This window comes from Alexandromys fortis, unplaced genomic scaffold (assembly GCF_014885135.2).
Source record: "Alexandromys fortis isolate MF-2015 unplaced genomic scaffold, M_Fortis_MF-2015_v1.1 scaffold_3, whole genome shotgun sequence".
NCBI lineage: Eukaryota > Metazoa > Chordata > Mammalia > Rodentia > Cricetidae > Alexandromys > Alexandromys fortis.
Window position 1 is genome coordinate 19,615,510 of NW_026067909.1, and position 120,983 is coordinate 19,736,492.

Consider the following 120,983-nt stretch of genomic DNA (forward strand, 5'->3'; position numbering starts at 1 on the left):
GAAACAGCTCCTTCCAGAGGTGTCCAGCAAAAAGTGCTAGTATTCATGGCCTCCTGCTGCCCCGCCCACAGAATCCAGCTCTCATGGGGTTCCAAGGTTTGTGTTTTCCTTGGGGGTGTAGTGAAGAGGCAGAAGGATAGCATCTTAATGCACTTTTCACTTGTGTGTGTGCACATGTGTGCGTGTGTGTGTGCACTGCAAGTGTGTATGTGTATGTGCATTGTGAGTGTGTGTGCATTGTGTGTGTGTACATTGCAAGTCTGTGTGTGTGAGAGAGATGTGTCTCATGGCGGGCAGGGAAGCTGAAGCTAATGTGGGAGCCTTCTTCAGTTGTTTTCCATTTTATTTTTTGAGGTTGGGTCTCTCACTGAACACAGAGCTCGCAGTTCCATTGGTCTCTCTAGCCAGTTTCCCCTGGAGGTCCCCATGTCTGCCTCCCAGGTTCTGGGCTTACAGGAGGCTGTCCTGACATAACTGCCGGACTTTTTACATAGGTTCTGAAGATCTGGTTCTCCTGCTTCCATGGCACACTACTGAGTCATCTCCCCAGTCCTGGGATGCAGTTTTGAGAGGCAGTGATATGGAATCTGAACCCCCACCTTTGAGGACTGGCTGTTCATGTCCCGAGAAGTGGATGAGAGGGTGAGCGAGTTTTCAGCAGATGGCCACAGGGAGAGGCTGCTGGGTAAGGAAAAGATTCAGGGAAGAAAGAGCCGGCCGGAGTGGAGAGGACCAGGTTGCCTGGGAGACAAAGAATTATGCTCGGGAGGAGGCTGGGACTGTGTGTGGTTAGCTCACCAATGTGCTCCCCTTGGGACACACAGTAGCTGCTAAATAAATTTTGTTGAAAGAATGAAGGAATGGATTATTCCAGTCTCTAAGCTGAACCCTAGGATCTAGAAAGGGACTGGTTCCCAATTCCAACCTTGCCCCATACGGTGACATTTTCCGGTTTTCCGCTCTCTCCATTCTAGTTTGTTTTCTTCACTTGTGTGATGGAGAGGATTTCTCCCTCCAGTATGAGTGTCCTACCATCTGAAGGAACATTTGCTGTGGCACTTTGGACGCCATAGAGAACCAGGCCCCTCCCACAGTGAGACCCCGCCCAGCCCAGAGGGAGAGAGGGGCGGGAACTGATTCTGGCATCAGCTAAGGGCACCCTCTAGCGGAGAGTCTCCGACAGCACAAGATGCCCCTGGACATATAGAGCTTTGTCTGGTTTCCAGATTCCATTCCACTCGTGGCCGGAGTCTTGGGAGTGTGCTATCTCGGAGTCGCTCCGCAGGAAGAGAAGAGATGGAACAACTTCCCTGCCTTCAGGAAGCATACAATTCACAACAAGGGTGAGACGGCTCAGTGAGTAAAGGAGCCCATCGCGTGGTAGGAGAAAACTGACTTCTGCAGGTTTCCCTCTAACCTCCACATACTCATGAACACAGCAGGCAGCTATGTGTTCATACACACATACACACACACACACACACACTTTTAAAAATAAATTAGTGGATCCAAAACCTAGAATGGAAAGGGATTCATCTCTAAACCCAAATCAAATCAGGGAAGACAAAAAAAAAAAAAAAAAGCTGGAATAGAAAGGAGGAGCAGTTTTCAGTGGCAGAGGTGGGTACAGGGCAGGGGGGAAGGGTGTTTCTAGCAGGGGACACTGGGTACCTCAAGGCAGGACAACAGGAGGTGAGTGTTACTGTGGCTTCCTAGGACACGATACATTGTAAACCGCTCTTGCTTTGTGGGCTTTAAGATCAGAGCAGGAAGCCAAAAGATATGTCCAGTTGGGTGCTCAGACCAATGACGTCATGTTTATTTATAACTATTGGAACCAAGACCTTTGGATTTCAATTTGCAAGGAACACAGAGTGGCTCTCTGTGGTTGAGGAATCCAGGCGCCTTTCACTATCTCTCCACTGACCTTGGCCCAGCAAAATGAGAAAGAAGAGCGTGTCTAAGCAGAAGGAAAAGGAAGCCCACAGAAGTAACCCACTTCTATATGCTGCAGGGAAGGTTGGATGTTACCATTCCGAAAGTGGTGGTTGCCCCCCTGCCCCTGCCTCGTCTACCTCCACACATGTGCTCAGTCCATTCCCACAATAAATAAGTAAATGCAAACACACACACACATTTCAGACAAGAGAGGGTTGGGAAATGTAGAATTTACAATCATCATGACTTGCTCAAGAAAGCTTTCAGTCACCATAGACAGACAAAATACAATATTCCGTGATACAACCAGATTTAACCAATACCTATCCACAAATCCAGCCCTACAAAAAGTACTAGAAGGAAAATTCCAACCCAAAAAAGTTAGCTATACCCACAAAACACAGGCTATATATGATCTCATAGCAGCAAATACCAAAGAAGGGAAACACACACAATGTCAACAACAACAACAAAAATAACAGGAACTAGCAATCACTGGTCATTAATATCCCTTAATATAAATGGACTCAATTTTCCTATAAAAAGACACAGGCTAACAGATTGTATATGAAAACAGAATCCATCCTTCTGCTGTATACAAGAAACACATCTCAACCTGAAAGACAGACTTTATCTCAGAGTAAAAGATTGGAAAAAGAATTTCCAATCAAATGGACCTAAGAAACAAGTTGGTATACCTATCCTAATATCTAAAAAAAATAGACTTCAAACTAAAATCAAACAAAAGAGATAAAGACATTTCATATTCATCACAAGAAAAATCTATCAAGAGGAAATCTCAATTCTGAACATCTATGCCCCAAATAAAAGGGCACCCACATTTGTAAAAGAAACACTACTAAATCACACATTAAACCCCACACACCAATAGTGGGAGACTTCAACACCCCATTCTCACCACTGGACAGGACTGCCAGACAGAAACTTAACAGAGAAATGAGGAAACTAACAAATATTATGACTCAAATGGACTTAACAGACATCTATAGAACATTCCACCCAAACACAAAAGAACATGCCTTCTTCCCAGCACCTCATGGAACCTTCTCTAAAATTGACAACATACACACTAGGTAACAAAACAAACCTCAACAGATACAAAAGCTTGGAATGCACTCTGAAATGCTCGGCACCTTTGTGCTGGCTCCTTTTGTCAACTCGATAGAAGCTGCAGTCATCTAAGGGAAGGAAACCTCAACTGGTAAATTGCCTCCGTAAGATGGAGCTTCAGGCAGGCCTGTAGGGAATTTTCTTAATTAGTGAAGTGGGAAAACTCAGTCATTTATGAGTGGTGCCATCCCTGGGCTGACAGTACTGGGTACCATAAGAAAGCAGACTGAGCAAGCCATGAGAAGCAAGCCAGTAAGCAGCACCCCTCCATGGCCTCTGTATCAGCTCCGGTCTCCAGGTTCCTGCCTGATTTGAGTTCCAGCCTTAGCTTCCCTCAGTGGACTGCGAGTTCAGAATAGAGGAGTCAAATAGACCCTTTCCACCCCAAGCTGCTTTTGTTCATAGTGTTACATCATAGTAACCCCACCTAGGACAACCTTCTTTCCATTCTGTTACATGTAGTCCTAAAAAGATGTGTGACCATGGCCTGTGGTTGTGTTGTGTGTGTAGTTGAACATGTCTGCCTCTCCCCGCCGTGTGTGTGTATGTGTGTGTGTGTTTATGTGTGTGTGTGTGTGTTTTTAAAAAAAATGGAGGTCAACCTCAGTTGTCTTCCTCAGTCACTCGCCACCTTACTTTTCTAGACAGGGTCTCTCACTAAACCCTGGCTAGAGATCACCAATTCTGCTCACCTTGCTGGCAGCAAGTCCTGGGGAGCCTGTCTCCACTTCCCCAGCTCTGGGATTAAAGGGACATAACGCTATACCCACTTTCATGTGGTTTCTGAAGATTTAAACTCAGGTTCTCATGTTTGCATTGCGAGCATTTTACCCACTGAGGCATCTCTCCAGGCCCTGGATTGTGAGTTCATACTATGAGCAGTGCGAACAATTTCCCTGCGGACATTACATAAAACCAGCTGTCCCTCCTGTTTGCTCTCTCTGTGTAGTGTGATCCGGTGGCTACAGGGAGTTTTTGAGATTGCCAGGCCCATGGCAGCTTGAACCACCAGTGCTTTTGATCCAGGCCAACTATGCCAGGAGAAAAAGAAAAGCAATCCATGGTCTGACATGGCTATGAAAATAATTTTGACTTCATGAGCTCCTGCAGAGGGCTCAGGGATCCTTGGGACTGAGAAAGGCTGTGGTCAGAGGTGAAACCTGGCACCTCTTCTTAAAACCTAGTTCCTAGTTCCATAGAATAGCCAAAGGCATGCAGGTCCCCTTTCTGCACAGCCTAGGGCCAGCGCTCTCCCCGACTGGATCCCAAGGCTCTCTGACCCCCTATTACTCATCGCTGATCTTTTGAATTGTGCAGCTGCTGGACCCAGCACTCCCCACAGAGCCCTGAACAACCTCCGGTGGACTCTGTGATAATTGAAGCCTTGGCGCCACAACAGAGTGAGCTCTGGGAAATTCGAGGGAAACTCAACCCTCCATGTACTTAGGAAATGCCTTGATTTGTGACTTTCTTTTGTTCTGTAACTATGAAAATTTCATGGAACTGTATAACCTTGGGCTATAAGAAGACACTTGTAGCTCCTCACTGGGGTCACAGAACCAAATAATTCTCTGTGGCCATAACTAGTTAGAAGTTTTGTTCTCTGTGGTGTTTTTTAATCAAGTTGCTTCTGGTTAACAGACTTCAGCGGTCTGCCCCGTGTCATTTGTGCGATTCTAGAACCCAACATTTTGTGCACAATTCTGGAAAGACACCTCAGTCACTGGCAACTTTATTCTACTGGTTCTGGCCAGTCTGTAAGTTTATCTCTGGTTTCTGTATCTGGTGTCTGGACAAACAGGAGGCACAATAGAGAGTGGGTGAACGCACTGTTGAGCTTTGAGCCAGAGGGGAAACGGAGGATGCTTTGACCCCTCTTCAGGTCTTTGAGTCACTCGGGATTCTGTGGACTTTCGAGACTGGTTTGGGATTACGTGGTCCTGTGTGCGTGTGCAGCGTCCTTCCTTCCATCTGTCTCATCAACTTTGTTTAATTGTCCTGTTGCCTACTGTCAATCTCCTTATGGTAATTGTCAGTAAATTAATGTGTACCACGGACCAAGCTTCCTCTGAGCCTCAGGCTCCTTTGGATCTTGTTCTCTCTTTGTTCCAGGGTTTCAGGAACTCAACCGTAGTTTCTGCTAGCCTTCTCTGCCCCTCGCTGTCTCAGGTGCCCGGGCTCTGCACTGCAGCCCTGATGGCTCGGGGCCCCACTTCCTAAAATACCAGCTGGAGAAAGTAAGAAAAGTTTCGTTTGGTTTAAACGCATGAATATGGCCATTAAATGTTTGTCTTTAAATGTATGAGTCAACTACATTCAATGTGTTCTGGTTGCAGCCCTTGCTTCCTGCCCAAGCTCAGAATTTATCTCTGGGTGCTCTGGTTATTGGATCGGATGTAATAAGGATCCAAATGTCAAAAATTGTTTTATGCTGTTAAAGAACTGGCTCTAAAATTGGAATAAGATTTTTGTATAATTCCTGTCCTGTCTTAAGACAAATATAAAAAGACAGACATAGAAAGATAGGATCTAAAACAGTGCTTATTTGATAAGATATTAAGGTTGCATCTCTATGCTTTTATATGCAAAACTATACCTGGCTCTGGCAACTAAACTCTATAATTTAAGCATCACTCAGGTGATAATGGTTTTAAAGGCGTAAAGAGACCATGGGGAACAGGCTGAGATCTAGAAGGCAGGCTATGTATATGCTGCTGCCGAAGGGAACCAAAGAGGCCAAAAGACTGACTAAATCCCAGACCTAGAGCTGTGGATTGTTTGCATGTTTGGAGCTTGGTTTTGTCTTATGTCGATTGAGGTTGTGCCCTGTTTCTCCCTCTTTAAATAAAAAAAACAAAAACAAAAAAAAACCTAGATATTTTAAAGAAATAACTTTAACATATAAGTTTATAATGCTGTGAAACATTTTTTTTAAATATTTGTTTTTTATCTTTTGTGTTTTCTATATTTATTTATTTATTATGTATACAATATTCTGTCTGTGTGTTTGCCTGCAGGCCAGAAGAGGGCACCAGACCCCATTACAGATGGTTGTGAGCCACCATGTGGTTGCTGGGAATTGAACTCAGGACCTTTAGGAAGAGCAGGCAATGCTCTTAACCTCTGAGCCATCTCTCCAGCCCATGCTGTGAAACATTTTAAAATTTATATTTTATTAATACTGGACAAATATCTACTAAGATAACTAATTGCCCAATGCTTAAGCTATTATACAACATATCCAAAGTTAATAAAAGATGGTAACCCAAGCCATCTGACAACTTGAAACTACTGGCTTAGGAAATGTCTCTCCTTAGTTAAGGTTTATTCATGCTAACAAAAACTGACTTAGAAATATATGTGCCTAACCTTCTTGTTTTTACTAGCATTTTTAAGCTATAACTATTTTGATAAACTGAGTCATGCAGAGAATTGTTATGTTCCATTATAACACACTATATAAAGATAAAAAAATAATATCTTAAGATTACGCTATAAGTTCTTCTCTCAGGACTTGTAGATTGTCCCTTGGGTATGGTATAAAATCTATGTAATTTATAACAAAATTTGGCTTTAAACTTACAACAAAGGATTTATAATTAAAATTCTATACATGGATATATATATGCACATACATATATATGGTTCGACTCCTGTTTAAGAGATATATGCACATATATTACTTGAATTTAACTCTCTATATTATATATATATAGCTAAATAGATAGATGTAAGCTGGATTTAATTCTACATATATGTGCTTATAACTTAGATCCAACTATTATTTTAAAAACCATGTTTTAAATAGCTACCACATGGCTCTCCTCCATCCTGGCTGGTGATCTCATCAGGATGTAGGCGGCCGCATGGCTGGCCACCATCTTTACAAAAGTTAGAGGATAAATATCATATGACACGTCTTAGTCCTAACGAGTTTCCTGCTCATTGTGTCTCCTTTTAAACTAAGGAAATAACAAATCTCAGATATTTGAAGTTGATACTTTTATATAATAAAAAATATAAGGTTAGATTTATTACAATATACTGAATAAATAATTCAACTCTGATCTAAAATATACTCTATGTGATGCTAAAAATTTAAAGTTATAAAGATCTATTTATCTTAACAAAAGCTGGCTTAGAGATTTGCGCCTAAATACTTGTGTCTTTGCCAAGTGTTCAACACCAAGCTTCTAGAGGATCTAGATAAATGGCAATATATGTTTAATAAATAAGATATTTGATAAATGAAATAAATTTTATATGTAATATCTTACGTATTCCGTAATAGTTTCTGGTCCCCCAACAGGGTCCTTTTCCCAGGGCTGCATCAGTAGCCCTCCTATACAGAAATGATAGAGAAGCAGAGAGGGAAATCAGAGAAACATCACCTTTCCCGATAGCCACAAATAGCATAAAGTATCACGGGGTAACTCTGACCACACAAAGACTCAACCAAGAAAGAGAATTACAGACCGATCTCGCTCATGAACATCGTTGCAATTCTCAATAAAATACTGGCAAACCGAATCCAAGAACACATCAAAAAAACTATCCATTATGATCAAGTAGGCTTCATCCCAGAGATGCAGGGCTGGTTCAACATATGAAAATCTATCAATGTAATCCATCATATAAATAAACTGAAAGAAAAAAACCATATGATCATTTCATTAGATGATGAAAAATCATTTGACAAAATTCAACACCCCTTTATGATAAAGGTCTTGAGAGACTAGGGATACAATGTTCATACCTAAATATAATAAAAGCAATATACGGCAAGTCGACAGCTAATATCAAAGTAAATGGAGAGAAACTCAAAGCCATCCCACTAAAATCAGGAACACAAGGCTGTCCACTCTCTCCATACCTCTTCAATATAGTGCTTGAAGTTATAGCAATAGCAATAAGACAACATAAGGAGATCAAGGGGATTCGAATTGGAAAGGAAGAAGTCAAACTTTCGTTATTTGCAGATGATATGATAGTGTACATAAGCGACCCCAAAAACTCTACCAAAGAACTCCTCCAGCTGATAAACACCTTTAATAATGTGGCAGGATACAAGATCAACTCCAAAAAGTCAGTAGCCCTCCTATACACAGTAAGTCTTTTTTTTAAATCTGATGGTATTTGATGACTAGGCTAATGATGGCTTTGTCAGTTTAACAATGGTAACCAAGGCTTCGGCTGCCTTCTCAGCTCTCTCTCTCTCTCTCTCTCTCTCTCTCTCTCTCTCTCTCTCTCTCTCTCTCTCTCTCTCTCTCTCTCTCCTTCCTACTGCTAAACTTAGACACAGTTTACCTTGTTACCAGAGTTACAGAAGACATAAGCTCACAAAACAGATTTCAATGTAATTTTTTATCATTCCTTTATTAAAAGGAACTCAATTAACAATGATTGCTCTCAGCAATCAATCACCTGTGTCTCCTGGTAAATAATAATAAAAATAACATAAACTGTATGAATACAAATTAGAAAGACATAAATAATGTAAGACATAATAAAATAAAAAATATTTCTTTTCCCCTATATGCTATTGTTATGCTAAGATTTCTGAAGTTCAGAGTTTTAACATTGATCAATTTTAATAGGAATTCCAATAAGAGTTCTAATAAGCTGATAGAGCACCGACTCTCTTCTCCCATGTCCTCTCCAGCATTTGCTGTCAGATTTCTTGATGACAGCCATTCTGACTAGGGTGAGGTGGGGTCTCAAAGTAGTTTAAATTTGCATTTATCTGACGACTGGAGATGTTGAACTCTTTCAAGAACAGTTATTGGCTACTTTCTTTTTTCTTGTTTTGAAACAGTTCATGTGATGATTGAGGATGATTATTATTAACATCTTGGCATTTCATTTCTTCCTTGGCATTTAACTATATGTAAATTCTAGATCTCGGTTCTTTGTCTGAAGTGTAGTTGGTAAAGACTGTCTCCCATTCCTTGGGCTGTCTCTTTGCTCTGCTGATGGCTTCCTTTGCTGTGCAGAGAGACTTTTACCTTCAAGTTGTCCCGTCTGTCGGCACTTGGGGCAAGTCCCTGTGCTACTGTGCTCTGCTCAGGGCGTCCTGCCTGCCCCAGTGTCACAATGAGTGAAGCCTATGCTTTCATCCAGAAGTGTGAGCTTTTGGGGATTTAAATTAATATCTTTGATCCATTTCCAACTGAGCTTTTTATAAGATGAGAGATTTGAATCTAATTTCATTATTCTGTAGGTGGATATCAACTCTGTCACGGTATTTTTTTTTTTTGTAGTTGGTAAGTGCATAAAAAGTAAACGATAAAGTATAAAACCCTAACTAGAACTCCATAGCTTCCAAACAGCCATTCTAGCTATATAGAAATTCATTGAGATGTATGGAGTTTGGGACTGGGCGACCATTTGTTTAAGTGACTATTTTGATCTAGCTGTGTGGTGTATTTTATTTCTGAGTGTATTACAGCAAAGTGATTTTTATTTATAAAGGAAAAAAAGGGTAGGTAGTTAAGCATGGGTCTGTGAGGAAGCCAGCAAACATTGTTCTTCCTGTTTTTCCTGACCTCTCTCATTGATAGGCTGTGACCTGTAAGCTGAAACAGTCCTTCCCCTGCAGAGGTGCTTTTGGCCAGAGTGATATAGTGTTTTGTATAATATATATTACACAGCATATATTATATAGTATATCATATATTTAGTATTGTGTATAATGTATATTATATATTGTGTGTAATTATAACATTATATGATATATAATGCAATATTTTGCATGTAGTATTTATATTCTATATTATAATATAGAATATAGTATTTTGGAATGTTTTTATATAAGATATATGCATAAATCATATATATAAGATATTATACACACACACACATATATATGTATAAATAAATTGAGGATTGTCAACCCATTGCAGACAATCCCTCATGGAGACTTCCTTCCCAGGTGATTGGTTGTGTCAAATTGGCACAGATAACTATCACACTAATTAAGGTATAAACATTGTGGTGGTTTAAAAGAAAATGGTCCCAAAGGGAGTATTATTAAAAGGTGTGGCCTTGTTAGATTAGATGCGGCCTTGGAGAAAGTATCATTGTGGAGGTGAGCTTTGAGGTCTCGTATATGCTCAAGCCAGGCCCATGAGACAGACCACTTTCTGTTGCCTATCAAGATGAAGGATTCTCAGCTCCTCTAACACCATGTCTGGTTGCATGTTGCCTTGCTTCCCAGCATGGCAGTAATGGACTGAAGCTTTGAATGGTAAGTGAGCCACCACATGGAATGTTTTCCTTTATAAGAGTTGTCGTGGCCATGGTGTTTCTTCACAGCAATAGAAACCTTAGCTAAGACAGACGTTTGTTGACCCTCTATTACATGCTCACCATAGTGCTGGGTTATCTCATTTTGTTGGGGGGGAAAGAAACAAAACCCGTTCCCCAAAGTCTCTAAGCCCTGGAGAAATAGACAGATGAACAGATAGTATGACATGAGCTGTAACAGGGGCTCTGAGAGGTAACCCAACCTCTCTAGGGAAATTAGGGGAGACTTTTCAGAAAAGGTGACTACTGGGTCAAGTCCTGAGGGACCAAGAGTACTGAGTCATGGAAAGTTCTAGGCTTGAGGAACAGCATGGGTCCAGATGCAGATGAGGTGGAGCTGGAAGCTGAGCAGAGGTCAGAGTGAGGGCAGAGTGAGCCAGGACGTGTTCAATCCCCAAAAGACTGAGACCCGCAGGCTTCAACGCTGTTCCATGTCCTCTATCAAACTGCTTAGGTCATTGTCTTCTGCATCACAAGAAACGAACATTTCCATTTCTGGTTAGCTTTTGGTGCTTATGGCTCTGACCCTAATTTTTAGCCTTTTATTAAGTCCAAATATGAACATTATAAAACATTTTATAAGCACATATGTCCCACAGCCTTATAAATTTATTAAAAAACTTTTTAAATTAAAATCGCTTAAATGTCTTCCTGCAATATCAAAAATAAAGTACTTCTTTGGTCCCACCCTTGACCGTATATACATAGCCTGTCTCTGAGATCTCAGCCTGCTCACTGTAGGTGGCACTTTTGGTGATATCACCTGGCACTGGCATTTCTAAAACTGTTAAGGTCCGTTGTTGCAACTACATTCCTTGGGACTCTAGTCCTGCTGTACTTTTATAAACCTCAGCTGTTTCCTATGATCCCTTTTTGTCTTTATAACCATTGTCACCTAGGTGACCGTCAAATTAAAGTCTAGCTGGCAGAGCAAGGTACATTTTTGAATATAAAAACATGAAGACGCAGCTTTAATAAAACAGTTTTAACATTATCTATACCTGAAAGTCATCTGAATTTCTGCTAACCCAAATCCAGTAACCAGAGCTCAGAGATAAATTCTGAAGTCAGGCCCGTAAATGTGGCCACAGCAGTCATGGGTGGCAGAGACAGCAAAAATACCCAAACCATTTCTGTCTCAGCAACAAAACAAGCATATTCAGTATTTGCAGATAGGAGAAACCACAGCAAACATAGTTCACATCCCCTTCTGACCTCCTATCATTTTTTATAAACCTTCAATCCATTTTTTCCTCTCTTCATTCTTTCAGTCTCCTGCTTTCTCCCTCGCTTTCCAGGCAACATACCGAAGTCTTTCTCGCTTCTCAGACATTAAAAACTCTTACCAAGGTCTTTCTTATGGTAATAATATATTGTATGGCTACAATATTTTAAACAAGAACAGAAACATTCATATACTATAACAAAAATAACTTTAAATTTACATCACATAAAATCCTGTGAAAGATCTGAGACTAAGAGTAGTTTTTTCCCATCCGCTAACCAATAAAAATTTGTAACCATCCCCTCTAAATGATGACAGATATTTATAACCCATTGGATCTGAATGACCAAAGCAGCTCCGGTGGAGGGAAGTCTGGCTATAGTGTCACAGCACGGCTACTGCAGCTTAACACCTACAGCCAGTGACTGCAACTCATTGCCTTTGGCGCACGGAGCCAAACCTTGGCCAGGTTTGGCCAGAAATGGAGACCCACAGCCTCCAGGGCAGGCTGAGGGAACCCACCCATCAGCACGGGAGGGGGCAGGGTGGCATGCAACATGGGAGTTTTAAGGGAAAAACCTGCAAAGGCAAAGGGGGCTGTGCAGTCGGATCAGCCAGAAGGAAAGGCCTATCTGGTCAAGTCAACCATCAACAGAAATACAAAGACAACACACAAGACCGACAAACACAACATTTAGACAAAGGGCCCAGAACAGACTCTCATTTGTTTGGGTTTTTTTTTTTTGTTTGTTTTTTGTTTGTTTTGGAGACAGGGTTTCTTTGTGGTTTTGGAGCGTGTCCTGGAACTAGCGCTTGTAGACCAGGCTGGTCTCGAACTCACAGAGATCCGCCTGCCTCTGCCTCCCGAGTGCTGGGATTAAAGGCGTGCGCTACCACCGCCAGGCCCAGACTCCCATTTTTTGAGAGCCCAGAGATTTCAGCCTTGACAAGACCAAAAACCATACAGATGGGACAGGAGCCGTTAAGGCTACCTCATCCCCAGATTCTTACAGATGGAGACTGACTGGGTCCTTAACGGGATGATCTCAGGTGAAAGACCCCCATCCAGACGAGGAAAGGAGACATCGCCCCATTCCTCCAGGCTGGCCCTCTAGAGCATTCGCCAGGGCAAATTGACCTGTTCAGATTCAGATTCGGTTTCAGACTAAGATTCAAAGATTGGTGCTGACAAAAAAACGGAAGACAGACAGACAAGACTTCGAACACAGACTTACCACGGTTGATCCGAATAACCCTTTGGGTCAGGGGTCCGGATAAGGGTCTCTGGGAATCCCAGATGAACCCCCAAGTGTTGTGCCCGGTCAGTGGGGACCCCAAAAGACCACCAGGGAGACCAACTCACTGAAATGTAAAAGCAAGTTTATTATTGTACATGTGTACAAGCCGGCAGGGACCTCGTCAGCACAGCAGCGAGAGGAGGCACCCTGCTCTTCTAGAGAGCACTGTTTAAAGGCAAAAACCAGAGAAGTTACATTAGTAGGGTTTGGGGTGACAGGTTCAATCCTGATTGGCTGACATTTGTCTAGGGGTGTCCTGGTGAAAAGCGATGGGTATGTGCTGGCAGGTGATCCTATCTACAATGGTTGGAAAGTTAGGAAATTCCTGGGTGGTGCCTGGGTGGTCTTAGTTTATGGTCAGTCTTACAACCTTAGGGGAAACTCCTGAGACTCAGGCTTCTGTCAAGCTTATCATGGCTGGGTCCTATAAAAAATAGACTGAAGATATTGTTTTCATACCATTTCCATTGGTTGATTTACAAAATATTGACACAAAACTGGGCTATTTAGCAGTTTTTTAAGGAAGTACTTTTATCGATATTTCTTTACAGATTAGGCATTATTACAAGTAGCTACTGTAAAGGCAAATTTTCCTATCCTGTTCTTGTAAAGGAATCCCAGGCTGTGAAGATCCCAAAGGTTGAATTATCTTTTTAATAGCTCTTAGATCAGTGACTGTTTCCCATCATCCAGATTCCTTTTTATTACAAATATAGGAGAATTTAAGGGCTAGTGGTTTCCTTGGTGTGTTTAGCATCTAACAGTTCTTTTATTATTTTTTAAAAGATTTATTTATTATGTGTACAGTATTCTGCCTGCATGTATGCCTGCATGCCAGAAGAGGGTACCAGATCTCATTATAGATTGTTGTAAACCACCATGTGGTTGCTGGGAATTGAACTCATGACCTCAGGAAGAGCAGTCAGCGCTCTTAACCTCTGAGCCATCTCTCCAACCCCTTTTATTAGTTTTTTAAGTGCCTGCGATTTTTACCCACATAGGATTTAGTATCTGTCCCTGTCCTTCAGTTTTTACACATTTAATCCACTTTATATTTTGCTCCACTTGAGATAAAGTTTCAGTGTCTAAAAACTGAGTGGAGACCTCTTGCAAAGGCCGATTGGGATTCTAGGATTTGGAAAAACTACAGATATATCAGCTTTAGCTTTTAGTAGGCCTGAATCTCAATGTCATTTACGTGTAACTTTGGCTTTGGTCTCACATCATAAATAATGGTTTGCTAAAACACCTTCTTTCCAGTATGTTTAAAACCTTTTATCATATAATTAGAGCTGTTTTACCTTTAAAATATGGGAGCAATGACAATTAAGCAATTCTATCACCAGCTTCTGTCTGCATCATCTTCTTCACACAAGCCATCTATGAGAGCATTAAAGCAATCTCTATAGGATTTTAAAGGTAACTTCAGCAATACTCATGGAGCATTTTTATAAAATCTTATAGATTCCAAGTAACATGTTAACGCAGCTTGCCAGTTATTGATAGTGTGGATAAAATAATTTACCTGCATTTTATTTAATGGATAAACAATTCTGTAACCACTTTATCAGTAAAAGATTACTTCTATGAGCTTTTACCTTAGTAGCCATAGTATCTAATAACCTAATAACTCAATCTGTTTCAGGTGTTACATTTTTATAGAATTTAACCACAAATTTTTAGAGAATAACTTGAAGAGCAGAGCCAAATTTTCAGTAATGGAAGCATGGGCTCTGCTTTTTGATGAGTTCTCCTCAAAGCTCTCAGAACTTCTTCCCAACCTTCAGTTTCAACTGAACAGGAGGAGTTGCCTGGGACCATGGCAATGCTGTTTAATTAAATACTCTGTAAGCGGTTTCTTCTTTATTTTCACTCTGTTTCCTTTGAGCAGGCATTTTAATAACTGGACACACTGTAGCTCCTGAAATAGGAAGCTTCCCATGGCCCTGCCAATCCTGGAGTCCCCTTACTTTGAGGGCACTTGTTCTTTTAGTTCTCAAAGTGGCCAGATTCTGTGTTCTTTTTTAGGAGATCCTTTGTCCTTCTTTAAGCCCCATGTTGGGTGCCAAAATGCCACAGGTAATATGGTGTGGGTTGGTGAAATGAAGACTCAGAGACACTTTGAGAATGAACTTAGCCTTAGCAATGGCAGGAGGCCCAGCCTCTGTGGACTGAAACACTTCCCTTAGCCCTTCGGCATTTTTGTTTTTCCTTATGTTTACACTTTAGCTGGTAGATTTTCATATGCTCAAAACAACCTCAATAAAGCTTCCAAAAATACATTGCCAAGTGAAAATACCTGATTCATGAGGTTTCATGGTTTTCTGGGTTGCCCTTAACCAAGTTTTGCATAGGCTTTGTATCCATGGGAAACTCTCAGACAAGATTTACATAGGGTAACAAAAGGTATCTGTAACAAAAATGGATTAGGGCTGGGTGTTAACATCAGAGCTAGACCAGGTAAGGCCCAGCAGGAGTTGCTTGCTAACCCTCTGGTGCCAGGTTGACAGGAATTTCTGCCACACACACACCCCACCCCCCCCACCTCCCCACAAGATGTAAAAGAGAATAAAAATTAAAGTTATTATCCAGCGGTGGCAGCACATGTCTTTAATCCCAGTACTTGGGAGGCAGAGATGGGCAGATCTCAGTGAGTTTGAGGTCAACCTGGTCATCAAAGTGAGTTCCAGGACAGCCAGAACTGTTACACAGAGAAATCCTATCTCTGAAAAAAAACAAAAGATACAAAACAAAAATAAATAAATGAATAAAATTATTTTAAAAAAATCACTATCACTATGACCAGTATATATCTTGAAGATTTTCCCCAAAGGTCCAAGTGTCCAAGGCTTGGTACTTCTGAAGCTTCTGAACACTTGCAGTACCTTCAGGAAGTGAGGCCTGGTGGAAAGAAATTAGAAAATTGGATGTCCTTAAAGGAGATTTTGTGACAGGAGGCCCTTCCTGTTTCACCCTTTGATTCCCAGCTGCCACCGTCCACCACAAGTTCCCAGCCATGCGGCTCCTGAGTCACCACGGCCCCAAAGCAGCTGGACCAAGGAATTATGAACTAAACCCATGGGCCAAGTGTTAACTTTTTCTCCTTAAAAGTTTCCAGACCTCAGGTGATTCGTCACCGTGATGGGAGGTAATTCATTGCTGCCCCCCATTAATCCCAGTACATGGATAGTCACATTCCTCATTCCTGGGAGCTAAGAGGACAGAGAAGACAATAGAGGGGTATATTCTCAACTGCTATTTTCTGTGGGCCAGCCTACAGAAGCTGTACTTGGCTCTGAGCTGTCTGCTCTCTGCTCCATCTGGCTCTCCTGGTGGTGGGAACAGATACAAAGTTTCTGAAGCTTGCTCTGTGCCGAAGTGAATGGCTGCCTTCTCTTACTTGCCCCTCCCCTCCCAAGAACAGGAGTGTTCATGCCCTTCCCTTCTCTTTCTACACCCCCAGGGCCTCGTTCGAACTCAGGACTCTCAAGGCCCCACCTCAGAAGTGCTGGAGTGTCAGGGGCACACCGTCATGCCCAGCCTCCGGGATCGTCATTCTCTGCTGCTTTCTTTGGGTTTCTCTCAGCAGAAGAGGAAACTTTCTCTTCGTGGATCCCTGAAGATGAGTGACATCTAGTGAATTTTATCGTTCCTCTCACTCTCCTGGATTGGCGTGTCATGTCTGCCTAGTCATGTCTGCCTAGCTCCGTGGCTAGTGGAGGACAGAGCTGGGTCTGATGTGACCTGAGCTTCATCACCACATCTTGGTATCCGAGGATCCTGAAACACCGAAACATCTTCCAAGAGAGGCAAAGGTGTGCTGATGAATTTTCTTTGGGCCACCAGTTCACATTTTTGTGAACATTTTTGTGACACAGGGCTTATTATTAATTATGAAAGCTTGGCCTATAGATTAGGCTACTCCTACTATCTCTTATAACTTAAACTAACTCATTCCTAATCATTTACATGTTTGCATGTGACTCCTGGCTTTTACCTCCCCACTTGCATGTCTTGTTCTCTTTCTGCCTCTGGCTGGCAACCCCACCTTTATTATTCCCAGAGCTCTCTCTGTCCAGAAAGTTCCTGCTATTCTTCCTGCCTAGCCATTGGCCATTTAGCGTTTTAATAAACCACAGTGACACATCTTCACACAGTGTGAAGGAATATTCCACAATAGAGATGGCTTTTGAGAGCAGCCTTTTCTGTCACTGTCTGCCAATTTAATTTAATTTAATTTAATTTAATTTAAGACCATGTCTTACTATGTAGTTCTAACAGTCCTGAAACTTGCTATGTAGGCCAGGTTGGCCATGAACTCAAGAGATCCACCTGCCTCTGCCTCTTAAGGGCTGGGGTTGATGATATGTGTCATTACTCCCTGCCTTCTCTTTGTCTTAACCAAAGTATATTATCCCTCCCCACAGTGGAAAGCAAAATCGGGGTGCAATCCCCACTCCTTTCTGACCACCAAACCCTGAGCCTTATGCTTCCATGGACTCTCCTTCTATGTTACAGCTGAGCTTCTTCCCTGATATAAAACGTTAAAAACTGGGCTGAAAGACTAGAGAAATGGCTTAGCGATTAAGCACACTGGTTGCTTTCCCAAAGAGCCCAGGTTTGGTTCCCAAAATCCATATGGTGGCTCATAACTGTCTGTAACTCCAGCTCCAGTGGATCTGACATCCTCTTCAGACTTGTGAGAGGAACAGACACTCAATGTGGTATAGATACATACATATACACACATATATGCATACATACATATACACACATACATACATACATACACATACATATATACATACATACAGGTAAAACATCCATACACATAAAAGAAAAATAAATACATCTCTAAAATCAAGTAGAAGAATGAATAAAACCCAGGGTGGGGCTGTAGCTCAAGCTGTAGAGTACTAGCCACGCATGGTCAAAGCCCAGGATTAATTACCAAGCACTACATATACTTGATGGGGGAGAGTCTTCTGTTTTGTGTTAATTTCATTGGTTAAATAAAGAGACTGCCTTGGCCCTTTGATAGGACAGAAAATTAGGTAGGCGGAGAAGACTGAATAGAATGCTGGGAGAAAGAAGCCGGGTCCGGCAGTCGCCATGATTCTCCCACCCGACACAGCCGCAGGTTAAGATCCTCCCTGGTAAGCCACCTTGTGGGCTACACAAATTATTAGAAATGGGTTAGATCAACATGTAAGAGCTAGCCAATAAGAAGCTGGAACTAATGGGCCAGGCAGTGTTCAAAAGAATACAGTTTCCGTGTAATTATTTCGGGTATAAAGCTAGCCGTGCGGGCAGCCGGGTGCCAGGAACGTAGCCCGCCGCTCCACTCACAACATATACGGGACATGGTGGCATTCTGAGGGTAGAGGCAGGAAGAACAGAAGTTTGAAGTCACCCTTGGCTACACAGTGAGTTACAGAACAACCTAGCCTACATGAGACCTTACCTCAAAAACCAAGCAAACAGGGGCTGGAGTGTTAAGAGCACTGGTTGTTCTCACAAAGGACCTGGGTTCAATCCTCAGCACCCATAGGACAGTTCACAACTGTCTTATAACTGTAACTCCATCCCAAGGGATCTGACACCCTCACATAGACATGCATGCAGGCAAAACACCAATGCATATAAAATAAAAAATAATATATATGAACACACACATATATGTATATATATATGTGTATATATATATGCAAACAAAAAAATCACACACACAAGTTTAAAGCTCAGGTATTTGATGTTGACTCTGGCTTTGCCAAGGCAGCTTATTTTAGCTTTTAGCTTCCTGGTTTTGTTCTTGTAAATGCGGCTGCTTAAGCTTGCTCCTTTTTGAATTCATTTATTCAACCAATGCTTTATGAACAGCTGCCATTCGCAAGCACTGGAAAGTACTCAGAATGAATGGCAAAAGGTTCTCAAAGGTGCCTGCTCTGATAGTATTTCCCACCGTGGAGCAGAGCACAAAACAGTAGCTCAGCCATAGCTGAGCCGGGACAGCCTGATCTATTGAGTGTGATGGTGAAAATCCTTCTGGGCAGTTGTTAACCTCATGCCGTCTGGGAAGGCCCCTAGGAACACCCAAGGGAAGAGAAAGTAGCCACATAAAGGACTGGAGGAAGAGCCTGTCTGGACAGGTGACAGCAAAATAAGGGGTGGGAGCGAACAGAAAGGTCAGCAGACCACACTCAGTGGGTTGAGATGCAGTAGAAGACGGGTCAGATCCCTCTAAGCTTATAGGTCCGTGTGTAGCTGGCTCTTCTTTATTCTCCTACATGCCGCCAGAGGGGCATGCAGGGGGTGACTGTGATTGAGTCTGAGGTCAGTGCCCCATCAATCTTGTGGCTCTCATATGGCGCCACTTCCTTCCCCTTCTCAGCTTTTGCAATGCAGGGTGCCCGTGAGCACTTATGTTGACACAGGCAGTGGGGGACCCTGGGGCTCAGATACCAGGATCCCGTCACCTCCTTCCTCCCTTCCCCACCCCTACTGGGCTGTCTCTGGTTCTGGTAAAGGACATTCCAGCCACCAAATGCACCATGTGGCCTTCACAGCTCTGCATGTCTGAACTCAGTGTCACTACCTCACGTTTGTGTTGAAGGATCCTGAACGTCCACCAAAGGTGGCTCCCTAGGCAGAGGCTGTCCCTCAGTGTCTGCCTGCCTCACCCAAAGTCCCTAACTACAGTGATAAGCAAACTCTGGTGGAAGTGGATGCTGCTCCAAGTGGGATGGGGGGGCATGGGGTAGAGTGAAAGCGAAAGCTGCTTGCGCTCCTGGTCCTGGGAAAGCCGGCAGACTTGGGCTAGTGGGCCGACAGCAGTCAAGAAGAAGGGAGATTTTTTTTTTTTTAGAAAGCTGAGTGACAAGGGACCCTGTGACCCATACGCTTTCATTTCTCCTAAAAACTGGGTGACGCAGGCAGCCACAGGGCCAGTGAGAGGGGAAGTCCAGAGTTTCTTAAGAAGCAGAGAGACGGACAGTCTGAGCAGGGAGGAAAAGACAGAAGAGACTAGGGGGAGGGAGGGAGAGAGGGAGGCAGTGAAGCGAAGAGGGGTGTGGAGGAGGTGGTTGCAGGACCCGTGGGGGAGGCATTGAGGCTCAGGTGTCATAAGAGAAGGGGACAACAGTTGAGAAAAGGCAGCAGGGGAGGTGGGGGCGGGGGTGAACTAGCAGGAAGGAAGGGAAGGTTAGAGAAGTGGAGAGCGGGGGTAATAGCGTGTGGGGATAGACAAGGCCGCAGTGGAGGAGGGAGTGGAGGAGGGAGTGGAGGAGGGGTAGAAGCACTGGGGCGGAGATGAACTAGGGAGTGGAAGGAGAGAATGGAAAATTAAGGTGGAGATGGAATCTGGGTAGCAAGGAGAGGGACCTGAGGGGAAAAAGAGGAGAAAAGAGGGCAATCGGCTTAGGAAAAAAAGGCAGTAGAGGAGAGGCTCTGCGTCACCGAGACAGGAGGCCCACGATGTCCACACCTCGAGCTCAGGAGGAGCCAAGCAGATCTGAGGAGCGGCGCCCGCTGGTGGCTCGAGGCCCGCGGGGTCCCCGACGATGGAGAAGGACAGCAGCCGCAGCGGTGCTGCTGGTGGAGATGCTGGAACGCGCTGCCTTCTTTGGCGTCACCTCCAATCTTGTGCTCTACCTCAACAGCTTGAACTTCAATTGGGAGGGCGAGCAGGCGTCGAGGGCCACACTCCTCTTCCTGGGCGCCTCCTACCTGCTGTCTCCTGTGGGAGGCTGGCTGGCTGATGTGTACCTGGGCCGTTTTCTCACCATCTCGCTCAGCCTGGTACTCTACCTGGCTGCCTCGGGCTTGTTGCTTACTACCATCACCTACGATGGCCGCAGATCCTTCTGCGGAGAGATGCCCTTGTCGCCGCTGGAGCCCGCCTGCCCATCCGCAGACTGCCCAGGTTCCTGGTCCAGCCCCTACTGTGCCACCACCCTCTACTTGGTGCTGCTGCTTCTGGCGCTGGCTGCCAGCTCTGTCAGGAGCAACCTCACTTCGTTCGGAGCTGACCAGGTGAGTGGCCAGAGGGTCTAGCCTCCAGAGCGACTTCAGACAAAGCACTTCTCTCAACACCAGTTTCCTTATATAAAAACAGAAGAGCTGCTTGCTCTCAAGACAGTCATGCAATCTTTAGTAAGACTAGACATAGCTCCCACCTCTAAGCCATGCCCCAAGCCTCAGGCCAAGTGCCTTTAATTTTTTTTTTAAAGACAGGTTCTCTGAGTTCCAGGCTGGCCTCCAAATTTGTGGCTGTGGAAGGCCTTGAACTCCTGAACCTACTGCCTCCACCTCCCAAATGCTGGTGTGCCACTATGCCTGCTCCAGTGGGGTGTGTGTGTCTTATGTTGACACAAGGTCTCACCAGCCTGGTCTAGAATTCATTAAGTAACCAGGTTGGCTGATGCCTCTCCTGGCTCAGACTGCTACGTGTTGGGATTTCAGCTGTGAGCTGCCATGCCTAACTGCAGTGGCTTTCCATGTTTTAACTTGGCCATCTTACCTTCACCAGGCGTGGGTAGTGTTGAAGTCTCTCAGCTTACCTCAGATGACAGAGAGCAGCAGGTCAGGAGGGCTGGTGAGGCCACTGAGCCTCAGGTCCTTGAACCCTGTATTGAATCTTAATGTATTATTGGGACTTGGCGGCTGGTGCAGGGGCCAGTCAGGCTCTGCTCACCCAGCAACACCAGAGGCAGTGGGCACACATATTCAGATCTCACTGTGCCCCCTCGTCAGAGGGGCAGCCAGATATATACCTCGACCTCAGTCCTTGACACTCCCCTGGGACATGAGGTGGCATATGGGGAAAACAAAACCAGAAAATAAATACTTGCTAAATGATTAACTTAAAGCTTTGCTGCCATGGTCCTGTTTTGGCAGCTATGCACAAATAGTACCGTTGATAATAAAATAAACTAGGAGAGAATATTATTAAAGCACAGTGGCATGATCACAGGCAGAATGCAGAAACAGTCATAGACAGGCATGGGGAAGGCAAGGTGTCCGTGCACAGAGGGACCCGTGATGCTGGCAGTGTGATCAGGCCGCTGGGTGAATCGTACTTTCTCTCTAATTCAATCTGTTTCCCTCAGAAAGCACTCCTCAGTCAGGCAGTTTCCAAATGAGCTATGTCTTTCAGTTGGGTATCCACAGCCTGGCACCTCACAGTAACCGGTGTCCTTGCCGAGGATTGCCCTTTTTAGTAACAAGCATTGTGTGTGTGTGTGTGTGTGTGTGTGTGTGTGTGTGTGTCTTTGCAAGCCTATATGCACGTGTGAGCAGATGCACAGCAGAGGTCAGCAGCGTGTGTCGGGTCCCTTGGAACTGGAGAGACAGGCGTTTATCGACAGCTTGAACCTCAGGCATTCTTCTCTCTCTCCCATTCGCTGTTGACCAGGAGATTCCCAATACCTGCCAGAAAGAGTGTCCCATCTTCTACTAACTTTTTTCTTTCATTGACATCCCACTACTTACCCACTCCCAGCTGCCCTGCAACCCTGGTGTAGATAGTGGTGGCCAGCTCTTACAAAGGGCTGGAACGCAAGGAACAAGCTTATTCTACAAAACAGAATATAAAGAGTGGTTTGTTGATATTGCGTGTGTTGTGGAGAAGAGCTGGCAGGGGCGTCGATGGTAGGCCACCTACAGCACAGGGTGATGATGTGTGGGTCTCCTTTTGGTTAGGGGGAGTCTCCTTATGGGCATTTCCTGGCATGTGATTTGTGCCCCATGAGGGAAGGCAGCCCAGATTGGTAGCGTACAGTTCTGGAAGGTTACACAAGCTGCTGTGTATAGAACGTCCGGTTGTGCAATATCACCTATGCAAATAAGAGCCATGCAAATCTGGGCAGTTCCTGTTGATGGAGATTCAGCCCATCAAAGCTCAGGTCAGAGGGCAGCTCTGTCAGCTCAGAGAACTCTGCCACTAGCAGTCTGGAATTCTTAGACCAAGCTTATGAAAATTCCCTAAAGGAGGCCACCTCTGTTTTCTGATCTCTCATCAATGGCCTTTCCATCATCCCTCCAAGGGCCTCAGCCACCAAGCACCTCTTCTCTCTTTCCTTCTGGCGGCAGAACTGGTTGCCCAGAGGCCAGATCACTGAGCCCCCTGTGACATCTATAGCTTTATTCAGTGAGTTGTCTCTTCAACTCGGGCATTGCTATTTAAACATAAAATCACTGTCCATAAGATGAATACAGTTTCTATGTTGGCAACCATCACAACAACCATTCATTGTGCTGGAATTCTTGATTCTCATCTGGTGAGTGGCTTCAAACCAGACTCTGGGTTGAGGGCTCCTTTCCTGTCCCACATCCCTGTAATTTTTGCTGTCTTGGTAACCTGCTTCCCAGGATAGTGTAGAGACACTGGATTGGCTTGAGGCAGGGTAGACTTTACTGGATTTGAGTTTTTTAAAGATGGTTCTACTGGCTGGGCAATAGTGGCACATGCCTTTAATCCCAGCAGTCAGGAGGCAGAGGCAGGTGAATCCCTGAGTTCAAGATCAGCCTGGTCTGCAGAGTGAGTTCCAGGACAGCCAAGGTTACACTGAGAAACCCTGTCTCAAAAAAACTGAAACAAAACAAACAAACAAAAATGGCTCTACTGCGGTGGAAATATGGGTAGGGCCACAGGATTGGGTGAGCACAGGACAGGCTGCCGCAACACTCAGGAGGTTAGGTAGGTGGTCTAGGGATATGTGGAGCTTGGCACCATCTGGAAGAAAGCCATGCATAGGTGCTGCAAGTTTAGCAGAGTTGCTGATTTCAGGAAGGGCCATCCATCATTCTCCACACGGCGTTAGCTTACTCTGGAAGGACTCATTTATATCCCGCATGGGCTGCCTGGCCGGCCCCTTCCAGTTACACTTGTCATGTGTACTTACTTCCAATTAATGAATGGAAGTAGCTGTTAATAATGGGGTGTATTCAATTTTCTGCTTGAAGGTCCAGGCAAGGGTTCCCAGTAAGCTGACACGGCAGTGCCGCTCCTTCCTTCTCCAAGGGAGAATCCCAAAGGCAGTGCAGTTTTAAGCACATCTGTATGAATTATAATTTTACATTTAGATAAGGAGGAAAACATTTTTCGCTTCCTCAGCACAACAGCTGCAAGGAAAGCGTGGGAGAACCCTCTTAGTAAGTGGAAATATGTATTCAGTGTTAGAAGGATGGCGATGAATCCTAAGATTTGGTGGTTGTTGAAAGATGACTTTTAGCCAGCCTGGTACCACAGACCTGGAATCCCAGCTATTTGGGAGGTTCAGGAAGGAGGATGGCAGGTTTTGCAGAAGCCACAGAGTAAATTCAAGGTCAGACTCCACAACTTAATGAGGGTCTGTTTCAAAATAAAAGTCAAAGAGAGCTGGAGATGTGTCTCAATGGTAGAGTACGTGTGTAGCGTGTTTGAGGCCCTTACTTGGATCTTCAGCATGGAAGGCAGCGGGTAAAGGGGTAAGAGTACATACTACAAAAACATGAAGACCTGAGTGAGATCCCAACAACCTGTAAAAGCACAATGTGGGGTCTGGAGAAATAGCTCAGAGGTTAAGAGCACCGACTGCTCTTCCAGAGGACCTGGGTTCAATTCCCAGCACCCACAGAGCAGCTTACAACTGTCTGTAACTCAGTTCCAGGGGATCTGACACCCTCACACAGACATAAATGCAGGCAAAACACTAATGCACATAAAAAGAAATAAGTTTTTTTTTAAAAAAGCACAGTGTGAGCACACATGCCTGTCACCCCAGTGCACACACACATGTAGATAAACCCTAGCAATACTTGCACATATGCACATGCATACATGCACACATACACACATACATACATACACACACATTGATAAACCTCAGTATACTTGCACACAAATACACACACACACACATGCACACACACGTGTGCACAAACAAGAACGTAGAGAGTCATTTAAGAAGCAACCCTCAGTTCTTCTGGCTTTTCAGAAAGAAGGCCTGGGTCTTCCTACTGAGCTGCAGAATCAGAATCTAAGAGCCATAGACTGGGAATGGGAATGAGGCCAATGACGCTAGCCAGAGACAGCAGGACGAGTAGAGGACCTACTGTATGTAGAGTGGCCTAACTCCTGGGGTGAGATCTGTCCTTGCCACGGGGCCTGAGAAGGATTTTTTTCATAAGGTCAGAGCTTGCACGTAGAACCACCTCCACCCACCTCCTATTTCTCCATCTTTGTCTGGTCATGCATAGAGGGGAGGTCAGCACATCAGAAGGGGTAAGCTTCATGCAATACTCAGTCTGCAACTCGATCCTCAGAAAAAATTCTTAACCAGTCTCGGCCTAATCTTTCAGTGGTAGGCATCCATCACGTTTAATCGTGTGGGATGAGCAGAGACTTTTATGGGCATTTTGCTGATTATGAAAGGAACACACAGCATGGGCTGTTTAAAGACAAAGGGATAAATCATTCAGAAGTGAACAACATGGCCCTGAAGACATCTGCTGTATGGCCTAGCTGGTGGCAGTAAAAACTATGTGCGTCGTGAGCATATAAAAACAGCTGGGTAAAAGTGTTTCCGTCGTTAACTGGCTCCCAAGGGAAGGGCGTGTGTATGCATGGACTGGAGAGATTGTTCAGCAAGTGACTTGCTTACTGTGCCAGCATGAAGGCCAGAGTTTGAGTTCCCAGAACCCACACAGAATGCCAAGCGGACTTGGTGGCCTGCCTATAATTCCTGTCTTAAACAACAGAGATGGGATCCCCAGAACAACCTGGCTAGGAAGATGAGCCATATTGATGAACTCTGGGTTTGACTGAGAGACCCTGCCTCACTGAGTAAGGTGCAAGAGTAATTGATACATCTGACCTCAAACCTCCATATGTGTGTGTGTGCACCTCTGGACATGTGTGCCTACAAACATACAAACATACATGCAAACATATTCATACCACATACATGAAAAAGAATATTCACTATTCATTTAATGGATATTTATTGAATATATAGTTAGTAATCAGAGACTAGGAATATGCTTATTTGCTGACCCCAGAAGCATCCCTGTGGGATGTATGAGTACAGAGGACTTCCTGCGTCCTCCCTCACTCTCATCTCTGGCTGGATGGCAGGTGATGGATCTCGGACGGGATGCCACTCGCCGCTTCTTCAACTGGTTCTACTGGAGCATCAACTTGGGTGCTGTACTGTCCCTGCTGGTGGTGGCCTTCATTGAGCAGAACATCAGCTTCCTATGGGGCTACGGCATCATCGTGGGCCTTGTGGCCCTGGCATTCTTCATTTTCCTCTTTGCCACCCCTGTCTTCATCACCAAGCCCCCAACAGGCAGCCAAGTGTCATCTATGCTGAAGCTTGCCTTCAAAAACTGTTGTCCCTGGCGTCCTTCCAGGTAACAGAGGGTAAAGGTGGCTGCCAAGCCCCCTGGGGGATGCCAGATGCAGCTTGTTGGGCTTTGGGTTCTGTTTGAGGGCTGACACCGATGAGAACCGGCCCTCCAGGTGACAAAGGATGGTGGTTAAGGGGAAAACGACGGGGGCGCTGCTGGTGCTGGTGGCAGAAGTGTGGGGTGATGGTGGTAGTAGTGTTACCGATTATCTTCTAATTAGAAATCATAAGGACTGGGCTGTGGGGGTGGCCCAGTCAGTAAGGCTTGCCTGAGTTTCATCCCAGCCCCAATAGAAAAACGCCCTTCATGGTGGCACAGAGCTACAATCTCAGCATTGGGGAGGCAGAGACAGGTGAGTCCCTGGGAATTGCTTAACATCCTGTCTAGCCTAATTTGTGAGCTACAGGCCAATGAGAGATCATCTCAAAGAAGGCAGACAGCATTCCTAAAAATGATACCCAAGGTTATTCTCTGGCCTCCACATGCACATACACACACGGGCACCTGCACACACTCGCACGCACATGCACACACACACATTTAAAACCATGTTAATAGGGAGAAGGAATTAAGAAAGACATTCACTGCACCTCCAGCCTACACAGGAACGTGCACACACTGTTTTAATCTCATTCTGTTGCTGTAACAAGCACCACGGTCAAAAGCAGCTTAGAGGAGAAAGGGGCTTATTTTGGCTTACAGGTTACAGTCCATCGCTCAATAAAGTCAAGGCAGGAACTTGAAGCAGAAACCATAAAGGAACACTGCTTGAGGCTCGCCCAGGCTTGTGTTGGCTTTTTTATAGAGCCTGCCTAGGGAATGGTTCCCACCACAGTGAGCTGGGTCCTCCTACATCAATTAAAAATCAAGGTGATTCCCATAGACACCATGGCCAATCTTAACTGAACAACCCCTCGGTTAAGACTCCCTTCTTCAGGTGACTCTAAGCCGTGTGAAGAAGTTGGCAATTGAAGCTAACAGAGACACATGCACACATGAACTGAACACAGAAGCATTCTCTCTCTCTCTCTCTCTCTCTCTCTCTCTCTCTCTCTCTCTCTCACACACACACACACACACACACACACAAGAATGTGTACACACACATTCACAATTTTAAGAAGGAAAAGAGAAATGCGGAGCACAGTGATGGTCTTGGCAGCAGCAGTGGAGATGTATGATGGGATTGGTAGTAAAAAACACTGCCGGTGACCTTATGGTCACAGTCAGGACGGGTGGATAATGTGATGGGCACAGTGATGCACCCCAAGATATGAACTGCACGTTGGAGAGGACTACACTGGCATTATTTCCTTTCTTGAGTCTCAGAAGATGACATTCTTGGACAAGAAAAGGATCAGATAGTCTCAGGACAAAAGACGAAGAGCAAAGGTCAGAGGTGTAGCCACAGCTGATCTAATTATTCCAAAATAAACAACCCTGTTATCAGGTGAAATAGTTTTCAGAAAGTAATTTCATGGCTCCCTATATCATGAGCTCACACCTGAGAGAAACTGATTCCAAGTGTCCTTGGAAATGCTTGGTAGTCTCCTTCTGTCCCTTCCATTTGGTCTGTTTTTTTAATGTAGTGTGTGTGTGTGTGTGTGTGTGAAGCAATTACTTATATTGTTGTATTATTAAATAAAATTTGGGAGTCAGATATCGGGGTAAAAACCTGATTGATCAGAGAAGTATCAGAAAAGTGACTAGTGACCTCTCTCTCTCTCCTTTTTCCATGCAAAAGGACTGTGAATCTCTCTAAACCCCTCCCTCCTACTTCCTGTGTCTCTCTATGTCCTGGGTTCTCTAAAACCTCTATGGCTGATTCTGGTCAGCTAGTAGCTAACTCTGCCCTCTGATTCAAGGTAAACTTTATTGGCAGTATCGGGAGTATCAGAGTGTGATCAAAATATTCCACAACGTGTGTGTGTGTGTGTGTGTGTGTGTGCCTGCTTCCAACATGCATATGAAGATCATAGGACAATTTGTGATAGTCAGTTCTCCCTTCTACCATGTGGGGCCCAGGGGTCAAACTCAGGTCATCAGACTTGGTGGCAAATGCCTTAACCTATTATTTCCTTTGTTGTACCTCCAGTCTCTGGGTTTCTCTGTGCAGCCCTGGCTGTCTTGGAACTCACTTTGTAGACCAGGCTGCAGGAATCCACCTGCCTCTGCCTCCCGAGTGCTGAATTAAAGGTGTGAATGTCTTTTTAAATTAGCTTCCAAAACAGCAGGTTTCCTTCTGACGTTGTTTTCATACATCTTTCCCCTTCCTCATCTCCCTGACCCCACTCCGTACGGTACTCCTCTAGTCCCTCTTCTCCTTTCCTACCACGTGTTCTATTACCCTTCCTAACCTCTTCTCTCCCAGTCCCCTTTCTAGTTTCCTAACATCTAAACACACTCATACCTACATACACATATGTAATAGTTAGCAGGTGGGATCCACCTATGACGGAGACCATGCAGCATTTGTCTGGGCCTGGGTTACCTCACTGAGTATGATGCTTTCCGGTTCCATCCATTTTCCTCAGATTTCATAATTTCATTGCTTTAGGTGAAATAAATTCTATTGCATAAAATTGACCACTTATGCCAAGCAAATCTATCTCTAGTTCCAGGCTGGGCCCAGTTCCAGCCAGGGTCAGTGGAGTCTCGAGAAAAGGGTGATGTGCCAGCCTTCCCCAGCCTGCTGGGTTGCTGGAGGTCAGTTTGTGAAGTTACAGGTGCCGAGGAGTCTGGTGGTTTTAATTAGCCGTTACTGGCTCAACAAACCACACCGCAACTTTCCACTCAAGCACCAGCTTTTCATTCTCTTTCAAATGCTGTGGGCAACTATGGTTAGTGGGGTGTGGCTTCCGCTGCTCTTAACATCACCAGGTCATTTGGGAGCTTTAAAGGGCTAGATTCTAGCACGTTCTCACGAGATGGTGAGCTCAGAGCTCAGCTGGGACTGATGGTGGAAGCCTAAGTCTCCCCTTCCCTCGGCCTTCTTCCCGTGGCCTCATCTGTAGATTGCACTTCTCGGGGATGGTGTCTGGGATGGGAAAAGGAGCATTCTAAGGAGGAATGTTCCAGAAGGTGGGTGATAGAAGCAGCTGTGGGTTTTCTTAAGGTTTGCAGGTTTTACAAAGCATGACATCACATCAGTCTCTCTGTGGAGTAAAGAGTCACAAAGCCAGGCTGGATCTGGCAAGAGAAACAGACCACAGCACTGTTGAGGAACAGCACTGATTGCTGGGAGGGGGAGTTCATGGCAGCTGCCCCTGAAGGAGACCAGCTGGACATTTTTGTTTTGGAGTCTCGGGGGACAGCTCAGGGCTTTTGGATGAGAAAGGTTCAGAAAGCTTGAGGGCAAAGGGTAAAGGTCGTAGTGCTGGTCAGACTATCTGGTCTCCTGGTGATGGTTCTTCCATCTCTGCTTCTCCCTCCACTCTCCACCCCACTGCTAAGTCCACTGAGGATAGACCTGGGTCAGCAGCAAGGGAGTTGGGGGTGCATCAAATCTGTGGGAGGGGGGCTGGAGAGATGGCTCAGAGGTTAAGAGCATTGCCTGCTTTTCCAAAGGTCCTGAGTTCAATTCCCAGCAACCACATGGTGGCTCACAACCATCTGTAATGGGGTCTGGTGCCCTCTTCTGGCCTGCAGGCATACACACAGACAGAATACTGTATACATAATAAATAAATATCTAAAAAAAATCTGTGGGAGACTCTTGAGTTAGATTGTGTTGGGACTCCTGTGATTCGCATGACAAATGGATACCACAAGTCAAAAACAAAAACAAAATCCCTGAAGACTCTGCTTTCCTCCCTCTCTGGGTTTACCCCCTCCCCCAAACCCAAAGGCTGTTTATAGCCTGAGAGTGGTGAAAGTCTGAAGCCACTCATGATAGTTTGGGTGACATCGACGACACCGTCACCAGTGGGGGTGACGGAAAGGGTGGTGGAGTGGCTAGGATTCTCGGATCTGGGAACTGGTTCTCTCCACCACTGTGTGGGCCCTGGGAATTAAACTAAGATGAAAGGCAAATGTCTTTGCCAGCTGAGTCACCTCGTTGGCCCCTCAATGGGGATCCTGGAAGGAGGATGATTGAGGTAGAAACGGTGGCTCTAGTGCTAGAGAGAGCTGAGTTGTGGCTGTTTTTTTGTTTCTCTCCTGTGGCCTTACAGAGACTCTGAAGGTGCCCTTCTGCTGCCTGACCAGAGGTCTCACCCATGGGGTCCTTCTCCACAAGAAGACATGGCCAACTTCCAGGTGCTGGTGAAGCTCCTGCCTGTGATGGTGACGCTTGTGCCTTACTGGATGGTATATTTCCAGGTAGGCACCCCGCCTTCTGATCTGGGGCCTGGCATCCCAGCCCCTCATAGGCTCAGCCTTTGCTGTAAACGCTTGCAGCATTACCGCCCCAGGGCAATGGTGTGTGTGTGTGAGTGTGTGCATGCATGTACGTGTGTATGTGTCCATGTGTGTGCACGTGTGCATGTGTACATAGACTTAATGTGCATATGAGTGTGTGTATGTGCACCATACATGTGTGCATGCGTTTTCACATGTGTAGAGCCAGGGCAGCAACTTAATCCTGTAGTTGGATTCTTCTTTGGACCTCCAACTCACAAATAACAACACAGAGATTTATTATTAATAATGAAAGCTTGGCCTTAGCTTAGGCTTGTCCCACTAGCTCTTATAACTTAAATTAACCCATTTATTTTAATCTACGTTCTTTTGTGTGGCTTTGTTACCTTGTCCTCCCCATACTGCCATGCTGCTTTCTCTGCCGTCTTCTTTCCAGAGTTCTCTCTCCTGCCTAGCTATTGGCTATTCAGCTTTTCATTACACCAATCACAGCAATACATTTTCACAGAGTGTACAAATCTCCCACGGCCTATTCCATTCCCAGCTCCCACCCTCAAGTAACAAGGCCATTGCTTCCCACACCCTCCGTTGGATGGAGAGAGCCTAAGATAGGATCATAGCCTGTTACTCTAGGGTGGCACAGACTGTCCCATAAGATACAGGAACATGGTGAAGATGTCCATACCAGCTGTCAGGACATTGACATCCTTCTACAATGGCTAACAAGTAGCTGTCATGAGAACCCCTGCCAGGAGTCTCCTGGAACCCCTCCACTCCATGGCAGCTAGGGTACCAATGTCTGGTATAGCGAGGGGCAGGGCCACCAAACCTGTCCCTTCCAGCGGCTGTGTCCAAAGCCATGCTGGCAGATCAGTACCTCTACCCTGGCTGTGTCAATCTTCAGGACTCAGCTTGGCTTCAGTGTCAGACGACAACTCCCAATGGAGACAGTCTTGTCATTATTCCCCCATTTCACTGAACACTTATCCATACCCACCCTGTGTAAGACATGGAGACACAATGGGAAGGCCATCTGAGCAGCTGCAGCCAGGCTCTGGGAACGTCTGTGGTTATTGCTCATAGCCCAAGGACATCAGAAAACCTCATTGTCAAGGCTGTCTCTCAATATGAAGTGGATTGGGAGCACCTTTTCTTGTCCAGGGGAAGGGCCAGCTGCCCAGGGATACTGCTGAGGAATACCTGTCCCAAAGCCTTCTGGAGCCAGAGGTCCAGTGACCAGCTCTATCCCAACCTGCCTCCATCTCTCCACAGATGCAGTCTACCTACGTCCTACAAGGTCTTCACCTTCATATCCCCAACTTCTTCCGGACCAACCCTACCAATAGCTCTTTGGCTCTGAGTGCAGAGAACAGTAGCTACAGGGTAAGAGAGTAAGTGTGTGGTCAGCCCCAGCCACGCTGGGAGCATCCTATGAGACCTGCCTGCACCCCACCCCACCCCCAACCCCTCAGTGATGTGGCGTGCTTAGGACACAAGAAAATAACCAGCAGGATGGAGGGACGTGTGTAATACCCAGTCCCTCTCTCAGCATGACCAGTTGCCCACAGGACCCCAGGCTTGGTGTCCCCCACCCCCACCCCCAGCAGACATTCTGCTGCTCACCACCCAGTGCACACACAGGGCCCTATTCAATCTGCCTTCCTACTATTTCCCTGGGACCCTTTCCACGCTGTGCTCATGATAGAAAGCTGTGTACCCAGGAAGAACTTTGCCTTCCCTGATATAATCCTGTCCCTTAGTTACACAGCTGAGAAGACTTGAGTACTCTGGGGGGTGGGGTGGGACAGGAGCACCAGCCCTGGGTTACTAAGGGGCATGGTCCAGCCCAGAGTTCTTTCTGCTCTGCCAACCTGTCTCCTGGCCCCCTTCCACTCAGATCCCAGAAGCCTGGCTCCTGCTGGCCAATGTTGTGGTGGTACTGGTTCTGGTTCCGGTCAAGGACCACTTGATTGATCCTCTGCTGCTGCAGTGTAAGCTGCTGCCATCAGCTCTGCAGAAGATGGCCCTGGGCATGTTCTTTGCGTTTACTTCAATCATTGCAGCAGGTACATGGTACATCATGTTCATTCAGACCTTGAGTTAGGAGAGTCTGTCTTCAAGACACACAGTGTAAGGGAGTGAATGTCACTGGGTGTAATGGTACACACTGAGAGTCCTTGGTACTCAGGAAGGTTCCAGGCCAACCTGGGCTATATGAGACTGTCTGAAAACTAAGATAGATAGATAGATAGATAGATAGATAGATAGATAGATAGATGATTGATAGATAGATGATAGATAGATAGATAGATAGATAGATAGATAGATAGAAAGTAGAGGCTGAAGAAATTAAAGCTAAATGAGTACTGTCTTATTGATCACATGCAACACAAACTAGATGTGGCTGTCTTCTTTAATTTTGTCCTATTCCACCCTCAGTAATCTCAGGAGTTGTATTGCTTCTTGGGTAAGGGGATAGAGTCTCCAAAAGGCTAGGTGAGTTGCCCAGGTTTGCACAACAAACCAGTGGGAGGCCAGGATTGGAATGCAAGTGCCTATGTGCTTGTGATTCATTCACCAGGGCCAAAGAGTCTCCCAGGCATTAAAGGGGAGAAGACAAAAACTTAAGGCCAGGTTGGAAACACTACTATAATGCCCAACCTTGCCGTAGAGAAGTCATGTGATCTCATGGGAAGTAGGCCAGCTGAAAACCAGATAGACTGGGACTAAGATTCAGTCCCAACTGCTTATTACCTGTGTGATTCTAGGCTGTTGCTCAATCTAAGTTTCACTTCCCTCATTTGCAAATAATGTCATAACAGACTCCAGATTAATAAGAATTCCTGTGAAATACAAAACCTAGCTGAGCTTGGCAAAAAAAAAAAAAAAAAAAAAAGAATTGGAACTCAAGCTCTAAACTGCCTGGGGTGGTCTGACTGTACTCTTTTGCTCCCCACCCCACAACCCCCCAGGAGTCCTGGAGAAAGAGCGCTTAAGGTACATCAAAGACAACCACACAGTGCCTCAGCTGATTGGGAAGGACTTGTACTACGCGGCACCACTGTCTATCTGGTGGCAAATCCCCCAGTACCTGCTCATCGGCATCAGTGAGATTTTTGCCAGCATTGCAGGTATTCTGGATTCCCTCCCCAGCTCTTAGACTGCTGCTGAGCTCTGCTTAGGTGTATGTCCCTCTAGATTGGGGGGGCCCATAGGCATAGCACTCTGGCTTCTGTATGGAGGACAGCAGTGATGCCGAATGAGGTCTACCTCTGTTCCGGTGAGGTCGTGAGGTCGAGGGACTTTCTAGCACTGGGTCAGGCTTGAGCCAGCCATTGCAACAGACCCCTGGGAGTTGGGGGCTAAAAGGCACTTTCCATATGTCCCCTGCACTGTGGATTCTGCCTTTGTAGTCATTGTTCCTTCTGCCCCTTTCTTCGAAAATCCCCTGGGTTGGGTGCTCTTCCCTTCTGGAACTCAGCACTGTGTCCTCTAGTGCGTATATGCACGCATGCGCGCGCGCACACACACACACACACACACACACACACACACACACACACACACACACCAACCCTGTCCCAACTTAGTCAGGAAGCCAAAACTACAAGAGCTGGGTAGGGTCTCCCACTCGGCCGTGGAGGGAATTCTAGACCTTGATGATAAATCTGACCCTGTGGATTTAAGTTGCAAACAAAAACCCACCAGACTCGGACTGGGGACTGGAGAGTGTGGCTGGACTATGAGTAAGGTGGGGAGGGGTGAGGAGATGGGCTTCTGAGGAAGTTAAAGTCAGCAAGTGTGGGAAGGATCTTCAATGTAGTGGAACCAGCATGAGCCAGGGGTGGGGGGAAGGGTATGGTGGGGAGCAAGCACTGGAGAGGGGGACTGGAGCGGAGGACAGTCACAGTGGGGCCAATGGCTGAGCCTGGATGGGGGAAGTTTCCTGAGGCCAACAGCACCCTTCGATCCTCCCATCGGTTCTATAGGAAATGGAAGCCTCCAAGAAGTTCCAGAGAGCATGCAGTTGTGGCACACGCCTTTAATCCTAACAGAGGCAGGCAGATCTCCGAGTCCGAGGCCAGCCTGGTCTACAGAGCGAGTTCTAGGACAGCCTGGCTATAGAGAATCCCTGTCTCACAAAAACAAACAAACAAAAGTTCCAGAGACCCACTCAGCCATGTGTGGGTGATGAGGTCAGGGCCCAGGACAGAGGAGACAGGGAGGCCAACCTTTGGAAACTATTTCAGATGCTGAGTGGAAGTGATGGTGGTGGAGTGGAAGGTCAGCACAGAAAGCGGCTGAGGAAAAGCAAAAGCAGCTGCTAAGATGTCACCCACGCCCCGTCACTGGGGTGCCCAGGAGGAAGGAGACTAGTCAGAGCTCTAGGTAGCGTTCATAACGTCCAGGGGGAGGTGCTCCATCAGATGTGGATGGGAAGGGCAGATAGAATGTGTCATGTCACAGACATGCAGGTGCTGTCAGTCATGGGGACACACCGTCCAAGGGAATTAGGATAGAGGCTTGGAAAAGAGAGTGGAATAATGTGACCCCCCCCCACTGGGAGGTTAGCAGTGGGGTCCATCTCTGCTCCCCCTGCAGCCCAAGTCCCTCCCTTCTTTCTCCCACAGGTCTGGAGTTTGCCTACTCAGAAGCTCCACGCTCCATGCAGGGTGCCATCATGGGCATTTTCTTCTGCCTTTCGGGGGTAGGCTCACTGTTGGGTTCTGGCCTGGTGGCCCTACTGTCCTTGCCTGGAGGCTGGATGCACTGCCCCAAGGACTACGGTGAGTGAGAGGGGACCCCCAGGAGAAGATAGGCATGGAGGGCAGTGTAGGGATGGGGTGAGCAGTCATGCTTTAGACTCAGTGGCCCTCAGAGGCACCTTCCCGCTTCCGGAACTCAGCCATTACTGGCTGCTGAGTGGTCACTTTCTCCCCTGGTGTTTGGTTCAAGTCTCCAAATAAAGGAATAGGAGATTCACTGAGACACTTGGGGAGTTACAATATCAGAGGGCTCTCTACCCAGTGCTCTCAGACCACACCCACTGGTGTGTGCCTTTAGCCCCTCCCCACCCACATATCAGCCTTCCTGTCCTCAGGGAACATCAACAACTGCCACATGGACTTTTACTTCTTCCTGCTGGCCGGCATTCAGGCTGTCACAGCTGTCCTGTTTCTGTGGATTGCTGGTCACTATGAGAGGACTCGTCAGAACCCAGCCTCCCAGAGCGCATCCAGTAGGCTCAGGGGCTGAATCCGTCTCCACCTACCCGGAGAGACAGTGCCATCGCCACCCACCCGGAGAGACAGTGCCATCGCAATACCAGCTGTGCCCATTCTCTTCTCATTTATTCTGTACCCAACATTAGAATGAAGTGGTTCCCATAAATAAGGGGCATGCACCCTCCCTCTTGACCATGGTCCACGACAAGGGGTGGGGTGAAGGGGGCCTGGGTTCGGGTCCCCAAGGGGTCCCAGCAGGGGACTCGGATCAACAAGCACCAGAGGATGAGCGTGAGGACCAGGTAAGAAGTCCAGTCGGACATCCCACTGGTCCCACTGCCTGGGTTGGTGGCTGAAGCTGCACCATGGCAGGCCAGGGAGTGGTCAAGAACTGCCCCGGATTCTCTCCATGTAGTTACGAAGCTCCTCCGGGTCCTTCAGGCCCATGTCCTCACACACCCAGCGGATGTCCTCCTCACCTGCCACCAGGATGGACTGTACAGCCGGGGCCCCTACAGGCTCCTCGGACAGCTGGGCTGGGGGCGCTGGCGCAAATGTCACAAACTCTACTCTCTTTCGACGTCCCCCAGCGTCTTTGCGGGCCAGGGTGCTTGAGGAGCCAACGGTGCCCTCTGAAGCACTGGGGGCCACAGTTGAGGCATCCCCTCCTGCCCCACTTTCACAGGGGCATCCCCCCTCCCCCTTGGGTGGGCCCGGGGAGGAGCATCGGTCCAGCTGACGACTCAGTTCCTCCTGATTGGTGCCCAGCCAGACCCAGTTATGAGGCTGGGGGGAGGAAGGGTCCGCGGCGCTGTCGGGAGGCTCTTTGCGCTGGTAGCGCAACACGAAGACCACACCATTGACCAGAAAGATGAGGATGGCCAGACAGAAGATACCCAGCAGAGCATACATCCCCAGCTCTAGGTCGGTGACACGCTGAGGGGCAGGCACCATCTCTTCTTCGTCTTCCTCCTCTTCTTTGGCCTCATCCTCTTTCTTCCCAGTTTCTTCCTCTGCCAGCTCAAACTTGCCTCTGACATCCATATGGCCCCCCATACCGCCTGCTACCGGCCGCTTTCCCCCCACAGTGGCTTCTGTGAATGGTGGGCTCCGTGCGGGACTGGATGGAAGGGCAGGCGCTGGTGTGGGCAGAGGGGGCAGCCCCAGCCAGGCAGTGCCGGAGGCCAGGGGCACACGATGGCGGCCCCGGCGGCACGGTTCCGGTGGGTGCAGAGCTACGTGTAGGGGCAGCCCTTCGGCACCCACCCCACTCACCACCACACCAAGTTGGGCTCCCTGCTCTTCGGCCGGCAGGACGGCACTGGGCTCCTCAGCTGAGACCGACAGTCCCAGGTCACTGCGGTCGTAGAGCTCGGCAGGGGCCAAAGTGTGGTCAGAGAAGGACAGCCACAGGGAGAGGGCCACCTCCTGCAGGGCACACAGACACAGGCAGAGACACGCGAGGGCACGCACGCATGCACACACAGACCACTCCCACAGTGACAGGCCACACGAAAGAAGAAGCACGGAGGAAACAAGAGACACAGGCAAATGGACAAAACACAGGGAGAGAGGGGACGCGTGTCAATCACCTGTCTGCCACTCAGCCCAGGAGTCTGAGTCCTCAAGAGAGCCTAGTGAACCTCCCAATGCCTTGCTCCAGCCAGTCTCTGCTGGACCACTTCCAGCCACAGAGAACTATACCTCATGGGAAGTAGTCCTTATTTTGAAAACCCTAGAGCAAGGGGTCCAAGTACCAGGACCTACTTCCTCCCCTCCTCCTCCACCATCAGCCCCCATCAATAGCTGTTGACCATGCTCCCTGTTCCCCAGCCATCACCTGCTTTGGGGCTGGAAGAGCTGACTGGGCCCAGCACGTGGCTGTGACCTCCCCAGGGTGGGATGTGCCTCGGCTCAAAGCCAGTGAGATGCCCATCACGGGCTGCACTCGCAGCTCCAGCATTGAGACCTTGTCGTCTGTCACAGCCAGTGCCTGTTCCCCCAGGATGGAGTCAGAAAGCGGGGAACGAACCTAAGAGAGTGGGAAGCAAATGAAAGTTGGGTTTGGGTGGGGTATCGTGCACACAGTCTCCCAGCATCTCTATACTCTAATACACTTACAGACTCCAATCCACAGCAGAGGACAGGGCCCTTCTGGTGGCCTCTCCCCACACACCTATCCCCTCGTCCTTCACACCTGCCACACTTCCTGCAGTGAGCCCCATTCTCACTCAGCCTCCCAGCCCTCCTAGACCTGTCCTCCCCCAACCCCCACTACGGTCTTCACACCTAACTAGGAACATTCTGGGGACATGTGCGCCCTGGGGGCAGGGGGCGGAGTCTTGCTCTTTAGCGTCCCCTGTGGTGACTCACCTCAATAGAGGTGACTCCAGGCTCCCGTCCCACTAGGATACGCCCACCGCCTTCCAAAGAGGCTATACGAGGATCTTGCACATGGGCGTGGGCTGCCACGAGGTGAGTCACATCCAGCAGCCAGTCAGGGCCGAGAAGGTGAGTGAGGCGGCGGCCACCGTCCAGCGGATGGGCCACAAAAGGTACCAGGAAGCGCACACCAGCTCGCTGGTACTGCAGGCGACAGCCGCGGGAGCGCCGCTCTGCCTCCTCAACCGCGGCCTCAGGTTCAGGCTGTCTGCAGGGCGGAGCATCAGTGATGGGCCCGCCCACTGGAGACCACGCCTTGCCCCAAACTCCAAACCCAGCCAGGCCCTACCCAGCCACTCATCTAGAGGTTCTAGAAATTGAAGCTTAATGCCTCAGTTTGCACAAATGACAAAGCAAGAATAGTAACCAGAGGCGCCTGACTGGTGTATGCCTCATGTTCTTCAAACTTTGTCCTGAATACCCAAGTCTTTCTGTTCAGGTCAGGGATGACCAGATCCGTGTTGAGTGTTGACTGGTGAAATGTGCCTATCTATGCAGTTGGATACCTCTGGAGTGGGAAGGTGACAAGGCAATGGGGTGACAACTCCGTTTCTACAGGGCATGAGAGCCTAGGCACCTCATCCTTGATCTCAAGGTCTGGTGAGCGTCCCCATTACCCAGTATAGTTCATTTTTACAGAGTACACACCATTCAAGGCTTTGGGGTAGAATAGTGAACATTCTCGGGGTTGGAATGTGGAGCTGGAGAAAGATGGACATTAAACCGAGCAAAAATAATTCGTATGTGTTATAGCCAACAAGGAAGCCGGGGGAGAGGGGCTAATGGAGGCTGCCAGTTAGACTACAGTGCCCAGGGTTCTGGTGGTCAAAGATAGGTGGCGGCTAATATCGTCAACCTGACAAAACCCAAGATCATCTAAGAGACAAATCTCTGCGCACGACAGTGAGGTCATTTTTTTCCTTAATAAGTTGTTTTTATTTTATGTGTATTGGTACCCTGCCTGCATACATGTCTGTGTGAGGTGTCAGGTCCCCTGGAACTGGATTACAGACAGCTGTGAGCTGCCATGTGGGTGCTGGGAACTGAACCCGGGTCTCCCAGAAGAGCAGGCAGAGCTCCAAACTGCTAGGCCATCTCTCCAGCCTGTGAGGCAGCTTTGTAATAAGGTAACCGAGGTGGGAAGACCCGCCCTAACTAACTATGGGCAGCGCCATCCAATCAGATTGGGTCCCAGTATTGAGTAAAAGGAGAAAGTGAGCTGAGGACGGGCGTCCATCCCTCTGCCTCCTAACTTGGAATGCAATGTGGCCTGTCCAGCTGTCTAAACTCCTGTGGCTATAACTGCCCCACCAGAATGGGCTGTACATTGAACAGTGAGCCAAATAAACCCGTTTCTTAAGTGCGCAGTGTGCAGTGTTTCAGACCCCAGCCTGGGTCCATGGCGGTGCTCACTGTGTATCCTCAGGCCCTGAAGGAAGTCACCAAGTCCCATGGCTCCTGCAGGCTTGCAACTCACCCTTCTGCTGGGCCTGGGACCCTCCAGCCTCGGATCTGCTCCAGAGTCGAGTCTGTCAGCTCAATGTGCAAGGGGAGCAGTGGAGCCCATACAGTCAGCCTCAGTGAGGCCCGCAGTCGGCGCCACCAGAAGTCCACCCGCACTCCCTTGGCACCCCGGCTCTCCTGGCCAGCCACGAACACGGCGTCACAGGCCTCAGATACCTATGGAACGGTAGAGATGGACTGAGACACAAAGGACAGGCTGTAAGATGGCATCACCTACTGCAACCATAAGTAGGGCTGCAACTCAGATTCAATTCTGTACGGCATAGAAATGTGTGTTGTGGTGGCCCGGATAGTGGCTGTTCTTAGTTTAAACATTTTGCTGTGCTAAAATCCACCCCAGAGGTACTGGGCCATACTTTGGGTTCTCCAGCGGATGAGCCAGGCCATCTGCATGCAACACACACAGCCTTCCTCCTAGCATGATCAGGACAGAGTTGTCACTGTTAGACCCTCAGTGCCAGTCTCAGACATGGGTGCCGGAGGTATCTAACAACCAGACACAGCTAAGTGGTGAAGGCTAAAGGGTAAGACAGGCCCACCTACCTAGGGGCCCCCAGGGTGCTGTCCCTGCTGCCTGGGATCAGAGTCAGTGCATCCTCATTAACACGTCAAGATGGAGAAAGCTGTCTACCCTCTTAACCTCACAGGTCATTACAACAGTGATTATTATGATAATCTTCATCAAACGATAAGAGCAGTACTGCTGCTGATGCTTCGGTTCTTGCTATCTGCTGGATACTGTCTCAGGGACTTTTAACTCTTCCAACAGCCTAATATGTTAGAGTTGAGGGACCAGGGGCTCGGAGAGGCTAAGAGACTTGCACACGACCACACATAACAAAGAAGGGCTGTGATGATTCATATTGACACCTTGACAAGATCAAGAGCTCCTTAGGAGACAAACCTCTAGACATGTCTGTGAGGGAATTTCTAGACTGAGTTCACTGAGATGAGAAACCCCATCCTAACTATGGGCAGCATCGTCCACGGGCTGGGTCCCCCGCCTCGTGCCCCGCCCACTACCCCCCCCCCGAATAAAAAGGAGAAATCCCTTTTTCTCAGCACCAGTATTCCGCTCTCTGCTTCCTGACAACAGTGCCATGTGACCAGCCTGCCTCAAGCTCCGAACTGTAGCCTTGAGCTATGCCAGAACAAACTCCTCCTTCCTGAAGTCACCTTCCTCAGGGATTTTGTCACAGCAGTGAGAAAAGTAACTAACGCAGTTCTCTACAAAACCATCCTGACTCCAAGGGACACACATGATTCCAGCTCAGCTCCCTGGCCTGGACGACGGACAATGAATGTGGAAATAAGCTTAAGGCCGAACTTTCAGAGTTACCACTTTTAACTTTAGTTAAACTTTACTAGACAGATGATTGGGATGAAAAAAAAAAAGAAAGGGTGACGTCGCACAGTCCTGCCCATGATGTTTGTGCTTGAGAAGCCATTCTCTTGGAGATGTACTACAGGAAGGAACAAAGCTACGTCTCACTGTGTACGCTCACACAGATGGGCGCTGCCACTCACCTGCAGGACCTGTGTGTTGGCTGACTCACAACCAATGTGCTCTGTCACCTCCTCCAGGGCTCCCCCACTGTCCACAGTGACAAGCCACACCGGGATGCGCTGGGGCACTCCTGTCAATGGAGCTGTGTTCACCAGCTCCTCGGCCTGAGGGTGCAAGGGTCGTTCAGTTTCAGGGTTCCCGCCCGGGGTTCCTGGGATCAGCTCCGTGGGGCTGAGCCCAGGTTAGCCTCTTACCTTGGTCAGGGGGATGAGGGCTCTGATATCCCGCTCAGATACCAGGATCTCCCAGACCATTTTGTCTTTCTCTGCTTCGGGGGCCTGACCCGGATACTCCAGCTGCCACGTGACTGGGCGAGTGACTGCCACACCCCCACCAGTGCTATTCTCCACCGCGAAGTCCACCCACAGGAACTCAGAAAGTTCAAGGGGACTGCTGGCAGAAGAGAGAAGAGCTGGGTGTTTGCCAGCTGCCAGGTAGCATCTCTATTCATAAGCAGTCTCTATAGTTATCCCCATTTGATTGACAAGAAGATCAAGGCACAGGGACCATGCAGCTCTCCTAAGATCACAGTGTAAAGTGACAAAGCCTAAACCTCCATCCTGGCTACAAAGCCCAACCTGGCCTCCAGGCCCCTCTTAAGAGCCACAGGAGCCACTGATTTATAGCCCCAAAGGCTCACTGAGGTGGGGGGCATCCACTGGACCCCCATACCTGTTCTCTAGCATTCTAGGCCTAGAACTCTCTTTTGTGCCCACCTGGAATCTGGTCCTGCAGGCCCAGTGCGGTGACAGGTGATCAGGCTGGTGTGGTGCTTTGACCCCTTGAAGCGGTCTAACTTAGCGGTCCAGACGGCGGGCTGGGCTGGACGGGCAGCTGTCACCTGCAGCCCTTTCTTCACCTTGATCCTGCAAAGAGCAGATGGGTTTTGGTCTGGATAAAGACTGAGCTACAGGTTGCAGGGGAAAGGCAGACAAAGCACTGAAGATGTCAGTTTCCTGGCGAGCTTTCCTCCACCTGGAATTTCTTCCTATCTCTCTCAGAAGGACCCCACCTCAAGACAGGTCATGTCATGTTCCTTCCTCTACCCACCCAAAGGCCACTTACAACTCTACTGTCCACAAGCTGGCATTCCAGAACCTCCAGGTCCTAGCTCAGCCTCAACAGGGGCAGTGACATCTCTCCATACATTCTGGGCTTGTGCCACACCAAGAGTTGTCCCTCCCCAGCCCAGCACACAGTCATGACCCCAGGCCTTTGCTCAGACTGCACCTACAGTCTAGTCTGCCTTTCTTCCCAAACACGATTTCTTGTAAGTGTTAGTAAATGGCTTTCTCCCTTACTCTGCCCATGGACCCAAGTTCTCAGGGCACTTCCTTCAGCCACACAACCAACCCAATCTAGTTCATGCCCTCTCTCTGAGTCCTTGGTACAGATGGGCGCTGGGCCTTCCACCTCTGTGCCACTCCGGTGTGGAGACACAGGACTGGTACTGTAATATCTGTGGACTCAGCGGATGAGTGAGCCTGAGTGGGCATGACGGGTAGGAAACACGTTGGGTAGGACTCCCGTATGCCCACCCTAGAGGAAAAGTGACACTACAGAGCCTTGTCAGTTTCACTGACTGGGGTGGAGGATGCTTTGGTTTAACGTCCTACAGACAAGCACATATAGAATAGGGTCTTTGATGTGCAGGAGTAGGCTTTGTCCAAAGCGCCAGCCCCCCACAACAACAGGAGCAAGCAGAGGAACCTGTGGGTGGTCGATCCCCATAGATACCTGTCTCGTCAGCATTTGAGCACAGCCCAGCACTGGACACTACACTTCTCGCGCCCCAAGCCTCTCCTACTTCAACTACCACAAGACATAAAGTCCCGGGGAAGCTCCCCACTTCTGGGCTGTGATCATCACAGGGTCTTACAACTCTCTGCTGGGGACATTTATGCGGAACTCATGGTTTGAAGAGGCCAAGAGCTCCAGCGAGGATTGCAGGAGAAATGGATACCTCTTGTCACGCCACTCACCGAAGGGTAAGAAGACTGGCCGTGAAGTTGTGTCGAAGCAGGAGGGTGGCGGTGAAGAGCTGGCCAGGCCGCATGGGCACATCGGGTGCCCGCAAAGTGACTGCTTCATCCAGAGGTACCTCCTGGTACTGTGGGGGGTCGGCCGGGTGCAGCTCCACACCACCCACTGGGAGAGCCTGCTCCCCGGGTTCTTCCTCCATGCCAAGGCCGCAGACCCCAGGTCCCTCGCCCGCGGGCTCCAGCGTGTAGGCCAGTTCAGCCCTTGTGGTGGCACTTTGGGAGAACCAGTGAGAGGGGAACTCCAGTTCCACCACGCAAGCGCCCAGAGATGGCTGCAAACACAAGGAAGGCAGGGTGGGAAGGAGGCTCACTCCCACTGCAGAGAAACCTAAGCTGGAGAGCTCTATGAAAGGCAGAACCAAGGATGTTTTCCATGTGCCACAATAATCTCGGGACCCACCAGGTCTAGGGTTTAGAATAATACTCTGTAGGTCACGCTTCTGATCTCCAGGACAGACTTGTAGCAAAATGTGACAATCTTGACCACATCCAGGAACTGCCTAGAGCTCAGAATATCAGAGCAAGAAACAGATGGCCTGTGGGTCTTTGGGCCTAACTCCACAATAGTAGAAGTAGAACCCACAAAAGTTTGAGTTTCCACACACAAAGGTTGATGGCTCTGTTACAGGGACTCTTACATTTGGCTCATTTATTTCTTTTCCAGTTCCCAATAGGCGGGAACTGTTGTTAGTCTATTTTACAGATGAGAAAACTTGAGCCTCAGAGGGATTTAATTATGTGCCCAAAGTCATGCACCATGCACTGAAATTCTTAAAGGAACCTCTCCTAGGGCTATCAGGACCCAAAACAGAGCCTAGGGGCTCATGCCCTAGACTTCCCAGACTGCAGTCGAGTTCTTCCCTCTCCACCCTGGCACCACACCTGTATGGCACAGCAGCAGAAACACTCACCTGGAAGCGGCAGGCTTGGTGGGCAGTGCCTGCAGGGTGCGTGGCATGCAGTCGGGCGCAGGGCAAGCTGCTAGGTCCTGGCGGCCAATCCTGCCCTTTAAGGTGGAAGAGGACACGGGCATAAGGCTCTGCTGGAGTCACAGCTGCTTCCACTGAAACAGCCCTCACATCCCAAGGGACAGGTCGCCGGTGGGGCTCAGTGACCCTCGGAGGGACCACCTGGAAAAGAATGAGGATGCTCAACTGCAGGGTGGGTGGAAAGACAGATAACAACGATAGCCAGAGACGGGATCTTAGCATGGAAGGAGATTAAGGGCCTCAGTCTTTCTGAGTGAAGAATGGGTAAAACTGTCTATTGCCATACCCCCCTGATGTACCAAATCTTGCCTGATTTCATTAGTTAAGCAAGACTAGGTCTGGTTAACTCTTAAACAGAAGAACGAGAAGAGCCCCAGAACCCCCGACAGAAGAACTCATGAGTCTCATTTGCCTGGTGGTCACTGGGCCCTATCCTTACCTGCTGAGTGCCAAAGGGTGGGTAGGATGCCCGAAGAAGTGGCTGTGCCCTGGGCCAGGGCTGCAGGAGCAGAAAGGTCTCAGAGCGGGAGCCCAGAGAAGAGTTGGCAGGTGGGTAGTGGCCCACCTGCTGCACACGGAAATGCTCAGGGGCATCCAGGAGTTCCAGGGCCACCGGCAAGTAGATGGGGTCCCTGGTGTCTTGGTTACTGCCAACTGAAGGAGAATGGGGGTAGATAAGGGATGGTTTTGGAGTGAGCAGAGGTTGAGCCGAGCTCCATCCTCACTGTGGGGCTGGGCAGGAGAGGGAGAAATGGGGTACAAATGTGCCATCTCCCGGATGTAGAGGAATAATCCCATTTCACAAATGAGGCAATTGAGGTACAGGGAGCCTCACAAAGGCAGAGTTTGAGAGTCAGGATTTAAAAGTAAACTTCCCCACCAATCCTTCTATCTTCCACAGACATTGCTTCTCTCTCCAACAGAGGCTTTTCAGTGTCTCCCCTACATGTGCCTACTACCTGTCTGCCTCAGAAACCACATTTGAAGGGCAGGACTCCTGCACTGGGGTCTATTCAGTGAAAGATAGTTCTGACCTGAACTTTGTAGAAATGGGGACTTTTGTTGTGTCTGGGTCCTTTGGTGTACTTGATTGGATATCACCTCCAAGTTCACCTATTGCCACGGCACACACACACCAAACTTCCAAACTTGATCCCTTCTTCTCTGCCCCAGCTGGGGGTTGGGGTTCAGGAGTGAGACTTGGGGAGGATACCAAGGAGGTCCATGAGGCTACTGGCACTCACCAAGGGTGGGAACCACAAACCCGAGGAGATGGAATACTTAATCACAAAAACCACTAAGGCCCACTAAGGCTGTATTGATTTGTCCTATAATCCTGAAAGAGTAAGCACTTAACCCCACACAGACTCAACTTTACACGTATTAACTCTTTTAGTTCTCACACAGCTCTGTGGATTAAGTTCTATTATGACATACTCTCTTGATGGGTTTAGAAAATGATATGTGAGCATTCTCCAACCTAAAGATCTCTCAGGACGGACCTGAGAGGCCAGTAAGGGATTCACCACCAAGCTACCCAGCCTTTCTATCCAATGCAACACCATTATGCCACATGAGCCTCACTCCTAAACAGTGCCGCCACCCTCCTTCAGGGCCAAGAGCAAATGCTGCCTGCTCAAGGAAGCCTTCTGTGGTCATTCAGTCTGTGCCCCTCGCCAGACTCCTTGTTCCAGCTTGCTGCTGCTGTTCTGATAGGGGATAATCCTCCCATGGTCCAGACTAGCTGGACCCACGAGTACAGACGATGTGCCTGGTTCTGCTGCCTCTTCTGAATTAGCCTTCTGACAACCAAAGAATCTATATTACTCATTCTGGAATTCCCTCATCTCTCCCTGGAGAGGCTTCCGGGGAGCCCAGGGAGCTGACGTTCTCTTCTAGCTGCATACCATGAAAGACTGGCCAGTAACCAACATCTTGAAGCCGAGGTATCCTCAGCAGTAGAGGGGGGCGGGAGTATTTCATGACCCGTGAGCAGGGGAGGGCTTTGTAAACTGCGGTAGAATCCCACGGTGTAGAATCCCACAAGAAATGACATTGTTGGTGAGCGGAATGGTTGACAAAGCTTTTCTCCCTCCCCTTTCTGGAGAGGTTATTAGGGCTCCCACTGGGTCTGCAGGGTGGGGAGCAGGTGTCTGAAAGAAGTTCTAGAACCAGCTGCCTCAGCCCCACTGTTGAGCTGTCATGGTGGTGGTGGTAGTGGGGGGGGGCACCCTTCCCCAGCATCGCCATCACCACTCCCATATCCCTAAGGGTAACAAGTGAGTGAGCCCCTGGAGTGGCTACGGTCCACCTTCTAATTCACTGCTTCCATAATTACAAGATGCTCAGTAGCCCAACTCCCACGGACTCCCATGGTCTCCCATCACTGGGAGTCCAGCTCTCTTGATCGGGGCAGGAGGATAGAGAATGCTTCACCATCTCCCAGTCTCCCATAGCATCTTCCACCTTACAGCCCCAGCTCGGGTCAGGCACGAGGTAGCTGCTGCCCCTTACCCAGTGATGGGTACACCCACAAAAGCTCGGAAAAGCAAGGCTGGGACTCTCCCTGACGACTCCAAGGTCAGAGATCTCCTTGAGACAGGAAGAGAGAAACGCACGCACGATCTCTCGGATCCCAGGCAAAGGTGCTGTTTTGCATTCCTGGGACTGGTGGGCGGGCTGGTGGGGGGCTAGAACAGCAGGTTGGGGGTGCACCGGGAAGCAGTGCAGCAGGTTAGACGCTAGAACTGGAGAGGAGGCTCGCTGAGGAGTTGGGACCAGGCAGGTGCGGATGGGAGAAAGAAGACTTTAGACCCAGGTAGGAACATCCAGATGATGCACAGGGAAGAAGGCAGAAGAGCAGCTGGCTGGGAACCGGTTTCCCAAGGTTGGACCTCTCCAGAACATCACTCTGGGTTTTAGTTCCAGAGCCCAAAGGCTTGAGGGCATCACTGGCGCACGGCCTCGGCCAAGCCGGGTCTCCCCTCCCCTCCCTTCCCACTGACCTCTTACGACTTCCAGGGCTAGGGCCACCAGGAGGCAGAGCCAGACACCATAGGGCCCCCGAGGGGCCGCAGCCGCGCATCCAGCCAACGAGGCCCGCATCCTTCCCGTCGAAGGCGGGTTCCAAGCGCGCGGCTCAGGTGCCTGCTTTCCGGCCCCGCATCTCCCGCGCCTGCTCCGCGCCGGCCCCTCTAGACAGCCAGTTCCCTGTGCCCGCCCGCGGCTGCAGTTCCCAGACAATGGAGCGGGAGCAGTAGGGTGGGAGGGAACGCAGGCACATGGGCTGTCCCCCCTCCGCCCCGCCGGGTCCTAGTGCCCTACGGATCCCAGACCCAGAGCGCCCCCGCGCCTCAGGTCGGGAAGAAGTCTCCCTGGAGACTGAGAAGACTGATGGCCTCTGCCAGGAGGCACAAGGTGAGTTCTTCTGGAATTTCTCTTGGAAGCTGACGATCAAGGAAAAAACAAAAACCAAAAACGAAAAACGTTTCCTCTGCCTCATGCCCTCCCCACAAGAATCTCAGCTGTCAAGGTATCTCTCTTTAGAATCAGAGCTAGAATTCAGGGACCTTCTGGGGCAGAAAAGGAGAGGCCAAACCGGGCCAGATGACAGCCCTGGGCCTGCCCTGGGCCATTCCGTAGAGACAGTTTGTGCTCAGTCAGCCCCACCCCAGGTAGAGTCCCAGAGGTAAAGGGTGCAGGCTGGACAACCCTTCTAAAGACCTGACTTCAGGTCCCACCCAACCTTGCCCCCAGGTAGTGTTGGGAGAGGTTCAGAAGATGATCTGGTATCTCCATGGCAACCTAAAGAGGAAAAAGCAGCACAGACATGCCTGGGCCATCCACAAAACAGAACCACCTGGAACCAAGGTGAAACCCTTGGTGTGGTAAATTCCTGAGTCTGGGAGGGAAAGCCAGTCTTCCTAGGCTCCCCAGGCCAGCACGGGGCATCACAGCTCCCCAATGGAAGGAGTACCTTCAGTTCCCCAGCCTGCTGCCAGATCTGCAAGTTTTACAAGAGTGCTGGCCTCCCTCCAAGTTACTGGAGGGAGGGGTACCAGGTACAGCCTGCCTTCCTGAGCAGCTCCCTGCAGCTCCCTGCTAGAGAAGAGAGTCTGGCAGCAGAGGGACTTTGAGTAAATACATTTTATTCAGAAGAAGATAATAAAATAGCGTGCACTTTATTTAAAACCAACCAAGCGCGATAAAAATATATATCACTGCAGCCATGATTCCACACCAAACCTTATCAGTAAGAACGGGCATTTAGTCTTCACATCTTGTGCTGGACCTGGCACAGGGCACCTCCCTCCACAAGGGCCCTAAAGGCCAAGGCCAAGAGTGAGCAAGTGCCCTGGTGGAAAGGGTTAGTGGCAGACTCGCCCTGGGCTCTGTAGAAGAGATCAGGGCAAGGTCATGCTCTTCCCAGCTGCTGGGACACAACACTGATCAACAGTTGCTTGGGGATGGCAGAGAGTGGACAGGAGGAGAAATGCAAGACATTGGGTCCTCCTGCCCTTCTCAAAATCCCTGAAATCCCCAAAGGGCGTTTGACAGTCCCTGCAGGGCCCCAGCTGCAGGAGAGTTAGCCTTTGCTTTGGCTGCAGGAGAGCTGAAATTCTGCGAGGGACTCCTCTCTTTGAACACAAAGTAGCCATAGCACACTTTCCTACATGGCAAAGGGCAATGGGCGGGTGCTGTTGACTCCTATTAAGGCACTTGTAACAGAACCCAGATGCGCAGGCCCCCAGGGACCCTGGTTTCCCTTATCCTCAGAGCTAGCATCTCCTGCCCCTTCCCACTGCTGTGCAATGAGGAATACGGTGAGGGTCTCGAGGGACTTGGGATGTGGAGTGATGGGAGTCTGAGTAGGAAGAAGAGAGCTGGAGTGTAGTCAAACAGGAGCTTCAGCCTGGGATGGCCTTTTGTAAGGAAGCCAGGCAACAGCGGGTTAATCATCACGGAGATCGGTGGCAGTGGTGCTGGCTGGGTGCAGAAGCTGGAGCTGAGGCCCTTCCAGCCTGTCCTGGGGGAGGCAGGCTGGGAGCAGAGCAAGGGCAAGGAGCCATCCCTTGACTGAGCACCTGCAGAGGGCAGGTTCTCTTCTCTCCACTAGGGGCTAGTGCAGAGGTCAAGGGGTCAAGGGTTCAGACACAAGGCAAGGAAAGGGCAGGGGACTGCAAGGAGGGCCATGAGACCCAGAAGCAGCTCAGCTCTTTGGTATGGTGAGGGTGTCACTGTGGGACAGCCCTGTCATTCCTCCTCCATACTCCGGGGTGCCTTGGCTGCTCGCCTCTGCCTCCCACGCAGCTCGTCTATCTGGCGTTCCAGCCCTCTCACCTTAGCCTCCAGGTGGGCCCCTGAGCCCCTGGAGCCAGTGAGCCGGCTCAGCAAGGCAAAGAGAGTCAGCAAGGCCAGGAGCATCAGGGCCCGGGTGGAGGGGTCAGGTACAGACCTCACCAGGCCCACAAAGCCAGCCACAAAGAGGACAAGCTTCAGACCCCCCATGATCCGCCCTAGTAAGGCCAAGACCAAGCCTAGGAGTAGGGACACCAGCCAGTAGATGACCAGTGCTGCTGCCCCCCACAGTAGAAGAGTCTGGACTTGGCTGGGGCTGAGCTTCAAGCCCTGGGTGAGATATTCACCTGAAAAGGAAAAGGACAGAGTCAGCAATCTCGACATGTGGTGAGGGTAAAGGGGGTCAAGGGCCAGCGAAGCAGGAGGGAGAGAGAGCCTTGCAGAGGCACCGCCACTCCTGCAGGCTTGGGAGACAGGTATGAATCCCAGTTTCCTGGCCACGGGACTCCTGGAAGACTACTTCTCTTGTGGACATTGAATTTTATTTATTATATGGGGACAGTCAGTCTACTTCCCAGGGCTGTGGTTAACCAAAGAGGAAATACTACACCTTTGCACAATGTCAACACAAGTAACCCCCCGGGACAGAGGTGAGAATCTCCAGCCTCCCCTTCTACTTCACTTCCGGGGATATCTGCAAACAGCTGGGGAATGTCTAGTCCCACACAGATAAACTCCCTCCGACAACAAGGTCAGATGCAGCCCTGGCTATCTAATTCTCTGCTACTCACCATCCAGCCCCAGGGCACTCAGCAACTGGGCAGCGATCCCAGACAGGGCAAAGCAGGCCACAGAGATGGCTGATGAGATGGCCCACATCACCTGGACCAGGGTCTGTAAAAGAGACAAATTCATCATGAATGAGGCTCTTCTCCTGTCTGGTCCTCGCAGCCCAGATACTACCTGTAGGGAAATCTCTGACCTGTCTCTTCCCCAGTGGAGATGCGTTTGGGTCAAAAGTTCATGGACTCTAAGTCCAGTGTGGGGGCTCTTCTGCCATGTCTCCTTCCTGACCCAGAATCCAGAACGTCTGGTCAGCTGAGATGTTTTGGAGGTGGCAGGAGGTGCGGCTGTGTGTGAATAGGGGCGGATTATCATTACCCACGGTAGCCACACTATGAAACTGGAGGCCTCCGAGCCTCCTAGGGAATCAGGAAGGCGTGTGAGAGAATGTCCATGCAGGGCTGGGCCTTGTGAGAGAGGAGGAGCCAATCAACTACACTATGTTATGGATTTTTATGTGTGTCTGCATGTGTGTACTACGTTATGGATTTGTATGCATGTCTGCATGTGTGCACTACGTTATGGATTTGTATGTGTGTCTGCATGTGTGCACTACGTTATGGATTTGTATGCATGTCTGCACGTGTACACTACGTTATGGATTTACATGTGTGTCTGCATGGGTGCACCACGTTATGGATTTGCATGCGTGTCTACATGTGTGCACTACATTATGGATTTGTATGCATGTCTGCATGTGTGCACTACATTAAGGATTTGCATGCATGTCTACATGTGTGCCAACACAGGCCCACATGAGACTAGAAGCTAACATCATAATGCCTTCCTCAAGTCTCCATGTAACTTTTTAAAAAAGATTTCATTTTTATTTATGTATCCATGTGTGTTTATATACACGAATGAATATGTGTGGGGGAGTGAGGGGGTGATCAAAGAAGCCAGAAGAGGGTGTTGGATTCCCTGGGGCTGGAGTTACAATCAGTTGTGAACCACCTGTGGGTAGTGAAACCAAACTGTGGTCCTCTGCAAGAGTAGCAAGTGTCCTTAATTCTGAGCTGCCTCTCCAGCCTCTCTATTTTTTGAGACAGGGTTCTTACTGAACCTGGAGCTCTAGTTCCTGCTAGACTGGCTGGCCAGCAAGCTCCTGGTATCTACCTGTCTCTGCGCACCTCACTTTCCACTGCTGAAGGTTACAAACATGCACACCATGCCCAGTTTTTACATATGTTCCGGAGACTGGAACTCATGCCTGTATACTTGCATAGTAAGCACTTGACCCACTGAGCATTTTTCCGGTGCCTATTGTGGATTTTATAAACCACTGGCTGGGCACTTTGGTATCAACTCTCAGAAGGGACACCACACTAGAAATGGCACTGGCTGGAAAAACTGACCCTGTCACAGGCCCTCATGAGCCCTACCTCACCTTCATAGGTGAAGACTTGGACTCTCTGTGCACCGCCAGCTAGGTCTGGCTCAGATCAAAGACTCTGTGGATACCCACAAGAGTTTGGAAGAGTTGGCCGTTTTATAGCCTTTCTGACCAAATGGACAGAAGCTGGAGGAAGATGGGGTGGGACTAAAAGGCCGGAAGGTAAGAACCAGGCAATCAGCCAGCTAGAGGCAGGATTGCTGCGCTGTATTTGTAGAAGGTGGGGCTCTCCACAGTGGGGACTAGGACAGAGAGGTTGTGGGGGAAAGGGAGGTGGCGTTCATATGTCTCTCCTTTTGTTTAAGCACACAGTCACGACAGGCACCTTCCTTACCTCTGAAATCACATGCATGGTCTCCGGCCCCAGCCAGGAATCCAGTGTCTCCTTCAGAGATCGGCCAATCTGGGTCAAAAGATCAGCTGAGGCCTGCCTCTTCTCTTGGCCAGGTGAGACAAAGTCTCCATAGGACTGGGACAATGATGAGTGGACGAGGAGAAGGGCCACGAGGACCATTAGGACGGCTTTGAACAGACGCCGGCTCCAGGATGGACTGCTGTCTGAGCCTACCATGTTTGCGTCTGTCGAGAGAGGGCCACAGGGTAAGCAGTGAACCAGACCTGATGGATAATTTTACTTTCCCAGCTGTCTGTCCTTCCCTTCTCCACCCTTGATCCATAGCAAGCATCCCAGTTAAACGGAAAAGAGCTGTGTGCCGAAAAAGGATGAACCAGGACTTGCAATCTAAGCTGGGCACAGTCATCTGATTCACAACTTCCTCTTTTGTATTCTCCACCAGATCAACTCACTAGAATTACTGTTCCATGCCTTAAAGTGGCCAAGACCTCACTGCAGTCTATCCCTCCAGTTCCAAAGTCTGAAGGTGTGTCTCTACATAGGTCTTAGGCACCATGGTCATGAGGGAATTGTAAGTCTCTAAAGGCTTCATCCCAAAAGCTTATAACGTACTAAAGCCAAAGCTGATAGAAAAAAGTAACTTAAAAATAGCTCGTAAGTAGGATTACCACCGTACACCAATGTGAAATAAAGCACTCGGTTAACAGCGTAGGAGGAGGACTGCATTTGCAGCAGTATCTCTGCAGGGCCATTACACAAGGTGGTTTTTCTCCCCGTCCCTGTGGGCATAGATGTGAGCACTTGTGCAAGGTCACTGGGTTTAGAAGGATTTCAACCCAAGCCTCGGATTCCATGGGGGTCAAAGTATTCAGCAGATCTCAGCCTGGGCTCCTCAGTGGCACTGCCTGAGAGTGGTACAAAGTGTCAATGTCTGTATCCAAGCACACTGGTACTGATGGCATTGACATGACGCCCTCAATGATTCAACTATCCAAAGGAGAGAACCGTTCTAAGCACAGGGAAAGCCAAACTCTGCTCCTCCTATACTGTCACTCAACAGTCACTGCAAGATTTCTGTGACTAGGTGTGCGGTTTTGTTTTGTTTTTATTTATTTTATTTTTCTGACCTCAGCAAGCATGTAATTCCACTTGGTTTTGACACTGCTTACCCGGAGGCAGAGTCTCATCCCTTTGTGTATTTGGGAGTGGGAAGTTGAGGTCATTCCGTGTCAACGGTTATGATATAGCACACACACACAAGAGATACACAGACACACACACACCAGTAGTTTGGTTTTTCAGCTATCTTTCCTTACTTAGAGTTCATATATCTCATCTAACTTAATACTTGTTTGGAAAGAACAAAAAAGATACCTTTTGTCAAAATAAATGGCCTTTTAGCCAGCTTCCTGCAACATCTTCAGAGGATGAAGGGTGAAAGACAGCCCTTTCCAACATACAGTTTACATTAATAAGGCCATTTTTAGAGATCTTCCCAGATAACCTCAGGATCAGAGGGGTCGTTGCCAGGGGAACCACCCACGCCTTTGGAAGGATGAGACTTTCATCCTCAACCTCTGAGGAAGAAAGGCGGCTAATGATGGAGTTGGTTCCCGTGACCAATGGTTTGGCTGAACGCGTCCACACAGAGTGACCATTGTTTAGTGGGTTATCCTTTCCAAGGTTATTTCCTGTTCTTATGCCCACTGACACCTTATTAACAACTGAAGAGAGGCTGCGCCCTAATGATTAAGATGTTAACTGTTGCTGAGGGCAGGGAGCGCAGTGACAGATGGCTTGCCTAGCATGTGCACAGCCTTGACCCCTAAAACAGTAGCTAGGTAACTGCTAAGTACTCTTTATATTTACAGAACCCATAACTTCTGGTAATGTTTGGATTACATCAAGGTGTGTACTGTCCTTCCTTGTTCTTTAATTCCACGCTCCAACTAATACAAAACATGTGAATAAATGGATATGAAGTCCAACTTTCCTACAAGTAATGTCTATCTAAGAATTACAGGACCTGGCCCCAGGAGCTTGCAGCCAAGGTCTCTCTCATGATGTTCTGGCCAGAAGGAAGAAAAAGAGGGAGCTGCATGCCCTGGATGAGAAGACATGAGAGACTCAGCATGTAGCACCCACACCGTATTTCACTCTTTACAAAACCCTTTTACTTATCTGCACTCCATAAGATGGAGATTTGAGGCCTACAGTGCCCTGTTTTCTCAGAGGCGGGCCCTAAGTGAATCTGATTCCCTTCCCACCAATTCTCTCCTGAGAATTTGCTTTTGACCAATGAGCAGCAAGGGACCCCTGTCCACAACCTCAGATGCCATCACCAAGTCCTAGCTTATTTTATCTGCTCTCTGTCTAGCTGTAAGTCAAGGTTCCTGCAACCCCGTTATCAGGTTCCATCAATTGGCTAAGGAGAGTCAAGAGTTCAGGAAAATGTGGAAATTTAACTATATAAAGGTGTGTTACATTTGTTTATGCCACGGACTATTTAACTGTGCAAAGGTGTGTTACATTTGTTTATGCTGTGGACTATTTAACTGTGCAAAGGTGTGTTACATTTGTTTATGCTGCATTTGTTTAATTATATAAGGATGTTTTGCTATTGCATGTTGCCTGCCTAAGGCTCTTAATTGTTCTATTAAAAATTGTTCTATTAAATAGCTAGGCAGAGAAAGGATAGGCGGAGCTGGCGGGCAGAGAGAATAAGTAGGAGGAGAAATCTAGGCTCAGGAGAGAAGAAAGGAGAAGAGAACAAGAGAGAAAGAGAGGGACCCACCGGGGCCAGAAGTTAGGCAGCTGCCAGACAGAGATGGAGTAGTGAAAGTAAGATATGAAAAAAAAAGGTAAAAAAAGTCCTGAGGCAAAATATAGATGGAGAAACAGGATAATTTAAGTTATAAGAGCTAGTGGGACAAGCACAAAATAAGGCTGAGCATTCATAACTAATAAGTCTCTGTGTCATGATTTGGAAGCTGGTTGGTGGTCACCCCCTACGCCCCAATAAAACACTGGTACAGGGAAGCAGTTAGGTTCACTGGCTGGATAATCACAGATATCTATAAAGAACAGTGACATACACCAGCTGTAAGGGTGGCAGCACATGGTATGGGGGAAGGAGTGCAGAGATTCCGTGTCCTCTCTGGGCATTCCACCATCAGAAAGCCTCTGTACGTTTAGTGATCAGGAAGCTCGCCAAGCCCTGTCTTTTCTGGATTTCTCTAAATGTTTCATTACATACGTGTAATAAACCAAATCTCTGGGCATTGGAATCAACGCCATCATTAGCCACTCTTCCTTCTCAGAGGTACCAACTCTTTAAGACATGGCTGGTCCCCTTGGCAATTCCCCACTCCAATCCTGTGGTGATCTAGAGAGCTTTCTGAAAATGGTGTTAGTCACATAAACGGTATATTTGAAAGGGCTGTTTTCAACCTTTCTCCTCTGAAGATATTGCAGAAAGCCAAGACAAAAGGCTAATGATTTTGATAAAAGGTATCTTCCCATGTATGAAATTACAAGGGATATGTGAGCCCTAAACCAGAAAGGGTAGATGAAAAAGAAACTGGAGGGGTGTCTGTGTGTGTGTGCGTGCGCGCGCGCACGCGCGTGCGCACGTGTGCGTGCGCTCGTACAAGTGCAAATTGCTGGGGGCATATTTCTGTGTGTGTCTCTGTATGTAAACTGATGGTGTGTGTGTGTTAAGTCACACCACTGACACAATGACTTCAACTTCCTAAAGCCAAAATAAGCAAAGGGTTAAGGAACAGCCCTTAAGGGGAGATTACTGTGAATGAAAAGCCGACACTGAACTGGTTTTGTGTGCACTAATCTTAACCTCACAGATACTTCTCCAGGTAGGCATTGTTATCCCCTGATGATGAAATCCAGGAAGAATAGGCAGTATGTGGGAAAACCCAGCTGTGAATTCAGGTGCCTCTAAAGAGCTCTCCTTCTTTGTCCACAACCACTCTGGTGTGCCGTGTTCAATTTAGAAGTTACTGATAAGGTCACATAATAGATTATCCGTAAGCCAAAACACACTTGGCATCTACCAACCATCTCAGGGAATTACTGTGAAAATGTACCCAGGCACTTTGTACTCTGATCTCACCCATGATATGATGGCACGGATGAGTTACAATTCAGCAAGTACCAACTTATTGGAGCAGGTGAGGAGTAGGCAGGAAGAACGTTTGCAGGCCCACCTTTTTGGCAACTCTGCTGGAGCAATGTCAAAAGGCTCTAGCAAATCCTGTTCTTTCTCAGGCTCAACAAGTCACCGGCAGCTCCAGACTTTCTGTGATTCAGGCTTAGAGGCAAGCCTCTAAGGTGGAGGAAAGGCCAGGTTTTGAAGTGTTTGTGGTTGCCAGGGTACTGGGGGAGTTGGCCGCAAATCTAGACCCATCTGGATAGCAGAGAGGGAAAAGAAGATGTTCCCATTTGGGCAGAAAAGGCTCTAGAAAAAGACTTCTAAAAATACTACATGTGGGGTAACTTTTGGCCCAGAAACAGCTGCCCGCCACCCCTCCCAAGGCCTGTAAGGTCAAGTGGTGCTGCAAAACACAGAGTTCAAGGGGACGAACCTTAGGCTGGGAAAGCATTCTACCTTCTGGCACAAACCAAGAGCCAGATGGCTCCCACCTGTCATTGGTGGGAGATGTGGGAAACGTAGGCTAGTTTCTGAGCTATCTGGGTCACATTGGGCCTTAAAGAGCAGGGTTGCTATCTTGGGTTGGATCCTATAGCCAAGGACCTCCAACAGGAGGGATCAGGTGTCACCTCTTCCCTACTAGAAGAAGGTCAGGCTGATGTGAGCTGCAACTCCCACGGCAGCCTGCTGGGTTTTCTGTGCCAGCTTTCTTTACCAGTTCCTAAGCCCAGGCAATAGGAATCTGACCACCACCGTCATGCTTCCTCATGCCTCTTAAGAATTTCACAGTTTTTTGCTAGGTAGTTGGTGGTACATGCCTTTAATCCCAACACTCAGGAGGCAACGGCAGGGGGAGCTCTGAAAATTTGAAGTCATCCTGGCCTATAAAGTGAGTTCCAGGATAGAGAAACCCCGTCTCAAAAAAGAAGTTTACAGTTTTGTTGTTGTTTAAGCCAGGGGTCTGATGTAGCCCAGGCTGACCTGAACTTCTTATGCAGCTGAGGATGACTTTGAACTCCTCCTGCTTCCTCCTCTCAAGTACTGAGTTTACAAGCGTGTGCTTCCCATATGTCACACTGGGGACTGAACCCAGGACTTTGTGAATAAAGGCAAGCACTCTACCAACAGAGGTACATGCCAGCCTTCACCAAATTATTATTGGCTTTTTGAGACATGGTTTCTCTTTGTAGCCTTGGTTGTCCTGGAACTTTCTCTGTAGACCAGGCTGGCCTCAAACTCAAAGATCCACCTTCCTCGGCCTCCTGAGTGCTAGGATTAAAGACATGCACCACCATGGCCCAGTTCCTCATCAAATTATTAATCCACAAAGATGCTATAGTCATTAAGAGCCAAACAGTCTTGGCCTCTAAAAGATGGAAGCATGTCTGAAACCTTTTTGCTTACTCAGACAAACAGGCGGTACTCAATAAGTAATAAGTATATGCTATCAATGTTTTGTTTGTATAGTGATTTATACGTACCAAGTGCTTACTATCTACCTCATTTAATTCTGACGGCTGTGTGTGTGTGTGTGTGTGTAGCTGCAAATCAAACTCAGAGCTATCAGACAGGCAAGCACCCTACCACTACAAAACAAAAGACCAGCATGTGTGTACAAGTATGCATGTGTGGAAGCGAGACCAACTCAAGCACGTTGGTTCTCTCCTACCACGTGGGTCCCAGGGATCAAGGTCATCATCATCAGGCTTAGTGGCAGGTGCCTTTTCCCCGTGGAGCATCTCACCATGATCCCCAAGCCCAGAAGCTCAGGCTTGCCCTTTCAATTGTCCACACCTCAATACTGCCTTGGTAATGCCTGCTCTCTGCCCACGGAAACATACAGTTTCACCGACCACCATCAAGCTCAAAGCAGAAGACCCCCAAATCTCCCAAGAGGAGGAGCCCTCACACTAAAAGATGGCCCACCTGCTGAGTTTACAGTTTATGAACCTAGGAGGTAAGATAGGGGACAGCCTCGGATAGCGCTGCTGAGACTGGCCACACCTGTTCAGACAGCTGCGGATCGGCTCGGGCAGGAGCAGTCTCAGCTAGGCGAAACTGCTTTACTTACTATGGTGGTAAGAAGTCGCTCTAAGTTCAGCTGTGGTTTGTTCAGCCAGGGTAGGGTGGAGCTGTCCACGCGGCCCCCTTCAGGCTCCTTCTTCTTCTTTTTCACTTCTCACTATAAATCACTACAAGGGCAGGAACTGACTTGGTGCCCTCTGCTGGTTCCAACAGTCTCTTCACTACTCAAACGCCCGTCCTGTGAATCAGCGGTCCTCAGCTCGGGACTGCCCATCTGGACTGCCGGCACAGCCTGTTAAACAAGGATGTCTGCCCCACCCGGGCAACCCACTCAGACTCTCCCAGGGAGGGGTTCAGAGCCTTTTTTTGTTTGTTTGTTTGTTTTTAAAGTGCCCCAGGATTCCTGTGGCAGAATCAGACAGCAGTTGCAAAGGTCAGCAGCCCAGAGAAGAAAAGTGCACTGTCCTAAGGGGCTCTGTACAAAGGACATAGGCTAAATTCTATCACAAACTGTTACCGCCATTACACCTGTTACTTAACCTATCTGACTTTCAATCTCCTCCAGTGTCAATCCTGTTGAAAGTGGGTTAAGAGTGGCTTTGAGAAATTAAACCGTTTGTGCAAGCACCATGTTCACGGTTTGTTCCACAGCCTCCCAGCAACTCAGTCTAACTCGACACTAACTTTCTTGGGATCACCAGCACCTCGTATAGAATGATTAATAAATGCTTGCTAAAAGAATATCAGAAACCCGCCAAGAAGCCACAAGTGTAAGACATAAAGACTTGAAGAGGTGTGTGTGTGGGGGGGGGGGGGGGAGGTTATTTGAACAGTGAATCCAAATATACAACAGCCACATGAGAAGCATTGCTGAGGTGCAAGTTCCTAAACGAGACGAAGTCACCACTAAGGAGAATGAAGTCAGCGTTCTGGCAGGTTGGAGGCAGCCCTAGCTAAACCCCTGACAGCTGCTACCCAGCAACTGTATGGGGGGCAGGGTGCCTGCAAAAGGGAGCGCCGCTCCCTTCCCAAGGCCGGACTCCCGACGACAGGGTGTCAGTGGCATGTGCTATTTCGAACAGCACATGCCCTGCCAAGCGCTTCATAGTGGCGTCGCAAGGCCTGTGAGGTCGGGGTACCCAGAGGGGGGGCTCCAACTGGGATGGCAGGAGGCGGGTCCATGGGGTTAGGGGAGGTATACGGCTCAGCACTGGCCTCATCCCCAAGTCTAGTAGCTGCTCCCTCTACCGGACCTCAGTGCTCGAACCCACTTTTCCAAACACTCTCCTCCTGGGTTAATTAGTAACAACGCCCCCGGTTGCATAGCAACGAGGATCCGGGTCCCAGGCTTGCTAAATCCCACGCTCCACGTTCGACCCCTCCCGACTTGGGCTCACAGGCCTCTCGGCTCCGCCTTATTGCCGCCTGCAAATCTTTCCCTTAAGCTGCGTCCACAGCCCGGATCTCGGCCCGCACTCACCCTGCTCCGGCCACCGCTATCCTTCACGTGCTACTTCGCTAAAAAACGCGCCAGCAAACCCGCGCCTCAACTCCCGGGGTGTTGGTTTAGAGTCTGCGCATGCGCGGGCGATTGAGCTGGGCGACTGGAGGGCCTCTTAGCTGCCCGAGCGGACACCGTGGGCGCATGCGCTTTGCTCACTCCATTATGGTTTGTGTGTGTGTGTTTCCCTCCCAAGCTTTTCCTAGAGAAGAATGGCGTCGGAAATTGGAGCTGGAACGGAAGCGAAGCCTTTGGCAGGAAAGGGAAAAAAATGACTCTGTCGAGGCTGTGGCGTGGGTAGAGTCGGTGTTTGGTGCAGGTTTCAGTCCTGATCCGAGTCTGCCACGCATTTAGTGCTGCATAATTTCCCGAGCCATGCCTGCTTCTCCTGCGGGAAGTGTAATTCTTAGGCGGGGTTCTGGAGAGCACCCGGAGGCTTGAGAAACCTTTCTCGCTAAAAAGTCACAAAAGAATGAAAAGGCAAAGGTCTTAGTGGACGCATTAGTGGTGCACTGTCCTGGGGAAACTCACATTCTCTCTACAGGTGGATGTGAAACCTCACCCCTACTATGCAGGTGACCCCCAAAGCTTTGCTTAGAATTGTAGACAAAGGAAGCCTCCCCGATTCCCCTCCCTTTTAGAATCACTGAGGTAACTGTGAATGGGGTAGACGCAGAGATTTAAAATTTTAACTTACATATATTTATTCATTTTTGTGTGTGTATGTTTGGGTGTGCACACCATCGGACAGCTATGGAGCTCCAAGGACAACTTGCCGGAGTCAGTTCTCTCCTATGTGGGTTGCAGAGAATTCAGGTTGTCAGGGTGGGCAACAAGCACCGTTATTGCTGCGCCATCTCAGCTGCCCAATGTTGTTGCTGTTGTTTTTAATTCCCATCAATGGCTGCCGTAAGACAGCCCCCTTTTCATGTTAAAATTCCTTCCGAAACAAACAATGCCGCACCCCCTCCTTGTATCAGCCTTCCAGTTCTCCCTTCACCCCAAACCTGTCACTTCACTCAGTCGTTTCTCCTTCAGATGCTTCCCAGATTCCTCCATCTTCATCTGCACCTTTGGTCGCTTCCTGCCTCTCAGCTAGGAGTCTTCCTTCCAGAATCGGCGCTGGCGCTGGTAGAACCTTCATTCCGCGGCCTTCTAATAGTTGCAACTTAACATTTGCTTGTGAAATGTCTTCTTCCAGTTTCAGTTGGCCTCAGTGGAAAAGATTTCAGGGGTGGTGATGTGGTGGTGGTTTACCACCCTTGGTTTTAGGCTCAAGTACCTTTGGAAATGAACATAGGGCTAAACATTGAGGTAGGACAGAGAAATGGAACTGTCTGGGAACTCGGGAAGGGAAAGAGGCCCTCACTCTGGGGTCTGCTTAAAGCATCCCACCAGCTAAGAATCAAGATTCCAACACAGTTAACCACTACTTAGGGCCTTCTCTCTTCCTAGCTGTAAGCCTGTAAGTTTCTAGGAACTTCACTAGAAACCCCCATTTACAATAAGAAGGCCATGTCATAATCTTCCCCAACTCTGTGCAACCCTAGTAGATTATACTACTAACTTAGTCACTTCTGGAGTGATCTATAAAATCACTTACTGGAAAGAGAGAAAAGGATAAAAAAAAAAAAGTCTTAGCAACCCTTTAAGATTTGACTTGAGAACTACCAGAATGCTTTGTATGGGCTAACGCTATGACACTTAACTGTGATTCTCTTGAGAATCCTGTATACACATTTGGTTATGCCTTATTCTTTCTCTGGGTGTATCACTCTCTTAACTCTCATTCCATATATGTATGTATATGTGTAAATATATATATAAATCTTTAATGAACTTCAACTCTGCTTTATCCTAGTTAGCCTTCTTTTCTGTGTTGAAAAAGGGATGAAGTTTTACCTGTCAGAGTCCCTGAAAGATTAAAGGAAGTCTGCAAGTTTTGTGGGTGGCAGTGTGGAGCTGTTAGTCCCTGTTACCACTGACCCAAGAGAACAAGTTCATCTAATCCCCCCTGTCTCAGCTGGCAGTGTCCGAAACTGCTACCTTAGCTAATCTTCTGCTCTTAGTCCACACCCATGGCTACCGAATCTCCTGAGAAACAGATGCTTTGGGGATTTTCGCCTCCATTTTTCCTAAGCAGTAGCAGCAGCAGCTCTTGCATGAGAGGTGCAAGTTGGGGGAATAAGGCATAGAATTCCCTTTGCGGTGGCTCACATGTTATGCACATACCTTTTCCATCATGGCTTCTTTCGTTTATTCTAAAACCAAACATCCTTTTTGGAATTCAGGAAAATGACTCACCAAAGTATGGCACTTTGGCATATGGTCTAGTTTGTTTTCTATTGCTATGATAAACACCATGACCTAAAGCAACTTGAGAAGGGTTTATTGGCTTACATGCCCAGATCACACTTCATCACTGAGGTAAGTCAGGGCAGGAACTCAAAGCAGGAACCTGGAGACAGGAACAAATACAGAGGCCATAGACGAGTGCTGCTTACTGGCTTGCTCCCCTGGCTTGCTCAACCTGCTTTCTTACACAACCCAGAACTATCTATCCATGATACTGCCCACAGTGGGCTAGGCCCTTCTACCTCTATCATAGAGTAATAAAATGTCCCATAGACTTGCCTGCAGGACAATCCGATGGAGGCATTTTCTCAATTGAGGTCCACTCTTCCCAGATGACCCTGTCTTACACAAGATGACCAACACCAGCAACAACTAATGAACCTGTGTGGTACACTGAACTAAACAAATGGTTCAGCAGGGAAACACATCTGGTGTCCGAGCCTGATGATCCAAGTTCAATCCCCAGATCCCATATAAAGGGGCGTGCAGGGGGGGGGGGACCAACTCCACAGAGTTGTCCTCTGACTGCCACATGCTCACAGTGGTATGTACACACACACAAATCTTGCTGTCAGGCACGCTTGCTTGGCGTTACCATGCAGTTCTCTGTGTTGTGTTGTATGTTGTGGTACTCTTCAGGTGTGGAACCCTGTTCTTAGACTTCCTAGCCTTCAAAGACAGGAGCTAGATAAGCCTCTAATGTTTTATGACTAGTCTCTGGGATTCGGTTACAGCAACAGAAATCAGACTATGATACCTGGTGATTAATTATTGGTACCATGTGCCTTGTAGATAGTGTATTACTAATTGGTGATATCACGAGCAACATCAGAAGTGTGTCTGTACTAGGGAGCTTATAGCTGTGATATAAATGGTATCCAGAAATCAGGGGAAGGGGAGCCTCTTGAAGTCTTTTCAGTGTCGAAGGCCAGCTCCTCCAACAATGGGAAGGATTCAGGGTATAAAGGAAAGAAAAACTTTTGACTCTCTTAAGCCTTAATACTTAAGGCTATGAAATAAAATTCTTGTAGATAAATAAGAGTAAAACAATTTTTAATTAAATATATATGTGTCAGAGTCCCACAAAAATATATAATAGAGAAGGGACAGGTGAATGAGGATATGATACCACCCTGGGCTGCAGTAGGGAGAGGGCTCAGGGCCTCTAGGTATGAACTGGTGATAAGTACTGAGAAAGAAAGAGGAGAAATGAACTTGAGATAAATCATGGTGGAGAGGGGCCCTGGGGCTGTATCTCAAAGGCAGAGGGTAAATCACGTGCCTCTCTTACCAAGGTCATGGGGTTCAGTTCCTACACACACACAGTCTCTCAGATAATAAAAGTTGTCTCTGAGGATGCTTCAGAAGTGTGATTGTGGACTGAGGACATAGCTCAGCTAGAAAATGGCTTCCCTAGTGTGCACGAAACCCCAGGTACCACCTCAGCACTGAAGCAAGCCTGGCAGTAAACTCCTGCCATCTCAGTGCCCTGGAGGTGGAAGCAGAAAGAGTTCAAGGTCATCCTCAGCTAAACAGTAAGTTGGGGCTAGCCTGAGCTGTCTGAAACCCTATCTCAAAACAAAAACCAAGAAAGAAGCCAGGCAAGGGTGGCACACAGCTTTAATCTCAACACTTGGAAGGCTGAGGCAGGTGAATCTCTGAATTCAAGGCCAGTCTTATACCAGGACAGCCAGGGCTACATGGTGAAATCTGGTCTTGACAAACAAGAAAGGAAAGAAGGAAGGAAGGAAGGAAAAAAGGAAAGAAGGAAGGAAGGAAGGAAGGAAGGAAGGAAGGAAGGAAAGAAAGAAAGAAAAAAGGGAGAGAGTTAAATTGACACATCTTCTTTCCTGTGAGGGAACCTTCCCAGACTGATTGGATTCCCAGGCAAGGGGCTTATGACAACAGGATTCCTGTGTGTGTGTGTGTGTGTGTGTGTGTGTGTGTGTGTAGTAAGAAGGGTCACTTGTTGGTTCCCGGCTGCTCGGTTAGCTTAGACCTGAAATAATTACACAGAAACTATATTATTTAAATCACTGCTTGGCCTATTAGCTCTAACTTCTTATTGGCTAACTCATATATTAATTTAACCCATTTCTATCGCCATGTGGCAGTGGCTTATCGGCAAAGTTTCGGCATGTCTGATTCTGGCCACTGCTCCATAGCGCCCCCCCCTGCCCTTTTTTTCTCCCAGCATACAGTCTAACTTTCCCTGCCTAGTTCTGTTCTTTCCTGGCATAGGCTCAAAGCAGTTCTTTATTCATTAACCAGTAAAAACAACACATAGACAGAAGGACCTCCCACACTGTGTGTGTGTGAGACAATCTTTAGGCCAATATGAGTACTTCAGAGAAAGCACTTGGGGGTGGAAAAAGAGGACAAGAGACAGAAGGGCCTAGAGGTCAAGGGACTTTGCTTTCTGAGCCTGCTTCTGACCACTGAGCTCTGCCCACAGCTCTACAGAACAAGTTGTTTTAACAAAACCACTCCTTTAATAGCCCACTAACCTGTTAATCCTATAATCTACAAGAGCTCTCACTACCCAGTCATTTCCCAAAGGCCCCCTCTCTCAACACTGCTGTATAGGGGGCCAAGTTTCCAACATACCAGGCCTCTTTGCTTTTATTCCATTTGTTTGTGTGGCTTTTCCTGGGAAGATGGCCAAAGAATCAACTCCACCCAAGCCGAGCTTGATGAAGCAGTAAGTTTAAAGGTGTCACTTAAAGGCCCATGGGTGATGCAAAGTCACTGCATGACTAAAAAGCCCACCAGCATGAAGGAGAACTGGCAAAAGCTGCTTCTCTGGGGCCCCCTGGTCAACTTGCAGGCAGTTCCCCTAAGAGTCTTTCCTCTTTCCTCTCGCATTTGCTGCCTTTATAACTGTGAGGAGGAGCTTTGAGACTCTTGTAACATTCTGAATTTATTGAACCTGGTCACTGCTGCTAGCTCCTTGAATTTTAGGGCTGGCCCTCCTCCCTCTTGAGGAAATATTTCAATTCAGAGGAAATAGATAACACAATACTCTCCCGTTCCAAACTACATAGTATGTATCTTCCAGAGGAAACTCCTGAAAGTATGGTTATCAGCTCACAGTTCAAAATGCAATCAAATGCTACTTTGTTGCCAGACCAAGCTAGGCCTTGAGTTCAGCGGCCCCACCTAGACTGATTTATTTCCTACCATACATCTAAATACTTGAGATGCCAGGTCTGCCAGGCAGCCTGCCATTCAATAAACAATAGTGACAATGTCCCTGATAGGTGTCAGACACTGGGTGGCACTCTTGGACTCTTGAGAACCAGTAGAGAACAATGTAGTAGAGAACCCAGATACCAAAAGGACTTTCTAAATAAATAATTACAGGCCAGGGAGGGGGAGGAGCTGATAAAAGTTGGCCATGTAAACATTTTGAGCCACCAGATGCAGGTATGCTGGGAACATCGAAGCGCCAATGTGTCTGAGAAGACGAGGTGAGGCTGTGGAAGAGGTTGGCTCACCAGAAACCTGTGGTCTCAGGACTGACACCTGTCCCTCGTTTAGGTCTCAGCAAAAATGTCACACTGCCCTTTGGGTTGGTGAAGTGACTTACTAGGGAGAGGAATGTACTGCAGAGTCTGATGACCTGACTTTGATCCCAGGATCAACATGGTAAAATGGTAAAAGGAGTGAATCGGTTCTCCCAAGTTCTCCTTTGAGCTCCACATATGTGCTGTCACGCACACACACACACACACACACACACACACACTATAAAATAATTTAAAAAATATCTTAAGTGCTAAAGATAATCATCAATACCCTGCTGTGGAATAATCAATCCTTCTGTACACTGTGAAAATGTGTCGCTCTCTTTGTTAATAAAAAGCTGATTGACTGATAGCTAGGCAGGATTTTAGGGACAGAGAGAATGCCGGGGAAGAAGGGCAGAGTCTGAGGAGTCTTGAGTCAGATGCAGAAGTAACATGGGAAGTTGATAGATGATGTAAATGAGCCTCGGGGCAGCACATAGAGGAATAGAAACAGGTTAATTTAAGTTGTAAGAGCTGGCTGGGGACAAGCCTAAGCTACCGGCCAAGCATTTATAATTAATATTAAGTATCTGTGCATTTATTGGGGAGCCAGTGGTCCTGACAAAAACTCCTCCTACTCTTCTCCAGATGTATACCTTTTGCATACCCTGCCTAAAGTAGTTTCCCCCAATCTTCTTCTCAATCTACTCTGACTTATCTAGTATTTAGAGTACCCAACCCTTTTTGGAATTTTCTTTTTATTGTTTAAGTGCCCACCACCCCACAGACTGTAATCTACATAAGCATTTATTTTAATCTTGTTTCTGCCTCAGACCAATTAGATCATTTAAAGATTTACATTGGCTTTATTTTGTGATTCTGGACTTGGGGAACACTCCAGTCCATGAGCTAGGATGTGTTCTGATTTATTTATTTATTAATTATTATTATTGTTGTTATTATTATTATTGGTTTTTCAAGACAAGGTTTCTCTGTAGCTTTTTGGAGCCTGTCCTGGAATTAGCACTTGTAGACCAGGCTGGCCTCGAACTCACAGAGATCTGCCTGCCTCTGCCTCCCCAGTGCTGGGATTAAAGGCGTGCGCCACCACCGCGCGGCCAATGTGTTCTGATTTAATAAACTGAGTTGAACTTTTTCATCAGACCGTCAACTTCCCAATAACAACATAGACTTACTATTAATCATGATAGCTTAGGGCTTTCTTTCTTTCTTTCTTTCTTTCTTTCTTTCTTTCTTTCTTTCTTCTTTCTTTTTCTTTGAGACCCGGTTTCTCTGTAGTTTTGGAGCCTATCCTGGAACTAACTCTGTAGACCATGCTGCTTTCTCTTCATCTGGCTGGAGACCCCACCTTTACTTTTTCCAGTGTCCTCTGTGCCTGGAAACCCTGCCTAGCTATTGGATGTTCAGCTTTTTATTAAACCAATCGGAGTGACATATCTTCACAGTGTACAAAAGATTATTCCACAACAATAGACAAAAAAAGGACTCAAAGAAGCAGAAATAAAACAACAACAAGAAAATGGTTGAACATCTGCTTTCTTTGTAAGGTTAGGAAAGGAAGAGGGAATCACATAGAGGCAACTGACTAATAGATCAGATCATTCCAGGTTGCTTTTTTTTTTCTCAAGGCAGGGTTTCTCTGTGGCTTTGGATCCTGTCCTGGAACTAGCTCTTGTAGACCAGGCTGGCCTCAGACTCACAGAGATCCTCCTGCCTCTGCCTCCCAGGTGCTGGGATTAAAGGCGTGCGCCACCACCGCTGGGCTCCAGGTTGCTTTTTGTAAGAACTAAGGTGGGCAGAATGTAGTTATCATGTTAGTTGGAATTGGCCTGGCTAGGAAATTGGCCAATGCCTCTTTCTGTCCTGATTTCTTAGAAGGTCAGAAAGCTAGTTTTAATTTGGTAACGTGGAACTTCAATATGAGGGACTCCATTTTAGTTTTAATTTAATTTATTTACCTTTTTTTGAGACAAGGTCTCAATGTTCCATTTATTTTAGTGTGTCTGTCTGTCTGTCTGTCTGTCTGTTTGTCTGTCTGGAGGTTGGAGGATAATATGCAGGAGCCAGTTCTTTCCTTCTATCAGGTGAGTCTTGGAGATTGAACTCAGGTAACAGGTTCTTTGTCACAGAAAACAAAGGAACTTAGTAGGAGGCAGGGAACCATTACTATAACAAAATATCTGAGGCAGACTACTTTATAAAGAAAAGAGGGAGCCAGGCGGTGGTGGCACATGCCTTTAATCCCAACACTTGGGAGGCAGAGGCAGGTGGATCTCTGTGAGTTTGAGACCAGCCTGGTCTACAAGAGCTAGTTCCAGGACAGGCTCCAAAACCACAGAGAAACCCTGCCTCGGAAAAAAAAAAAAAGAGGGTTTTTCTTGGCTCAAAGTTATAGAGGCACAAAGTTCAGGCCTTGGCTGGGCTCTCTTCCTTGCTGGTGTCACGTTACTGTGGGAGTCTAGATGTAGATTTGTGTCTATCACTCTAACATTCCCTATAAAGTTGCCACCAGGATCCTTGCACAGACCTGCACACTAGAAACCTATTCTAATTCCAAAGGTCCCACCGATAAACACCATAGTCATTCTAACTTCCCATTCTTTTTATCTGCCTGTCCGTCCGTCCGTCCATCCATCCATCCATCCATCCATCCATCCATCCATCCATCCATCCATTTAGAGACATGTCTCTCTCTATATCTGTCTACATAGCCCTGACTGTCCTGAACTGGAACTCACTAGTAGACCAGGCTGGGCTTGAACTCACAGAGGTCCTCTGTGGCTGCCTGCTGTGATAAAAGGCGTGTACCAACACGCCCAGCAACTTTCTGTTCTTTTAATAGTCACATAAGACGCTGGGAATTAAATTCCTTCCAGAGTAGAAAACAGACTGTATTTAAAACGTAACAGGCAACGCAGCCAATAACTTGAACAAATTCACAGAGCAAGAGTAGAAACAGAACCTGGGCAGTGTTAGTTTCTTTACTAATTGTGCTAAATTTATTTACAGGGTCACCTGGCATTGTTTCTCAAAAGGCAGCCAAGGAACACAGGCCTCAGAATCATGCCAACAAGGTCTCTGAGGCAGACCCTAGAAATCCGCATTCTTTTTTTTTTTTTTTTTTTTTTTTTTTTTTTTGGTTTTTCTNTGGTTTTTCGAGACAGGGTTTCGCTGTGGTTTTGGAGCCTATCCTGGAACTAGCTCTTGTAGACCAGGCTGGTCTCGAACTCACAGGGATCTGCCTGCCTCTGCCTCCCGAGTGCTGGGATTAAAGGCGTGCGCCACCACCGCCCGGCAGAAATCCGCATTCTTACAAGCTCCTGAGGAAACTGTCCTGCACACGAACGTTTCAAAGACTACTGTGCCCTGGGTGACAGCAGCACGTCAAAAACCGCCTTGGCCAAATTCCTGGGTTTAAGGTTCCCGCAGCCTCATGGGAAATGTAGTTTCGGCTGGCCTTCCCGCCTCTGGCCTTTTGGAGAGCTCGCCGGAAGAAGCCGAGCCAATGCGGAAACAACCGAGTGTTGCGAGGCGGGCCTTTTCCTGCTCGATTGCATGCTGGGAAAGGGCAGTTTCCGTTAGCTGCTGAAGGCTGTGGCGCGCCACCGGCCACCTCCCCACGTGAAGCAGTTGTGCGAGCATCGCCACGCCGGGCTGCTGTCTACCCGCGTCCGAGCGCCCCGGAAGCCGCGGGGGACCGGAAGTGGCCCGCGGAGGCTGCAGACCTAGTCCGGGAGCCCGCTGCGAGGCGACTGGCAGCGCTGCGACGGCGCCATGTCCCTGATCTGCTCGAGTGAGTGCTGGCTGCGGCGGGAAGCGGGAGTGTGGCTGCGGCCCGGGACCCGGAGCCCGCGGCCCTGCGTGCGGAGTGCATTTGCGCAGTGCTGCGCAATTCATGTAGCTGGGAAGAATGACTGTCGTTGTTTTACTGAGCCGAGACAAGCCTGAACAGAGCAAGGGGGGAGTGCGAGGGGGGAGTGGTGCAGGGAAAAACAGCTCTTGATGTCGGAAACCCGAGGACTTGCCCAGGATCCACCTTCCACTGTGATCTGGGCTATGGCGGTCTGGGCCTCAGTTTCCCCATCTGCAGCATTGAAAGCGTTGCAGTGGGTATTGCTCGAAAACGTCGCTTAGGAATCGGAGTTTCTGCGATTTTGCAGAACACGCAGTGACTTCGAGGCAGGGCTGGAAGCCAGGTGTCTGGCATCTAGCCTCGCGCAGTATGACTAATGAAAACAGCGAACGTTTAGAAAACCTGTATTGATTTACGACTCATCTCCAAACGATGATCTCATTTTATGCTTACAAGAATTATCTGAAGGGAAATAAAGATGTGTGATTTAGAGAGGGCGTCATAAGTCTTAGGAAGAATGGGGGTTATCCAGGGATGCGTGGCACACAGTTGGGCGATGGAGCTCGGTTCTTTGAGCCGGGATCCATGCTGTACACTGTCTTGTCTTTGGGTATTTTATTACGGCATTGCGGGTGTTTACCTTCTTGTTGTTTGCCACATTACTAGCTTCCCCTCCCTCTCTATTCTCTTCTCAGAACGTTGCCATTAATTCAAAGAGGGAAAGGAAGGAGGGAGATGACAAACAGAAAAGGGAGTCTCACACTGAAGAAATTGCAGTTTGCAAAGTATTTTCGAACGATTTGTTTCCTTTTAATCTTGAGAGAGCACTCTTACACGCCCTGGGCCATCCTTTTGCAGGGGAGGGAAAGCTCCCTCAAGTGTCCAGTATGCGAGATAAGCCAACAGGATAGCACAGGAAAGCCATATTTCCTTCCATACTTGATTACATACGCTTGGGAGTCCTGCAGAAATAGGTGACTCCGAGGGAAGCTTATCCAGAACCTGTGCCACAGGAGAGAATAGGAGCTTGAAGCCTTGGGATGTGACTCACAGGTTCTGGGAGGGTGAGCAAAACAATGTGGTGAATAGGAGCTGTTTTGTTATGTGCTAAGTCTCTCCGGCTGTAAATATTATTTTAGAGCAGGCGTCAGGAGAGTCTGAGCGTGGAGGTGACTTTCACTTGTCTGCAAAGGTAAACCGATTGTCCCTGCTTAGGGGAAGTTAGAGAAACACGAGGGCCTGAGAAGGTCACAGAAACCTTGATTCTGAGCTTGCTTTTGAGGCCTTCATTTTAGGTTGTTCAGCATGCCCAGGTCCCATACTTTAGTGTCTGCATTGTCCTGGAGGTCAGTGACAGCTGTGTTGCCCATCTTCAAGGATACACAGACCATTCTGTCAAGTGCCTAGAATAGAATCTTGCTTGGCACGTAGTGGCAGACACTATGGAAAGGTTTTTTTTTTTATTTTTATTTTTTTTTTAAAGTTATCAGTGCTTGTTACGTTGCTTTTTCTGCCTGTTGATCCACGTAGGGCTCCAGAGGAATGGCAGGGCTTTGAGTTGTGCTGTGTGTACTTGTTTGTCATCTTTTGTTCCTGGTCATCTTTGTTCAAACATGAGGTGGGCAGAGCTTACTGCTCACTCTTTACAGGACTGGCACATGGGATCTGGGCAGTTATTATTTGTTTCCTTTTATTATTGGCAGACTAGAGAATCTAGTTAAGTAGTTGGCAAGCATTGTAGAACCAAGAACCAGCTAGCTTGCTGTCACAGACGTTGCTTCCTGATAGCTGAGTACGAGGACAGGGTCTTCTTAGGGGATGACACAACAAAGAGTCCCCTGTAGCCCAGGTGTCCCTTTACCCTGTGCTCACTACCTGCTTTCTCTACAGTCTCCAACGAAGTGCCAGAGCATCCATGCGTGTCCCCTGTCTCTAATCATGTGTATGAGCGGCGACTCATTGAGAAGTACATTGCAGAGAATGGGACAGATCCTATCAACAACCAGCCTCTCTCTGAGGAGCAGCTCATCGACATCAAAGGTGCCTACCCGATAGCCTGAGTCCAGGGCCGGCTCAGCGCAGCCTTCAGGAGTGGGAGGTGGGGCCAGTCTGATGGAGAAGATCGATGGTGGCTGTGGATGAATAAAGAGAAGAGGGAAGGAGGAGGGGTCCTTGGGTTCTGGTTCTTCATACCTGCTTTGCTGCCTTTCTTGGCAGTTGCTCACCCAATCCGGCCCAAGCCTCCCTCTGCCACCAGCATCCCAGCCATTCTGAAAGCCTTGCAGGATGAGTGGGTGAGTTCTGTGAAGGGAATGCACCTCTGAACCTGGGGATTGAAAAGATGGGACCTCCCTCCCTCTTTGTTTTTTTAAAATTGTTTATTCTATTTTATGTTTGGGTCTTTGCTTATGTGTATGTCTGTGTATCACTTATGTGCCTAGTGCTTGGGAAGAAGGGAGAGGTTGTGTGATCCCTTGGAATTGCAGTTACAGACAGTTGTAAGCCACTATGTGGGTTCTGGGAATTGAACCTCTGGAAGAACAGCAAGTGCTCTTAACTCCTGGACCTTCTCTCCAGGCCCTTTTATTTTCATGAGCTAGGACCTTGCTTTGTGGCCTGGACTGGTTTGGAACTCATGATCCTTCTTCCTTAGCCTTCTAGTGCCTAGGGTTACAAGAGCCCACCACCAGGCCTGGTTCTTCGTGGGGTTGAACACAGGGCCAATGTAAGTGCTGTGCTGTGAGCAGCCCCTCACTTCTTGCCAGCCGCACTTCGTTTGTGTGGGGCAGGGTGGCAGCACAAGAGGAGCCTGGTTGTTGGAACTCTTGCACACCTGGATTCCAAAGTTCTCCACTGTCAGCCTTTGTGACATGGGGCACACTACTCAGTCTCTGACCTTCCTGGCTTTAGGACATTGATTAGACCTGTCTGTCTGGATGCTATAAGTAGAATAAAACTGACATATTTGCGTTGTGACATAGGGACTCTTCTTCACTGCTGAACACTGCACTTGCTGAGGGTAGCCAGTAAACAACCACAGCAGTGCTATTCTTTCCTTTCAGAGACGTGATGGCACTAACACCTGTGATTTGCTGGTGACTGGCAAAGGTGGGGGTGGGAAGGAGCTAGCTCTCACTTCCGTCTGTGTGTCCAGGGTGTGTTGTGTTGTAGGAGCTTCAATGCCTTACAGGGGATTGTCATTCGGATGATAGCTTGGGTCTCTGAGCTGCGAGTTGGTTTCAGTGTAGACTAGGAGGTGGTGTCCTCTTCTCTGGCCAGTCCTCACAGTCGCCTACCCTCTCCCAGGATGCCGTCATGTTGCACAGCTTCACCCTTCGCCAGCAGCTGCAGACAACCCGCCAGGAGCTGTCGCATGCTCTGTACCAACACGATGCTGCCTGCAGAGTCATTGCCCGTCTCACCAAGGAAGTCACTGCTGCTCGAGAAGGTGTCTCTTCCCGCTGTCCCCCACCTTTGCTGGCCCTGCTTTGTAATGTCCCATTTTTAACATAATCTTTTCTCTCAGCTCTGGCTACTCTGAAACCACAGGCTGGTCTTATTGTACCTCAGGCAGTGCCAAGCTCACAGCCCAGTGTTGTGGTAAGTGTTCCCTTCCAAGCCCAGTAATTGTCCTTCCACAGGTGCCTTTGGTATTGTGAGCTCCTCCCACTCTCTCTCTCTTTTCTACAGGGTGCAGGAGAACCCATGGATTTGGGTGAGCTGGTGGGAATGACCCCTGAGATTATCCAGAAGGTGAGTCATACGCTGTTCTGTTGGGACTGCCACATGCCCTCCCTTAGTGCCTTGGGCCCTGGGGCCAGAGTAAGAATCTCACAATGAGCAGTGGAAAGAGCCTGCACTGCTTCTGAACTCTCTGACTACGCTTACTGTAGCCTACCTTGTCTGTCTCATTTCCCTTGCTTCTGAAGTGTCTACTTCATAGACCTGTTGTAGGAAAGATGTAATTACTGATAAGGGTGGCTCTTAGCTCTTGGTAGGTTTTGTGTGTGTGTGTGTGTGTGTGTGTGTTCTTTGCTGATGTTCTGCCACTTTGTTACAGTTTTTGAGGGTTTTGCCTACAACATATTATCTGAAGCTGGAAGTCAGAGCTGAGACTTCCAGACTACAACCCAGGGTTCTCTTGAATATATAGTCTGCATTTGTAGGATCCAACTGTGTCTGAGCTCTCATATTTGGTCGCAGAGCACAACAGCCTAGCTCTGCCATTCGTCATTTTAGTGACCTTGGCAAGGGGGCTCTTTCTCTGTGTGGCTTTGGAGCCTGTCCTGGAATTCACTCCATCAACCAGGCTGGCCTCAAACTTAGAGATCCACCTACCTCTGCCTCCCCAGTGCTGGGATTAAAGGTGTGCACCACCACTACCACCTGGCTACGGGGGTTCTTTTGATGTTCAGTTTCCTCAGCTATACCCTAAGGTCATGGATACCCCACATTGTAAGATTGGAGTGGAAATGTGTCAGCTTTTAGCACATAGCTTGGCAGATAGCAATTTTTTGGTGATGATTGTGACACCAGATATACCAGCACCCAGTGTGTTTCGTTCTTGCAAAATCATTTGTCTCAGAAAATTGTGCTCTCCGCAGCTTCAAGACAAGGCTACTGTGCTAACCACGGAGCGTAAGAAGGTGAGTTGATGCCTGGTGTGAGCACTTGACTTCTGGGGGGAGGGGCTAGTTGAAGCCTGCTTTCATGGCTGTTCTTTGGGGGCTTTCTCTTTCTCAGAGAGGAAAGACTGTGCCTGAGGAGCTAGTGAAACCTGAAGAGCTCAGCAAGTACCGGCAGGTGGCATCCCATGTGGTAAGTAGCTGGAGGTGGCCCTTACTGTTTCTAGGGCAAGGTGGGCCAGTATGAGGAGCAGGGGGAAATACTGCTCAGACCTCTGGCATGGTGTCTTGCCATGCAGTGAGGGAGTTGCTGCATCCAGGCAGCCAGCCAAGCTAGATAGATAAGGGATAAAATCCACTCCTATTCCTTGGTTAGGGAGGAATATGAGGGTGTGGGGAAGGGGAGTGCAGGAGCTATGTGGCTCTCTGGCCTGCCTTGATTTGGCTGTGACTGGGTTTTGTGTGAATCTGTCTGCAAAGGGGCTACACAGTGCTAGCATTCCTGGGATCCTTGCTCTGGACCTCTGTCCTTCAGACACCAACAAGATTCTCACTGGTGAGTCTGGGCCTGGCCCGACAGGCCAAGGTGAGGGGTGGCAGGAGCAAGGGAGGCGCAAGCCCTGATCCTCTGCATGGATTTGAGGACAGAAAGACCTTCTTTAGCACAGGGATCCTGTGATTCATTTTTTTATCTTTTTTGGATCTTCTCCAGGTGGAGCAGACAAAAACGTTGTTGTCTTTGATAAGAGTACTGAGCAAATCCTGGCCACTCTCAAAGGCCATACCAAGAAGGTCACCAGCGTGGTGTTTCATCCTTCTCAGGTAAGGCACTCTCACAGCCACTCTCGCCCTTTCCTAAGCCCAGTTCCAGTGGTTTTGAGTCTCAGAGCTAATTGCCCAACCCCCACTGTCTTGATGAAGCGGGCATTGATGGGTCTCTGTGTAGAACACCAGAGCAGTTGCCCTCAAACCAAAGGAGAAAGAAAATGCAACCAACAAACCATATTCACATCAATTTTGCATTAGTTAAAAAAAAAAAATCCTAAAGGGTTTATAGATAACTACAGACAGTAAAACTCCATGTAGTCCTGACTGCCAGGTTCACGTGGCCCTGTAGGGTTGGGCTCAAAATTTAATATTGACTATTGAAAGTATTATGAGTTCAAATAGGAGAGAATCACTGGTTTAGAGGATAAAGGTAGCTCATTAGAGGAGATTAATGGTCTCATAAGACTTGAGACAAAAGTGCAGTGGCTTGGTCTACAGCTGCATGGGGTGCTGGAGCAGTGCCACCCAGTTAAGTCTATCTTAGACATAAGGAACTGAGAAATAGAGCAATATGTCTTAATGTTCTGTTGCTGTGAAGAGATGATACCAAGATCACAGCAACTCTTTGTTTGTTGGGGTTTTTTTTTGTTGTTGTTTTTTTTTTTTTTTTTTTTTTGGTGTTTTAAGACAGGGTTTCTCAAGCCAGATGGTGCACGCCTTTAACCCCAGCACTCGGGAGGCAGAGGCAGGTGGATCTTTGAGTTCAAGGCTGGCATGGTCTACAAGAGCTAGTTCCAGGACAGACTCCAAAGCTACAGAGAAATGTAGTGGGAGCTGCAGACAGGCCTGCTTTTTATCCCGCCCGGCTCCCAGCTGCCTGGCTAGCTTATGCCCCAAAATAATTACACGGAAAACTGTATTCTTTTAAACACTGCCTGGTCCATTATCTCTAGCCTCTTACTGGCTAATTCTCACATCTTGATTAACCCATTTTTAATAATCTGTGTAGCACCACAAAGTGGTGTCTTAGCGGGAAAGGTTCAGCATGTCTGACCTGGTGGCTGCCTCCATCGCTTCTGACCTCACTTTCCTTCTTTCCAGCATTCTATTCTGTCTACTCCACCCACCTATGTTCTGACCTATCAGGCCAAGCAGTTTCTTTATTAATTAACCAATGAAAGCAACAGATAGACATATGACCTTCCCACATCAGAGAAACCCTGTCTCAAAAAACAAACAAAAAAGGACAGGGTTTCTCTGTGTAGTCCTGGCTGCCCTAGAACTTGCTCTGTAGACCAAACTGGCCTCGAACTCAAAGTGGTCCACCTGACTTTGCCTCCCTAGTGCTGGGATTAAAGGCGTGCGCCACCACTGCCTGGCTCCACAGCAGATCTTAATAAAGGAAGCGTTGGGGGTTGGGGGATGCTTAGTTTCACATGCTAGTCCATTTTCAGCATGGCGGGGAGCACGGTGGCATGGCAGTGGGACAGTGGCTGAGGGCACATCCTGATCTGCAAGGAAAGAGACAGATACACACACTCTGGGTTTGGCATGGCTTTTGAAACCTCAAAACCAGTCCACCTCCAGTGAGATACTTCCTCCAGCAAGGCCACACTTCTAATCCTTTCAAATAGTGCCACTTCCTGATGACTAAGCATTCAAATATATGAGCCTGTAGGGGCCATTATTTATTTAAACCACCACAATTATAGCAAACTGAAAAACGAATTCAAAATGAACATACTATTTTCTGTGTATTTGGTGTTTTGATTTTTATGAATATGTGTTAATGAATGATGATAGTTGCTTTTATCTTCTGTCTCTTACTCCTAATTAGTCAAAATAATTTGTTATGGAAACTAAATAAGCTTTCTATCTGCCCCATGTCTTTTGGACAGTCAACTCGCCCTTGAGGTCTCTGGCCATTTCAGCGGCATTCTCTCTTGGCTGTCTTAGGCACTGTTGTTCGAATAGGTAGTTAGAGGCAGGGGCTAGAAGGAGAAGCAGTTGCTCGTAGTTGTGACTATACATTTCACTTCCTGGGCTCTGATTCTTGGTCTCTTTCCTTTCAGGAACTGGTGTTTTCTGCATCCCCAGATGCCACTATCAGGATTTGGTCGGTCCCAAACACCTCTTGTGTACAGGTTGTTCGGGCCCATGAGAGCGCAGTGACAGGCCTCAGCCTCCATGCTACTGGAGACTATCTCCTGAGCTCCTCTGATGATCAGGTGCAGTCCCAGCCAGGGCCCTTAGGAGGGTGGGGGGGCATCTTGCTGTGGGGCAGCCAGATTCCCCGAGTTCTAAAAATGTTTCTTCTCTGTTGTGGGAGCTAACTTTGCCAGCAGGTACTGAACCAGGGTCTCTCGAGGGCCACCAGACGCACTTTCTCATTGTCTTCTTTGTCTCTTCTCCAGTACTGGGCCTTCTCTGACATCCAGACAGGGCGTGTGCTCACCAAGGTGACAGATGAGACATCCGGCTGCTGTAAGTGGCCTTAGAGGCACTGAGCTCTTTAGTTTGCAGTGTGTCGTTAAGTTTTACCTAGTCATTTGTTTATCTGTTCTAAAGACAGTGCCTACCACTGGCACCAGTATAGTGGCCATAGTGGCTATTGACTACAGATCCCTCTCCCCTTTCCTCACTCAGCTCTTACCTGTGCGCAGTTCCACCCTGATGGACTCATCTTTGGAACAGGAACCATGGACTCCCAGATCAAGATCTGGGACTTGAAGGTAGGACAATGAGGCCTCTTCTGTGACTCAGAGGGAGAAGGAACTGATGAGTTGTGGTGGTAGGCCCTGGGATATCTCAGGGCCTAGGAGAGCCTGGCTCTGTTTGTGTGGCATGCTGAATGTCACCAAGTAACTGTGGGTGCACAGGACGTCTCAGAAGTTTTCTTCCTGTTTTGACCAGTGAGTGATAATTTTATTGCCCAACTCCCACCTGCAGGAGCGTACCAATGTGGCCAACTTTCCTGGCCACTCTGGCCCCATTACCAGCATCGCCTTCTCTGAGAATGGGTACTACCTGGCCACAGCAGCTGATGACTCTTCAGTCAAGCTCTGGGACTTACGCAAGCTGAAGAACTTCAAGACATTGCAGCTGGACAACAACTTTGAGGTGCGCCCCTCCCCAGTTTCAGTTGTTTCTCCTCACTCACCGATAGTTTAAGTTCATGTAAGCTGCTTCTGTTTGTTCCCAGTTCTGTGGCTTTTGGTCATTTGTGTAATTGCCTTTCTTTGGGGTTTGGCAGGTGAAGTCACTGATCTTTGACCAGAGTGGAACCTACCTGGCTCTTGGGGGTACAGATGTCCAGATCTACATCTGCAAACAGTGGACAGAGATTCTTCACTTTACAGGTAGAGGCTGGCTGTGGCTTACCAGGGCCTTGTACATCTGCTCTAGAGAAAAGTGGAGAAGTTTCACTGAGGGTGAAGCTTGGCTTGGCCTGGCCTAGATATGCCCAAACTATTCTTCCCTTCTCCATTTGCTGTCCTGGGAGCAGAACCAGCCAAGTTTTCTACTGAGTCCAACCCCCAGGCTGCTTTTACTTATGTTTGGGGGCAGTAGAGCATTGTGGCCTAGGAAAAGTATTTGTGAGTCTCTTTGACTCACTTAACAGCTGTACTCGCCCCAATTTGTGTTAAGGGGAAAATTGGAATGAAAAGTTCAGACACTCTGGGAAATACCGGGATTCACATGCAAGTGCCTGTTACCTGTAGGTCAGAAGTGTCTTATGGGATGTTTGGTATTGGGTCTTGATTTGAGCAATGAATAAGAACCAGTCAGGGCAGTAATGAAGTTTTTGTTATTTGTTTGTTTATTTTGTTTTTACGGAGACAGGGTTCCTCTGTGTAACAAGCCCTTGCTGTTCTGGAACTCACTTTGTAGACCAGGTTGGCGATGAACTCACAGAGATCCGCCTGTCTCTATCTATTGAGTGCTGGGGTTAAAGGCGTGCACACTATACCCAGCACGTTTTTTATTTTTTTGTGAACTTTATTGGAGTCTATCATGGGTGAGTGATGAGGTTTGTAGTCAAGTTAGGAAGGGCTGGTGGAAGCTACTTTAGTAGTTTGTTTTCCTTTGTATAGAGATGGAGTCCAGGGCCTTTCCCACAGTAGCAAGTGTTCAAGTCCCAACACAAATACTTAGGGCAACTAGAATAATAAAGAAAAAGACTGACACAGTGCTGCCCAAGAGGCTTTCTCACCTTGAAGTCGCCTGTGGCCCTGGGTAGCTATAGCTACTTTAGGGGATCTTGCTGGGTATAATAACTCACACCTGTAATGCCAACTCTTGGTAGCTAGAGAATGACCTTGAGTTTAGGCCAACTAGGAACACAGAGGGTTTTTCTCTGGAGAGTTGGGGAGCACGGGAGTTGGAGATTTTCCAAAGTCTAGAAGGAACTTGCCCTAGTTCTCCAGCTATCTGAGTCCTGGGAGGATAGCTCAGCTTTGTCTGTACTGAATGCAGCCCTGTGCTGTGTGCCCTGGACTTTGACATCTTTGAGCTAGAACAGGCTAATGGACAAGAGCCAAAGCCAAACATACCAAGTGAGCACTGAGGTTTCCAGCTGTAGTATGCTTGCCCAGAAAGCTCAGGTGAAAGGGGATTGGTATTCCTCTGTTCATTTACCCAGTCCTACAAAAGATTGAGTGCCGCTTCCTGCCAGGTGCTGAGTGCTGGCTAAAAATCAGTGGTGAACAGAATCCTGCGTCGGGAGGATGTCTTACAGTGCATTCTGACCCTTACATCTGGGTTTTTGCCAGGATTGTGGAATTCAAAGTCATTGTTCAGCCCTGAAGAAGAAACAGCCTTCTCATAGTTCCCTTTTTTCTCTCCTCAGAGCATAGTGGCCTGACCACTGGAGTGGCCTTTGGGCACCACGCCAAGTTCATCGCTTCAACAGGCATGGACAGGAGCCTCAAATTCTACAGTCTGTAGGCCCTATGCCTTCTCACAATTCTGGGCCTCATCTCAGTAGTGGGTTAGATTTAGGGGGGTGGGGGAACTTTAGGAGGAGGGAGGTCTGGTGGGGGGGACATTCACATCATTTCATTCTGGTCTGGATGATGGTCTGAGCCAGGGCACATGGAGCACCGCTATCCATGCAGCCTTCAGGCCCCAGGGAACGAACATGGAGGAACTGTCACCCTGTAAGTGCTCAGAGTCGGAGTCCAGCACCTCTTCCCAGTAGTGGCAGCTGTTCCATGCCTGCTCTGTTTCAGCTCTTCTGAGACAGGGAGGTGAGCCAAGGGAACTGTGAAGGGAGGGGCAGGAAGGCTCGTGCTGGTTTTTGTAAGCAGTGATCTAGTTTCATTAAAAAAAACCCACACAGTAAATATATTGTCAACTCCTTGAGTCTGTCTGCCAGAGAGACCCTGCGTTGGGAAGGTCATGGGGAGGGAGCACGGTGTGGGGCACTGGCTATCAGGATGCCTCCCCTGCACCAGAAGTAAAGTGAAAGCCTAGAAGCCCTTTGTCAAGTCTCCCATGCTCAGGCAGGCCTTGACCTTGTTTCCAGTGCTTCTGCCTCTCGTGCTGTGCTTGCCCCTGGCTTGACTTCTCACAGCCTGAAAGGTGGTGGGGAATTAGATTAGCCTTAGCCTGCTAATGGGTTGCTGGGAGAGGATTGCTAGGAGTACTTCAGTTGTAGGTGATACAATCTGGCTGCCAGCTGGCTTGACCAAAGAGACTTTCTTGACTGACAGCTGCTCCCAGGGGAAACAGCTAATGCACAATAAATAAAAAGTTAGCTGATGATGCCAGGTGGTGGTGACACACACCTTTATTCGCAGCACTCAGGAGGCAGAGGCAGGCAGATCTCTTGAGTTCGAGGCCAGCCTATCCTGGTCTACAGAGCGAGTTCTAGGGCTGTTAGACAGAGATACCCTGTTTCAAAAACAACAAAAAAATGTTTAGATGATAATACAGGGAGATTAATGTAGGGTCCTGTGACTGCTCTGCAGTTGGAAGTTGCGGGGGTGGGGTGGGGGCTGAAGGGGAAGAGGACAGTTGTAGGAAGAAGGGAAGAAGGTAGGTTCTGGGGTTGAGATGGAGGAGGTGTGGAGCAGGAGGAGTTAAGTATGGTTGGGGTAAGTTACCATTAGGTGTGCCCAGGAGGGCCTTAGGGCCATCCCAATGGAATGCTGGTGTTGGGATCCTGCTGTGAGCTTAGGTGTGTGCAGAGATGAGGTGAGGAAGGGTAAAATTAGCTGCTGCATACAGTTGAGAAACCATTAGGAAGGAAGAGCGGAGAAGTGAGGTGTCACCTAGAGGTTGTGGGCAAGTCAAGGTGGTACTTCCTGTGAGCACAGAACAAAGCCTCTGGGTATGTGATACCAGGCAGTCCTGTGGTCCAGGAAATTCGGACTTACCTTATCTGCCAGAATGGAAGCTCACAGTAGACAAGCATCTGTTGTAGTTACTGTGCAGCCTGCTGCTCCCTAGACATGGGCTCAGTCAGCTGTTAAGCGGCTGGGGAGATAGCTCAGGTAAAGTGCTTGCTAGGCAAACACTAGGCGCTGACTTTTAGCCTCAGCACCTAATAGGTAAAAGCCAGAAATAGTGTGAAGTGCACAGGTCGGGGAGCCTGGCATATACCAGAGATGCAAACAGCCACCCTTCTTTATACTGTACCAGTTTGCATAGTACTTAGGACAGTGAGATCGTGTGCAGTTAGGGCGGAATTATGTACAGATGGCCAGGAGGCACTGGAGCAAGCGTCTCCAATGGCTCTCCGCCCACTCGTATGAGAACATTGAGTCAGCAGGCCCTGTCGTGAGGGTCCCTTGCTAGTAGATGCAGCTGCTCTGATGAGATAAAAGCAGGCTTGATGAATCCTAATGGACTTCACCCTTCTATAAAGTTCTAGGAGCCTCACTGGGTCTGGTGACCAAAGAAACTGTGTTTGCTATTAAATGGATTGATGCTTACTGTACTCTATGAGTATTTGAGTCTCTGGATGTTTGAAGCCATGTCCTTTTGCTCTGCAGCTGACAGGGAGTCTATATTGTGCTTGAACTTGGAGCACCAACCAAGGAGGTCACTTTGGTGCAGTGAAGTTAACTCTGGCTCCCAACTAAGCTGGCGCCTTGGTGGAGCTCCTGCATGCTTCGCCCCTGGCCAGCAGGTGGTGCTAGTACCGTTCTGCAGGTGAGAGTGTTAGAAGCATCTTGTCCTAAGGCATCCCATGAACTGGGATTTTTAAACCTAGTTTCAGAGACAAAGCTGAGGCAGCAGTGGGCAGCTAATGAACTCCGCAGGTCTCTGGGAGTCATGATTAGTATCAGCTCTCACATCAAGCCCAGGTTTGGCTCCTAGCTCTATCTTTTTACAGTGAGTCTGTCAGTTTGTGGTGTCTACCTGGTAGGGCTGTGAGTGCTAAGTGAACACAGGGTGGCCCTCGGTAACTACACACTGCTTCCCTGCTTTATGATGGCTGCCAATGACACGGTTACAGTGCTTGACACCTATGGTGTTAAAGTTTGGCCTAACTTTCCCATCCTTAAGCCTGATATTAAAGCTCATCAACCCAGCTAGCCATGGTGGTGCACACCTTTAATCCCAGCAAGGATCTCAGAGTTCTAGGCCAGTCTGGTTTAAAAAGCAAGTTCTAGGACAGCCAGGGCTACACAGAGAAACCCTGTCTCCAATAAACAAAAAGAACAAAAGCTCATCAATCCAGGCAGGGAGGCAAGATAAAGCAGAATACATTCAAGACTGAAATATGAATGATTCCTCTGCCCCTCCACCCCCATACTAAGAATGTGGATGGCACACATTGGAAAGAGAGACTTATACTTCTTGTTACTGGGACAGGTTTTTGTTGTTGTTTTTTTCTTGCATTCATCAGCCCCAAGATAGGCAAGAGTCCTCTTTGCCCACCTCAATGCACTGGTCTGTCCTCCCCCTTGCCTTACTCTGCATTGAGCCTCTGCAGTCTCCTTCCTTGGGAGCCTACATCCTGCCTTTGGCAGGCTCTGAGCTTCATTTGTGGTCTCTGTTCTCATCTAGCCAGAATGTCAGCGTTGTCGGGATTCTGTAGAAGTTCCCGAAATAGAAGCTGTTTTTACTTCTCAGACTTTTGTTTTTATTTTAATCCCATCTTTGACTCCCCCCCCCCACTAGTCAACAGTGACTTAAGTACATATAAAAATATTTTTAATTTGGCATTTTGTTGTTTACTTCTAAAGGCTGGTCTGGATTCTCCCATTATTGGAACAGAAAAGGCCCTTTTGCATAAATGTTCCTGCAGGAATGCCTGAATAGGAGCCATGTGTGAAGTACACCTTGAAAGATAGCTGTCAACTCTGAAATATTCTTTTTATCTCATGTGTGTGGCTTGTGCCCTTACATGTGGAAGTCAACACAGCTTGCAGGGCTTGGTTGTCTTCTACCACATGGGCCCTAGGGCCCAAACTCAGGCCGGCTATCTTGGTAGCAAATTTGTTTACCTTCTGAGCCACTGAGCTGTCTGGTCAGCCCTCACTTCCTTTAAGTCAAAGCACATGGAAATAATTTGCTCTTAGTGTCTAGTGGGGAGTGTGGAGAGGCAGGAAACCCCTTGGGTCTCTGGTAACTGTGACCCAAAGGCAGGAAGAGGAAATCTAATGGGCTACAAGCAGCCCCGCTTTCTGGTGAGGAAGGGTGGCTGGATTGCCTGCCTCCCCATTGGGTCTGATTACAGCCTGTCAGAGGCTCCAGTGCCTGTTCAGGCCAGCAGGTAGAAATGAACTGTTTTCTTCTTCCTTCCCCCTCTTCTCCCTCTCTTGCTGGAATTAAAGGTGTGCATCTGAACACAATTCACGTGAGATTTTGGTATCTAGGAAACCAAATGCTTCCCGCCATCGAGAGCATAGGAAAGTTAGTGTTGTAGAGAGCTTTGTTGTTGTTTGTGTTTACTATGTGTTTTGTCCATAGACTCCCTTTCACAGAAGTAGTGGCAGAACCTATATACTATTTCAGTAATCATTAGAGTTCCCTATGAAAATCACATGCTCATGTGACTTGAAAGTAAGGGCAACCATTGCATTGTTAAAGTAACAGCCCCAAAGGGCAAATGGGTATGTTTATGGTTACAGGGGAAGGTCTTTGCCATATCCAAAGGTAAAAATGTGAGGGGAAAAGCTGTGGCTATATAATTTTTTCAGAGAGAGCTGAAACACGTGGAGAAAAGCCCATGACCAGTTGCTGGGAACTATGAGGAGGTTGCCCCTTGGGTTTGTGAGTGTTCTTTGGACAAGAAGAAATGGAGAGGAAAAACAACATAAGATGCAATCAACTATGAAAATTTATAGCTTCTAACAACAGAACCAGGGGCTGGAGAGATGACTCAGCAGTTAAGAGCACACTGGCTGTTCCTCCAGAGGACCTGGGTTCAATTCCCAGCACCGACTTGACAGCTCACAACTATCTGTAACTCCAGTTCCAGGGGAGCTGACACCTTCACACCAATGCACATAAAGTGAAAGTTAAAGTTTGAAAAGCAACAGAATCACTTTAAGACACAGTAGTGGCTGCCTCTGCTTACTCAGATGGGCAAAGTTCTAGAATGATCTGAAGGGGTGAGGAAGACAGGCTCAGCCCACAGACGTAAGAGATGCGGCTTGCAGTCTGACCCAGGAGTTCTACCTAGAAAGCAGTGCACAAGGAAGTCCACTCTTACGTAACTGCATTCAGCACTTGGTATCTGATGTGCTAGGCTCGGTTTCCTTCAGTAGATCAGATGTGCCCTAGTTCAACAGAAAGCTAGACAACACAGATGTTTAAAATGATACAAAATGGAGCACTGGGGCAGGGAACATAGCTCACTCGGCTGGGAAAGAGCTTTTTTGCACCCAGTACTGAGTAAAAGTGGCATGGTGGCCCATGACTGTAATCCCAGCATGGGGATCATGAAGTTCAGGGTCATCAGGTCAGTCTGGGTTATATCAGACCCTGTCTCAAAGACCAAAGGAATATAAGGATAAATACTCAATGTAGTTAGGGATGATGCTCGTTTAGTAAAGTGACGACTGAGCTCTCCAAACATACACATTATACATATGGACTGAACAGGCTATAACACACACACACAAAGGCTATGATTTGAAAGAGCAATGGAAGTGTATATGGGCAGGGTTGGAGGAGTGATTACCTCAAAAGCAAAAAATTAAGGGGGCATGGGTCAGCAAGATGCTTCAGTGGGTAAAGTGATATGGGAGCCTGCCAGGCTGGATTTGATCCCTGGAATCCATACTGGGGTGGAGAGAAGTGACTCAGTTACTCTCCGGCCTCCACACGGATCCCATGCGTGCTCACGCATCACCCTCTAGTCATACACAATCTTGGAACAGGAAACCAAACAAAAGAATGATGCAAGGTACTTTTTAAAAACTTGAAAGTGACAGCGTGACTTCAGTTGGCACCTGTGGGGTAATGCTTTATTTAAACAGCGTGGATGTCGATTCTAGGTCCACCTCAGGAGGAAGAGCGGGTGGACTCGGCTTTCTAACCCAGCCACACTGGGCTTCACGAATATGGGCTACACCGTCTGTGTCATGCCATTGCTAGCCACAGCTGAGAGACAGCCCAGGAAGAGAAGTCGCCTGTGTGGCTGGTGTCTGGGTCTCCAGTCTTGATGCTGTGCTGCCTCTTCTAGAAAAACCTGGAGACAGCAGTTTTCACAGTCCTGCATCTTGGCCTAAAGCACTTCATTCCCAAACAAAACTAAACGAACCCCAAAATGCTAGGTATGCATTAGACGGGTGTGAGGATGAGACAGTCAACATCCAGAAAGCACTGGCTGGTGTCACCCATGATGCTACGTATCTTCAGCTAGTTGAAACTTACTCCTATGAATTAGACACCAGGCTCAGTTAGCACATGGAAACAGGCCCGGGAAAGCACAGCAATGCCACATGGCCAGGGAGAAACAGAGATGTTCCTAGAGTCAGGCTTTGGAGTTTCATGTTTGGCCATAACTTGAAGACCAATCAAGTAGGCCAGAGCCGTGAGTGGAGAAGGGATTTGTGTCCGAATGAGGCCCCTGACTTGTTACCATTGTGACAGTTAAGCTCACGCCCTGTCAGAGGCCCAGAGTTTTTCCAAATTCTTGTACCCCTCGCTGAGCCTGCCTCCCTCCCAGCCAAGATCAACATGACATTCTGGAACATAGCCTGGTTTTGACCTGTCTGGTGGCCATCTCCAAGTGACAGGCAGGGACAAGGCCAACTTGTTATCCAGTGCTGCCAGCTGTTTCTACATGTGCTAGTTTTGGAGGCTGGAGTTGGCAGTGTACCCCGCCTCCTTTGGTACTTGGTTGGTTGGTGCAGTGGGACTGAGTAGTTCAGGTTTGATGCTTTTGTCCCTGGGACCTCTGGCTTTGCCCTGCAGGTGCCCTGAGGATACCCACATCTAGGCAGGCTGCTGCCATTTGCTGACTACCAGGTTCTGACCCTCCCCTGCTCTACTTGTGCTGTCCTGCCCGAAGGACCACCTTCCCTTGCTTAGAGGCACTCTCCCAGACACTGATCTGGGAGAGAGTGATGCCAGGCTATGGCATGTTGAACACTCTCAGGACTTGTTTAGAGGACAGTATCAGATGTCCTCTTTGTGTGGACTAGGAGCTCAGCCAGTGAAACTGCTCCGTAAGCCTGACAGGCTGAGTCCATCCCTTCACCTACAAAGAGAACCGACCCCACAGATGTCATCTGACTCCTGCATGTGTCCACCTCTCCCCCAGTAATAAGACAGATTTTGTCAATCGCTCCATGTAGTCCGTCTTTTCAGCTTTTTGAGACAGGGTCTAGGAGCCTTGGCTGTCTGGGAATTCATGCAGACCAAGCTGGCCTCAAACTCAAGAAATCCGCTTACTTCTGACCCCCAAGTGCTGGGATTAAAGGCATGGGCCACCATGCCCTGCTTCATTGCAGCCTTTTGGTTCAGTCAAGCATGTAGTAAACGTGAGACGTGGGAAGCTACAGTTGGGGTAACAGTGTCCAGTTTTACGGTCAATTTTTGCAAACAGAACACTCAAAAATGGTAAAAGCCAATGAGGTGACTCATAGACAAAGACACCTGCTGGGCAAGCCTGATGAGCCGAGTTCAAGCTCCAGAGCTCTTGTCCAGGTGAGAACCGACTCTACGAGGTCGTCTGTCCTCCACTGTGCAGCCCACACATGTACAGTAATAAAAAAGTTAAAGAATAGTATAGGAAATGTAAGCCAGTTGACAGTCCTGGTATACAAGTATTGTGTGCTGTGGGTACACTTGTGTGTGTGTATATGCCACACGAGTATACACTCGGCCCACGCTTGTGCATGTCTGTGACACTACATCGCACTGTTAACAGTGGCTGTGGCATCAGGAGTGACAGGAACATCTCTGCTCTATAATTTTGGAGAGACCCTGTCTTATAGGTGGCAAGCTGTTGATTGAAATGTTGCAGAGCACATGACTGGAATGGGGGCTCACAATTCTGAAAGAACACATCTAACCGCAAGGAACAAGTTTCTCATGTAGCTCACCCCTATAATCCCAGAGCTCTGAGGCAGAAGAATCACCGAGTTTAAAACCAGTCTAGGCTATAGAGTAAGACCCTGTTGCCCCTCAGACACACACCCCTTGGATAAGACATACATCGGGTTTCACAAGCAACTTCCCTACATTTGTGTTCAGTAGTTTTCAGACAGTGGTTTATTAAGCTCATTTAACATCTGGTGTCTTCCCAGAGTTTCTGGGCCCAGGTCCAGCCCAGCCCCACAAAGACACCAGCCCCCAGGACAAGGGTAATAGCCAGCAGGAGGAGTACCCAGAGCAGGGGTCTTGAACTGGAGTTCCTGGTGGAGCCTGTCAGAGAAGGGATGGGGAAGGTCCACCTGGAGCTGTCTGTCAGGCAGATAAGGGGCTGGGCTATCTTAGTTCCTCATCTAGTGGAGTTACACCACCTCGGAGCTTCCCTGTTTCCTGTTTTCATTAGCATTTTTAGAGAGAAGGCACAGCCTTTGGGGCACCCCAAACCCTGGTACCTGAAGGCTCGAGTTTAGCAGCATCCTCAAAGCCCACCGCTCCTGGAGAACTCACAATGTCCAAGGCCCGGATAGTGCCATTGTGACCAGAGGATCGGCGGTGCCCTGCCGAGGAGGAAAGCTGTCTAACTTCCTGCTCCCGGTGGTCTGAGCGCCACAGGTCTAAGGTTGCATCAGAGAACAAATAACACCACCCCCAGCCAGACTCACTTGGCATCCCAGAGTCACAGATAGTAGAGCATGCCTCGGGCCCCTCAGGGTAGCAGACAGAGGCACTACAGAAGAAATAGACCTGGTACAAAGAAAGCCAGTCAAGGGGTGGACTAGTTTTGTGCAGCTGGACTGGCAGCACAGAGGCAGGGGTGAGGGATTCAGGTGCAGGACCATGTTAGTGTAGGGAGAGACGTGGGCAAACAGACTAAGACCACAGCTGCCTCATACTGGTGGGCATGCAAATTGTGGTGTTCCCGATTTGGAGCTCAGATCTTCCTCTTCCTGAGAGCCCAGACTTGCAGAAGACATCCTCTGCAAGGCAGGAACTGCTGCCTTCAAGAGAGCTATAGTCCTTTGCCTGTCCTCTGCCCTCTGCCCCTAGGAGCAGAACTCTTGGGAGGCAGGGTGTTTTCTTCCCACACACCCAGCTCACAGGAGGTGAGGTTTGGCCACAGAGCCAGACAACATATGTCTGCTCTCTTCTCTGTACCCCTGAAGACAATGCCTGGAGGCAGAGGGGAAGTCAAGGCACCATTGCTCCCAGGACAGCCCAGGGGAGGTGACCAGAGGCAGAACCGAAGACCTCAGCCATGGCACCCTCCATGCAGCAGGCCAGTGCCTCTTGGCTTGGGAGGCAACACACAGGCAAGGTGGGAGCGATACCACCTTGCGCCACCCTCAGCTCTGCCTACCAGTGGAACCAGTCTACACCTGATCAGTTAAGGGCAGTGATTTAGACACGAGAGCTCTGTGAACAGTGTGGAACTGGCAGGATGTGCGATGAAGCACGGGTTGGACCGTACTAGGGTGTTACCTACGGTGCCATTTGTACACCATACAGAAAAGCCCAAGGTTTAAACACCCTAAGTGCATCCAGCGTTTATCTTTTGGAGAAGTTGCTATGTTATAAACCAAAGCAGAAGAACAAGGAACACATTATCATTTCTAGAATCAGAAGTGAGGCCACACGAGAACACCACAGCTGGGGTTCAGATTTCGGGTTGATTGTAGTCTCACCCTGTTTCCTTCCAACGTTTCTTTCACACACGTTTGCATGTGTAGGGGACGGTGCTTGCCAGGGCACACATTTGAAGGTCAGGGAAAATTTTGGGAATCAGTTCTCTCTTTCCATAATGTGACTCAATCCAGGGGCTGAACCTAAGTCAGCAGCCTTGGCAACAGTTACCTCTCCCTGCTGAACCATCCATCTTGTCAGCTACTTTCTTCCTTCTCTCCCAAGTTGTTAGTCATCTCTCCAATACCCCTTGCCTCCTACACCTTGGTATTGTCCACCCTACTTGGTGAAAGCCAGCCCCTGTGCTGGAATCTTTGCATTAGCTTGTAGGGTGCCGGATCCGGTGACCTCCTAACTAGCACTGAACAGGTGAGGTGGGACGCGAGAAACACAAGGCCTCCTACCAGTCCCCTAAGGGCATTCTGGGACCGGGAGTCAAGGAGATTGAAAGTGGCCACGGTGAACCGCTGGTAGTGCGACCAGAAAGGCAGCTCTGTCCTGTCCAAGGCCACCATTTGTGTTCTGTAGTTGTCACCTCTGAAGGGACACCTAGATCAAAGAGAAGTCCAGAAGCCTCCTTAGGGAGGTGTGGCTGGCAGGATGCCCCCCCTCCCAGGGTGCAGCCTAGTCACCTGCTGCCACTCACCCATCTGACAGAATAGGCCACTGGGGCTGCTGGAAGGGGCTGGCAGTGGGAGTGGCCCAGCACTGGTGTAGCACCAGGACCAGGCTGGGGTCCGTTCTCTGCAGGAGACGGATCTCCACGTGGACTGGTTCCTGGAGCAGTCTCACAATGGGGTAGTCGTTCTCCTGATAGAAGGAGCTGAAAGTCTCATCTGTGGGGAGAGGGGCTTAGGAGCCTAGGGCAGACGGTGTGTGGTGTGTGTCAGGCATTAGAGGCAGGAGGAAAAAGCAGTGGGTAGGTGGGGCTAGGGAAGGGGGCTGTACCCTTGGCAATCCTCAGCTCCAGCCGCAAGGGTCCAGACTGGGTCACAGGGGCAGGTGATTGGGGCGAGAAGATAGAAGCCTGGATGGGCAGGAAGTCACTGGCATTGAAGATACAGCGAACATGAAGCCTGAAGTCCAAGAGCGAGAGGTTGGGGGAGGTCACATCTCAGAGTTTAGTCATCCACTTCCCAGCAAGGGATGCCAGGGACAGCATCCTCTGCGGGAGTAGAGATGCTTCTAGAGTCATCGCTGGGCCATGGACATCACTGTTCACCCTTCCTGCCCTTCTGCTTACTGCTCTACACCAGCTTGAACTGGTTATCCCAGACCCTAGTCTAGATGCCAAGTACCACGGTATCAAGACAGCAGGGCTCTGTCCTGGCACTTGAAGTCTTTGAAGCCTGGTGGGAAGACCTGGATTGTGGAGCCAGGAACAACCATTTAATGCCTGAACCTCATTTATCGTCTTTGCAGCACTGAGAGGTTCTAGTGAGGATTGTGTGAGGCTAGAGACTCTCTCAGGGCCTTGCTTTGCTTGTCTTTGCAGGTCGCCTAGCAATGTCTAGTTGTCTTCCTCGGTAACCTGAGTGCCACGGGGTCACCAGTCCATGCCTCCGGGGTCCCATGACGCCCACGTGTTATGCAGGTGTAATAAGTGCACTAGTGCACTAGTTGTGAAGGTGCTGTTATCTTGTGCTCCTCTAGCCTAAGCCCGACAGACTCCAGCTGTTCCCCTGCACTTCCCTGCTCCCTCTCCCCAAAGTCCCCAGTGCTGTGCTGAAACCGGCTGTCTTGAGTCCAAAAGTTTAAAGCATGCTACAGACTTGTGTCTCCATCTCTGGGCCAGAAGTACTTTGTGTTAAAGCAAAAGACACTCTGACACTAATCTCACACCCTAACCCTGTGGCAGATAAGAGTGGCGGGAGAGAGGGGCTACCAGGCACCCACATGGACCCAGGCACAGAACCCAGGACCCAGACAGCCCATGACTGATGTACTGGCTTTTTCTGGCAGAGCACACTGGTTAGCTGCCTTGCCTTGCCCTGAAAGCTCAAAGCCAGGTATTACAGGGGCAGGCTCCCTTAGGGTCACCCCTGCTGTCACCATAGGTAGCTGGGATGGTTGTGGCCCCTGAGCTAACGGGTCCAGGAGGCCACTCTCTTTAGGGTTCCTCTCCCAGTTCCTTCCTCCACTGCACCCTCAGATGCTTCAGACTGAGGTGTAGTGTCCTCTGTGGTGTTGCAATCTGGTGGCAACCACTACAGCTCCTTCCTGGGGCCTGGAAGGGATGCCGTCAAGTACTGAAACCTTAGTTCTTAGATAAAGGCAGGGCTCTTTGGGAGCCTGCTACCGGGCTCTGCCTGGGCCGCGCATACAGATAAGCACGAAGGACTTAGCGTCTCATTTGCATGGTAGGGGAGTTCCAAGAGATTCACTAGCTCATTTAGGTCACAAGGCTAGGCAATATACCAGAGTTAGGATTTGTCCCAGCCGCCTCCAAATCTGTGCTGAGTTCTCCCGCACCTCACACCCAAGTCTGCAGCCCCGCTACCACTCACCGGAAGACACTGTCCCGAGTGATGGAACCCTGCGGCCCCTTTTGGACATCAATGTTAGACACCAGCTGGTTCTCATAGATGAGCTGCTCCCCAACCACCTAAGGAGGGGGTAGTGAGTGAGACCCCCTAGTGGTGGGACTCACTTCCAGCCTGCAGCCTACCCCAGCTGAGGAGGGAGAAGTAGTTACCAGGCGAGGCCTCTCAAGCGGTGGGACTCACCTCCAGTTCCGGTTTATTCCTACCTGGATTGTTGTTCCGCAGAGGGTGAGGGGGACATGGAAGACCACGAAAGCACTTGTCTTCTGGGTAGGGGGGCATCCATTGGAGGCATAGGCCAGGTGGACATTGTTCAGCATGACCCTGTGGGTCAAGGCTGTTTCTTGGGACATGACCAGAGTGAAGTAGCCACTTCGGAAACACTGGAGAGTGACTGGACAAAGGCAGATCAGAACATCAGGACTCAGAGTCTCAGTGCAGAGACCGGGGATGGGCTGCTGGGTGACAATCGATATTTCATCACTAGCGAGGGGTCAAGGGACCCAAACACTCTTCTTCCCAGTGCCGGCCTAAGCAAATGCCCTAATGAGCTGCTGAAACAAAGGGCTGACGAGTGCCCAGTGCTGTAAAAGCTTCTCTGTGACTTAGCCAGTGCAGCTGTTTGAGGTCTGAAGGTCAGGGACTGTGAGGAGGAACCTAGCAGTTCCCTGGGGCAGCTGCTCTTCCCGCTGAGGCTGTCTGCCTGCACTTGGGAGCTGGACTTCCCTTAAACTGCTTGCTTGCAAGGCAGTTCAGCTAGATGGAGGGGAGACTCCCCACGCCATGCCAGGAACATGCTTGGGATGAGAGGTTGTACCTGTGTTGCCGTAGTAACAGGGCACTTCTGTGGTGTTGTCATAGCAGCAGCCAGCCTGCTGACAGGCTTCCCTGGAACTACTTTTTACCATGCAGGGGATGTGCCCAGAGGCTACCTGACACTGCTCCTGGGGCAGATGTGTACCTAGGGTTGGTGACAAAGCCGTAAGGAAATGACTACTTAGAGCCCAAGGGTCCCAGTCACAGGCGTGTGCACACAGAACTCACACGTACCTACAGATTCCAGCTTAGGTAATCCCCAGGGTCCCAAGGTGCCCCACTGGGGATGAGGCACAGTGGGCCCAGCAGGTCTGGGTCCCGGGGATGGTGGAGGAGGAGTTGCATTTATGAAACTGTGCTCTGGGTACGATGTGCTGAGAAGAGTGTGGCCAGACCCTGCCAAGGTGTGGCCAGAATTGGGGCGGGGGTCAAAAGTCTGAGGTGTAAAATGCTGAGGTGTAAAAGGCTGAGGTGTGGTGGGGGGAGCCAGGTAGGGGTCCGGAGTCCCAACGTGGTCTGCTTTGGGACAGATCAGAGTGACATCTTGTGCCATATCCACTTGACCATTGGGTAGCACAGCTTGCAGGAACACTCTCAGGTGGAACCGCCCATCCTGCAGGTGAGAGAGCCTTAGAGCAGCTGAGGGTGGCCACCTGGCACTGCAGGTGAGCGCTGGGCTAGAGGCCAGAGTCTGGAGCCAGGCTGTTGACCTGTACATCCAGCCTTGGAGTGGTTGCCACCCGGGGTGCCTGTGGTATTAGTGGGAACTGAGCAGCTCCGATAGAGAGGGAGCTGATTTGTGACATGTCTTAGGACCTAATCCGTCACCTGCCCACTCCTTCACCCATCACAGGCTCCGTTCTTCTCTGTCCACGAGGGGCTGTTGGGACAAGCTCCCTCTGCCCTTACCTTCTCCAGCACGTGGCAGCCTTTGTAGCCAGCTGAGAATACTGCTGGCTCGTGGGGCTCAGAGATGACCCAGTGGTAGCAGATAGAGCAGTTATTCACCTCAAACCGGTTCCCAAATTCGTCTGGAGGGTGGGGGTGGGGAGGAAAGCAAGTGTTGGAGAGAGAGAGGTTGCTGGGAGCCTCTGAAATAATCTCTAGACAGAGGCAGGCTTGTTTCAGGACCTAGTTTTGCTTGCTAGCTTGGCTGTGAGGCCTTAGACAAGTGTCTTTCCCTCTCTGGTTTTGGCTTCTGCGGGAAGTTAAGTGGTCATTGGTTCTTGGTAGCGGGGATGAAGACTGTTTACAGTGTGTCAGGCAGTCCAGACACCTGAGAGTCTACCTTTAGTTATCCTCAGCTCTTGACTGAGGCATCTAGGAATCCCCAGGAGCCAGAACTTTCTTAGGCACATGTAATAAGGGGTGGAATGAGGGCAGAGTGAAAGAACAAAGCTTGCTCGTCATGTTAACTGGCTCTTGCAGTCGCTTAGGGATCCTGCTAGGCGCTCTTCTCAGAACAGTGGACACCAACCACCTCCATCCTTTGGGCCTGCCCCTCACCTTTCCCTTTCAGTGCACAGGGCAAGTTGTGGGGGAACAGGGAGTCGTCTTTGCCTATGGCTCTGAAGCTACAGTTTCAAGTTGTCTCAGATTCCCCCACACCTGTCTCTGTATTAGATCACATTCCTCAGGGCAATCGAATTCAGAGTGGTTTGCCAGCCCAGAGCTTTGCAGCCACAGGATAGGGCTGGAGATCCAGAGCCCAGAGGATTTGAGTCAGTCCCTGCCTTCCTCACAGCTGATCCCTGTACGCAGGCACCCGGGAGATTCTGCTCTGGTGGTTACCTCCCCATCTCTAGGTGGTGCCAGGGCAAGAGGCTGGCTCCTGCAGTCCTCTGAATGGCCTCTACTCTTCCTGCTCTTGCTCCAGGAAAAGGGCTCTAGCTGCCTCCCTGCAGCAGGCTGGGCTTGGGACTGGGGTTGGAAGCTGAGACAGGGTTCTGCCAGCACTCACCCAGAACCTTGAATCGGATAGTCTGGTTTGGCCTGGGGAGCACCAGCAGCTGCATACCCTGCACCCCACAGTCGTAGCTGTATCCAAGGCCAGGCTTGGGGTGCAGATGCTGACTCAATCTCAGGGGAGCTGCCACCAGCAGCAGAAGCAGGGCCGCAAAGGAACCCCAGGTCATGATGGAGGCTCCTGCCAGCACGCACCACAGACACCCACAACTCCTAGGGCCTCCCTATCACGTCAGGGGAGGCAGGCCCTTATATGGATCAGGTAGCAAGGGGCAGCCCTTGAGGGTAGAGTAGATCCACCTGGGGGAGCAGCCGCTTAGGCTACAAGGGGCTATGGAGAAACTCCTTCCTCCCGAGGCAGCAGAAGGCACCTTCCATCCTGGGTATCAGAGATCTTCAGAAAAGCTGCTCTTGACCCCTCACCCGGTTTTCTGTGGCAGCTGGGACTTCCCAGGGATTTCTAGCCAAGAGCTTACAGGCAGAACATAGGACAGCAGCTCCATTCCTGAACGCCTCAGTCTACTGGCTGGGAGTCTCCAAAGTCACTCATGGGTGTGGGAGCTTCCTGTTCATGCATCTCTCTCCAGGATTGCCTTCCTGTCCTGGACCTCAGGACCCTGGGAACTGAATGCAAAGTTACTTCCTGCCCCCATCCAACCCCAGCTCCTAGAAGAGCTGGCAGTGTGCAGGGTGGGGGCTGGTGAGCAATCAGACCATCGCTAACACCTTTCAGGGTTCTCTGGGCTTAGGCCAGGTCGTTGTTAGCTATCACAGGTGGACATCCTCTGTTTGAAAATGTGACATTCCAAATGCTTGAATATCTGAGATGTTCTGGCCACCGGGATGGCAACAAAAGTGGAAATCTGTTCTTGACCTTGTGGTGGGTCACAGTCAATACACATATACACGTACGCGTGGGCACACACAATATGGTATAAATCACATTCCAGTTGCTAGGTCCACGTGTTGGTACAAGCCTACAAACCCAGCCCCTGGGAGGCTGTGGCATGAGGATCATGAGTTTGAGGCCAGCCTGGACTATAGAGGGAGACTTAGTCTTAAAAACAACAGCAAGCCAAACTACTGCCACTAAGAATACCTCCAGGCTGTGTGCATAAAACATGTATGGGAAATAAACGAATAGTTTGTTTAAGGTGCCACCCCCAGGAGATTTCATTGTGACTATATAAACATTACCAAAGCAATAAAAACTGTGGGGGCTAGGGAGGTGGCTCAGTGGGTGAGAGCGCTTGTTGTGCAAGTACAAGGACCTGAGTTCAAATCCCCAGCACCTGTGTAAAAAGCCAGGGATTGGTAACCCCATTGCTCTTGGGACCAGAGATAAGAGGATTACTGGGGCCTTTGGCTGCTAGCCTAGCTCCTGGTTCACTTTCCCAAGGGATTACGGCATAGGGTGATAAAGCAGGCTTGCCTGTTCATTTTTTTTGCTACTTGACACAAGTTAGAGTCATCTGGGAAGAGGAAAGCACAGCTGAAAAGATACCTGCATCAGATTGGCCTGGAGGGAAATTTTCTTGGTTGATGATTGATGTGGGATGGCCCAGGCCACTGTGGGTGGTGCGTCCCCTGGGCAGGTAGTCCTGGGTTATCTAAAAAGCGAGGGGAGAGATATATGAGGAGCAAGCTGGTAAGCAGTGCTTTTCCGTGGTTTCTTCTTGTCCAGACTTCCCTGCAAGCATAACATGAAATAAACCTTTTCTACCCCAACTTGCTTTTGGTCATGGTGTTTAGTTTAGTAGCAGAAACTAAACTAAGACAGCAGGGTACCAGGCATCTTCCACTGGCCTCTACTTATGCATGAGGAAACACACACACACACACACACACACACACACACAATATGAAACACTTCTAGTCCAAAGCACTTCAGATAAGGGGTGCTTTAACATAATAAATAAGCTAATAAGAATAGATAATGGAATTGATGTGACTTCCTAGATAGCCACCGAGAAAGCTCAGGAGATGAGTCTACCAGGCTTCTTGACAGTAATAAATAACTGATGTTTTTAGAAGGCAATAATTGCAAAGAAGGTGGTGAGGGGTTGCCAGTCACCTAACCGTATCTCAGTTTTCTCTTCAACAACTGTAAGAGATAACATCTATGAACACACAAGAATGAAGAGGTGGCTACCAAGGCTGTGCCTGCTCCTCACTTTCCCCACATCCTCTGGGCGACAGTATCATTCTCACTTCAGGGCACTGATTCACCCAGAGCCCAGCAGAGTCTGAGCTCAGGAAAGGCTGATAACACGGTCATTAGTGTTTGCAGTTTCCTTGTTCTGCAGAGACGGTGTGGTTAGTAGTTACAGGCTGGCTGCAATCTAGCTGCTATGGCTTCCCACCTGTGACCTGGGGGGGGCGGGGAATGCCATTTTTTCCCCCAAGCCTCAGGCCTTTGGGAATTGCAGATAAATTGTGCTTATCTGGCAGGGTGAGCAAGAAGATTCAGAGAGCCCCATAATGCTTGTGCTGGAGTCTATGCGGCAATACCTTAATGAATGATTTACTGCATGGCTCTGGTGGCCAGGCTGAGCTGGAGGAAGCTGGGGTGGGTGGCTATTCCAGCAGAGAAGGGAGGGGTCTCCAGCTGGAGTAGGGTGGGGTGAAATGGAGTTCCTGGAAGTGTTTTTGAAGGACAGGTGACTTCAAGAACAGGGTGTTGGACAGGAGAGATGACTCTGTGGTTAAGACCACTTGTTGCTTTTGCAGAGCCCCTGGATTCAGTTCCCAGCGCCCACATGACTCTCAGCCACCTGTCACTCCAGTTCTAGTGGCCCCAGTACTCTCTTCTGCCCTCAGTGGGCATCAGGCACATTTGTACACATACAGAGATGCAGGCAAAATGCTCATATGCATTAACTAAATAAATCAGTCTTAAAAAGATGAAGGAAAAAGAAATATTTCCAAGCTAAAGAAAGAAGGTGGGGGCTGAGGTCTAGAGATGTAGCTCAGCTGAGTGCTTGCCTAGCATGCATGAGGTCCCGGGTTCAATCCCGGGCACAAAATAAACTGGAGGCAGTGGTATACACCTGTAACCCAAGCACTTTTTTGAAGGTGGAGGCAGGAGGTTGAGGTCAGCCTGGGTTATGTAAGACTGTGAAATAACAACCAAACAAACCACACATACAACCCCCCCCTTAAAAAAATCCCCAAACCCACAAACAAACAAACAAATGGGAAAAAAAAAACCCCAAACCACACACACATTCAGGGCGTGGTAGAAAAGGATGGGGATGGAGAGACTATGCAGAGAGGGAAAGCGGCCAGGACGTTTTGTTTTTCTTTATCGTTTCGGTGCAAGGCAAGTACTCTACCATGAGAATCACATCCCCAGTTGTAAACAGCCACTAAAAATAATCTCAGAGTTGGGCGGTGGTGGTGCACGCCTTTAATCCCAGCACTTGGGAGGCAGAGGCAGGCAGATCTCTGTGAGTTCGAGGCCAGGCTGGTCTACAAGAGCTAGCTCCAGGACAGGCTCCAAAGCTGCAGAGAAACCTTGTCTCGAAAAACAAAATAAATAAATAAATAAATAAATAAATAAATAAATAATCTCAGGCTTTTCACATTCATAGTAGAGAACTTCGTGTAGCCTTCTCCCACAGGGGTCTAGCCCTGGCTTTCTCCGAGTATCTGTGTGCGCATATGTGTGCACACAGACATCTTCTGTGCTATTGGAGGGTTGTACAAATGGACTCTTCACGTCTTGTCATGTACATTAGCTATGTATGTTGGTAAGTTGTCACATGCTGTACTGTTTGAGCTCCCCCCATTCAGACCCAAACACGCTTATGTCAAGTTTCCCCCAAACTTCCCTGACTTGGGTTAGGCTGGTCCTCTAACTCTCTCAAGGAGAAAGGAAAAGAGCAAAGCCCAGGAATAAAAACAGGCACCCTGAAGACTAGCTGGCCCGTAAACTGTTTCCAGCGGAGGCTGCCACTGCTTACCCCATAACGTAGACACGCCTGGGGTGAGAAAGAGAAGGTGGATGCTGGTGTACAGAGTGGAAAACGCCTGCGGTGAGAAAGAGAAGGCATACAGAGAGGCGTGTGCTGCCCAGAGCTCTAACACCCCTGTAAGCAGGGCTCTGCAGGTGGTTTCTCCTGACGCTGGGTTTGATGGTAGTATCTGCCGCTAATTGGTTCTTTCTTTGGCAGTTTCAACCAGGTGGGGCTTCTGTGCGCTGCTTCGGACTCTGAATTGGGAACTCCAGCTGTCTGTTTCTCCAGCCATTTCCTGCTGGAAGTCTGTAAACCCCCAAATCTGATGACTTACCGTTTGTTTTTCTCTCTCTCATTTGGGCTACTGCGCTCATCTCTGCTGGATGCTCCGATGACTGGTTTGAGGGTGCTTTATTGTCTGTTGCTGCTCTTCATCTGCTCCCCATTGTTTATTCTTTTACTTTTGGTTTACACTTAAACTCAGTCATTCAAAGCCAAGAGCACAGCTATCACAGACCACTTCAGACTGTGCAAAACACCTCTAATTACTTAAAGGAACGTTTTCTTTTAAAATGATTAGATGTACAGTAAAATGATCAAAATCAGGAAATTACTGGTTGAAGCTCATTTGTCTAATCTATAAACTTTATCATGTAACATTTGTTCTGATAAAGACTCAAGTGAGTCTCTCTCTCTTCTCTCTCTCCCTCTCTCTCTCTCTCTCTCTCTCTCTCTCTCTCTCTCTCTCTCTCTCTCTCTCTCTGTGTGTCTTGTCATTCACACCCTTGACTTTTGGACCAGCTACTTGGCTGTGTGAGTTTGCCTGATGCTTTCACCGATTAGGCTAGGGAATTGGATTACACCAAACACTGGCTGCTTACGTGAGGTATTTATTTTCTCACAGTTTAGGAGACTGCAAGACCAAGGTGATGATAGCAGCGGGTCTGGTTCCTTCCGAGGCCCCTCTGGGTCTGCAGCTGCCTAACTTCTTGCCATGCTCTGGCATTGCTCTTCCCTGTATGTGTGAGTTCCTCATGTCCCTTTGGGTGCCCCAGCTTCCTGCTTTGTAAGGACATTGGCCAGATTACATTCAGTTCCTCAGGTCACTGGGTTTAAATAGTGGCCACTAGGTTTCTCTGTAGAAGGTTACCGGGGCTCTACATAGTTGACACGAGTCTTAGAAGTAGATGCTGAGATATTGCGCACACATTCTGCCCCTCCTGGGACATTTTTATCTTAAGTGTGGAGCGGGGTCGATGCATGGGTCCTCTGGCTCCACTCATCTACTGCCTTCCTGTTGTGTGATGAGCGCTCTTCTCGCGGTTAGGTTCAATGAAGGCAGAAACTAAAGCGTGGACAGACCTGGGTTTTGTCTGTGTTCATTGCCATGCGTGAGCAGAATGACAAGGGAGGTCACATAACCGCTCTTCTCTCCTCTCCAGACAAAAAAGAATGAGAATAGTAGTGGCCGGGGTAGAATTAAGTGATACCCAGAGAGGTGTTTTCTGACTGTGGGCCCTTGGGAACAGGAAGCAGAAGGAGCCATAGCTGGCTCACTGCCTGGGCAGATGCTGTTTGTTTGGATCTTGAATGTCCTTCAGAGGACAGGTGCCAGCCTATGGCACTGTTGGGAGGGTACTAGACCCCTTAGGCGGGAAGGAAGGGTAGAAGGGAGTTAGGACAGATACTTACTTATCTTGTCCTTGATAAGGACATAGGGACCCCAGTCTTTGTTCTCGCTCTGCCTCTTGGCTTCATGAGGGAAGCGGTTTTGTTGTCACGACCATCCGCCTCACAGCAGCCCCAAGACAATGGGGTGATGAACCGCGGAATGGTAGCTCTGAATAGTGAGGTAAAATGCAAATCCTCGCTCCTCATGAGTTGACTTTTTTCAGGTGCCTCGTCACAGCCATGAAGAGCAGACTCATGCAGATGCCTTTAAGAAAACGGCACCAAGCCATCCTGGTTACAATTCCACAAACCTTGTAAGCCTTCCGGGGCACCAGGGATCCAGCTGCTCAATCCGCCAACTGGAGGCTGTTGGACGTGTCTCTCATCTACTCTGTGACTTGCTTCCTTCCTCTGTAAATGGGGAGCGTGACAGTGTTCGGTTCATAGGGTTGCTAGGAAGAGGTTTCCTTTATTCAGCTGTAGACTGGCTGGCCTTGAACTCAGGCTTTTTCCAACTCAGCCTTTCCAGTGCTGCAATCACAGGTATGAGCCAAAATGCCCAGGCTTCAATAAAAATTTTATTTATTTATATTTATGTATCTTTGTCTCACTCTGTACCCCTGACTGGGCTGGAACTGGCTGTATAGCCCAGGTTAGCCCCAATTTGTGATATTCCTCCTATTGCTGTCTCCAAGTGTTGGAATTACAGGAGTCTCCCACTATACTTGTTTTCTTATCTTAATTAATGAGTTAATTAATTAACTCACCATGTAGTCCAGGCTGGCCTCAAATTCAGAGATCTGCCTGCCTCTGCCTTCCAAGTCTTGGGGGTTAAAGGCATGCACCACCGCACACGGTGTGCTTACCTTTAAAAGCTGCACTTTGCTTCCTTTCTCTCCTTCCTCCTTCTTCTCCAAGACAAAGTTTACTATGTAGTCCTGGCTGTTTGGGAACTGGCCATGTAAGACCAGGCTGGCGTTAAACTCATAGAGATCCTCCTGCCTCTGCCTCCTCAATGCTGAGATTAAAGGACCCGGGATGCGGTTCACTTTCTTTCTCTTTTATTCCTAGGTTTTAATTGTGTTCACAGGCATGTGTTTGTGTGTGATTTGTGGGCATGAGTGCAATGCCTGCAGATCCTGCAGAGGGTGTTGGAGCCCATGGAGCTGGAGTTACCGGTGGTAGCCACCTGATTTGAGTGCTGGCAATCAAACTTGGGACCTCGAGAGATCAGTACTGGGGCCATCTCATGTAGCCTAACCTGTACAGTGAGACTGAGAATGAGGTGTGGTGGTGGGTGCCTGTGACCCCAGAATTTGGGAGGAGGAGGGAGGATGGTCAGGAGCTCAGAGTGAGTTTGAGGCCAACCTGGGCTACATGAGATCCTGTCTCAACAAACCAACAATAATAAACGAACATAACTGGATGCAGTGAGATTTGAGAATCACTTATCTGTGCCTTTCACCTTATCAGCTTACTCAGCTCAAACCAGTGGCTGGGAGAGACCAGATTACATGAGAATAGTATCTGCTGTCAAAAGCCCTCAAGTGCGTGAGGATTTGTTATGACATCACTAAGCAACTAATATCTGGGTTGGTCTGGAGAGGATTAAGCTGTTAAATTCTCCTTTTCCCATAAGGCCAGCCTTAGGGTGAGCCCAGGCCTGGCTGTTTTTCCTCTTCTCCTTCTCCTCCTTTTCCCCTAAGGCTGGCCTTAAATCCCTCTGTAGCAGAGCTCGTAAGGAGGGGTGGGGAAGGCAGAGGGATGCGTGGGCTACTGACCATGTGAGGTGGTAGTCTCTTTCCATGGTTGGTAGTAGCTTCTGGGTGCCCCCCGTCAGTCTCCCACAAGATGGCATGTAGAACCCCACCAGGCCACTCCTCTGTGGGGTTTGGGCACCTCCAGGACCTGCCAAACTGGGGCTAGAAGATTTAGGGTTTCCTGACTGCCTCTCACTTCCTCTTTGGTTGACTTCTTTAAGAGTGGCTAGAAAGGAACTCATAAAACCTGCTTCCTAATGCAGGGCCCAAGAGAGGAAGTTTGGCTCTGCCGGGAGACTTCACTAGCCTCTTTCCCCCATTGCGAGTATGAAGTATGGGGTGTTTTCAGAAGGTGAAGACATGGCTGGGCTTTCCAGGCAGCAAGCTCCAGGCAAAGGCAACAGGCAGGGAGAAGGGTAGGGTAGCTGAGTGTGGAGAACAGGATGCAGGGGCTGGGGAGACACACACACACATACACACACAAACCTATGGATGGCCGGTGGTGGTGGTGGTGGCGCACGCCTTTAATCCCAGCACTCGGGAGGCAGAGGCAGGCAGATCTCTGTGAGTTCGAGACCAGCCTGGTCTACAAGAGCTAGTTCCAAGACAGGCCCAAAACCACAGAGAAACCCTAAAAACAAAACAAAACAAACAAATAACAGAAAAACCTATGGAGTCCATTTATATGTTGGCCAACCACTCTTGAACATGAGGCCAGTCCTGCCTTGAAGTCTTGATAGACACAGTGTCATTCCATTTGAGAAAACTGATTTTCCCTCTCCCAGCAGGGATAAATGACAGTTCAGTTGCTGACCTTTACCCTAGTGCCTAGGTTTTCATTCATTCATTAAAAAATAACAAAATAAAATATAATAAGATAAAACAAGACCAGGCGGTGGTGGCGCACACCTTTAATTCTAGCAGTTGGGAGGCAGAAACAGGCAGATCTCTGTGAGTTTGGGACCAGCTTGGTCTACAGAGTAAGTTCCAGGGAAGCCAGAGCTACACAGAGAAAACCTTTCTCAAAAAAAAAAAAAAAAGATAAAACAAAATCTGTCACATTGAAAAAGACAAACCAACAGAAGAAAAAGAGCCCAAGAGAAAACACAGGAATCAGAGACTCACTTGTTCACACATTAAGGAATCTCACAGAAACACTAAATGGAAGCCATAATGTATGCTCAGATCACCTTCTGCAGGCCTGTGCAGGCCCATGCTTGCTGCCTCAGTCTCTGTGAGTTCATAGAAGCTTTGCTCCATTGATTTAGAGGGCCTTGTTCTCCTGGTGTCCTCCATCCCCTCTGGCTCTTAGACTCTTTCTGCCTCCTCTCCCTGTGGGTTCCCTGAGCTCTGAGGAGAGGGATCTGACATCCCATTTAGGGTTGAGTCTTCTAAGGTCTTTCACTATCTGCATAATGTCTGGTGGTGGCTCTCTGCATTTGTTCCTGTCTGCTGCAGGAGGAGGCTTCTCTGATGCTGGCTGAGCAAGGCGCTGATCAGTGAGAATAGATAAAGCATCATTAGGAGTCATCTTATGGCAGCTCTTGGTCATCCAAGCAGCGTCAGTGGGCTTCATCTTGTAGACTGGGCCTTCTGTCCAAACAGACGTGGCTGGTTACTCCACAGCTTTGTGCCACCATTACGCTAGCATACCTTGCAGGCAGCACACCATTGGAGATAAGAGGCTTGTGGCTGGGTTGGTGTTCGTGTCTCTTTTTTGATAGTGTGCAGAGCATCTTCCTGTACCAAGGATGCTGGAACCTAGGGTGAAGGCTGTATGTAGGCACCAGCCCGACAGCTCCGTGTTCAATGAGATGTGTGGGTGCTGTCATCGGCAGTGGGGCCTTGATGCCAGTTTGTGGAGAGCAACCTATAGTCTTGGCAACAGCCTGGGTTGTTTAGGAATTCCAGGGGGCTCCTTTGACCAACAACTCAATTATATGTAACCCAATCCTGGTACTGGAAGCTTTGTTTGGTGACAAGGGATGTCCTGAAGGAACTCCATCTTCTCAATTATTTGGCAACTTAGATTACCTTCATATATGTATGTATTCTAGAAAGTTCCTACTATACTAGGTACATAGTACCCCTCAAATGCTCCTTAATATTAGCTATCTCTTTTCATATTCCTTCCCAAGACTCCCTCTCTCCCCACCCTTTAGCACTTGATCCTTCCATTCCAGTCCCTCCCAATCCTTCCATAATTATCTGTTCTTTTTCTTTTCCTAATGAGATCTTACATCCCCTCTAGTCCCTTACTCTATACCCACCCTCTGTGGTCTTATGTATTTTGCCTTGGTTATCATCGACGTAACAGCTAATAATTCATGTAAGTGAATACATAGCATATTTGTCTTCTGAGACAGTGCCTCTCACGTGAATCTGGAGCTCACCATCTTGGCTAGGCTGGAGGGCCAGTGAGCTCCAGGGACCTGTCTGTCACCCCTTCTCCAGCGCTGGGATTACAGGTGTGTGCTGCAGTGTTGGGCTTTTCATGTAGATTCTGGAAACCCAAACTTATGACCTCATGTTTGTGTGGCAAAACACTTTAGAGAGTGGTCTTCTCCCTAGCCTGGGGAGCTTTGGTCTGTGCCCTGCCCACTCCTTCCTAAGGCTCTGACCACTGCCATTCACGCTTGCTCTCAGGGAAGGCTGATAACCTCCTGTCCCCAGGGCTAGCCTTGGCTGGTCTTTTTCCTCCTCGACTCAGGGTAAGCAGGACTCCTGGCCAGTCAGGCCTTCAACCTGTTGTTACTCCCAGCCAGTGACCCTGGTGACCAGTACTGCCAATGCTCTGACACACTTCAGGGACACTCATCCCTTTCCCGAGACTCCAGGCTAAGAAGCATGAGGCTTGCCAACATCCTTTCCTGACACTTCTGCCACAGAGGCTGGAGAAGCTTGGCTCTGAGGACACACGTAGAAGCTGCTTTTTGCCACACACAATTAGCCAGGATCCCACAAGGCCCTCCGGGACAAGGGGAAGACGGTATGTGCCCTTCACGTCTTCAGAAATGCCTCAGAGTTTTATTCCAGGGAATTCTTTTTTTGGTTTGTTTTTGTAACTTTATTAGGACTTTTTTTTTTTTTCATTTAGCCATAAGACATCCTCAGGGAGGGCTGGGAAACGAGCCATGGGAGTGATGACAAGATCAAAACTGAGAATCGAGAAAAGTCAAAAGAGAAAGGATTTTTTTTTTCTGGAAAGAAACTCCCTTACTATGGTTGGCACAGAAGTTGTACAAGATGTTCACTGTACAAAGGTACTCGGGGGAGGACTCAGGGGTGGGCTGAGATCCCGAGGGAAGTCTGTACAAGACTCATGCTGAGATAAGTCTATTAGGGAAGGAAGGAGTCCTCTCTTAGCTCAGTCAGCAGGCTGCACACTAACCCCTGTTAAGGCTAGGACTGGGCATAGAAAGCCCTTGTGACTCATTTTAGTTTTTAGTGTGAGTGTATGTGCATGTGTGTATGTGCATGTATGCATGTGCATGTGTGTATGTGCATGAGTGTATGTGCCTGTGTGTATGTGCATGTGTGTATGTGCATGAGTGTATGTGCCTGTGTGTATGTGCATGAGTGTATGTGCATGTGTGTATGTGCATGTGTGTATGTGCCTGTGTGTATGTGCATGAGTGTATGTGCATGTGTGTATGTGCATGTGTGTATGTGCATGTGTGTATGTGCATGAGTGTATGTGCATGTGTGTATGTGCATGAGTGTATGTGCATGTGTGTATGTGTATGCGTGTATGTGCCTGTGTGTATGTGCATGTGTGTATGTGCATATGTCCACTGTACCCACCCACATACAGGTGTGAGTGCAGTTGCCTGTGGAGTCCAGAAGAGGGCATTGGAGGCCCTGGAGTTGAAACTACAGATGGTTCTAAGCCTCCTCAGACAAGTGCTGGCAATCAGACTCAGACGCTGAGGTATCTCTCTGCCCCAGGAAGACATTTTAAGAGCCATAATTTACTGCTGTGGAGTCATTCACCGCAGGTCACATAGCTAGGGATTGGCAGGGCCAGATTCAAATATTGGTAGTCTGGCCCAAAGGTCCTGCTCTAACCACCACACCATACTGCCTTATGGCCTTGTCCATGCTTGTATAGGTTGGGCAGCATATTAGTTAGGTTTGTATCTCTGTGACTAAACACATGATATGATTGCTTAAGGGAAGAAAGGTTTGTTTGGGTCCATGTTTTAGAGAGTTCCAGCCATGATGGCAGGAAATGCATGGCAGAGCAGGTCAAGCTCACAGCAACTGGAGTATATGGTGGAGGGGGGGCTGTTTGTATCATGTTGGAATAGCAATCAAGTATGAGTCCGGAACGGATGGTGGGTCTCACCATAAAGTCTTGTCCTACTGTCCTATATCTACCTGCTCGGTTCCACAGCCTCCCAAACACACAACCAGCTGGAAATCAAAACACAAGCCTATGGGCACCAGACTCAGGCCAAGGCAGGGACAGATGAACGTTGTCCCAAGAGTGTATAGGATGATGCACTCTTAGGAAGGACTGCCAGCATCCATGACTCAGCGGAAAGGAAATATTCGGGGTGGCTAAGGGTCTGGACAACCGAGGCCCTTGCTGACCCATGACTTGAGGCGCTCTGAGGAACGCTCCTGCTGGCATAGCGTTGTCCTCACTGTCTAACCCTGACATCTGCCTTATACAAGGGTGTCAAGAACTCAGCCCTCCAGTGAACAAGGCCTTCTTGTCACAATCCGGGGACACTGACTTTGTCACAGATTTTGTTGGGCATGGGATGTTGAAATTGAAGGAAGGTCCCTGGCTCCAAGAAACAAAGGAGAGAAGGACTTAGGCGATGGGCTAGAGGGTTTGGTTGGTAAAGTGCTTGCCACGCAAGCATGAGGACCCGGGTTTGCTGGCCAGACAGTCCAGCCAATTTGTAAGTGCTAGATTCAGTGAAAAATCTTTTGTGTGTGTGTGTGTGTGTGGTTTTTCGAGACAGGGTTTCTCTGTGTAGCTTTGGAGCCTGTCCTGGAACTCATTCTGTAGACCAGGTTGCCTCGAATTCACAGAGATCCCCCTGCCTCTGCCTCCTGAGTGCTGGGATTAAAGGTGTGCACCACCACCTCTAGTCCGAGAAATCCTATCTTAAAAGATAAAGCACGAAGGGGCTACGGAGATGAAGAGGGAATACTCACTGCTTTTGCAAAGTGCCTGAATCAGATCCCAGCTCCCATACAGAACAGTTCACAACTGTCTGCAACTCCAGTCCTAGTGTGTCGGATGCTGTCTTTTGGTCTCTGCGGGCACTGGTATATATGCTGTGCACACACGTTCATGCAGGTGTGCACATGCACACACACAGCCAATTAAAAAAAACTTATTCATTAATTATGTATACAGGGTTCTTCCTGCATCTATGCCTTCAGGCCAGAAGAGGGCACCAGATCTCATTATTGATGGTTGTGAGCCACCGTGTGGTTGCTGGGAGGTGGCTGGGAATTGAACTCAGGACCTCTGGAAGAGCAGTCAGTGCTCTTAACCTCTGAGCCATCTTGCCAGCCCCCAGATAAATTTTTTAAAAATATATAAGGTGGAGTGATGGCTCAGTGGTTAAGACACTGACTGATCTCCCAGCACCCACTCGACAGTTCACAACTGTCTATAACTCCAGTTCCAGGGTATCCATGCCCTCTTCTGGCCTCCACAGGCTCTGCATGCACACGATGCACAGACATGCCCCTGCAGGCAAAATATCCATACACATAAAATACATAAATAAAATACGAAAAAAGAAAAGGTGGAGGTGATTGAGGAAAACACCTGGTGTTGCTCTCTGGTCTCCATATACACACAAACACGTGTGCACCACCAAACATGCATGCACACACACACACACACACACACACACACCCCAAGGTGAATGGCCCTTGAGGGACAACAGCTGAGGTGGCCTCTGGCCTTCACATGCATGCACATCCTCACCTGCACGCATACCTGCACACACACTCACACAAGTTAGGGAATAATAAAATGCAAACTGCTAAGATAGCCTTCTCCTATGCTGGACTTGTGGTCTATTTTCAATAAGAACCCTTAGTGTATAACAGCTTTTCTGGGGGTGGGAAAGAAGCTGCTTTTGTGAACATTTACTACGTGCCAGGTGCTCCTGTGACCCCCTCATCCTGCCCTTACCATGTGCTGTGAGAAGACTTTGCCCTGTTCACAGTCGACAGCACCCAGCGAGGGGAAGCGACTGAACTCCTAGCCAAGGGTCTCTGTGCTCTTCCCACGGCCCTACCCTGCTTCCTCTGGTCCTCTGGGGACAGGGGCCCATGCTGCTTTGGGAGCTCTCTACAGAGGATCTTTGTGTCAGGGTATGGGCAGTCAAGGACTTACACTGTCCTCTGGGTCACAGAGTCTTCCGTGAAGAGAAGGGGCGGGACCAGGGCCTGGTGGCCAGGACGGAGATGAAAGACCTTGAATGTAGTGTCCCCGCCCCCACTCTCTGGGCTGACAGCTCTTTCCTCCTTCAGCTCACTCCTCTCCTGCCACTTGCCTGGTGCCCAGTCTTGCTGCTTTCAGGAGCTGCCAGCCTCCCTGGCTCAACCCTGTGCTCACTCTGTGGCTAGGTAAGGAGTCAATCTCCCCAGGGGCTGGGCAGCCTTGGCGTCCTCTCAGGACTAGTCAGGGGCCTGCTCCTAGCTTGGATGACGGGATGAGCTTAGGAGTCTGGTGAGGGCTGGTGTCCAGAAGGAATGCTAGCTAGATGGTGAGCTGTCCAGCCCTGGTCACCATGCAGAGCCATCTTAGGTGTGGGGACAGGATCACACAGTGAGCTTAGAGAAACTAACAAGATCTCCCAGCTGGAAGCGGAGGAACCAGAATCTAAGCTCAGGGCTTTGTAAATCTAGGGTTCCTACTACAGCACGATCCTAGCTGCTGGGCACCCCAAGGTCCTGAGTCTTGAAGATGTCTCCATGCAGCCTGAGAGATCAGTCTGGGTGGTACCCAGGAGTGCAGCAGTACCGTCCTCTGAGCGTCCCATTTGATGTGGACACTGCAGCTGACAGACAGCTCTTTCTCAGGGAAGAAAGAGGGGCGCACTCCTGCCTGCTGGGAGGAGAGCTTTAGCCTCCCTCCACAGCCCTGGCCCGGTTTCTGTGCCTCTCTGAATCTGTTTCCTCTTCTGGAGAGCTACTGTCATTGAATTCCTATGAATGTCACTGCTCGGCAGATGCTAAAGCTTAGAAAGAAGGGTCAGGAAGAATTCAGAGAGAATTCAGAGATTGCAGCTCTGCCTGCTCCCACTGACCTAGCTCCAAGAGGTATTCTGTCAGGGAAATTCTAGCTTGGTGTCCCAGAACCCCACCCTAGGAAGGACAGTGGTGTCTGGAACAGAGTAGATTTTTCCATTGTGGCCACTCTTTCTGTTGGGAAGAGAAGTTCTGAAGTTCCTGGTACCCTCCTCCCCTTTCTCTATCCTCACTTGCATCCTCACGGCAGGCTGAGGACCAAACAGCCCCTCTTCCATATGTCTGTGTTGGGTGGCTCAACCAATGCTTTAAACACTCGTGTCTCAGTTTTCTCATCTGAGGGATGGAGAGAGACCTGGCACATTTCTTCCAGAGCTACAAGAAAAAGCCTTGGTTGGAAGATCTACCACATTCCACGGAGGGTCACGGGTGCTTGGAACCACCCTGAGTCCCCACACCCTGCTTTCATTTCCTCCATTCTGCAGGGAGTAGAAACCTGATTCCCTCAGCCCTCCCTGACCCCGGCTTTGTCACAGGGCCCCGGGGTTCTCCATGAGGCTGTGAGCATGCATAGAACCAGGCTCTTCCAGAGCACCTGAGTTATTGCTCAACGTGACTATTGTTCCAGTGTGGGAATGAGTGAATGGGGACGGGTTTTCTGGAATAGACAGGACTGTCGCTGCCCTCCCTGGGTCCCCAGAAACCCCATGTGATAGTTCCTCCAGCCAGGTCTCACGCTTGTCTCTCTTATCTTATTTCCTCTCCTTCTATCAGAGGAGGGGCCAGTTCCCCTGATCTCATTCAATCAGCACATCCAAGCAGTCACCTCTGAGAGGACAGCAGCTCTCTAGGAGGAACTGCAGGGAGGTAAGGCCTGGAGTGCTGGACGGCACAGACCCCCGAGGGCCACACCCATCCCTCTGTTCTGGGGACCAGGAGAACGAGTCCTGTCTGGTCTGACCTTTGTGATCTTGGACAGGTTCTTAATATTAATCACAATGGTATTGATACAGCGCCCGCTTTCCACCAGTTCCCTGTGTGTTTGTGTGTGAGTGTGTGTGTGTGTGTGTGTGTGAGCCAGAGGTCAACCTTCCGTGCTCCTTAGCAGCAATCACCTTAAAAAGATTTATTTTTAGCATTTTAAAGTACGTGTGTGTGTGTGCATATTAATGTAGGTATATGCATGTGTGTGCGTCAGTCAGATGTCAACCTCGAGAGATTTTGCTTAAGGAGCAGTCCACCTTAAAACGGTTTTTATTATTTTAAAGTGTGTATGTGTGTGTGTGTGTGTGTGTGTGTTTGTGGGTACATGTGTGAATGCAGGTGCCTGTAGAGGCCAGAGGAATTGGGACCCCTGGAATTAAGTTATAAAGGCAGTGTGAGCTGCCCAATATGGGCACTGGGAATCAAATACTGGTCCCCTGGAGATGCAGTATGTGTTTTCTGTGGAGCCATCTCTCCAGTCCACTACCTTGTCTTTTTGAGTTAAGGTCTCCGGGACCTGGGTTTCACTGATGAGTTTACGCTGGCTGGTCAGTGAACCCCTGGGATCTACCTGTCTTTGCCTCTCCAGCCCTGAGATTACAATCATATGCCACCATGCCCTTCTTTATACCTGGGTGCTGGGATCAAACTCAGGTCCTTTTCTATTTTTCCCACCCACTCCACACCCTTTTGAATAGTTCTCATTTTCTTGTTCCAGTAGTCCTACAAGCTAGGGACTGTTGGGAGAGACACCATGTTAGGGGGACACAGGCTCAGGAAGGTTACACTTGGCTTGCCCAAAACTGCATTGGGGGAGAAGGGCAGCTGGAATGTTAGTTAGTTCCTCGCCTAGTTCAGCTTCACTGATTCCCAGTGTCCATCCTATTGCTAGGTATACTGGCAACTCTGAAATAGGTTCGTCTCTTGCCCAGGCTGCAGGCTTCTGGTTTCTTGGTGCCAGGCTCAACCCTCCTTTCTTCCACCTCGCCATGGCCAACATCACATTGAAGTCGTTCTGTCCGATCTTAGAGGAGATGATCCAGCTTCCAAGTCACAGCAACTCTAGCATCCGCTATATTGACCACGTGTCAGTGCTGCTGCATGGGCTGGCTGCGCTGCTGGGTCTGGTGGAGAACGGACTCATCCTGTTTGTGGTGGGCTGCCGCATGCGTCAGACGGTGGTCACCACCTGGGTGCTGCACCTGGCGCTGTCTGACTTGCTAGCCTCTGCCTCCCTGCCCTTCTTCACCTACTTCCTGGCGGTGGGCCACTCGTGGGAGCTGGGTACCACCTTCTGCAAGTTTCACTCCTCGATCTTCTTTCTCAACATGTTTGCCAGCGGCTTCCTGCTCAGCGCCATCAGCCTGGACCGCTGCCTGCAGGTGGTGCGGCCGGTGTGGGCACAGAATCACCGCACGGTGGCGGTCGCGCACCGAGTCTGCCTGATGCTCTGGGCTCTGGCGGTGCTCAACACAGTACCCTATTTCGTGTTCCGGGACACCATCCCGAGGCTGGACGGCCGCATCATGTGCTATTACAACATGCTGCTCTTGAACCCAGGGCCCGACCGCGACGCCACGTGTGACTACCGCCAGAAGGCCCTGGCGGTGAGCAAGTTCTTGCTGGCCTTCGTGGTGCCTCTGGCCATTATCGCCATGAGCCACGTGGCCGTGAGCCTGCAACTGCGCCACCGCGGCCGCCAGAGGACAGGCCGCTTCGTGCGCCTGGTGGCAGCCATCGTGGTGGCCTTCGTGCTCTGCTGGGGGCCCTACCATGTCTTCAGTTTGCTGGAGGCGCGTGCCCATGCTGTCCCCACGTTAAGGCAGCTCGTCTCACGCGGGCTGCCCTTCGTCACCAGCCTGGCTTTCTTCAACAGCGTGGTCAATCCGCTGCTTTACGTGCTCACCTGTCCGGACATGCTGCACAAACTGAAGCGCTCGCTGCGTTCAGTGTTTGAAAGCGTGCTGGTGGAGGACAGCGACTTGAGCGGTGGGTCTGGCAGCCGCCGCCGCCGTGCTTCCTCCACTACCACAGCCTCCACGGTCCTGCTGGCTGGCCGCCTTCCCCGACTGCATCCTGCCCGGCTGATTAGCTGGATGCGGGGTAATGGTGGAGAGCCCCAGCAGAGCGTCCCAGTGCAGGCCCAGAAACAAGGCTCACTGAACCTCGCCCTGAGCTCCACCTCCGATTAGATCAGCACAGCCCGGGTGGCACGCCAACACACCCCTGGCATCTCACCATGCACCTTTGAAAATGTACATAGCCAATGCTAGGCCCAGCTCACCTCTCTCCCGGGCAGGGTCCTGGGAACTAGTTTGTGAACTAAAAGCCGTCTTTCCTAAACACTTTAATCTTGCAGCGTGGAGCTGGGAGAGGATCAGCAGGGTGCAGAAGTGGCCTTTGGAGGCAAGCCCTACCTGGTTCCTGACCTCCATGATTTTACATTTTTAAGAACGGAAGTACTTGAACTGCCTAGGGATCTCGCTAGGCTAACAGGGATGAGATTTTGTACTTCTAATGCCTCCCAGGCAGCTTGCCCATGGACAACTGGAGTCACACAGATTAAACCCACAGCCCACATCTCAGAAGGCGCTGCTTTGTGGACAAGGAGGAAACTCTGCCACGAACAATGGTGTATATGGGGTTACAGTGGCTGGAGGGTTAAGCAGTTTCCAGCCTACCACCTTCACTTTCAACGCCCTCCCCACTGTGGTCTTTGAGTCTGATGCTTTTATTACTTTGTTGGTTGTGTGATAGGTGTGTCAACTCCGGCTCAGGGATCTAACTGCTTAGTTTTAGAGCTGCCGCCGCCAGAGGCTACATTCCATCCTTCAGCATCTCAGGTTCAACTCTACCCAGAGAGAACATCCTCCAGTAGCTGGGTATCACAGCTGCCTCAGGACAGGGCCCAGCAGCTAAAACTGGCAATCCACAGGTGGTGGGGGGGCACTCTGCACCAGCCATGGACTCTCCATCACACTTCATCTAATGTCTTGCCCACCATGGAGGGACGGCTCGACTCATCTCTACATTCCAGGGGAAGGGGAGTGGATGTCAGTAGCTGGAGGATACGAAGGGCAGACGAGACATTCTCAGGATCTCCTGAGCCAAGGTCAGGCTGGTTGTCAGTTCTCAGTGCCAAGCAGGCCTCAAGCCCGCGGTAGGTGCACAAACTGGATGGTTAAAATGTCACCCTCTACTTCCCCAGAGCACATATATGTCAGACCATGCATTTCCATTGTTTATTAGGAGAATGAAAACCCAATGGGGCAGGGACTTGTCTTTCTGGAAGCCCAGATTGTACTTGTGCAGACATTAATAAACACTTCTGTGGAAGCCCAGGTGGGCACGGCTCAAGTCCTAAGGTTTCTACAGTCCAATGTAGGAAAGGGGTACTAGAGAGGAACCCAGTTCCCTGCAACCTCCCCACTTACAGGAAGGGGCAGGCTTCAGTCACCAGAGGGGACAGATGAGCAGAAGTCACAAGTGATCAAGGTTGTTGGCCTTTGAGAAAATGGAGGAGCTGACGTCTGATATCAGGCCTCCAGGTGAGGGCTAGACTCAGGACCCCGAGGCGGGAGTTAGTTACCAGCTCACTGGGGAACAAGTCACAGTTCAAGATCTTTTGTTTTGTTTGAGACAGGGCTTCTCTAGCCTGGCTGTCCTGGAACTCATTCTGTAGACCAGGTTGGTCTCAAACTCTGAGATCTGCCTGTCTCTGCTTCCCAAGTGCTGAGATTTAAGACATGTGCCACCACCCTAGCAACAGTTCAAGATCTTAAGGCACTTTGGAAAAGACCTAAAAGGAGATGGAGAGAGTTAAATCTCTCCTGAGACCCTGTGAGGTCCTGGGTTCCCTCTGGGCTTCACTCCCTGTCTTAATGCGACAGAGTTGGTGTGCTGGCCCCAGGAGAGATGTCTGACAGTGGCCTGAGAGGTGGCTTGTTGTGGCTCTTGGCTTGTGGAGGCCTCCGTGCTGTCCTGAGCTCAGACCTTGGCCACAGGTCGCTGGGGTGGCTCCTTCTGGAGCAAGGCCAGGGTGTCTCTCTTTTCAATGGAGCGCAGCTGCTTCTTCTTCGCCTTCTTGATTTTGGCGGGGTTTCGGATCTGGGGAAATAGGAGGAATCAGTATAGCTGAGGACTCTTCTCTGGGGAAAAGGAAGGCAGGGGCCCAGGACTGCAGCAGGACAGTGGACGTGTAAGGCAGGGAGCCCAAGCACCTTACTGGCCTCTTTCACCTGGCCACACCCACATCTCTTGGATGGGTGTACTCACCACTTGGACAATCTCAGCCTTCCGCTCATTCTCTAGGCGGCGTTTCAGGTTCTCTGCCCGGCGTGCCTTCTTCTCCTGAAACACACAAAGGGGATCTCAGGGCCTAGTGAGTGAGAACTGGTACAACCAGGAGACCCCTGCTTAGACTCCAGGCTATTCTACGGGGTGAGTGGAGGCCTACACATTTCTGGGGAAGAACAATGGTACATTACTTGTCTTGTGGGCCTGGAGCTGAGCCTACTGTGGCAAGAGTACCTGGCTCCAAATTAGAAAGGTGTGGGCAGAGATGTGGGTGCCTTCCCACCCAGAGGTCCCATGTACTAGCTGCCAGGGAGAAGGCTATATATAAGGTTCCCTCTTTTATGCAACTTTCCCAGGGTTCCTTCTGCCCAGGCTCAGGTGTACCAGAATGAGGATGCAAGGTCAGAATATAGCTGGGCTCTGCACCTGGTCCCAGGGAGGGCTGGGCAGACTGAGCTGTCAAAAGGCTCTGGAGGAACCCGGTCCAGCTTGAATTTTCATTTGGATACTCTCTAATTAGGTTATTGTGGCTGAGTCTATGTCTCCACTTCCTCACCTCACAGTAAAGTTGACCACAGGCCCCACCTCACCAGACTGACTCGAGAAGTAAGTGTGCAATCAAGGCTTGGAATAGTACCAGCTCTGGGGACATTCAGAGCCTTTTCTGGGGGTGTGAAATCTGGGGTTTCTTAGCTATGCTGCTATTGTATCCCAGCAGGGCTAGGACAGGGATGGTGGCTCCAACATTAAATGGTATATGGTCAGGGCCTTTTGTGACCTTGACAACTTTGAGTCATTAGGGTACCCTGGGCCCTTGGAGAGGAAGTAACCTTTCCTTCTATGTATCAGGAGGCTGGGAGGATGCACATCTCCAGTTGTTCGTGAGATGGCAACTGTTTTGCCCAAGAGGGAGCCAAGGCTGCATAGGAAGGGATGATGCCTCAGTAACAGATGGGTCTGGAGAGACTCAAAGTAAGGTGGAGGGATAATGCCCTAGTGGCTGGCCCATCCCTCTTCTCAGTGGCCAAGCTGGGTCTACAGATCTGAGACAAGCTGCTTGACTCTGGATCAGAGCTCACCAGACTAGAAGTGACACCTGAACTTAGTCCCAGGGACAGTGCTGCTGACCTTGCTTACTGAGCACTGCCTGTTGAAGTGACACTGGGACTCTCCCTAAGGCTTCCTGGAGGCGGAAGGTGTTAGAAACGAGCCTCTGTGGTGCTGGGCCCAAGACCTTGTGTGCAGTCAAGTGCTCTACCACTGAGCTACGTCACAGGCACAAACCTTAACGAGGACATTTTTGGTTATGAGATGGGGGCTAGGGAAGTGAACTGAAAGGGAAGTACAGGGACCACCCATGGGCCAGTGTGTAGGAGTCTCTTCTAGAAAGAGCAGATTTGAGATAAGCTTTTCCCTCGTAAACAGGTCTCAGACAGGGGTTGAGTTCACAAAATTGAAAACTCCTGCCACTAAGATGGCTTGCTGGCCTCCATCTTGGGCACCTCATTCTACTTCCATGTCTCCTGCATGCCCCTGAGCCAGAGATTTTAACTGGACGGCAGAGTGGGAATCTCACCACGGCCCCAGACTACACTTTGTCCCCCTGGGGCCCTCATCCCAGAGCTCTAAGTCATACTCCAGCAGCCCTTGTCTGCTGAGCATACACGTCTGCGATCCCGACTTGGCCGGATGTCCTGTTACCTGCCGGCGCCTCTGTTTCTCCTCCTCTAGGTGCCGGGCGAAGTCCTTGGTCAGCTTCCTCTCCTGTCGTTCCTTCATTTTCCGCTGCCAGGAGGTACGCAGGGGCTTGTCCTGAACCATCTGGGAGAACCTTAGCAGGAGAAGAGGCACTTAGGGGACCACTGTGATGCTGCCTTCACACCCTGCTCTCACTGGGCTCTGGGTCTGCTTCTCGTCCTCTCCTGCCTGCCTGGCATTCAGCCTTCTATAGAAACTTAGGGTGGACGGGCCATTAGGCATGTGGCTCTGAGGTCAGCCTGTGCTGTCCATTCTAGAAGAAAACCAAGACCTTGAGAGTCTTCTTCTTCCTGAGTATAGGTTGGGACTTGAATCTTTCTGTACCCGTAAAGCCTCAACTGTGAAGTTTCATTGCTACCAAACATGGTAACCTGTGAAGATGAGATGCTTGCTCCCTAGAGGGGTGTGGTTTTAATTCCAAACATCAAGAACAAGTAACAATTCTGATTCTTTCTTAGATTGTGGGGTGTCAAGGTGGTGGAGTGGGATTAGGGGATTTCTGACAAGTCTGGCTTCTCTGAGAGTCAAATGTTCTAGAGCCATAGAATAGGGTGACTTCTGTAAGGACATATTTAGGGTGTGCTTAAACACTCTAGGAGGTAAAGTGCAGGGAAACGAAGCTGGGCCAGGAAATGTGAGAATTGGGAAGCTGGTGTTGAGACTAATAAAACTCAGCTCTTCCCTTTCTGTACGCTTCAAGAGTTCTGGGACAAAATTAAAATAAAATGAAAACAAGTCATGCTCAGTTTCCCCTCAGTCACTTGCCAAGCCTGCTGAGTGTCCCTTGGGCCTTCTTTTCCCCAGAACTCTAAGACTCCTCAGCATATTGTTCCACAGTGTCCTTCTGCTTCCTACACTTCAATCTTGACTCCTGCAGGAGTTCCTATTTATCTGTCTATTACAGGGTCTCTTGAGGAAACCCTGGCTGTATGCTGGGCAGTCAGTTCCTGACCACATGAAGGTCAACACTGCTTTTCTGAGCTGTCTGCTCCCTTCCTAGGAGTCTGACACACAAAGTCTGGAACTTGGCCCCAGGCTCATTCATAAGCAGTCTGGTTCTGCCCCGCCGCACTGCACTGTTAACTTCTGATATATCCTCCCCTGCCAGGTCCCTAAAAACAGAGCAGTGAGTGCATTGTGGACTTCCTTCCTACCCTAAAAAACTGGGATTTGAGAATCCTGAAAGGACAAGATGATGGAGGCATGGAGAAGTCAGAGCCACAGACATGCTATGTCTTCTCAGAGCCACAGATGTGGTGCTATGTCTTCTCAGAGCAGCAGTGCCAAGAGCACGCTGCATCACGGAGCCGGCCCACATCTCGTCTGCCCTCAAAGGGAGTCACCATGCACAGGCTGCTGTAGCCCTTGAATTGTGGTTCACGTTGAGAAAACTCATAGTATCTTGACTTCATTTCATAAACTTAATGTAAACAGTCACACACGGCTGGTGTACTCACTAAAGTACTGAGGCAGTGCTGATGTACAGCACCAGTTACTGGAGATGGAAGACAGGCCTGGGCGTCTGGTCCTGAGCCGTCACTCCCTGCCTGTGTGGCCCTCTCAGCTATAGCATCATCCTGTACGCAGATAATGGAGTGCAGAGGGGTAACAGCTTGGGAGAGCTGGGACCAAGTACCCTCCTATCCCTTACTGGTGGAATGTTCCAGGCCCGCTTCCCAGTTCTGCTGATTCCTCTCTTCTTCCCACTCACCGTATCAGAGCCACTCCATACTCACTAAACCCATCCTCTCCATCCGAGTGTGAGTGCAGGCCCCAAGGCTCTACATTGAACTCAGCTAGCTCCATCACCCTCTTCCCAGCCTGAGCCTCTCTGCCTGGTTATGTGTGGCCATCAGTGGCCTAGATACTGTGACTTGCTGACACAGGGAAAAGGGTCACTTCAAAGTTCCTGATTGGTGCCTTTCTCTATAAGCTTCACTGTCTTCCGTTTAATGGGGTGTAAGATGATGTCTGTGAGGAGCCTGCACGAAGCCTAGCAGTCAACCCTCAGTCAAGGCCATTTTTCTTAATGCCCTGTTCCGAACTATGAAGGACTCTTGTCTCTGGCTGAAATTTCAACTGAACCCCACCTCTCTTTTCCTGCTCTTTTTCCACATGAGCCTCTTCATTCCTTCACCCAAAGATATGAACTGAGCATTCACGAAGCCCCAGCACTGAAAGCACAGTGAAGACTTCATGTCTTAAGAAGGCTTCAACCCGAATCAAGTCAGACCAACAGAAGCCGGTTAATGGGTTCTGATCACACCTGATCCATGCTCACATCCTGTGTCTTGTTTAGCTTCCCCGATGTACAACATCAATAGTAGCTACACTTGCGCCAAAGGTCAGGATAAAGATTAGATGTGATTCCGTGTGCTGCTGGGAGTAGATGACTCCCTTTGGTCGGTCCCTATTGAAGTGATGCATAACCAGTGTCTGGCTACACATTTTATCAAAGACGACATCTAGCAGACAACAGAGGAAAGGACTTCACCGTGTTCAAGTAACGGCGCCTTTCTTGCTCTGCCTCCCTCACCAGATGTGGTAAACAAAGTAAATATTCTTGGAACAAACTCCCAACTCCGGACAAAGAGGACAGAAGGGCCGGGTGTGGGGGCGCAGGCCTTTAATACCAGCGTTACGGAGGCAGACGCAGGCAGATCTCCTTGGATTCCAGGACTGCCGGCGCTGCACACTGAGACCCTGTCTCGAAATAAAAAAGGATGGGAGGGAAGCTCATAAGAACCCCGCCGAGGGCAGACAACACTAGAGAAATGGCCACTGAGGGTCTCCCTCCCCAACCTCGGGGCGTTTGACCTTCTGATTATCACCATGTTTGCTAACTTCATTCGGGCGAAAGCAGGGTCCAAACACACGGAGAGCCCTACCCATGGCCCATGCTACCCCCTACTTTACCTCTTCTTGGAGCGGTCTTTCCACACACGCCCGGATTTGGGCTTCCCCTTCGGGATTACAGGAAGCTCCTCTTTCTCCTTCAATTTCTTGGGCGCCGGGGCCTGGGGAGGAGATATAAGTCGCTTCTTTATATCGTGGCCTCCTGCCACCGTCTTGCCAGCCGGAGGTAGCCTGCTTGGTTCCTGCTGTTGCTCTGAGGAGCTGGGTGCCTGGGATGTCAGCTCTTGTACTGGCTGCGAGGGCTCGGGACCCGGTGCATGCTGGCCCGGGCAAGGCTCTGGGGATCCTGGAACCAACTCTTCCTTAGCGTGGACCACCTCTGAGTCCAGTTCTCCCACTGTGGCAGAGAATTTGGATGGCTCCTCCAGTTGGGGGGTTTCCGGACTCGATTCTCTCTGTCCTGAAGGTGACTCCAGGCCCACATCTTGCTGAGATTGGAGGGATCCAGAGTCAGGCTCTGACCGCCTTTGGGGCGACCCGAAGCCTGTATCCTGTTTCGGACAGGGTGATCCGGGGCTTGTCTCCGGCTGAGGTTGGGGAGACGCAAGGCCCAGTGGCTGCACTCTCTCAGACTTCGGCTCGCTGGTTTCTTCTGGGTTCGACTCGAACTCTACAAGGGCCCATCTCGCCCGGGAAACTGCGGGATCAGGAAGGGTCTTTCCGGACACAGGTTTCAAACCTTCAAGCCGCCGGCTGCGCCTAAGCGGCGTATCCATGGCTCACGTGTAGCCTCCGTCGCATTCGGTACAACCGGCGCCTTCATATGACGTCAGACGCAGTCACTTCCGTACCGGGCAGGAAGCGCACATCTCAAGACGCTGTTCTGGAGGTGGCCCGTGGTAAAACAGGGCGGCCCGCCCCTAGACTCGTACACGCGTGCGTAGCGAGCGTGAGATCGTTGTTTAGCGTTTAATGAGTCTGGTTGCTGTGTTTCCGATGTGTATGCGTGCTTTTTTTTAAATTTTTTTTAATGCTGTTTCTAGGTGCTGGAGAAGTAGGGGCCCTTTCATTTTTATTTTTCTGAGAGTAGAGGTTGGCAAGAAGACCGAGGGAGTCCGTAGGCAGGGGCGAAAGATCCTGTTAACTCTGTAACATTAGGGACTTGAAACGTCGCGCGTGCTTCTGACCTCAATTTTCTCTTCTGTAACATAGAGGTTTTTGCTCTGTGTTACAAAGGAGGATGTGCTGGGTCCTCTATGAGAGGGAACTCTTAAGTCTTGAGTTGTGTTATACGTTCCCGCCCTTGCCACCTCCCTGGTCAGTCCCCTGCCTCCCTGGTCCCGCTCCGGGGGTGCTGAGAGCCCTCCTGTTCCTGATCCTAGGACAGCTCCAGGGAGTTGTTCGGCACTATTTCTCCCAGCTCTTCCAGCCTCCCAATTCTCAAAGGAGTAGGTTCTGTTTGGTTACTTAAATCCCTGCCCCTGCTTGAATGGCTCAGTACTCAGAATTACTCCATGGGCTGCCCGAGGGCTCGGGAGGAGCTGCTGTGCCTCTGTTCTTGCTGCAGGCTGCCTCAGCTCACCTGGCTTCCTGACACTTAACCTCTGTCTTGGGGGATCTCTTGCAAATGATCAGATCGCATTCCAGGTCTACTTAAAACAGCTCAGGGCCTAATTTTATGTTCTTTATATAATTTTATGTCCAGGGTGTGTGAGAGAGGTGGTTTTTGAATAGAGGACTTTGGGTGTGCCTCTGA

At 49.0% G+C, this 120,983-nt stretch overlaps 7 protein-coding genes and 1 long non-coding RNA gene across 14 annotated transcripts; 3 read left to right on the forward strand and 5 right to left on the reverse strand.

The window, feature by feature from the left end:
* Window positions 1-8,040: 8,040 nt before the first annotated feature.
* Window positions 8,041-23,741, reverse strand: LOC126498921 (uncharacterized). 3 transcript variants are annotated; one of them, XR_007590921.1, is made up of 4 exons: window positions 21,416-23,741; window positions 15,197-16,513; window positions 12,835-12,961; window positions 8,041-10,839 (listed from the first exon to the last, which is right to left on the reverse strand). It is a non-coding gene; the product is annotated as an uncharacterized lncRNA (long non-coding RNA). The 3 variants fall into 3 exon arrangements; XR_007590920.1 differs by lacking the exon at window positions 21,416-23,741 and having other exon boundaries at window positions 8,042-10,839; window positions 15,197-15,798; window positions 16,396-19,562; XR_007590919.1 differs by lacking the exon at window positions 21,416-23,741 and having other exon boundaries at window positions 8,042-10,839; window positions 15,197-19,562.
* Slc15a3 (solute carrier family 15 member 3) lies at window positions 20,201-36,054 on the forward strand. The gene is made up of 8 exons (XM_050137901.1): window positions 20,201-20,928; window positions 26,012-26,289; window positions 30,459-30,606; window positions 31,918-32,028; window positions 32,543-32,711; window positions 33,618-33,776; window positions 35,277-35,432; window positions 35,747-36,054. The coding sequence occupies exons 1-8, from the start codon at window positions 20,371-20,373 to the stop codon at window positions 35,899-35,901; spliced, it is 1,734 nt and encodes a 577-aa protein (XP_049993858.1). The 5' UTR covers window positions 20,201-20,370; the 3' UTR covers window positions 35,902-36,054.
* Window positions 35,980-48,385, reverse strand: Tmem132a (transmembrane protein 132A). Of its 2 annotated transcripts, none has more exons than XM_050137892.1 (11): window positions 47,440-48,385; window positions 44,874-45,088; window positions 44,357-44,575; window positions 43,386-43,717; window positions 42,120-42,269; window positions 41,598-41,793; window positions 41,364-41,507; window positions 39,790-39,992; window positions 38,244-38,520; window positions 37,711-37,902; window positions 35,980-37,298 (listed from the first exon to the last, which is right to left on the reverse strand). In XM_050137892.1, the coding sequence occupies exons 1-11, from the start codon at window positions 47,537-47,539 to the stop codon at window positions 36,255-36,257; spliced, it is 3,072 nt and encodes a 1,023-aa protein (XP_049993849.1). In that variant the 5' UTR covers window positions 47,540-48,385; the 3' UTR covers window positions 35,980-36,254. The 2 variants fall into 2 exon arrangements, with proteins under 2 accessions (XP_049993849.1, XP_049993848.1); XM_050137891.1 differs by having other exon boundaries at window positions 41,598-41,796; window positions 47,440-48,384.
* Window positions 48,386-48,562: 177 nt separating this feature from the next.
* On the reverse strand, window positions 48,563-60,154 carry Tmem109 (transmembrane protein 109). 2 transcript variants are annotated; one of them, XM_050137908.1, is made up of 5 exons: window positions 59,997-60,108; window positions 58,563-58,825; window positions 52,303-52,547; window positions 50,524-50,626; window positions 48,563-50,079 (listed from the first exon to the last, which is right to left on the reverse strand). In XM_050137908.1, the coding sequence occupies exons 3-5, from the start codon at window positions 52,537-52,539 to the stop codon at window positions 49,688-49,690; spliced, it is 732 nt and encodes a 243-aa protein (XP_049993865.1). In that variant the 5' UTR covers window positions 52,540-52,547; window positions 58,563-58,825; window positions 59,997-60,108; the 3' UTR covers window positions 48,563-49,687. The 2 variants fall into 2 exon arrangements, with proteins under 2 accessions (XP_049993865.1, XP_049993864.1); XM_050137907.1 differs by lacking the exon at window positions 58,563-58,825 and having other exon boundaries at window positions 59,997-60,154.
* Window positions 60,155-69,450: 9,296 nt separating this feature from the next.
* On the forward strand, window positions 69,451-80,512 carry Prpf19 (pre-mRNA processing factor 19). Its single transcript, XM_050137902.1, has 16 exons — window positions 69,451-69,695; window positions 71,646-71,795; window positions 71,973-72,049; window positions 73,062-73,203; window positions 73,282-73,355; window positions 73,446-73,508; window positions 74,360-74,401; window positions 74,499-74,573; window positions 74,861-74,936; window positions 75,093-75,202; window positions 77,221-77,376; window positions 77,563-77,632; window positions 77,795-77,880; window positions 78,098-78,268; window positions 78,402-78,507; window positions 79,998-80,512. The coding sequence occupies exons 1-16, from the start codon at window positions 69,677-69,679 to the stop codon at window positions 80,093-80,095; spliced, it is 1,515 nt and encodes a 504-aa protein (XP_049993859.1). The 5' UTR covers window positions 69,451-69,676; the 3' UTR covers window positions 80,096-80,512.
* A 7,330-nt stretch (window positions 80,513-87,842) lies between these two features.
* Window positions 87,843-94,893, reverse strand: Zp1 (zona pellucida glycoprotein 1). Its single transcript, XM_050136486.1, has 12 exons — window positions 94,709-94,893; window positions 93,658-93,779; window positions 92,983-93,361; window positions 92,750-92,893; window positions 92,139-92,326; window positions 91,897-91,994; window positions 90,338-90,465; window positions 90,036-90,225; window positions 89,794-89,938; window positions 88,372-88,453; window positions 88,162-88,266; window positions 87,843-87,982 (listed from the first exon to the last, which is right to left on the reverse strand). The coding sequence occupies exons 1-12, from the start codon at window positions 94,881-94,883 to the stop codon at window positions 87,843-87,845; spliced, it is 1,896 nt and encodes a 631-aa protein (XP_049992443.1). The 5' UTR covers window positions 94,884-94,893.
* A 13,721-nt stretch (window positions 94,894-108,614) lies between these two features.
* Ptgdr2 (prostaglandin D2 receptor 2) lies at window positions 108,615-113,368 on the forward strand. Of its 3 annotated transcripts, none has more exons than XM_050137903.1 (3): window positions 108,656-108,709; window positions 110,108-110,200; window positions 111,210-113,368. In XM_050137903.1, the coding sequence occupies exon 3, from the start codon at window positions 111,307-111,309 to the stop codon at window positions 112,507-112,509; it is 1,203 nt and encodes a 400-aa protein (XP_049993860.1). In that variant the 5' UTR covers window positions 108,656-108,709; window positions 110,108-110,200; window positions 111,210-111,306; the 3' UTR covers window positions 112,510-113,368. The 3 variants fall into 3 exon arrangements, with proteins under 3 accessions (XP_049993861.1, XP_049993860.1, XP_049993862.1); XM_050137905.1 differs by having other exon boundaries at window positions 111,250-113,368; XM_050137904.1 differs by lacking the exon at window positions 110,108-110,200 and having other exon boundaries at window positions 108,615-108,709.
* A 194-nt stretch (window positions 113,369-113,562) lies between these two features.
* On the reverse strand, window positions 113,563-120,049 carry Ccdc86 (coiled-coil domain containing 86). Its single transcript, XM_050137906.1, has 4 exons — window positions 119,288-120,049; window positions 116,315-116,444; window positions 114,593-114,667; window positions 113,563-114,424 (listed from the first exon to the last, which is right to left on the reverse strand). Exons 1-4 carry the CDS (start codon window positions 120,001-120,003, stop codon window positions 114,305-114,307), a joined length of 1,041 nt encoding a protein of 346 aa, XP_049993863.1. The 5' UTR covers window positions 120,004-120,049; the 3' UTR covers window positions 113,563-114,304.
* Window positions 120,050-120,983: the final 934 nt, after the last annotated feature.

Coding starts and splice junctions, on each gene's coding strand:
- Slc15a3 (XM_050137901.1), top strand. CDS start 20,371: ATGTCCACACCTCGAGCTCAGGAGGAGCCAAGCAGATCTGAGGAGCGG. Junction 33,777..35,276: donor GATTTTTGCCAGCATTGCAG/GTATTCTGGATT, acceptor TTTCTCCCACAG/GTCTGGAGTTTGCCTACTCA. Junction 35,433..35,746: donor GCACTGCCCCAAGGACTACG/GTGAGTGAGAGG, acceptor TCCTGTCCTCAG/GGAACATCAACAACTGCCAC.
- Tmem132a (XM_050137891.1), bottom strand. CDS start 47,539: ATGCGGGCCTCGTTGGCTGGATGCGCGGCTGCGGCCCCTCGGGGGCCC. Junction 42,270..43,385: donor GCCAGTCTTCTTACCCTTCG/GTGAGTGGCGTG, acceptor TGCTCTTTGCAG/GATCAAGGTGAAGAAAGGGC. Junction 38,521..39,789: donor GTCCCAGGCCCAGCAGAAGG/GTGAGTTGCAAG, acceptor TCCGCCCTGCAG/ACAGCCTGAACCTGAGGCCG.
- Tmem109 (XM_050137907.1), bottom strand. CDS start 52,539: ATGGTAGGCTCAGACAGCAGTCCATCCTGGAGCCGGCGTCTGTTCAAA. Junction 50,627..52,302: donor CCATGCATGTGATTTCAGAG/GTAAGGAAGGTG, acceptor TCTCTTTTACAG/ACCCTGGTCCAGGTGATGTG. Junction 50,080..50,523: donor GAGTGCCCTGGGGCTGGATG/GTGAGTAGCAGA, acceptor TTTCCTTTTCAG/GTGAATATCTCACCCAGGGC.
- Prpf19 (XM_050137902.1), top strand. Junction 74,574..74,860: donor GGCAGGTGGCATCCCATGTG/GTAAGTAGCTGG, acceptor CTGTCTGCAAAG/GGGCTACACAGTGCTAGCAT. Junction 78,269..78,401: donor AGCTGGACAACAACTTTGAG/GTGCGCCCCTCC, acceptor GGGGTTTGGCAG/GTGAAGTCACTGATCTTTGA.
- Zp1 (XM_050136486.1), bottom strand. CDS start 94,883: ATGACCTGGGGTTCCTTTGCGGCCCTGCTTCTGCTGCTGGTGGCAGCT. Junction 90,226..90,337: donor GGAGCTGAGGATTGCCAAGG/GTACAGCCCCCT, acceptor CTCTCCCCACAG/ATGAGACTTTCAGCTCCTTC. Junction 87,983..88,161: donor TGCTAAACTCGAGCCTTCAG/GTACCAGGGTTT, acceptor CTTCTCTGACAG/GCTCCACCAGGAACTCCAGT.
- Ptgdr2 (XM_050137904.1), top strand. CDS start 111,307: ATGGCCAACATCACATTGAAGTCGTTCTGTCCGATCTTAGAGGAGATG.
- Ccdc86 (XM_050137906.1), bottom strand. CDS start 120,003: ATGGATACGCCGCTTAGGCGCAGCCGGCGGCTTGAAGGTTTGAAACCT. Junction 116,445..119,287: donor AAAGACCGCTCCAAGAAGAG/GTAAAGTAGGGG, acceptor TCTCCTGCTAAG/GTTCTCCCAGATGGTTCAGG. Junction 114,425..114,592: donor AGGCTGAGATTGTCCAAGTG/GTGAGTACACCC, acceptor CTATTTCCCCAG/ATCCGAAACCCCGCCAAAAT.